This window comes from Dermacentor variabilis, chromosome 1 (genome assembly GCF_050947875.1).
Source record: "Dermacentor variabilis isolate Ectoservices chromosome 1, ASM5094787v1, whole genome shotgun sequence".
Lineage (NCBI taxonomy): Eukaryota > Metazoa > Arthropoda > Arachnida > Ixodida > Ixodidae > Dermacentor > Dermacentor variabilis.
The window spans coordinates 232,952,347-233,074,242 of record NC_134568.1 but is presented as its reverse complement, the minus strand read 5'-3'; the positions used below and the strand labels follow the sequence as shown (position 1 = coordinate 233,074,242).

General features: G+C 44.6%; 1 protein-coding gene across 2 annotated transcripts; it reads left to right on the top strand.

The window, feature by feature from the left end:
• Nucleotides 1–1,095: 1,095 nt before the first annotated feature.
• Nucleotides 1,096–84,553, top strand: LOC142559293 (F-box only protein 31-like). 2 transcript variants are annotated; one of them, XM_075670913.1, is made up of 9 exons: nt 1,096–1,251; nt 22,141–22,197; nt 25,167–25,243; nt 26,549–26,725; nt 27,946–28,017; nt 31,791–31,900; nt 43,760–43,919; nt 50,664–50,887; nt 81,834–84,553. In XM_075670913.1, the coding sequence occupies exons 1-9, from the start codon at nt 1,110–1,112 to the stop codon at nt 81,988–81,990; spliced, it is 1,176 nt and encodes a 391-aa protein (XP_075527028.1). In that variant the 5' UTR covers nt 1,096–1,109; the 3' UTR covers nt 81,991–84,553. The 2 variants fall into 2 exon arrangements, with proteins under 2 accessions (XP_075527028.1, XP_075527033.1); XM_075670918.1 differs by lacking the exon at nt 81,834–84,553 and adding an exon at nt 59,440–59,569.
• Nucleotides 84,554–121,896: the final 37,343 nt, after the last annotated feature.

The window sequence follows — 121,896 nt, the reverse complement described above, 5'->3', positions numbered from 1 at the left end:
CTAAGAGCCGAAAACGCTCCTACACTTCGTGGTGAAGGATTTGTCTTACCATTCTTTTATAAAGTCTTATATACTTAAGTAAATGGCAAGCTCAGATATTCATGTTGTACGAATAAATAGTGTGGTAACGATGTTCGCAAAAAAAATGAAACTGTGCATCAAGTGTGCAACTGTGCCATTCTTTAAATTTGTTCTTCCGCCATGTTCCTTTGAAGGAGCCAATCGTAGAGGAGACTGCGCTTTTTGAACCAATAAGAGCAGGCGGAATTCACGGTGAGACGTCAACAATGTGGTTCATAGAGTTCTTCCAAGGAAGCTCCTGGAATCAGTCTCAGCGGCCAAAAGTGGTATGACGTTCCATTTTATGAAACGTAAATCACGTAGAAAATATTGAAAAATGATGAATGAAGGGTATAAGTACTACGGCGCTTAACCGCGGGCATCCGTATTTCGCGCATGAAGATTCGTTTTTCGTAAAGTTCTTTTTCCGCACAAGACCTATGCCCATAGAGTTTCTCACTACATTGCCTATGCCTACAGGTTGTTGAAAGAAGTTATATATATATATATTAACTGACGCTGTTTTGGTGTGCAAACAACACGTAGGCCAATCACTGTCATGAGTCAACACTGCATTTTTAAGATTGAATGAGTTTCTTAGGCGCGTTGGCGTTTGACTCTCTACTTGACTGCTGTACTGTGTAATATATGCCATGTTGGAGTGTCGTGTCAAGTGAATGAATCAAATAGGTGAACACTCATTCCAAAAGAAAAAAGAAGCTTTTGCCGAGGAACTCACTTTTGATTCTGATGAAACAAGTACAATGCATCCATGACCCTGTTTTCGACCTATAAAAGAAAAAAAATTACTGCACTGACGTGCAGAGGCCCCAGGTTCCTCTGTGCACACTTTCTTTCGAAAATAAAATTGTTTGAATAATTTTGATCTGTTTAATAACAGTAATGGTAATTTGTGCAAAATATGGCATAAAATACGAGAAACGTTTAAATTCAAACTAAAACCTCTGTGATCTAAAGACCGAAACCAAAAATGATTTTATTTTGTTCGGAAATGTAGCGTTAGCGTTAGTGCTATCAATTTATTCGCCATGGAGTCCTTTCCTCCTGAACTCTTGGCGAAAATCTTCAGTTTTTTAAGTGGTAAAGACATCGCCTCCATCGCTCAAGTGTGCCGTTCATTTTATGAAGCGAGTCTAATAGAAAACATCTGGCGAACACGATGTGCCCTAGGTAAGTTTTTCAGCGCTGACATGCGCTCTTCGCATATCGAACATCCCGGAGCTGTCAGGTTTCGCAGGTTTTGCCCATAAACGACGTGGGCAGTTGAAGAGATGCTGCAACTCCCCTAAAATTCTGTTCTGTCTGTGCCTTCATATAGCAAAAGGCACAAACGGTTTCAACGCTTGCCATGGCTCCGACACTATTGTTTGTTTCTTTAACATGACATTTTGTCTTAAACACTCATCTCGCCACATAAATGCAGTGCGTAGTTTACTTGAACTGCACACGGTTTTTACGCATGCTGGAGCCATGTACAGACATCCTTGAAACAGGACCACCTTGGTGTCGCATTTTTATCTACCAAAACGACCTGTACCAATTCACTTTCGGTGTGCGCACTTGCAATAGGCTGTTGACTGTGGCAATTGCAAGTTTTGACGTATTTGTAGTGTAACAACAGCTGTGCAGATGGAATTGTTGAATTTGTTGTTGTTTCAGCAGACCGTATGGTTGCCAGCAGCAAGAAATCGAAGTACACTTTGTATTTTGAGATGTCTATGCGTTCGGCGGACAGACATATGCATATAAATGTTTTTGTCTAATAGAAGCTGGATGAGAAACATTATCGCTTGTTTAAGTGTTAAAATAAATGGCTTATCTAGAAGGCATGACTGTTCCGAGCTGAAGTTATTGAGAGTTCAACTTTTTGTGTAGTTTTGTATTTACATATATGATCAGGTGGTACAATCATTAGAAACCACCAAAACAAACTATTGCCTACAGAAAATTAATCTGGTCAACACACCACAAAAGGGGACATGGACAAGGTAAGTGCCAGCTGTAGATGTGGGCTGTTTTGCATTCATCCTGTCCGATGGCTCCTTGTGTGATGTGTGTCTATTTGCGCACTTAACTGTGTTAGCAGAAATGTGTCACCTATGCTACTGAGATGTCCCATTTGAACTGGTCAGTTAATTTCACTTTAGTTGCAATCGCTCAATGATAATATTTTTATAGTGTTGCGTGCAGTTCTACTTGATGAAAACAGCTATAGTTTTCACAGTTTGGGTCTGTCACATTGATGGTACTGGAAGATTTGCTTGCACTTTGTTTGATAATAGGGAAAGAAAGAGGGTACCGAAAGTTTGCAAATGCAAACTGTCGGGTGTACAAAAGAGCGCCAAGGTCCTACATTTGAGTTTGGGTTCTTGCGTACGCTAAGCAGCTTGGGTATGCTATTTCTAAAGCTCCCTGCTATATGCTACACTCACAGGCATCGCTTGTGAATTTCGTTGGGTTCGTTGAAAAGGTGCACCATCCTATTGTACAGGTGCTTGCAAGCTGGGATAGTAACGGTGTTTGTGTGAAATTTATCATTGCGAATTCACTTTACCACAAAACAAGTAATCACACATATTTTCGAACTTGTAGAAACTATACCACACACTTCCTGCATGTAAAAGGAGGAGACTTAGGAAGTACAAAAGTTGGGAAACACTTGTAAAATACTTTGATTTCATAGTAATGTTAGTTTCGAAATGCCGCCTTGGCACCATGAGCATTATCGTGACATCATGGCACAGAGCAAAATTTGCTGTCGTTGTGTAGCAATATGTTAGGTGCGACAACGTTAATCATCAAAAATAGACAAGAGTGCTGTGCATGCGTCTTGTGGCTTGCGCTCGTGTGTGGCTGCCACAGCATTTGCAGGAACGAGTTATTTGTCATGGCGTAAAGATTCATCCACCTCCTGCATACCGAAACCAAAGATGGTTCGTAGAAACAAATTTTATAGTGAATCATTCAGGGTGCTCAGACACTTTCCACTATTTTCTGGGATTTAGAGCATTTGGACCTTCATGTAGCATAATGTCAAGTCAAAATCTAATGTCAGTGCTCCGTTAAAAATCACTTAAAGTCTTGACATATTATAAATTCAGATTTAATTGTATGGCCAGAATAAACATTTTTCTTGTATTGGACTAGTAGAAACTATTGTGGCGAGTTCCTTTGGTCTATCCAAAGGCTTGTTTTATTACTTTTCTGATCAGCTGGCATGTTTACTTGGTGGATAACATGCAAGAACAAATATTTGAGTGGTCAATTTATTAAGCATCCTTTGCTATACCAGTGAAATATGTACTACTATAGCAGTCGAACAAAATGCCTTCTCATCTGTGCAATGAAGAAAGCTTGCTCCAGGTCAACCTGTGGAACTCGTTAATGTTAACGCTGGTCTTATTTTCAGGCAAAGTTTAAATAAATTCATCCCCTCAAAGCTGCTTGCTGCTTCGAAGCCTCTGCTTTGAAGCAGAGCCTGTAGGAAAATGGCCATCTTTGATACAGTTGGTTGGGATATTATTTATTTATTTATTTATAAATACTGCAACCCCAAGTTACGTTTTTAGCAGGGTGGACTTACATTTGTTGGGTTTTGCAATTTGGCAAACAACTGTAACAATAAAAGAAATACACAAAAAAGAAAAACATAATTTGGCAATGTAGACACAGTGATGTACCGGAACCAAGCACAAAAGCATATAATAAACTTAGCGTGACATGCGAGACGAGTCACTGCTGTAGGTGTACAGCAAAAAGGTTTACAGATGGTTGTGAAACAACATTAGTAAGTTTATTCCATTCACTTATTGGCCTAGGAAAAAAATGAGTACTTAAAGGTGTTATTTTGAGTGGAAAAAGGAGTTATGGTCAAGATGTGTCTCTACATTGTGGCATATCCTGTAGAAAAAGAAAGTATCTGTGATATGTCTATCCTATAATAACCTTTAACTAACTGAAACAAAAATTTCAATGTCAAAACACGATTTCTTTGTATTAGCGTTGAGAGGTTGGCTTTTGCTAATAATGATGTGATCGAAGTTCGCCTAAAGCTGCTATAAAGAAATCTCACCGCTCTCTTTTGCATTTTTTCAATTTGGTTAACATGTTTCTGAGTGTACAGGTACCAAATTATATATGCATAATCTAAAGTTGGGCTGAACAATTGTCTTAAACGCAATAAGGTGAACAGTGGTAGTAGAAAGTTGAGGATGACTCTTTTGGGTCAGCCATCAACTTCCCAGTGTGTCTGATGAAACCACGAAGATAATCCTGAGTACATTGAAAACATTGGTGCTGCAGGAGCAGATTTTTTTATGAGCTCATTGGAAAGGGTGAGTTCATTCGAAAGACTAAAGAATGAAATATTGTGCTGAATAAAGACAATAACCTAACAGTGTAGTTGCCCTACTGTAGCCTCAGTTGTAGGCTGTGCATCATTAATGGTTCCGAAGCACATGGGAGCGTTGTAGCTACCTTGGTGGCGCCACATTTCCAGTATATTAAATGGCATTATGTGCTACCATTTTAAGACATACATGCAATGTCACTCGCTTTGTTTAGCAGACAAAAAGTGTGTCGTCCCATTGGGTAGGTGTGCAAAGGCTAATGTGTTGTTAGCTGTAATGTGCAAGTTAATTTAGCTTGCTTGTGTAATCCCCCTTGTCCTTCAGGCAATAGCCAGAACATTGAAATCATTTACGTGTGTATACAACCAAGCATGTTACCATGACAGTAATTAGGATCATAATAAATAATAAGCAAAGGCACACTATATAATACCCCACTGGGGTGTCTGTATAAGCAGTCATTTGGTGTGTGTTGAGACACCACGGACCCGAGCACATGGAGATTGGACTCTCCTGCACTTAACCGTGCATGGCTTGGCGCTGTCTAGGAATAAGAGGGTTCTGTGGGTTGAACTGATGCCGGGTGTTTTGGACCTTTATGGCTCCTCTATGGAGGCAACACACCTCTTTGGCCTCGGCTTCACATAGATGGCTCCCCTGGACTGTCCCACCTGGGGGAAATTGAGAGTTGCTTTTTCGTGTCTCTCTCTCTCCAACGTTCATCTTTCTTTCTCACTTTAAATCTTTCCTGTCTTCACTTCTCATATTGCAATATCAATTATGTGGGCACTCCAAGTGAATTTTTGCCGTCCGCAAAAATTTACTTGGATATTTACTTCCAGTCTTCCTGGCAGCAAGGGTTAACCTTGTGTGGAACCAACCAACCTTGGCTATATATTTGTGGTTGTAGTGGAAACGTACAGTTGGCGTCCGAAGAACTTGTTTATTTGTAAGTCCTGTAGTGTCCCCTTGTTGGGCTCCATGGTATGCGGCAGGTGTTACTGCCAAATCTGCAGGTATACTTATGCACAGCTTTTTCACCAAACTCATAGATCATCCTCAGAAACGAGGGTGCACCGAAGAAGTCTTCCAATTTTTTGGCAACCAAAAGCAAAACTTCCCTTGATTCTATGTTATCCATTCTGATAAACCCGAAAAAACATGGAGAATGACCTCACCTTTCCTAGTTTCAAAATGTATGATGGAAGTACTTGGCATAGGCTTCAGAGCATCAAAGGTGGCTAGTGGCGATCTCCTTTTGTAACTCCATGATAAACAACATGACACAAGCTGCCTAATCTAGTCTCATTTGATGACATCCCAGTGACAGTATCACTGCACCACACGATGAACACCACCCGTGGTGTTGTTTCTGATGATGATGATGAATTTAACCGAAGATGAGGTGAGCAAAATATAATCAATCTGAAGTGAATAAAGGTGAGGTGTGACTGCAAAGAGATCCAGACGAAACACCTTATTATCACTTTTGGCTCAAGCATCCTGTTCAAGACAGTCAAGGTAGGTTGTGCAAAGATCCGGATAAAACCCTATGTGCCAAATCCTCTTTGATGCTTTAAATGCCAGCATTTTGGCCATAGTTCACAGAAATGCCTAGGCTGACAGACACGTGCTAATTGCAGCACTTGTCAGCATTCCTCTGAAACGTGTGAAAATGCTTCGCACTGCATGAGCTGTAATGGCAATCATGCCGCATATTCACGGTCCTGCCTGTCCTGGAAGAAAGAAAAAGAAATTGTCACAATGAAAGTCAAAGAAAACCTATAATTTAAGGAAGCATGCAGGTGGGTATTGTACCTGCCCAAGAACAGCTTTGCCGAAGCTGTGCGTCAGGGGGCAGCGCCACAACGGCTTCTGGCGGCTGTCCGGCCCACTTGCAGTGAGCTGCCACCTTGAAGGCGGCAGCCAGTGCTGCTCTGCCTTCACAAAAGAAGGGGCCATCAACCTCTGGGCTGGTGGCCTCAAAGGTCTCATCCGTAGAGATGAGTGCTTCACATCAAACAAACCACTCGCAAGAGAGTCTGTCCAGCGCCTCGCAAGAGCGATGAATGTGACTTCCAGTCAACCGGCACTGCCAACACCTAAGTAGCGATGGGAATCTCTCGACCGCTTCGAGAAAGAGAAACCGTGCATCACAGGGCCCAAAAAGGGGCTGTGTAAGTTGAATTAGTCTTTTTATACTAGACACACAGTGCAAACATCATCTTCTGCGATATGGATACACAGATGCCACAGAGGAACATCAGAACTTCTTCGTAACCTCGACAACATCATAGAACTCGCACATAAATTTAATCTGAGGCTGCTGTATGTCCAATAAATACACTTTAAGCCTACACAGTCCCACTTTTTCATGCAGTTTGCCATTTTTCCTAAAGAGCGTCACAACGCTTCTGCCTCATCTGGAGGTGTAAATAAGTCTGTTGCTTGCGAACAGTTTGCCCTTCAGATGTGACTCAAGGCTGTATCTGTGTGGATAATTTTATTTGACAAGCTGATAACTATTTGCTCCATTTACATCTTTAATAAAAAAGCCTACCTATTACAATGTCTGTCATAATCAGGGTGTCTACCGAGTTGACATATTCAAATTCCCTGAGTTTTCCAGGTTTTCCCCAAGTGCCTTTTCAAGATTCCCTCTGTCACACAGAACTTTATGTCAAGACAAGCTGACACCATGTCGCCCGATGCTCTCAGTGTCTAGTAAGCATGTTAAAAAATTTAAAAAATAAGACTTAATCCAGTTTGAATTGTAAGGAGTAATGCTGATTTTATTCAATATAGAAAATTGAAGGGAACGGTAGTAAAATGCACAGTGAATAAAATATCTTTGAAAAATGGTAAAGCCCATTGCAAATCCAGTCGAACATTTTAAAATACAAATAAAAAGAGATACATACAGAAGCAAATATTTTCAAAAATGAGCTATTTCTATCGACTAATAGCAAGCTCATTGGTATTAGACCTGAACTTCGTCACAAGTGAGATTCTCCCAGCAGCTGGAAAGTCAACCTCATCTGTCCTGACATACTCTCAGTGCACGCACAATGCCTCAATGTTGCATTTCACTGCTTTAAAGAGTTTATTTTGGTTTAGATGAGGGTCACCTGCACCTTGGCGTCAGCCAACACTTTCCTTTTTCAGCTCAAGCTTTTCAAAGAAGAGGTGGCACAGTTCATTTCCCTATGATTCCTCAATGCGACCTCCTTCATGCCTCTCTCACTTTCTGCCCTTTCTGTTGTCGTCCTCGTTCTGCCGCACGTTCGCCCTACGGACCATTTGAAGCATCTTCTTGATCAGTTTTACAGTCAACTTCTGATTTTTCGGACTCCCTACGGGCCACTAAAACTTCTGAAAAGTCAGACAGTCCGAAAAAATTGCTCAAATCTAAAAAATGCTCAAAGGGCTCAAATTGCCACAGGCCTGTCCGAAAAAGCTCTGAAGGCCTGCCAGTACACTTACTAGGCGGTGCCATTGCTGACAGCGGCAAATTCTTTCAATGAAAAACACTGCACCTAACGGCAAGAACCTTAATAGCGAACGTTGAAGCAGATAGGCCTCGCGTTGCCGCGGTGGTGGCTACGGGTGCTAACAGATCTGCGTGTGAGAGCGCTGTCTGAGGCGGTGAGATAATCAAAATGGCAATGTTGGCTTTGATTAATGCCCTTTCGGACCTGCGGTCAAGGCAAAAAGTCTGGAAAATCGGACGTTCTTATGCATTGACTCTATGGGGTGGTGGTGCCGCGAAGCCGTCCGCATTATCGGGCATGTCCCAAAAATCGGGCGTCCGAAAAATCGGTCGTTGACTGTACATGGCAACTCCTCCAACCGACGACATGGCATCAAAGACACCTTGTTACGATTCCCCTCTCTTACTCGAGCCAACATTAGGACGACTTTCGTCTGCTTGCAATAAAATGACAGCTAACTTTTCCCGGATAGAAGCACAAATTCCCTGAGTTTTCCCTGAGTATTTCCAGACTATTCAAAATCCTTGAGAATTCCTGGTTGGTAGACGTGATAATTCATATTCTTCTGTAGATTTAGTGATTGGCTCTGTGGTCTTTCTACCTTATTTAGAGTGGAGTGTAACAAGAAATCTTTTTGGAAGTGACCACTTCCCAATAACATTAAACTTAATAGAGCAACACGAATGTCCTCCATATGCCCTTCCCCCACAGGGGCGTCTGCGTAAGCAGGCGTTTGGTGTGTTGCGACACCACGTACCCGAGCACACAAGGGTTTGACCCTCCCGCATGTAGCCGTGCACAGCTTAGCCGTGTCTGGGGAAAGGGGGATCCTGGGGATTGAGCCGATGCTGGGTGTTTGGACCTTCAAGGCCCCTCCGCGGTGGCAACACACCTCTTTGGCGTCTGCTTCACATAGACGGCACCTCCAGACTGACCCACCTGGAGGAAATCGGCAGTCGCCTTTTCCTGTCCCCCTCTTAAACTTTTTCTTTCTCTCTCACTTTCAATGTTTCCTGTCTTCACTTCTTATTACTTCCATATTTCCTGGCGGTAAGGGTTAACCGTGTGTAATATATCCAGTACTGGGTGTATATATATTACGTTATAGTGGCGATGCATGGCTGGCGTCTCCAGGTATTATTCCCAACCTAGTAGCGTCCCTTAATTGGGCCCGGTTGTGGGTGGCTACCATCGCCACCGAATTTCCAGTGTTTACATGGCAAACGCTTTTTCCCCCCCTCCAAGATCGCCCTCAAAAACAAGGGAGCACCGAAGCAACATCCCAGTTCCTATTGAAACCTAACCATGACACCTTCCCAAAGTTCCATGTCCTGCACCGTGAAGGCAACACAACTATTAGAAAACTATTGCCTTTCTTAGTATCCAAATGCCTATCAAACACGGTCGGATCAGGCTACAAAGCATCAAAGATGGCAAGCGGAGACCTCCTCCTTGAACTGACAAATAAGGACGAAGTCGAAAAAATCGGTGAACTCACAAGTATCGGTGACATTAATGTCACATCTCCCCACATCGCTCGCTCAACACCAGCAGAGGAGTAATATCAGAAGAAGATTTCTTGAACCTCAGTGACGAAGAGCTCCTTGAGGGATTCCAGGAGCAAAATGTAATCAAGGTCCAAAGGATAACACTTCGACAAAATGACCAACAGATCCCTACAAAACACGGTAGTACTCACATTTGGTTCTAGTACTGTGCCCAGTTCACTTGATGCAGGCTACCTGAAAATCAATGTCCGACCATACATACCAAACCCGAGGCGGTGCTTCAATTGCTAGAGGTTCGGACATGCATCACAATCATGCAGAGGAAAGGAAACATGCGCGAAGTGTAGTGCCAACGACCATCCATCTGACTACTGCAATGCTCCCGCACAATGTGTCAATTGCAAGGGTGTTCCGGAGTCCTCCACTACGGCGTGCCTCATAATCAGAAAGTGGTTTTGGCACATAAAACCCCATAATTTCTTTAATTGCAAGGGTGATCATCCAGCTTACTCATGGAGCTGCTTGCTGGAAAAGAGAAAAAGAAATCATTGCAATAACTGTAAAGGAAAATATCTCATTCTATGAAGCGAGGAAAGGCTAGGGCACTTACCTCAAGTAAGCTATGCCAGTGTGATGTGGCAGGGGGCAGCACCACACTGGTTTCAGGAGTCTACAGGTTCCACGTCCGGTACTCCTGTAGAAACTCCAACTGCCCCCTTGGTGGCTGCAGCCAGTGCTGCTCCATCATCATCAAAGACTGCAGTCCCACAGGGCCCGAAGTTGAACCGAACCCTATGGCCCGAGATGCGCGTCTCGGCATCTGGTTCTCGATCATCAAGCGCCTTGGAAAAGGCGATGGAGGTCGATTCGAAAACCCCGGCGTCATTGACACCAAAAGACCTGCGCTCCTTGGAGCGCTCCAAGAAGGAGAAACATGTTGTAACTCCGCCGAGAAAGGGAAAGGTAACCTCAACGGTTACCGCCCTTCATAAGAGTAATCAGCTTTTTAGTACATGTCGCCTACAACTTGTAAGCTCATGCACAAAAGTAATTTTTTTTTTCAATTCCAATAAAATGGCTTTCATCATTCATTGGAATTGCAGAGGCCTAATTCACAATCTAGGTGACATTAAAGACATTATAAATAAGTTATCACCAGTAGCATTCTTCCTTCAAGAAACGAACCTATGACCCAAACATACACATTTTCTTAAAGGTTTTACTGTCATAAGAAAGGACCGCGAACACTCCAGCCGTCTATCGGGAGGTGTCGCTATTGTCATCCAAGGTGGCATCCTGTTTCAAGCTGTCAGCTGTCAACATCCAAGCTGTCACCGTTTTATCATTTAAGACTGTCACCATCTGTTCATTGTACGTTCCTCCCCATAGCCATTTTACAACTTGAGACCTGGAAAATTTAATTGACCAGCTGCCGGAGCCTTTTGTTTTAGTTGGAAATTTTAATGCTTGTTGCACTCTTTGGGGCAGCGATAAGAATGACCAAAGAAGACAACTTATCAAACATTTTATTTTGACCAACAACATCTGTCTTTTGAATTCAGGTGCACCAAGACATTTTTGACCGAGTTCACGTATTTTAGCTGCCTTGATTTAGCATTTTGCTCTCTGGATATTTTTACCGATTTTAAATGGGACGTACTGGAGACTTCATATAGCAGTGATCATCTACCTGCTATAATCAATCTCACATCAACGCTGCCCATTATATCCCACAGACCATGCCATTGGAAATTACAAATGGCAGACTGGTCTGTTTTCACAGAAAGTGCCAGGCTGGAGAAGCTTATTTTAGCAGACCTAAGCATTGACGAAATTAATGAAAAATGTTTACTAACTGTATTATTTCTGCAGCTGAAAAGGCCATTCCACAATCTTCTGGCGTTGTTCGGAAAAAGCTGAATCCTTGGTGGACACATGAATGCACCGTAGCAAAAAAGCAGCAAAATAAGGCCTGGGGAATCTTACGTAGATGCCCAACACATAACTTTCTGAATTTCAAACAAGCCAAAGTGAAAGCTCGACATATTTGGAGACAGGCGGAAAAATTGTCTTGGCAGAAATATATATCTACAATTAATAGCACCGTCCCATCCAAAAGGATGTGGGAACAGGTGAAGTTTAAGGGGGACTGCTCATCATACACGATACCCTTACTTACACCTTCAGGCACTCGGACAACACTACAAGAACAAGCGAATATACTTGGGGAGAATTTCTATAACGTCTCTAGCTCGACTAATTATTCAAACATGTTCTTAAAATACAAACTGTCGCAGAAAAGAAAAAGCTACCAACTGCTTGTATGTGAAGGGACGAATACAACACTGCATTCACGTTACAAGAACTTAACAGGGTTCTCTGTGCTGGCAAAAAAAATGCAGTAGGTCCTGACCGGATCCATTATTCCATGCTTTCACACCTGTCCCAAGCATCCGTAGATGCTCTCCTTAAATTCTTCAACAAAGAACTTGAATGTGGAATCATGCCAAAAAGTTGGGAAAATGCAATAGTTGTGCCTTTTTAAAGAAAGGTAAATCCCCCACATCCCCAAGCAGCTTTCGACCCATTGGCCTGACAAGCTGTTTGGCGAAATCATATGAAAGTGTCGTAAATGCGAGATTAACATTTACACTTGGTATATGGAACTTCATTGACTTTCATCAGTGCAGGTATAAAAAAGGGTGTTCAATGACAGACCACCTCGTCCGACTTGAACACGAAATATGTGAAGCATTCTTAGACAAACAGCACTGCCTGGCAGTGTTCTTCGATCTAGAAAAAGTGTATGACACCACGTGGAGATTTGGAATCTTATGTGACCTCACTGCGTTAGGAATCCGTGGTAAAATGCTAAACTGTCTCACTGATTTTATCTCCAACAGAACATTCCAAATCCATCTAGGCACTGTGCTCTCGCACACATTTATCCAGGAAAACGGTGTGCCACAAGGTTGCGCACTTAGTACAACACTCTTTATAGTAAAAATGAACTCTATTAACAAAGTCATTCCCCCCTCTGTTATGCACTCCATATACGTCGATGATCTTCAAATAGCATGCCGCGCCTCAAACTTACCAACATGTGAAAGGCAGCTCCAGAAAAATGGCTTCCGCTTCTCTACTCAAAAACTGTTACAGTGCTATTCTCGCAAAAATGAGAGTTGTACTGTACTTAGACCCAGTTTTAAAATTGAATGATGTCGCATTGCCGGTAAAACAAGGATATAAATTCTTGCGAGTAATCTTTGACAAAAAACTAAACTTCCTAGCCCACATTAAAACACTAAAGATTAAGGCAAATAAAACATTGAATATCCTCAAAGTGTTATCTCATAAGCACTGGGGTCCGACCAAACGTGTCTTTTACATATTTACCGGTCTCTTGTGTGTAGCCTTTTAGACTACGGCTCCGTGGTTTACGGCTCAGCCAGACAGTCCTACCTCCAAGGACTTGATCCAGTACATAACCTTGGACTGCGACTGGCAAGTGGTGCCTACAGAACATCACCTATTCAAAGTTTATACGTTGAGTGTAATGAACCCTCCTTGCAGCAACGCAGAGCATTACTCACTTTTTCTTACGTACTCAGAATTCAGTCATCACTGCAACACATAGGCTACAACATCCTCACACAATGCAACTCACGCTTACACTATACAAATAAACCGAACATGATTAGGCCACTTGTCCTGCGGTATGAGCAATATTGTCGGGATTATGACATTCCTCATGAAGTCCTTCAGATTGCCAAAAAACCACAACGGTTGCCCCCGTGGTACGATTTCACACAGTTATGTGACTGGACGTTTCATATCTAAAGAAAAGAGACACCCTATGCAAATACATTATACAAGAATTCCATGCTCTTCAGGACAAATATATCAAAATAACATGAAATATTACCCTGATGGCTGTAAAACAAAAGAACACGTGGGTGTGGGGGCTGTAATGGAAAATTGGGAAACAAGTATTTGATTACCACAGCACGCCTCTGTTTTCACGGCCGAAGTTTATGCTATATGGGTTGTTAAAAAGATTATCACTGATAAACACAAAAATGCAGTCTCATACACTGATTCTTTAAGCACACTGAAGGCTCTACATCTGAAATGTGAGTGTGAACCCCTGATAGGAGACGTTTTAAACATGGTGGCGCTTAACAAATACGGGAGGTCAATTCGTTTCTGCTGGGTTCCAAGCCATGTTGGGATACCGGGTAATGAAGCAGCTGATAGAAGTGCATTGATGGCAGTGTACAAAGACATAACAAACACAACACTTCTATATAAAGATAGCATCCGTGCGATTCGAAAAGCCTTAACGTCAAAATGGGAACACGAATGGGACTGTTGTGCCGACAGCAAGCTACATCTCACTAAACCCATAGTTGGTGAGTGGAAGTCATGTTATCATCAGGAACGGTTCTTCGAAGTAGTTTTATGCCGACTGTGTGTTGGGCACACACACCTAACACACAATTATTTACTTATGTAAGAAGACACCAACATGCGAAAAATGCCAAGAACCACTAACACTTATGCATATATTACTGACATGTACACACATTGAAATACACAGAGGAAACCTTTGGGACAACTTATATCAAATACCTTTACACCCTGCTTTAATTTTACCCGCCGTGGTTGCTCAGTGGCTATGGTGTTGGGCTGCTGAGCACGAGGTCGCGGGATCGAATCCCGGCCACGGCGGCCGCATTTTGATGGGGGCGAAATGCGAAAACACCCGTGTGCTTAGATTTAGGTGCACGTTAAAGAACCCCAGGTGGTCAAAATGTCCGGAGTCCTCCACTACGGCGTGCCTCATAATCAGAAAGTGGTTTTGGCACGTAAAACCCCAAATATTATTATTACCCTGCTTTAATTTTAGGTGATCCGCTAATCCCACTATCTGATGTGCATAAATTTATAGACGACACTGGATTTTTACATAAAATATAGATTATTACCACAGCCTTTTCCTTCCTAAACTGGATTTTAAAACACCTTGTGTTTGGCGCAGCATAGCCTTAGCTGCTTTTGTGCCATTAAACCACATTTAACTAACAATATGCCCTTTGGTGGAAACTAGCCTCGGCAAATTGGGATCATTTTAAAGAATCAGCTTACATATCATGGGATTTTATAAGTGATCTTGCTCTAGATGATGCACTAGCTTATATTACCATTTTTATTATTGACACAGTAGAAAATTTCATCCCTCAAACAAAAAGTCGTTCAAGTGAAAGACGAGTTCCCTGGTGGAACGGTTATTGCAGACAAGCTCGAAAGAATCAAAACAGAGCATGGGGCATTCTGTGCCAATACTCAACTGAAGAAAATCCTGTTGAATTTAAAGACTAAATCAAAGGGAAAGCGCACACGATGGCAGGTTAGGAGCGCAACCTGGTAAAGGTTTCTTTTGGTAATCAATTTGTATGCCTAGGAAACAAATATGTGGAACAGGCATGTACCCAGGATTTTTTTTCGGGGGGGGGGGGGCAACTCAAGGCAACTTTTCAATACCTTTACTAGTACAAATATGAATAACGCCCTCCATTTGCCATAAACACACGTAAACCCGCAAAATGAGATGAAATAAGATGAATCTCACAGGTACGCCCTGTGATGCACCTCTCCTTTACTTGGCAAACAAGGAACCACATCAAATGGACTCGCGCGGGAAAGGAGCGCAGGAAGAACACCGCCAAAAACAAGTAAAGAAGCGAAAGTGTAAAATTAAGATTTCTATAGTAGCACATAACTTTAAAAACCAGCCGTTCGCAGGCAAGGCACACGGACCGCGTGGGGTTGTGTTACTCCTCCAGCCAATCACAGAAGCAAACAAAATCGTCGTCTTGTGGCCTTTTCAAAATGGCGTCGTACTTAATACCTTCGGAGCGTCTGCTGTTTTTGAAGAGTGTTTTCATTGACAGAAGCAATGAGGTGTGCAACAGAGTATATACAAAGTGTATGGAGTCTGAGCATTTCACTCTTCGAAAGTGTACCTGCCATGGTTGTGTAGTGGCTATGGTGTTGGGCTGCTAAGCACGAGGTGGCGGAATCAAATCCCGGCCACTGCAGCCGCATTTCCGATGGGGGCGAAATGCGAAAACAACCGTGTACTTAGATTTAGGCGCACGTTAAACAACCCCACTTGGTCCAAATTTCCGCAGTCTCCCACCACGGCATGCCTCATAATCTGATCGTGGTTTTGGCAAGTAAAACTCCATAATTAATTAATTAAATCTTCAAAAGTCTGCGGTAGAGTTCATTTCACTGCTGAACGCGTTTTACTCATCAATTTCACTGCCAACTCAAATGAAACTTGACAATAAATAGTTGCAGCGATGGAAGCATTTTATTTCAGTTCAATAAAGAATTCGGCTTTCGCCATTCCACTATAATAGGCGAGGGAAAACATATAAAATTACGCGCTAATAATTTTTTTTTTTGCGTTTACCGCCTTATTTCGGTAATGGGAAAAGTTTGAAGTATGGATTATTTGCAGCCTCGTGGAGGAGCAGTGGCTGGCGGTTATAAGGGCGTGGGCGGGGCTTCACTGCAGACTTAAGTTGTAATCGGACTATAGTAGCATTTTTTTAATTAGCTCTGGAAGAATTATGCAGAAATATATATTTGCGGAACACAGGTCCTTTGGGTCCCTCGTTTACTGCTCTATCAAATGCCAAAACCGACTCGTATTGTTATTTGGGATATTGCGTAACGATGCGTGGCCACCAGTCCCGTACAGCCGTGTAGAGCGCAGGACGCTGCGGTTCTAGACGTACTGCGCCCACCGCAGAAGGTTAGAAAAACACCCACAAAAGCACGGCAGAGAAGTGGCTACGTCAGGTGGCTCGACTGATAAATGTAGAAGCGTCATTCAAAACACACAAAATCATTCTCCACTTTCGGTGGCGTTCTCTCTACTTCCTTCTTAAATAAAAAGATGTTGATCCGTAAATATTCTCATAAACGATGGTTCAGTTTGTTAATTTTCGCTTTTCCTTCCTGTTTGGCTGTTGCCTTGGCTCTCTCAGTATATTGCCTAATTTCTCAACTGCTTGTGATTCTTGTTTACAGTTGGCAATATTGCACGAAAAGTACTGTACAGTTAGGGAAAAACCAGACAAGGTTATGGGTTGCAGTCATATTGCTTATGGGTTTAAGGGTTACTGCAGGTTTTGATCATGGACACTCTTTCACATTATTTTATTTTCCACCTTATCTAACCCATATCGTGCGTGTATGGTTCGGAGGATCTGCCAGCGTCGTGGCGAGCCTTCACTCAAATAAATAATGAATCAAAAAGAAAAGTTAAAACCAATTGGCACTTTCTCTGGCCACAACTCATTCCTCGAGCATACAAACCAGCTGACTACGAACCGAATCCCTTTCCTGGTCCGTGGATCAGTCTAAACAAAGAAGGTTGAACTAATGAAGCAGCAGCGATGTGCGTGAACGTTGGAATAAATGGTAAGAACTGAACGTATCTCGAGTTAATCGCGCAGGCACTGAATCGATGAGAACGAGGACGAAAGCCTCCTCTGCGATCTCCAATTACTCCTGTCCTGTGCCAACTGATTCCAACTACTGCCCGCAAATTTCGTAATTTCATTGCCCCACCTAGTCTTCTGCCGCCCTCGACTGCACTTCCCTTCTCTTGGCGCCCATTCTGTAACCCTAATGGTCCACTGGTTATCTAACCTACGCATTACATGATCTGTCCAGCTCTATTTTTTTTTTTCTCTTAATGTCAATTAGAATCTTGGCTATACCCATTTGCTCTCTGACCCAACCCGCTCTCTTTCTGTCTCTTAACATTATGCCTAGCATTCTTAGTTCCATCACTCTTTGTGCGGTCCTTAACTTGGTCTCGATCTTCTTTGTCAATCTCCAAGTTTCTGCTCCATATGTCACCACTGGTTAAATGCACTGATTGTACACCCTCCTTTTCAACGATAATGGTAAGCTTCCAGTCAGGAGCTGAAAATGTCTGCTGTATGCGCTCCAACTCATTTTTATTCTTCTGGGAATTTTCTTCTCATTATCAGGGTTCCCAGTGAGTAATTGACCTAAGTAAATGTACTCGTTCACAGACCCTAGAGGCTGACTGGTGATCCTGAACTTTTCTTCCCTTACCTGGCTATTCATCATTATCTTTGTCTTCTGCATATTAATCTTCAACCTCACTCTTACTCTCTCTGTTAAGGATCTCAATCATTTGTTGTAACTCGTCTCCGGTGTTGCTGAACAGGACAATGTCATCTCCAACCGAATGTTGCTGAGATATTCGCCTCTGATTCTTACTCTTAAGCCTTCCCAGTTTAATAACTTGAATACTTCTTCCAAGCATGCAGTGAATAGCATTGGAAAGATCGTGTCTCCTTGTCTGACCCCTTTCTTTATAGGTATCTTCCTACTTTTCTTGTGTAGAATTAAGGTAGCTGTCAAATCTGTGTAGATATTTTCCAAGGTATTTATGTAAGTGGCCTGTACTCCTTGATTATGTAATGCCTTTATGACTGCTGGTATCTCTACTGAATCAAATGACTTTTCATAATCTATGAGAGCTATATAGAGAGGCTGATTGTACTCTGTGGATTTCTCAATAATCTGATTAGTGACATGGATGTGATCCATTGTAGAGTATCTCTTCCTGAAGTCAGCTTGTTCCCTTGGTTGACTAAAGTCCAGTGTTGCCCTTATTCTATCTGAAGTGATCTTGGTGACTTTTTTTTTTATATAATACTTGGAGTAAGCTAATGGGCCTATAATTTTTCAATTTAATGTCTCCTTTTTTTGTGGATTAGTATAATGTTTGCATTCTTCGAGTTCTCTGGGACCCTTGAAGTCGGTAGACACTTTATATAGAGAGCCGCCGGTTTCAAGCATTGTCTCCTCCATCTTTGATTAAATTGACTGTTGTTACATCTTCTCCTGCCGCATTTCACCATTTCGTGTCTTGCAAGGCCCTTCTAACTTCATTGCTAATTATAGAAGGAGTCTCTGCAACTTGTTCATTACTGCTACGAATGGAGGTATCCTGACTCCTCCGGGCATTGTAAAGGTCAGTATAGAATTCTTCTGCTGGTTTTACTACACCTTTGAGATTGCTGAAGATATTTTTAAGTGCATACATCTTGGCTTGTCCTATGCCAAGTTCCCTTCTCACTGATTTCATGCTGTGTCCATTTTTCATGGCACCCCACTTCCTCACGTTATAATTTCGAATATCCCTTATTTTCTCCTTGTTGATTAGTTTTGACAGTTCCGTGAATTCTATCTTATCTCTTGAGCTGGACACTTTAATTCTTTGTCGTTCCTTTATTAAGTCCTTTGTTGCTTGGGAGAGCTTGCCTATTGGTTGCTTTGGTGCCTTGCCTCCCACTTCAATTGCTGCCTCTGAAGCCAGCCTAGTTACGGTTTCATTCATTACCTCCATGTCATCTTCATCTCACTGTTCTGAGACTGCATATTTGTTTACAAGTAGCAGCCTGAGTTGGTCTGGTTTTACCCTTATTGCATCTAGGTTGGCCTGTTTCTTCCTGGCCAATTTTACTCTTTCTTCAAATTGAGGTGAATCCTAGACCTCACCAACCTATGACTTTACCTAACACTTCAGCATATTTCACTATGCTAGGATCGGCAGAAAGTATGAAATCTATTTAATTTCTTGTTTTACCATTAGGGCTTTTCCAGGACCACTTTCTATTGCTACACTTCCTGGTGAACGTGTTCATTATTCGCAGCTTATTCCTTTCCGCGAATTCTACCAGCATCTCTCCTCTAGCGTTCTTCGAATTGATGCCATAGTTGCCAATTACTTCTTCACCAGAGCCTGCTTTTTCACCAGTTTTGCATTGAAGTCGCCCATTACTACAGTATACTGAGTTGTAACGGCGCTGCTGTTATGCCTGCAAAAAGTGACCAACTCGCCCAAGAACTTGTTTTACAAAAGCAGTGATTGTCCATGTCTGTCAGTGTTCCCTTCCTTTGTGTGTGTTTTTTGGCATGCACTTTTCTCATCGCTAATTCAAGATCTTTATAAAACTGATCTACTTCATCATCATCATGACTGGATCTTGGAGCTTAAGCTTGTACTACATTTAATCTATACCTCTTAAGTTTGATTACAACTATTACTACCCTCTTATTAATGCTGTAGAATTTTTCAATATTGCCCGCTATGTGCTTATAGATTAGGAATCCTACCCCGTATTGCTTCTTATCTGGGAGACCTCTATAGCAGAGGATTTGGCCGTTAGTCAGCACTGTATAAGCCTCACCAGTTCTTCTAATTTTACCGAGGCTGATGATATACCAAACATTGCCTGATAGCTCCTGAAAGAGTGCTAAGCTAGCCTCAGTCAACAGAGTTTGGGCGTTAAAGGTGCCAATGAACTCCCATAATCATGATCATCACCCTACTTAAATGGTGGAATGGGGGTCCGGTGGATTCTGAGACTGGTACTCGGTTGTACCATATGGACATTGAGTCCATAGGTGTGCTGAACGAATTGAAGGACTTGCAGCGTAACATCTGGGGTAATGGTGTGACAAATAGGCTGTGTTGAATGCATAGCAGACAGAGTGAAGACAAGTTACTTCAGGTGTTATCTGAAATAACAAGGTGAGCCTGGGGCATATTGAAGCCAGCCTGAAGATTGTTGAAGATGGCTACAGTCAGTGATGGGTCAAGAATGCAGAAGCTGCTCCCACAAAAGCACGCCACACTTAGCCCTTGTGCCTCTGATCTCTCGGAAAGTAATCGTGCAAAGCACGTAGGCACAAAGAGATGACGACCCTGGGGTTGAGCAACAACATTCCATTGTTGCGTACCATGCACATGAACAGCTGACATGGGCAAGTGTGAGGACTAACACGCGCGCACGCACGCACGCACGTGCGCGCACGCACACAGAGAGAGAGAGAACTATGAAAAGGAGTTAGGAGAGGGTGAGGGGGGTGCATCATAACGGCCGGTAAATCTATTTACTGACAGATGTATCATTTATATCTAATGAACGCAATTTCCACCTCAGGGTTCAAGGCCTGGCAGCACCTGATCAAGGCGAAAGGAGGGGCAGTAATAGAAAGAAGACGGGAGTGTTGTAAATTTTCTGAAATTTTCCCACATTTAGTCTTTTTAAGCTGTGGAATTACTCTGGTCCAGTCATTGAGATCAACTTCTGATCACCTGGCTGATTAAATCAGTTCTTTAAGTCTTTGGGTGCCGGATGTTTTTTTTTTTTTTTTTTTTTGAAGTGCAACAAATTGTATGTCTGTCTAAGTTGCACATTTGCAGGCTTTAAATTTAAATGCTGATTTTTTTTAGATATATTGCTGGACATCTAAAAATTCTTTAACCTGGAAATTCAAACAAACTTAAGACATGCTTATTAGGAACTGGCAACAGGCCTCTTCGTCATTGTTCCTTGAAGACAGCTCATAATCAACTCCTTTCTCTGAATCAGAATTCAAGTTCTTGAATTTAGGCACTTTCCAAAGTTTTTAAATTTATAATTGTTAGAACAGTCGCAGGCCTTTTGCGCCAGCCCATAATGTTGAAAAACGACAAATGCAAGCAACACCGACAGTCAATAAGCCTTTGCTTTTATCTGTGAAGTTAGACTACACATTAAAAAAAAATTAATGTATATTTCGTCTAGATTGATGCTATATGAGGTGATAAAGATAGCTGTATGTCACTAATCATGCAGGAAGTATTTGCTTTCATTCCTATTAGCAAGCTTCTAGAAGGTTCCTTTTTTCCTGTATTCTTTGATGCTTCTAAAACAATGGCTGTCAGGAATTCCTTACATAAATTGCATCTCTGCTTGCCTTGCACTAGAATGAATCGGCTCATTTTGTTTTTCTCTGGAAGCAAGCTGGCCTAGCCAAGCACCTTGAACTAACGGCAAGGTCTCTGTTAAATCTGGCATTCCTAGTAAAAATAATGCCATTGACTTGGGCTATGTTAAGGCTATAAGGGGACATACCGCTAGCCAAGCTGCTTCGCAAGGTTGGGCTGAAATTGACTGTGTCTTTTTGTCTCAGTGAAAACTGCTCATGAGGAGGTGCATTTCTCAGAACATGTTGTACATTGTTGAAACACTGATGAATAAACTGGCTTGAAGAAATTAAATTGCACTCAGTATGCCAGATCATCAGAATTGTAACAATGCACACTCTAGAGCATGTACCAATGCTTAAAGCAGTGTAGGTGTCGAAGCAGCAAGTTGGGCAGCGTAAGGCTTGAACTGCTATTAAAAAAAAAAAAAAATTGTGCAGTTGAGTTGGCCAAAGAGCTTATATTTTACTGTTCGATTTGTGAAGTGTGACATATGATGAACGGTAATTTTGATAGCGACTCCTGTAAAGATTTATTTTTAAGTAGTCTTGAAGTGTGAAATATAGAGAAATGTGATCAGAAATTTGTGGTTTCCAGTTCGTACAGTGCATGACATTGCTTGGCGAAGAATTCTGAAGTTAGTTTTTGGCAGTGTGTTGGGGGAATAGCTGTCAATGAAACTGATCGATTTTTTATGTTTAGTAGAAATTGGAGGCACACTGACTGTGCCAGTGGCTCATGACATTGTGGCTGTGACAGTGTTGCGATGTTTCAGCTTGTAGCACGTGTAGAAGTTATGGTTTGTAATTCTTTTTCTTCTTTACAATCGACTCTAGAATTTTCTGTGAAAGTGAAACACGGGAATTTTGTCTTCAAGGACATCTATACAAAGTGTAAGTTGTCTGCATATATTTTTCAGTGTGAGTTCATGCTGTGTTCTGTTTTGCTCCATGATGCTGCACTTTTACATTGTTCGAACCAAGCTTTGAGACGCACCTACGCATGAATACATTTGCATTCTTCATGCACCAACCTGAATTTCAAAGGTCACATTCTTTATTTTGTAATACATATTACTGTACCTCTAGGCGTATAGCATTGTGCCTTGCACTGCTCTCCTTGTTTGTTTGTCCTTCAGGAGCTACTATAAGCATTGTCTGTAGGCATTTCTGTGTGAGAAAGTCAGTGCACTGGCAATATCAACTTTATTTTCTGCTTTTATAACTTAATGTCTCGCAAATTCACTTGCCTTGGTGGCTCAGTGGCTAGGTATGGTGATGTGCCACTAAGCTTGAGGTTGCAGGTTAAATTTCTGGTTATGGCACCCACAATATGACAGAGGCAGAATGCCGGGACACTCATGGTGCCAAGCTTTTGGTGCACATTAAAGAACCCTAGGCAGGTGCTCAAAATTAATTCTTGGCCCCCTAATGGCATCTCCGTCCACCCACGCATTTGCCCATGTGCTATAAGTTTGTGCAAGACAGCCAGGAAGGACTTATAGCTAATCTGGTGCCTTCATTGATGAAGCTTGTGGATAACTGGCCACTGCACAGGATTGTGACCTTGAATTTGCTGATACTGTGTGCCCCTGAGATAAGTGGTGAGGCCAGTGCTCTTGCTTAGCTCACTTTTAGTTAAGAAACCAACCCAGTGCACTTTCTTTGTTTACAGTATTTCACTATGTGTGGCTGTAGGCTAGGGTGTCTGAGGCACACTCAACTGCCTATTGGCGACTTTACCACTTTGTTTCCTGAAGCAGCTTCTTTTTCATACTGGTTCTGTCTCATAAACTTTGGTGCAAGCATTCCTCTACTAAAAACATGCTGTCTTGGACGGCAGTGAATAATAGGATGGACATTCAGCATCTGTGAAAATCGAATGAAGGCTGGTGAACCATAACTATGCATTGTTTGCACCAGAACTATGCATAACACAAAGTCACTTTTACGAATCATTGCATTTTTATGTAGCCATCAAAATTGTTTTAAGTAGCACCTACAATTGAGAACTTTATTGTGTATACATTATTGTCGACCTCAAGGTCCGCCAGCTACCCCGCTGTCTTGGTCAAGAGACGGCACATCCAAAAGGCACACTCATGTCTTTGTTGTCACTGATGCTGGCACTATGCTTGCCTTATTCGCAACAGGCACAGGTCAGGCTTATCCACCACGCTCTGTAGAGCCGCTGCTCATGACACACTGTGCTGCAGAACAGACCTTAGGTTCTCTTTTGTTTCTTTAATGGCATCTGATGCTTTCAGAGATTACTGTTGAGCCAAAGCTCCTTGGCACTGAAGTTGATGGTCAAAGTACTCCAACATGCATTCTAGTTCTTTCTCTGCTATTGTCATCTCTTGTGTTGCGTCATCTTCTGCTTTAGTCATTGGCCCAGCCATGGACACAGTCTACTTCTTGTAAACTTGTGATGCTTCAGCACCAAGTCTGATGACAGGATTCGCAAGAGAATCTCCCATAACATGGAACAATAATTAGTGGGGCTTGTGCCAAAGGCTTTGGAACTCCTTAAATGCACTTGGACTTGATCTGTAGGTGTCGAGGTTGTATGATGTTCGAAGATGACTAGACCGGCCTCAGAATGGAAGATTTCAGAGGTGCTCATAAACAATAGTACTTTCATGTCCAAAGCATTTCTTGAGGATTTTCACTGCAACCTGCTCCAGTTGCTCCAGAGACGAGAGTGTTCAGGTAATCAAACTTGTCAGCACTGCTGAACTCTTTGTTATTGTGCACAGCCATTGAAAACTGAGTCCAAAAATGCTGCCATTGTTTTTGATTTCCATCCAACTTCATCAGTTCTAGCTGCAGCGCTGTAGACTTGACGCTGATCGACGTTTGACTGCTCGCTGGGCGTGAAGCTAGAGACGTGCAGTTGTTTTGAAGCTCAAACCACAGTTTCGATGTTGTTGTGACAGCCTTGTTTCCATATTTGCTTGTGTCTCAGGTCTCACTCTCAATCAGCTCATCAGGTGTATAGTCTTTAATGCTTTCATTAATTTTCTTGATCTGCAGGTAGGGCGCATTGATCTGGTCATGCAGGGTGCTCACCTGAGATGCTGAGTGCTCTTGTTGCCCTCATAGTGGGCCTTCCGCTTTGTTAAAGATGCCATCCAGTTGCAAGCACAGGCTCTGGTGTTGCCGGAGTCGCTGTTCCATAGGTCAGCTGCAATCATGAACCCTTCGTTGCTGCGCGTTGCAGTATGATACCATGTGTCGATGAGGTTGACATCATCTCGAAGGACCTGGGTTTCTCGTCACCATGTGACGGACCTCAGGGTCTGCAGGCTACCATGCTGTCTTGATTAAGGAAGTGATGGCACGGCCATACGGCACACTGGTTTTATTGGAAGAGATGATGACGAATTGTCTGCTAGGAAGGTAAAAGAAGTGCTGTCTCTGTGTATCTGTTTATTTATACGTCCTCGTACAGCCACGCTTACACATTCCATCGTGGAAGAAGTTTCAACATTCATGGGGCTGAGATTTCTCTAGTGAATTCATGTAAGGTACTTTTCTGTTGTACATGTCCTTATAAATTGGGTATGGACATATTAATGTACACATAAGGTAGCATCTGCAATCCTATTGTCTTATGAACCAGATTATTTATTGGAGTATACATTCACTTAAATGTGCTTAGTTGGGGCACAACCCTATTTTATTTTATTTAGTTTATTTTTGCCATACACATAAACTGTATATGGGTGGTGGCGGTTCTTGCCATTGTTTATTTTGCCAGATAAGATTTTTGGGGGCATAGTCTATGTTACTGCTATTATGCTTAGTGCACACATTCTTAGTGCATCATGACCTGCTCTTTTTTCTTTGTCATGTGACAGTACTCCACAAGTACCGGTTTTACTTGGGCCTCTGGCAGCCACAGGTGTCTTCTTACGGGGGCCTTTTCCAAGTCTTGGTTAGTATTCATAATTCTCACATTTGAAAAAAGGGTAAAAGCAGTGTCCAAATTCTTGGTTGATCACTTTCGGGTACATCACTTTGAGCATGCGCTGATCGGCTGAGCCAGTGGACAGAATGTCCGTCGCTCCAGTGAGGTGTCACATGTTATGTTGTGTCACGTGAAAGTGAAGAGTATCCCCTCCTGGAACAGATCAGTTGAGAACGTCTTAGATTATTTGGAGTATGCCTTTAGAGGTTGGCAAGTTTTTATAAAAGTAGCTCAATGACATGAGTGCCAAAGATATGCACAAATCCTAGTTGAAAGGGCCCCTCACCAGGCCTCATTAAAACTAGAAGTTTTAAAGTGCCATCTAGGAAGCATTCTACTGCAGGTATTATTAAAGAGGGTTTATTAGTAGTTGAAATAGAAGCGACTAAATCTATTGTTTGTGGAGATGAGTTGCCCTCCCTGCAGCAGAGGCACGCTCCTCCTGCATCAGACCTTGCCTGCAAGTGACATTCCTCTCTCACCTTCTCCGATATCCTCTGCCAGCCAAGGTACCCTGCCCTTCTCTTTTGTCATGGCACCTACTCCCTCCATTTCCTCCTCTTTTATTATATATTTTTTTGTCTTCTTGTTGGGTTGTGCATTTCCAAGTTCTGTGCACTCCACATTTCACCCAAGTTCCCACTGGTGCTGGCTATTTGTATGCTGCAGGAGGCATGCGCGTGGTGTAGAAGCTTGTGGTTCAAGTGACTTTTCCAAGATGAAGAGGGACAGGCTCTTGTTTTAATTTTCTCCTGTTTTCGTGGCTTACATTGGTGTAATACTTTGCTGGCATGATCACCAAGTCATCTATGCACAAAGCTCATTATTATTATATTTTTTATGCTGTGATGCCTGTACTTTGCCCATACCTTGTGAGTGGCTCATTAAAGGAGTCTAAACAAGCACTTGTTCAGACGTGTCCAGAAGAGCAACAGACATCCGGTGCAGTAGCATTTAGCCTCAGCTGGCTTTTGAGACAAAGTGCCTGAGCTATACATACCTTTTACACAGCGATACTCTCTTCCTCTTTTGCTCTTGCTGTGTGGCAGGGCTAGGCTTTGAATCCAGTGGTTATGTCTGCCACATCCATTGAGGTTTTGGGCCACTAGCAGCAAATGTTTTGAAACCAAAGTGGTTGGTGCCATAGAAAAAGAGAGTGCGCCTGCGTGTGCATGTGTGTGTGTGTGTGTGTGTGTGGAGGAGAGGGGATTAAAAATCCAGAAGCCATTAAAAGAAAAATTATAGATGGTGAGCTGGCTTTGCTGTTTGCAGTTTGACCCTGAACTTGCAGCCATAGTGGGGCAGGAGTTGCTACCTCCACGGGACCCATTCATCACCGAGCCACTTCGCAAGAAATTGCTCTTTACCGTTTCGCTTGACCGGGAAAATGAAGATGACGTTGTTTGTGTTGGTGGCTACAAGGGACCCCACCAAGCTGTTATTTTAGAGGTGCAGTGCAAATATATTTACATTTTCCCGTTGAGCATGTTTCGCTTAGTACATTGTGTTTAGTCCAGGCAGAAAGCTTATTTTTCTGCATGACTACAATTTTCACTTGTGTGCATTTTCTATATCAAGGTTTGATTGAATTTGGTTGACGTAGAAGGCTGTTTTTACCACGACTTATGGCTTTATCTTGTTTACATTGACCCTCCTCAATTTTTTGTCATTGAAGCATAGTTTTCTCAGTGTTGCTCATTGTACTAGCATCTTCAGTACTCATTGATCAATGTGTTCACTTGCTAAATCTGCTTCTTCGGCCATGACGTCTGCATATCGATGGGGGTGAAATGTAAAAATGCCCATGTGCCATGCATTGGGTGCACGTTAAAGAACCCCGGGTGGTAAAAATTAAACCGGAGTCTGTCACTACGGCATGCCTCATAATCATATCATGGTTTTGGCATGTAAAACCCCATAATTTAATTTAAACCTGTTTCTTGCTGTTAAGCTCAGCTACAGCTCTAATCCTGCAGTGGCGATGATTTGGAGCATCTGGTGATGACAAGTTGTTTTTGTGCTACAATATCTGAAAAAGCTGTGCAAAATATTTTTCTTATGTTCTGAATTATCCAAATTTCGGAATTGCATCCTATTGCACCTTTATTTCTTGACAATTTTCAACACAAACATTGTGTGCTCAAAACCACATCAGTAATGTCAAAGACAATTTTAATATCTTGGGCTATGTGCACTGAACAAAGTAGAGCACTGAGGAGGAAAGCAATTGTAGGGGGTTGCTCTTTGAAGAGAATGGAGACAGTAGGCCCTGCATGGAAACTGTGAACGAGAAAAAGAAAAATATACCATTCAATAAGCTTATGGTCTGAGCATCACTTCGAATTTGGCTAAAACATCAGCAGATAAGAAGAGCAAAAGAAAATGAAAGTAAGCATTTTGACTGCTACAGCTTTTATAAATCTTTAATGCCTTCTGAAAGAGCACTAGCGCAGTAGCAAGTATATTGTGGAGATTGAACCTGTGGTGTCTGCATACTGTGGCACTGACAAGTGCAACCGGAAATCCGCTATAACAGCCATTGCTGTAAGCTATACTAATTCTGCATTGAGTTAGCACTTTTCTTGCATCACTAATTTCCACAGTGTTTACCTAACCTGAAAATTGGCAGAGGGCCCATGGGTAAAGCCTTCTTTATATTTGCATTTCAGATTTCCAAGGATGAGTTTGTGTTTAAATGTTGTGACTCAAGCCACCATCGTCACCCAAATGGAAAACACCAAGTATGAAGTTTTTGTTTTAAATGCAATTTAAATTTCTTTCATGGTTTTCTATGTGTGTAGAGGGGGGGGGGGGTTTCTGAAGAATTTGCACATGCTGTGCAATGTAAAGGTTTCCATCACACATCAGACAATTTCCCATTGCTTAAAGTTCACAAAACAGTGGTGCATTCTTCTGAAATGTTGCATTTCTGCATGACTGCAGCTTTGGCATTTTTGCATGTTATGTGTAAATGGGTGTGCACTATGGGTATGGAAGCAAGACAAGTTTAGTGAGTAAATGAGGCCACTTTTAATAATGTGACCTAGAAAGCAAAGGAAAGGAACTGTTGAAGCTCGAAAGGGGACGTGGTTAAATGGGTGGTAGATTGAATAATGGAGAGAAAGGAAAAAAGAAAGGACTTTGAAGATGTGGTAGCACTGTGTGAAGGAGTCAAAAGTGCACTAAGAAAGGGGAAAGTGCATATGTGCTTGCAGAAAAAGAACATCTTGTGTTTATGTGAAGGTGCAAGGATTTGGGTTCAAGGAGCAAAAGGTGATGACCCAAACTATTGTTCAGAATGTATACCGGCTGTTTCACGTAACCTGAGCCAAGGACTTAAAAAAAAAAAAAAAACATTAAACCTCAGCTGGGTGAAAGCAATGACATACTGTTTACCGTCATGTGGCACTCCTCAGAGTATGTTTAATATTCTTTTTAAGAAGTTAATTAACTAAGATAAGTTAGGACTTTGAAATTGAAGCACGGTTCATGTTCATGTTCAAGAAGAGCAAAAGAAAATGAAAGTAAGCATTAATGGTTCATTTTAGGGCCAAGTGCATTTCGTTACTTTGATGAAGTGTTTCACAAACAAACAATCCAGATTTTTGTGGCAACATGCCTCATGCATGTTGTTTTTCTCAGTGTTTAAATAAACCCCATGAAATATGAAAAAAACCATCAGGAAAACGCACGACTGCGTTCAAGCGATATGATATTGCAGCACTCTCAATGGTGGCTCGAGCCACTGGAGGGAGCATGCATGCGGACCGCGGTGAGGTGAGCAGCCGCCGCTCCCAGCATTGACTTCACAGTGCATCATCACCTTCTGCGCCTGCGCGCAGAAATGATGTGGCATTGCCATTTCTGATAAGCAATAACCACACTTTGTTCACTCGAAACACGGTTGAGAGCACTGTGGTACGATAGTGCATGAGCACAGTCGCGTTTCTAAATCGCCGCGGTGTTACAGGCGTCGCACCTTGATGGTGCATGATATGAGAACGATGAAAAACCATTGGCGTTTGTGAGCACCGATTGCAACAATTAGCTAGATTTAGCTTTACATTTACTTTCTATTGTGCTCAGGCCAGTGTATGCACACCACAGTGTGGTATGCATACCGCTTGTTTAGCGGGAACATTAATGTGTGTGTGCACATTGCTCATGCCAGCAGCAGAAGCAAGAACGCTTCCTTGGCTGTAACAGAGCCAATTAGTGCATCCACTTAGCTTTGTTGCTTTTGTAGCCAAATGCACTGTATGTCTCCAGAGACCTTCTAACATAGAGTTTCATATTAGTATAACTAGAGGGAAATCTGGCGCTGCGATCGTTCAACCATCATGGGAATGATGGGAAGTACAGGCTACAGATAGGCATTCTGTTGACTGGCAAACTAGTCTACAAGTATTTTTTGGCAGTTTTGGTTTCGCTCCAAGCGCAATTGCTATAACCTGCAGTGGGACAGCGCAACACAAAGCTCTCTCCCTTTGTTCTGTTGCTTCAAGTGGCGATAGCGCGCTGGGCCAGCGGCTGGGATGATGTTTGTGTCGTGGTGTGGTGTCGAAGCCCTGACGAGAAAGCGGCGGCATCGTAAACGTTGAAAGAACATGTTTTCACCATTTGGTCCTTGCTTTGTTAAGTGTGTTAGGTTGGCGCTGTAGCGTTACGTGCTTTATGAACCTTTATGAAAGAATAGGAAAAAGAAGGCACTACTGATACAAGACATAGACAGTTGTACTTCTAGTGGCTTGACAATCAAATTTTATTGGGGGCTTCATTAGGCATTGCTCGTTTATGTGCTCATTGAAATGCGTGTTTTAGGACTTTGAGAGCACAAACTTACTTGTGGTAGAAAAGGTTGCTGCTTCCTGGCTGTAGTCTAGCGTTGCAAAATGGGTAAGTGCAAAGCCACGCCGTAACGCTTCGGAAGCAGTACGTTGCAAAATGGGTAAGTGCAAAGCCAGGCCGTAACGCTTCAGAAGTAGTACGTCAACATGAAATAAAATGAAGCATACTCGTAGGAGACCGCTAGCATCCCTGCTAGCAGTGCAGCAGATGTACTTAAAAGTACTTAAGGATGTTCGGCAATCGTGATAGCCAACGCAGCCTTTCGAAAGAGCGAGAGAGTTCGCAAGTGCCTGTTGTCTGCGAGAAAAGTCTTGCGTTCGCAGTGAGCAGGCGTCGTAGCAGGTGACACTTTTAGCATTCCTCTCAAGGGCACAACACTTTCTCACAATACAAAATTCTTATTTCCATAAATACTTGATGAGATTTTTATGTAAGCACATGCATGGTTGTTATTGCTGTTGTAAAAATAAATAACTAATTATTCTCTGGCGTTAAATTGGGAACGGAATTGCACAAGAATGCATACCTTGGTGTGTCCTAGTAAACCATAGTAAATCCATAGTAAACCATGCTTCAATCTCAAAGTCATACAAAGTTTATGTAACGTGTTGTGCATTATATAAGACACTGCAGAAATAAAATTAGATTTTTCGCGATAATATTTGAGTGTAGCTTTGTTTATTGCGCTGCGAGCAAACGCTGTCTAAACACAGTCTAACGATCGAAGTCAATCCGAAGCCTGTACTTCCCATCATTCCCATGTAGGTTGAGGCAATGCTCAGGAGAACTGCCGTAGACACTAGCGCCACATTTCCCTCTGGGGTATTTATTTAGAAACTCTATGCCTTCTAACCCTCCTTGCACAGGCTGCACATGCATATATATACCAGAACAGCATGGTTACGATGGCAGCTCGAATACGCCTCAAATTTCCGTATAATTGAAAAAAATATCTTCTTGTGGTTGACAACTTATTTTGTAAATTAAGGGCTCATTCACACTGGCGGCTCGCAGCGGTTGCACGACCAAGTTGGTGCAAGTGGTCGTCTGCTTGAAAAGTGACTGTTTTGCGTCAGTCACTTGACTGCTTGATTTTTCAGTCTCCCGATTGCAGTTTCAATCCTATTGAACCAATCAGCGGAACAGAAGCAGGACATCAGTGTATGGTGACATCTATTTTATGTTTTGTGCAAGCAGGGTGACCAGGGCACATATTTTGAGTCATGTTGGTGGGGTGACGAGTAAGTTGTGCTTGCCTTTGTGGACATCGGCTGCAGTAAGTCGCTCGTTGGTCACTAGTCACGATCGGTCGCACAATCTTTCAGTAGCTAGTGTGATTGAGCCCAACAGGAGCATTTAATTTGTACTCTCTTGCTATCCCCATGAAATTTTAATTAATGAGCAATTTTATCAAATTTGGGAGTAAAGCATTTGCCCAATGTTTTGAACTACTCGCGTATCACAACCCTTTGAGGTGTATGCTGTACATGCAGTAGTGCTGTCATTAGGAGAACTGATCTGACCTCTTCCTTTTGTGGGAATATGTAGGCAAAGTTTTGCTTATTTATTCAGTCATGCACTCAGCTTATAAAAGTGTGCTGTGCTGTTGAAATTGCTACAGTAATTGTTGTGAATGTTTTTACTCAGCATTGAAATGACTTTTCAGGAACTTCGTGACTGGATTCATGAAGAGACTTCAGTGCCTCTGGATATGCACCAGTTTCCACACAGCCAGGAGCTGCTGCTCATGAAATTTTTGATATTGAGGCAATTAGAGTAAGCATAAGTTTACATGTTTTTTGTGTTACTGTTGATCTGTCATCCAGAATGGTTTGAAATGCATAAAATGTGACCTTGAAATGCATAGAAGGCCCTTATTCTATGCTAGACTGGCTTATGTAATAAATGGCGCAATCTTTTTTTGTCTTTATGAAGAAAGAACAGTTAAATAGTAGCATGAGTGAAGGTTGAATATTAAATAAGTTTATTCTACACTTCTTAGTAATCGTTGTGCCCACTTGTACAGGCAGGGTCAAAATAATACAAGATCTGTGAGCACATGCCAAACTGCATTCTTGAGCCCTTTAACATAGAGCATGTGCCTTTTATGCTGTGTGCCTGCCCCTACACTCATTTCTTGCCAGTTCGCTGTCAGAATCGCTACGGTTTCAGAAGGTTACGCTAGATGAGGGCTGTCCTTTTCGTCCAGTTGGGTGTGCACTAGGGTTGCCAACTGTCCCGAATTTAGTGGGACAGTCTTTGCTTCTGAGTTAATGCCTCGTGTCCATACTTGACCCAATCAAGGTGGCCAAGTATCCAGACTTTTGCTTTCTGTTTTCTACTGAATAACAATAATTATAGTACCAGGTTTTCTTTTTATAATGCCTGACAGCTCATTTGCACATTCTTCTTTTTTTTGTGTTCTGTAGCATTGGAATAAACATAAAAGCGGTCTCATTTTGGTTTTGTTTACAGTTCTCTTATAGGCCTTAACCATTGACAGTACCTCCATTCGTACTGGTAGCTGTGTTAGTCAGGCAACTATAGCTTTGATCTTGATCACAAGAACGTACTTGATCGTGTTCTAAATTGCGATACAGTAAAGCTAAAAGAAATAGTTCATCTTTTTTGCACGTACAAACTAGCGGCTTCTGGAATTGTCAGCGCTGGTCCTTACAAGCTGCCACCACCCTCTCAACTGTCCTCCTCCTCCTTTAGATTTCGTCCACTCTAGAGTGGGCAGCCCTAATGTGCAGTGCCTTGCCATGTCACAATCAACGAAAGTCACCGCTCTCCTAGCGTAATCTGCACATATCGCGATTCTGGCAGCATGCTGGCAAGAAGTGGGCATAGGACATGAATGCACAATGCCATCTCTTGACAGATGGCGCTTGCTACGTTGAAGGGGTCCTGAACCACCCCTCAGGCTTGGTGAAAAAACATAATCCACGGATAGCGTATGCTGCTGTGAACATCTCAGCCAAGTTTTATAGAGCGTGGTGCGTGGAGCTCGCAAGCTGAGTGCGAAGTCACCTTTTCTCAAACGCTCTTTTCAACAGAAGCGTGCTCCTCACCCTTTTCTGTAGGCTTTATTTTGTAATGTCGCAGATTCCCATATATGGCTGCTACTGGCCAATAGCTGACATCAATCAAGAAGCATGTTTGGGTCAGTGCGCTTCTTGCTACTGTTACTGTGTATATTTATTGACAAAGTTTAATAAACAGGCTGAAGTAAGCGAAAATTTGCTTTCGAATTTCGATAATATTTATGTACTTCCGGAAGAAGCCAACTATCATCTGTTCATGCTCGGCTGCAGCTGCCCATGTAGAAATTAAACATTAGTTAAATTTGACAGAGCTGGCAGAAGAATTGAAGATTCTTAATCCGTTCTACAACTGTATGCTTTTAATAATCCTGAAGATGCAAGAAATGCGATAAAACTAAATTTTCAATAGACGGCATTAATTGGCACCTGAAGGGGTTCGTACAGCCACTAACCCTGTCGTGTGTTACCTGTACTCTCCAACATAGTGAATGAAGCTTGCTAAATTTTAATGAGGTCTGGTTCCTTAAAGGGACATGAAAGGATCTAGATGTAAGTTAGGCTGTTTACAACATTGAAGTAGCTTATTGGTTACTGTTATCATGAAAAGATTTTTCATATTCTTTAAGATGATGTAAAAGCAAAGGGTGTGTGGCAAAGATGAAAACATTCTCAGAACTTTTCTCTGTGATGTCACAGATTGTGACACCTGCTGCTGTTCCTCAGTGGCTGCAGCATTCTGTTGTTGAGTACGTGATCGTGGGTTTTATTGATGGCTTCCACTGGGAGCAGAATGCAAAAACGTTTGTGTACTGAGCTTTGGGTGCACTTTAAGGAATGTCTTGGGTTCCTTAATGCATCTCGCTTTCGAAACTTCGCCTCTTATGTCACTTAGCAGGTGGCATTGAATTTATTCTCCTGCCTCGCCACCCTGACGACTGCTGACAAATCATGAGAGCACAGTCAGTGTTCTTTGTACTCTCCTTCTGGTCGCGAATGTTTCCCGAAAGTCTCATATGGGGACAGAAGTTGGCAGCAGAGGTGCTGCCCTGGCATAAGTAGACGAAGATCAATATGCCGTGCCAGACGGCCAGGTTGGATGATCATGCAAATCTTTCATGAGAAGAGGCGCCTCTCCCACATTTATTTCAGCATGTTTGCAGAGTGAACATGCAACAAGAACTTTTAGCAAAATAATTTAATGTGTGATGCTTATACACAGCACAGTTGTGTGATTTACACGGTCTCCCTTCCTAGTAGCATTCCTCACACAAAATTTTTCCGTCAGTTGTCAATCTTTACACTGTTCTCTAGTTAGTAATCTAAATAGCGATATTTGGTTAGTTTAGTAAGTTATTTATTAGTTGATCAGTTACTTAAGTTACTTACATTTGCTTACTTTAGTTAAGTAGGTTTGTTGGTTTAGTTACTGAATAATTTATTTAGATATTAGTTTGATAATTAGTTTAGTTAGATAGCTTAGTAATTAGTTGGTGAGTTTTGTTAGGTAATTAAATAGTGTTGTTAGCTACATTTGTGTCACCCACAGTGGGACAATGCTATCATGATGAATGCAGGCAGAGGGGAGCAAACACTTTGCATTTGATGTTATGAATTTGATGTTACTACATCGAATTCCCAACTGCACATTATACAAGGTCCTTATAGTTAAACTATGAATAATTTTAATAAAAGCACTATGATAGCTGTGCAAATTCTGCTTGCATAAGTGGTTTATGCGCTTTGGTGAGCATAATTTTTATGAGCAAGTAGTCAGCAAGTACGTAAGGAACAATAATTTTTTTATTAAATTTTTACATTTCAGGATATAGTGTATGTGTATATTAGAAACCTTGAGACAGCTGTACTCGAGGAGAAAGCCATTTTGTTTGACACTTCTAAAGCGTTAGTATTGCACACCAGTCTAGAATCCAGGCGGAGCTGATAGCAGCTGCACTCCTTCACTTGGCTGGCAAATGCAAGGCTGGCTTCCCCACTCCCTCTGCAATTAGCTGCTTCACGTGGGGGATTCGTTTTTGTATTGAAACTCCCATCTCCAAATGCAAAATCAGCATACTGCACATTAAATTTGATTATAAATATCTTGGAACAGAAGCGCTTCCGAAATGTAAAATAAAATAGAGTTGTCTTTGAATAAAATTGTCTTCAAGTTTCTAGCATAAACATATGCCATAATCTCGAAATTTTAGGAGTTCATTAAATTTCTTTAAATTATGTACTTGCTATTTCCACTTGTTTGCGAAAATTCTACCCACCAAAGCGCACAGACCACCTGTGCAAGTGGCATTGTGTCACTGCCATAGTATTTTTATTAAAATTACTAATAGTTTAACTTTGGGGACCCAGTAGAATGTGCAGTTTTGACTACGAACTTGTGCATGGTGGTGTACTGCATAACTTTTTCGTTGGTGCGCCTGTAGAAGTTGATCAATTTGATTGAGTGTTTTTGTATGCACTGTTAAAAATTTCTATTGGAATTCTACTAGCAGCATCATGCACCTTCTGAAATGACAACTGAACTTTTAACTATTTCTCAGATTTGACAATTTTTGGCAGATTGGGGAGTCAGAAAAAATAAAACTTCGACTAGAGGTATCGTCGAAGCTAGGCTCCAATGCGCCTCAGTAAACCTTCCTCAATAAAATGACGCAAAACTTGCGCTTTTGTCGACTCGGCAACATGTTTATATGACAGCAGCAGTCAGGACAAGCTCCTCTTGGCTTGTCTAATTTTGTGACCCGACATCCGGGCTCTTTTAACAATGTCTCAAGCAACGGTAGATGCTCATGAGTGCATATTATTTTGTTAATTGTGTTTGACTAATACAGTCTACGCTTGCTACAACGGACCCATGTACAACAGACTTTCGGATATAACAGACCATATTTCAACCTTAGTTTGCTTTACGTATTTTATTAATGCAACGAAGTTCATTTTTTACGGACCATGCTACAATGGACTATCGGCTACAGCAGACGAAATTAACGGCAATTTTTTCAAAATTGGGCGTATAAAACATGCTTTTGTCGTGTCGACACAGGCTGACAACTGTCTTGCAAGGGTTAGCCGACGATCGCGGCTTAATATTGCGCCCACGAAGGAGAAAGGCAGGGCGGAAACGAGCAGTCTTCTTTCGTGTGAGGCAAGGGGTAGGCAAGGGGTAGGCAAGGGGTAGGCAAGGGGTAGGCATGAAGTAGGCATGGGGTAGGCATGGGGTAGTCAAGGGGAAGGCAAGGGGTGTTCTGCTCCAGCGGCTCCTGATTACGTCGCCGTATCTTGAAAGCGATCTGTGATGTGGACAAAGTGTGCCCAGTGCTAGTCACTTCGCATGCGCTCTGCTTTTGATGTTCGCGTTTAAGCGACAGACAGCACGAACGTCCATTCGCTTGCTGCTGCTGCCGCTCTTCCTCACTCCGTTTTTATAGCGACTTTCTGCAGTCATAGAACGAGATGTGAATTGCTATCGCATTCGAAACTGTGACATTTTTTGTTCGTTTTTTACTTTGGACGTTCGTCACTCATTCTTTGCAGCAATGTTGTTAGACATCATGACCAAAGTTCTGGAAGTGAGACACTTCGGATAAAACTGGCATTTTTTGTCGGAGTATCAGGGCCCGTTGTGACGAGGCAACTATGTCAAGTGATGTCAACTATGTCAAGTGCAACTTTGTTTTTCCCACCAGAGGTTGTTTTTATCCATCAGCGTTTATATGCATTTAGACAGCAGACAGCGTACAGTGACAGCGGACAGGCCGCCATTGGAATCTGAACCTGGCAACGTTTAATGTTAGAACGTTATCTAGTGAGGCGAGTCTAGCAGTGTTATTGACTCAGTGAGGTTAGGAGGACAAAAGAAGCATATACAGTGCTAAAAAGTGTGCACATACTGTGCTACCGGGGCTTAGCAGAGAGATGAGAACTAGGAGTCGGATTCCTGATTAATAAGGATATAGCTGGTAACATCCAGGAATTCTATACCATTAACGAGAGAGTGGCAGGTCTTGTTGCAAAACTTAATAAGAGGTACAAATTGAAGGTCGTACAGGTCTCCGCCCCTACATCCAGTCATGATGACCAGGAAGTCGAAAGCTTCTATGAGGACGTGGAATCGGCGATGGGTAAAGTCAAAACAAAATACACTATACTGATGGGCGACTTCAATGCCAAGGTAGGCAAGAAGCAAGCTGGAGACAAGTCAGTAGGGGAATATGGCATAGGCTCTAGGAATAGCAGGGGAGAATTATTAGTAGAGTTTGCAGAACAGAATAATATGCGGATAATGAATACCTTCTTCCGTAAGCGGGATAGCCGAAAGTGGACGTGGAAGAGCCCAAACGGCGAGATTAGAAATGAAATAGACTTCATACTCTGCGCTAACCCTGGCATCATACAAGATGTGAATGTGCTCAGCAAGGTGCGCTGCAGTGACCATAGGATGGTAAGAACTCGAATTAGCCTAGACCTGAGGAGGGAACGGAAGAAACTGGTACACAAGAAGCCAATCAATGAGTTAGTGGTAAGAGGGAAACTAGAGGAATTCCGGATCAAGCTACAGAACAGGTATTTGGCTTTAACTCGGGAAGAGGACCTTAGCGTTGAAGCAACGAACGACAATCTTATGGGCATCATTAAGGAGTGTGCAATAGAAGTCTGTGGTAACTCCGTTAGACAGGATACCAGTAAGCTATCGCAGGAGACGAAAGGCCTGATCAAGAAACGCTAATGTATGAAAGCCTCTAACCCTACAGCTAGAATAGAACTGGCAGAACTTTCGAATTTAATCAACAAGCGTAAGACAGCTGACATAAGGAAGTATATAATGGATAGAATTGAACATGCTCTCAGGAAGGGAGGAAGCCTAAAAGCAGTGAAGGAGAAGCTAGGAATAGGCAAGAATCAGATGTATGCGTTAAGAGACAAAGCCGGCAATATCATTACTAATATGGATGAGATAGTTCAAGTGGCTGAGGAGTTCTATAGAGATTTATACAGTAACAGTGGCACCCACAATGATAATGGAACAGAGAATAGAGGAATTTGAAATCCCACGAGTAACGCCGGAAGAAGTAAAGAAAGCCTTGGGAGCTATGCAAAGGGGAAGGCAGCTGGGGAGGATCAGGTAACAGCAAATTTGTTGAAGGATGGTGGGCACATTGTTCTAGAAAAACTGGCCACCCTGTATACGCAATGCCTAATGACCTCGAGCGTACCGGAATCTTTGAAGAACGCTGACATAATCCTAATCCATAAGAAAGGGGACGCGAAAGATCTGAAAAATTATAGACCGATCAGCTTGCTGTCCGTTGCCTACAAAGTATTTACTAAGGTAATCGCAAATAGAATCAGGAACACCTTAGACTTCTGTCAACCAAAGGACCAGCCAGGATTCCGTAAGGGCTACTCAACCATAGACCATATTCACACTATCAATCAGGTGATAGAGAAATGTGCGGAATATAATCAACCCTTATATATAGCTTTCATTGATTACGAAAAAGCGTTTAATTCCATCGAAACCTCAGCAGTCATGGAGGCATTACGGCATCAGGGTGTAAACGAGCCGTATGTAAAAATACTGAAAGATATCTATAGCAGCTCCACAGCCACCGTAGTCCTCCATAAAGAAAGCAACAAAATCTCAATAAAGAAAGGCGTCAGGCAGGGAGATATGATCTCTCCAATGCTATTCACAGCTTGTTTACAGGAGGTATTTAGAGACCTGGAGTGGGAAGAATTGGGGATAAGAGTTAATGGAGAATACCTTAGTAACTTGCGATTTGCTGATGATATTGCCTTGCTTAGTAACTCAGGGGACCAATTGCAATGCATGCTCACTGACCTGGAGAGGCAAAGCAGAAGGGTGGGTCTAAACATTAATCTGCAGAAAACTAAAGTAATGTTTGACAGTCTCGGAAGAGAAGAGCAGTTTACGATAGGTAGCGATGCACTGGAAGTGGTAAGGGAATACATCTACTTAGGACAGGTAGTGACTGCGGATCCGGATCATGAGACTCAAATAATCAGAAGAATAAGAATGGGCTAGGGTGCGTTTGGCACGCATTCTCAGATCATGAACTGCAGGCTGCCATTATCCCTCAAGAGAAAAGTGTATAACCAGCTGTGTCTTACCAGTACTCACCTACGGGGCAGAAACCTGGAGGCTTACGAAAAGGGTTCTACTTAAATTGAGGGCGACGCAACAGGCTATGGAAAGAAGAATGATGGGTGTAACGTTAAGGGATAAGAAAAGAGCATATTGGGTGAGGGAACAAACGCGAGTAAATGACATCATAGTTGAAATCAAGAAAAATAAATGGGCATGGGCAGGAAATTTAATGAGGAGGGAAGATAACCGATGGTCATTAAGGGTTACGGAATAGATTCCAAGGGAAGGGAAGCGTAGCAGGGGGCAGCAGAAAGTTAGGTGTGCAGATGAGATTAAGAAGTTTGCAGGGACAACATGGCCACAATTAGTACATGACCGGCGTAATTGGAGAAGTATGGGAGAGGCCTTTGCCCTGCAGTGGGCGTAACCAGGCCGATGGTGATGATGATGATGAGACAGCGCATGTGCAGATTATTACGAGCAATACTTCCCATTGAGTAGGCTTTTCACTCATACAAGCGCATGCAGTTGATTTCAGACCAACCTTCACCCGAAGCTTGACTAGCAGTCTACTCTTACATTTTGAACACCACCTGTGCAAGTGCCTTTATTGATTACTGTACAATATTGTGCAACATTCGCATTGCTGTACAGCACTGTACGGGAACTAAGCAAAGCATGTGGAGACTCTAGTTACAGTTGAACGCACGCTAGACCATCTTGCTTGCACAGAAAGCTGATCAAATGCATTAATCAAGTATGAGGAGGCTTCTTCATGCTCCCTGACATGACGACCATTGCTTCGCGAGCCTAAAAAAAGCAGTAAAAACGAACCAGGTGCCTGCTGCAATAAGTAAAAACAAGTGCTCCCTGTACAATAGGGACTTACCCATTTTCACATTTGTGTAGCTGCAGCTCTCCCGCATAGCATAGGCATCATTTTGGCTAGTATTGACACCAGAAAACATTTAGCATTTTTTTGCATGATCTGACTTACAAAAGTTGGGATCTAGAAACCAGGTGCATATTTTATATATTTCCAATTTTTTTAACTCACAGTACTTATACTTAAAGTAGTAAATTATTAATTTAATTTGTGTTCCTTGAGGTGCTCCTTTGAAGTTTTGCATAAGAATTATGAAAAACTGTTGGAACAATTATTACTGCTTTACATCCATTCAAAACACCAGTAATCAGGCTATAATTTTACGAATCGCAGTATATGTTGCGACTACTATGTTCTGCAATAAATTTTCAAACATAAAAGCACTAAAAATGAGCGCATTTCTAGCACTAACGCAAGTGGTTGAGCGATACAAAAAAATAATAAGATGTAATAATGAATTACCCTGATACAATGCACAAAAAGCCATGCTTACTGTGAGAGGAGACTCGGTATACCAGAAAAGACGTAAAAATGAAATATGCCACCTTGAAGTTCCTGCATCCGTTCATCATGACGTGGATTTTGACAGTGCTCAGGTCTATAGTAGGATACAACTTGAAAAGACAGCAGTTGGCTACCGAGGCACAGAGACCGCGTGGGGTTGTTACTCGCCAGCCAATCACACAAGCCAACAAAATTGTTGTCATGCGACCATTTCAAAATGGCGCCGTATTTGATACATCTGGGGCATCTGCTGTTTTTGAAGAGTCTTTTCATCAGTGGAAGTGATGAGGTGTGCAACAGACATGGAGAAAGTGTATCGAGTCTGAGCATTTCACTCTTCGAAAGTTCGTGGTACAGATCATTTCACTGCTGACCCCAGTTTACTTGTGAAATTTCACTGCCAACTGAAGTGAAACTTGACAATAAATAGTTGCAGCGAAGCAAGCATTTTATTTCAGTTGAATAAAGAATTAGGCTTTCACCGTTTCACTATAATAGGCGAGTGGAAACGTATAAAATTACGCACTTATAACATTATTTTTGTGGTTACCACTTTATTTAAATAACAGGGAAACTTTGAAGTACGAACTATTTGCAGCCTCACGGAGGAGCAGTGGCTGGTGGTCATGAGAGTGTGGGCGGGTCTTCACTGTAGACTTAAGTTGTATACGAATATAGTTAGCTTAATTTTATTGGTAAAAATTGACTGCATTGTATTCTAAAAGAGGCATAGACTGAACTTGGCAACTTTCAAGAACATTTACTGAGCCACAGCTGCCAGAATACAAAAAAAAATATACTTTGAAGTCTGGATGTCACACTGACATGCTGTTGCCGGGGTTTCAGTGGGAAATTCCAAAAATTGAAGTTGACCATGCTTTTCTCTTGTAATAATGAACTGCTTAGCACAAAATTAACAACAGACTTTTGAACAAATATTTTATTAGTTTGATTTGCATTTCTCTTTAGTGTCCCTTTAAAGGAACTCAACCTTATTACTGTACATGTACTTCATGAATTGGCTGTCTGTGCTTCTGGAAACTCGTGTTTCAAGAATCAAAAGGTATAATGGGTGTTGCCTGTTGCTGTATTTATCACGTCTGCAGCTGGAACAGTTGCTACTTTACTGGGCACCTGAGCCAGTTCTTTGACTGCTTGGCTTATATGTTGCTGCTCTAGCTTGAAAGATAGGAGTTGAGAAACTGCAACAAATTTTTGCTGTGCCTGGTTTGTACAATGCGTGGCAGTAAAACTGCTGCCACGCATTGTACAGATAAACAGCCAGATGTCACAGGTGCAAAGATATCTTGCAACAAACACACTAACGCACTAGAATATGGAAATTTTGCAGGGTTATCAAGGGGGTAATTATCATAACGTTGCTTTAAAGCGCCCCTCACCAGGTCTGGCCATTTTGAGCTGACAAGCGCAGGGCATACAATGCGCACTCACGATCGTGTCCACTGAGAATACATCGCTGTGTGCTGCGGAAAGAGCTGAAATTTCAAACTAAACACCCGTTGCCCTTCCCCTCTCGGGCATCGCGCTCCAAGACCGGGGGATGACGTATATCAGCAAGGACGCCTGCGTACATGTATATGCAGTAACGTCACTCATAATGACTCGCAACCGTTCGAGAATTATTCAAGGCAACATCTGTTATCTGTGTAATCTGTTGCTTCGATAGACAAAGTTTAGAGAAATAATAAAACGTACAAACTGAATGTCTGCGTGTTTTTGTTTTACTTCGCATTGCAAGAGAGATGTACACCCGGCCATAAAAGTTTACGGACTACGGTATCTCAGTAGATTTTCAATTCCTGAGTAGCCTGCAGCATTAGCCACTAAAACTATATATGATAATGCTGTTAGCGTATTGCAAATACCAGACTGTGTTGTGAAGTTGCAGAGATATGCCGATTTTTCTGAGATTCAGTGGTCCGTAATATTTTGTGGCTGAGTGTGCTTCCGTTTCGTCTGCTTGATCCCACGTCATGCAGTCGTGTGCGCTGAGAGCGAAACTATGTCATTTTCTACCATGTTTCAGTGCGCAGTCATGCTCTGTGATCTGCTTGCGTCTGCCTCAGTGTTCCTGTAGCACTGACTTGTACTGCTAGTCAGGTGTTCTCGTGCGCTGCGCAAAATGAAACAAACACAGCAGCTCACACGTGCAACCATCAGCGTAAGTGCACCGCGCAACAAAAAAGCCAGGGAGAGAAAAAAGAATGGCAGGGCCCATGACGTATGCGTCACGCAATCCTACAGCTCCGGTATGGGAGAACGCAGGGAAGGAATTTCGCTTGTGGAGGCTAGACAGGGCAAGTAAAGAGAATGTCCTTGTTAGCCATGACGCTCGCCTCCTGAAATCATGGGTTTATGGCACTGTAATATTTATATCTCGGCTATTAATCAACCAATTTGAAAAATCCTTGCAGCAGAATGCTCCCGATCCCAAGAGGGCATGTAACAACCTCCACCATATAACAAAAAATTCGCTGTGTGGCCTGATGAGAGGGGCCCTTAAAAAACAAAAACAAATATATTCGCTATGTCTCTCATGTACAACAGCATAATGTGCCACAGAAGGCATAGTAAACCTTTCTTTAGCTGTGGGTGTTGCACAAGAAGGTTCTCCAGGTAGACGTTAACACTACTGCACTATTCTCAAAGGCGAAGGTGTGGGGGGGCGGTGAATTGTAAGGAGGAGCATGATGAATGGTAATTGGGTGGTGCGCTTACAAAATGTCTTTTTGTTGTGCATTTATCACTCTGTCCAAAGCTTGTAACTCTGACTTTAGTTTGTATGCTACTATTGTGAATCACTGTAGTATTGGATAAGTCAAATGACTGGATAAATCAAGAGACCCACTGAAGTGATCAGGAATAGTTCCCCATGCAGTGGTGGCAGCACTCAAGAACATGGTGGACTACATTCTAGAGGCAAAGGTTCTGCTGCTGTCTGTGCCTATGCATTGGACCATTTTTGTGATGCCCATAGTGTGTGCTGCATTGAGCACGGGCCACATGCTTGTGTGTAGCTTCTAACAGTATGCTATCCTTTATGTGCATTTCAGCTATGCGTTTCAGTATAAGCGAGTTACGTTGCAAGCCCCATTGACTGGCGTACCCATTCAGCCTGGCGTATTCAAGGGCACCTACGGCACACATGGTCTCGAGTTGATCCAGTTAGAGTACATTGACAACTGCACAAAGCTCCGGGCCTCCAAACTTTCGGTAACATTTGCACATTTAAATATCTCTCTTGGGAGGGGTGGGGGGGTGTAGTTATAGTGGGGAAGGAGGGGACATGCTAAAGAGTATCATGGTTGTGAGCTCGAAACATTTTGTAGAACCACAATTTCCGAGCCTCAGACTTTTGTCTGGTGTCGTTTTATTATCTTCGGGCTCAATCATTTTTGCATTTTCCTTGTATTGCTTTGAGGTTGGCATAAATTGTGCATAAAATTTGAACCTGCAAGACCTTTAAATTGAAGTGCTTTGAGCAATTTAGTGCACACAACTGTGTGAGGGAACCTATGTTATTCATTGAAGTGTGGTGAGGGAAAAAGTTAAAATACAAATAAGTTCGAAATTTGTTACCATTATTGTACATTGGTAATGATGATGTAGAGCTTATGATAGCAATGTATTCTGTAATTTTATTGATGTAATAGAAAATGAGTCACTTGTCACTTGGAAAAAGTTCTCTGGGGAGTTAAAGCAGGCATCTGCCGCCTCTCAGGTCATTGGTACAGGCTCCGAGCTGACGAAAGTAGGAAAGAGTGCGCTGAACATGCGGCAAAGCAACGCAACCTAGAGGGAAGTCTAGGTGACATTGAGCGGAGTGGGGAAGGAGAAAGGAGGCAAGGCGTTGCGGAGGAGGAAGATAGGTGGAGGCTCGCTGGGTTGACGTCCTCTGGCAGTTGCTACAGGTTTCATTTGCGATATGGACGTACTGCGTTCATCTCATAACATTGTCCTCCCGCGCCGTATGCTGTGTGTGTGACTGAAAGCATGCAACGGCAAGCCGATGATGGCAGCTCAATCTCCCGTGCGCAAAGAAGGAAGGAGGGGGGCATCGTCTTCAGTAGCGCTCATGGCACCGGGGAGGAAGGGGGGTGTTGTACTTCGGCCGCACGCTGTTGCGCGAACTTTACCTTGAACACCATATGCTTTGGGGGCACAGTCTAGGTGGGCCAATGGCTCGTAGCTTTGCGTGCGCTGTGTTCTCGCTTCTCAGTTTGCGTTGAAGCGATAGACAGCGCAAAGGTCACTTTACTCGCTGCTGCTGCTGCTATGATTGCTCATTCCAGCATTTAGACAGTGAGCGTCTGTGGTCATCGAGTGTGAAGTGTTCATGTTTGCCTGTGCATGCTGACACCATGCTTGTTAATGTAGTTTGTGAGCGAATGTTTACAAGGGCGCATTCTACTCTGGCGCCTGCTGTGTATTGCGCGGCCATACTAGCCATGTCTTGAATATGATCTGCGATGCGGACAGTCTAGGTGCACCGATGGCCAATAGCTTCGTATGCACTATAGCGTGCGTCCGCTTGTGTGTGACCCGCGTTCGCTAAGTGAAATGTCACTGTCTTTTTTTTTTTCCTCCTCTTGTCTTTGCCTCTGTCCATGGGCGATGTGCGCCGCAGGCCTCCTCTATGGTGCCTTGATGTGTGCACCCACGGGTGCGGCGCATCGAGGCACCCTAGCCTCCAGGATCGGCAGCGATGGTGGTCACTCTGAACGTTCGGCTTAACTGAAGAGCATGTCTGAGGCGGTTCATCTTAAGCAGATTTTTTTTTTTTTGCATTGAGTTTATGGAAAACCAAACATTCCTATGTTGTTTGTTATGTGCTAGAATTTGGCTTAACTGAGCTCGTATTAACGAGAGTTCACTGCAGTATATGAATATATTGTGTTCTTAAGCCAAACAGCCATTCACCAATTTGCTGCTGGTTGTTGGAGCTGGCTCTCAGTGGGCTAAGGATGTTTGAGAGACAGTGTTGAGAGCCTTATCGAACCAACCTTGTTAGCCTCTATCAAACTATTATAAGTGTGCAGTGTATATTAAAATTAAGGCACACATGTTGCACTTGATGTTGGATGTTAAGCATACAACTTTGGCTTTAATTTTTGCTCATAATATTCCTCGTGGATGAGCTAGGTTGCTCAAATAGTAGCGAATGGTTGTTGACCAGCTGAAACAGCCAATAACATCGCTGCAGCATAGGAGTATTTGGGGAAGTTTATGCCGTGCTTGGAATGTATGCCATATGTCTGAGGTAACAGCAAAGTAAACTTAAAAAGTTTCACGATTCTGAAGGTGGACTGCTTGATTGCTACTAACTTCTTTGTATCATTTACCTCTGGCTGCAGTGAAAGCATTCGATTACCTAGTGTTTCTCCTGTTATTTTGCTTACACTCTTCCATGTCCTAGCATTCCCAGAACACGAGGGAATGAAAATACTGTACTACATTGAAATAAGAATCTGTGATATCATAACTCTTGTACACACTCTGTTAAGCACTGTCAGGTATAAGCTCTCTTTACGATGGTATCAAAGATGCAGCTTTTTCCAAAATATACACTTTACTCGATGTATGACCAAAGCTGAGTACAGTACAAGTAGCGAGTTTCCTGTCTCATTCTCAATGCTATAAAATTGCAGATTTCACAATCACAGAAGTCACATTATAGAGCATCGAGGCTATAAATTGGAGGTGCGATAAGAGAACCCAGTACAGTTGATGACCGATAATTCAGACTCCACAGGGGACATAAATTAGTCCGAACTATCGAATGCCTGAAAAAAACGAATGTATCCCCCCCCCCCCCCCCCCAAAAAAATATTATTTTATTTATGTTTTGACGTCCCTTTGCCAGGAAGAAGTGGTCGATTTATTGCTGCATGCACTTCCGCTTACGTACTACCAAGTCCACCCGTATTTCTGCCAGTTATGTGTTGTCTCTGTACGCCAATGCAAGGACTGCAAAGGCTCGAGTCAGATGCACCTTGGAAATTGGCTATGATCGCATGTTGAGTGGGTGACTGATGGATTTTTCACCACGGTTGTACCTGTACAGTAGAACCTCATTCATCCGTTTTGGAAAAAGAAGGCTGAAAAAAAAAAAAAAAAACTTACCAACTGAATAGTAGAGTAGTTTGCTGGGCCAGTTGGTGCATGGTGAACATATAATGGTTTCCAGCAGGTACGGACGCGAGCACAAGAAAGTAGAAATGGACAGGACAACGCGGACAGGACCAGTGTTGTCCTGTCCATTTCTACTTTCTTGCGTTCGCGTCCATACCTGCTGGAAACCATTATACGTTTACTAACTGAAAAAACGTACGATCGGAAGTTACTAAAAAAAATTGATATTTAGCTGTAGTTGACATCAATGTAAAGCGAAGCATTGTGCGAATTGTTGCAGTATGAGACGCTGAGGTTGGGGAGCTCAAGCTACCCTAGACGCGCATTGTAGTTTTTATGGCTTTGGCAAGCTTACGTTTAAGCTCCTCAAATATGGCCTGGGTGCGGTGTGTGTTTTCCTATTGCGCAGTGGCAGTGTCTTAAGACTGCGATGGGAAATATAAATGAAATCGAGCTGGTGGGCAACACCAGAATACCATGCATACTATACTACCAAAGCAATACGTGACACTCCCTTTGCGCTTCCTGCAGCAGGAAACGGCGGCGCAGCATGTTTGGGTTGTCGCCTATTAAAAACGTGCAGTACGCTTCCAATGGCACTACTTCCCATGTGCTGTGAAACATATCAATGGAGATACTTGTCGCAATAGGGTTGGTGGCGATGGCCGTGAATGCAGTGTGCAACAGCCCAGAAGGAGATTTGCTGGTACAGTCGAACCCACTTATAATGGTACACGGTTTTAACAATATATCGGTTATAACAATGAGAAGCTGCTGTACCATCAACTTCTGTATGTTTTCTATAGGGAAATAACCTGCTCACTACACTGCCCCAATGCCACATTATTGGTTATAGTGATGAAGTCTGGCTACTAGGTTCCGTGCCGAAAAATAATGGAATGTGAAATCCTTGAAAAAAAGAAAAAGAGAAATTCGAGCTACTGCTGCCACCACGCACCGTTTTCCAGCCTTCTCCACATCACCAGCCTCGCGTGCCTCTCTCCCGTCGCCCTTCAACCCCTGCGAACACGAATGGGCTGCACCCATAACACTACGCTGCCCCACCCTCCGAAACATGATTGGAGGGTGCAAACTTTACTGAGAGTGCTGAGCACTGCTTAGAGATTGCTTACTGACCCTCATGCTGTGCAGTTCTGCCAATGGATTAAGCCACTCGTGCTGGTTTTTGTTGGTTGCGTCGATGTCGTTCCTGGCCATGTGGTTTCTCGGCCTCGTTTGACTCGCCGCCGAAATGGAAGATGGCTGATCTGCCCACTATTCATTGGCATCGCACAATGTTGCTGGTGAAAAGAAAGTGCACTGCTATAGATTTGGAAACAAAGTGCTTCTAACCGATGAGGCGATCGTCGTGAACATGCTTACATCAGAGAGCAGCGACGGCAGCAATGATGCGGTAGGGCAGGCTGCCTTAAGGTTGATCTCACAAGAGGCCCTGCAGATGGTTCAGTCCCTCCGTGGCTTTGTTTTCATGAGGGACCTTCCATTTCACTATGTGGAGCACCTGTGTGCTTTGGAGAAGCATGTCGGCAAGCTTCACGTAAAGCAAGCAAAGCCGATGGACACAGGGTTTTCTCGTGCAAGCCAGTGAGAAGTATGAGTGAGATGCTTGTGGCAATCTCGCCTAGCTTTTCTTCTGGATTTCTCAAACTGAGAGGCTGCCGTGGCAACCTTCTCGCATTTTTTAAACGACCCCTTTTGAGACCACCAAAGTGATGCCTCGGTGGAGCTCACGCGTCACTTTCCTCCCGTGACCCCACTTTGCAGTTATAGCAGTGACATTTTTTAATGCTGACAGCCGCGGCTTCTTATACGCGATCGGAGTGTGCAGGAAGCAGAGTTAAACAGTTAAACGAGTCAACACAATCAGCAGCCGGGTGGAGGAAGGTGGTGGGGAGGGGCACTGACAGTTCTGCCACCCCCCCCCCTTTTTTTTCATGCAACCCGGTTATAGCAATTATCAGTTATATCAGTGGAATTTTCTTGGCACTTGAATATTGTTATAAGTGGGGTTGAGTGTACCAAAATAAGAAACTTGTGAGCACCAGCAGTTTCACGTGAGATGCTCGGGCGAATATTTCAGGGAAGATGCTGCTGGGGGGGGGGGGGGGTGGCTGCTACTATTCTGGATCGCTCACACCTTGCATCTTTGATTAATTACAGGGGATATAGCGGCCAGAAAACATATCATAAGATCGCAGTGTGGCAATCTGCTGAACGTTGGTGCCGAAAGATTGCGTTTTCCGGGAACGAAGGAACTGATAAAAAATAAGCATAACTGTATTGGGTCATCTTTTGTGTTCTCGATCATAAACGTTGGTGGCGGGAAATCGATCATAATGGGATCGTATCAGTGTGGTTCTTCTGTATCTTTGAAGGTGTCCAACTGTTATGAGGCCAACTCTTTTTTATTGATGCCTACAAATTGCTCAGCTGCTTCACAGCCTACGGTTGGGAAGTGCATAACTCGGAACTGTTAACAGCAATGGATTGATGCATTCTTTACGCCATTCAAACCTGCGTTGACTGTTCTATTTGGGACCATCGTCTCATAACCTTGGTGGAAATCGTCCACTGATTAGGCAACAGGGTTAAGGGAGTAATGTAAAGAGACTTGAGAGGTTCATAGCATGGAGGAAGTGAAACAACTAAAGCCCAGACCACACGTACGCTTGCAGACGTGCAAAAGCTCGCGCCCAAGCCCCTGGCTACGCAGCTACAGCGTGGTACAATGAACGCTCAGTGAGGCAGATTTATATCATGAGAGGCAGTGCCTTTTCTTTTCTTTTTGTGCTGATCTAGGAGCTCTAAACATATAACAATTACGTTTATAGATATTGAAGCATTTTGAAACATTGTCATTAATAAGGTACGAAGTGGTGTTTACCAAGGCGTCTATGAAATCTTAGTGACCGCATGCTGTCGCGAGTCTCTTGTAGATGCGAACTGCCATTCCTCGCAAGGCATGGCAGGTGCAAGCTTGCATGCGTCGGCAAGCGTACGTTTGGTCTCACCTTAAGGGGACGCATGAAGCACTGGTGCCATTGTATGTGTTAGTTGGGCTTGTTGGCTTGTGTTCAACAGAATGGACAATACAGATGATGACACAAGGGACAGAGAACATTTGTCCTGTTTATCTCTCTTGTCTTATCGTCTGCACTGTCTACCATAATAACACGTGTACTTGTTTACCGGGTGACCGCATTTTCTAACAAATGTTATCACTCAGCGCAGAACACACCTGCATGTATTGAAAGTGTCTGGAATGTTAGCGATCGTTCTATCCGCCGTCTGTTGTCATCGAACCTTGTGTAATCTGATTGCATGTATGCGCGACGGGCATGGTGTAGAACTTTCTGTAAGACATGTGGGCACCAGCTATTACTCTGAAACCTTCGATGACTGATGTATAAAAGCCACTGCGCTTCACCCGCTGGTGAGATTTTCGCCAATCGCCGACTGTGTTCCCTATCGTTATGCTCTGAGGGTAGCCTGTTTTTGAGGGCACAGGTTCGCCCAATAAAACACTAGTTTTGCCATTCACAGTTTTACTGCTTTCTTGGCTATCACTACGTGACAATATTGAGCAGTGATGCACCGTTCATGTGATAGTATTTTTCATGGTTTTGGGTGCATTGTACTGATCAGGCCAAACTTATACCTTGTCTAGCATAAGGAGCTCACAACCAATAAAAACATATTTATGTGCTGTTCGTAACACTTTGAAGATATTGATTATGCTTGTACTCTCTACAAGAACCGTACTCAGGCATGACTGATTTTCGTAAGGGGTTGCTGTCTCTGCAGGGTGACCCCAATGTACCATCTGGCCAGGTGACTTTTGAGGTGGTGCTGCAGTACTCAATGGTGTTGACAGCACAGCAGCAAGCATCCATATCAGCCTTGGATGCCATCGAGGTGCGTGCAAGTGGCACCGCATACAACACTGTGCCAACCACACCCCAGCCATTTCGTGTCCCAGTGGACTGTCATGAACGTTTTCTTGAGATTCCCAGGACTTGCATTGCCAGGTTAGTGTGGCCATGACAAGCATTTGCTATTTGCTATTTGTGTCTTGAGCATATGCATCAGTTCAGCAGCGGCTGCCATATCACTCTGGTTTTGTGGTAGAGCAGAATAAAAGGTTACAAGGCAGCAGATTTCTGGAGCAGTTAAATGTTGCCACTGCATATAAATCATTTGTCGTGTACTAGCTGACCCACCATTTTTATTGTGTGAATGAACGTTTGGTCTGCTACCTTTACCCTTCCTTATCAGTGTACACCAATGCATCTGTGTATCTGATTATCCTGTGAGACAGGATAATTTAATGTCAAGGGTATGTGAGAAGGATTCAGACTTTATCTTCTTTGGCACACTTCATTTGATGGTGTTTTTCTTACAGTCCTGTCCAAGTTTGGTCATGCAATTTAACATGCCAAATCAAATGAATTTTGTTATTGAGTTACTGCATACTATGGTTGTGATTTTCAAAGCTACACATTCTTTGCCTACCATCCCATTGTTTTGCCTGTGTCGGGTCAGGTCAGTCGGTCGGTCGATTTCTCGCTGAGTATAATTCTCACTCTTAAAAAAGAAAGAAAAAAGAAGTGCATCTGGCAGCAGGATTTCAACCTCGGCCTCCCAGTGCAGCAGCCTGATACTCTAACCATTAGGTCGCAGGTATACAGTTAAACCTCGATATAATGAACTTCAATATAACACAATTCTCGATATAACAAAGTATATCTAACTTTTCGTCACCTCTTATCCATAGAACACCATCTATTTAGAACCTCAATATAACGAAGTATGTTTGTATGTGATTTCAATATAAGGAAATTTCACTGCCGCCGCAGAGGAATGCCGAGACAATAAATGGAAACTTCCACGGACAGAGATGGTCAAATGATGGAATTACAAGCCGCTGCTTGCAGACGCACCTCTGAAATCATGCATGGCGTGACAAGAGCCACCGCCAAAGTGAAGCCACATCATATTCCACATAAAGTCCAAGTGCAATAAGATCCTATCGCACCCTGCACACTTTGTGGTTTTTAGGTGCAAGTGTGCAAGGGGGAGAAAAAAAAGATGGTGGCGTCACCCACAAATGCCGCCTGCCCACGTAAGCATAGGGAAAGAGGGGCAGGGGAGCGAGCTTGTAGTAAGCGATCAAGCGCGCTCGAGGGCGGGCTAAGTTGGTGGGCGTCTCTGCCGTGGCTGTGCATGGCTGTAAGTGCGGCTGGGAGCATTTGCAGCTGCGCACCTTTAAAGGTAATCTGCCGTGTGTGCAAAGAGTGGGCCTGGCGAGACGGCATGGCATCATATAAGCTGTCTTCCCAAGCGTTTAGTATTGAAGGTTGCAGAATCTAGAGTTTCAGTGACCCGTTGCAGCGAGAGGCAGATGAAGCATTTGCTCCTTGCTGCCAGTGCTTTTCATGATAGCATTGTTCCAGTGCGGGCGACGCTATCAGCCGCAGGTGCGGAGTGCACGCGAGAGCGTGGCTGGCTTCACTTAATTCGTACCGCTTATGTGAAGATATCGTCGACGTGGCATGAAACCGTATCATTTGTCACCGACTCCCAAATTCATCAAAATGAATTTTTTTCTCAATAAAATTTGCTTTCTTCAATTGCCCGATAATTCGAAAAATTCTGCGGCTTCTGTTCGTGTAAGAAAAATCAGTCAGCAACTGTACTTCTTTAAGTAAAACGTCGAATTTCAATACAATGAAATTTGTCTATAAAAAAGCAAATTGCCAATTTTACCTACTTCATTATATCGAGGTTTAACTGTACTTCACTCATGCCAACGCTAACTAGCTCTTTGAAATTATCGCCACATGTCAATGATGATTATGATTTCCATACTATGGCACATATCCACAACAGAGGATTGGCCAAGAAGTGGGCATTACATGTTGTGCCAATGCCAACTCGCTCTTTGAGATGATCCTCGTGTGTTGATGATGATTATGATTTTCATAAAGTGACACATACCCACAGGGGGTTGGCCAAGAAGCAAGCGGTACATATCATGCGAACGCCAACTTGCTCTTTGAGATGATTGCTGTGTCTTGATGACGACTATAATTTACATACTGTGGCACATACCCACAACACGGAATTGGTCAAAGAAGCTGCCAGTGCATTTAAAATAAGTAAGAAGAAGAAATATAAGCCAATGCAGTCGAATCTTGATAATCCGAACTTCAAGGGGCCCAAAAATTTGTTCTAATTAAAGGAAGTTCGAATTACAAGAAGGACTTGTTCTTGAAATATTCGTGCACCATAGCACGATCCATGAACGGTGCAAGTCGTGAAATATTGTGGCACGCAAGCACACAGCAAGTGAGGACCATGAGACTGCCCACGCCGGCAAACGCTTGCTTCCCGGTAACGGTAAAAAACGAAACTTCAAGGAGCAAGCTGGCACTGGGCCGATGGGGCAGGCGGCGCTCAAAAAAAAAAAAAAAAGGAAAATCACGTTCAAAAAACAAGGAGAATGAGGTACTGGGTGTTTCCTTCGTGTCCTTTTATTCAGAGTCTGCTTGTCACACAGAATCGAATATGGTGCACTGTCTCCAAGAACCTTTTCATCGGAACGTCTCGGTTTACACTCGTCATTTTTAATAAACAAGCGCGAACGAGACCAAACTAAGCCAACCAAAACAATTGCGAGTGAGAGCTGATGTGAACAGATCATAGTGCGAAACAAGCGGCCCGGCTGAGCCAGGCGCGAGTACTAATAGAGCGGTTGGGTGTGTCCGCATGACACCAGTTTCCCACTTATTGGTCTCCTCCGCTCATGGCTTGCGTGCCGCCGCCATGAGCTTTGAAAAATCAGCTTAGGACTGATCCCTCCTGCGGCGTGCGTTTTGCCAGTAGTGTGGCTGGGGCATTACGGTGCGACGCAGAAACGGCGACCTTGCCATTTGAGAGAGGGTGAAATTTCCGCAACATTTTTTTTTTCTTCGCATGCAGCATTGAGGGGTCTCTCCTAAGCTTTTCCTCTATGGCGGGGTCAGAGCAGTGCTGGTCAGAGGCACTGCCGCGTGATTTGGCGCATTGCTGAGAACATTGTTGAAGCGCAGTATGTTTGAATCAACCGTTGGACATGCTTGCGTGTTCGAAGTACCAGGCGTTTTCATTCGTTGGAATACACATAACTTTGACGGGACCACAGCATCAGTTCAAATAAACCGGAATTTCGAATTAACCGTGTCCGAATTAACGAGATTAGACTGTATAAGGTTTGTCACATTGCTAGGCACGACTGTGCAAGAGCACATGTGCGCACTAGTTTCCTTCATGCCAATGACACAGCAATGAAATGGGCAAACTTATAGTACAGTTAAACCTTGATATAACAAACTTCAATATAACAAAATTCATGATATAACAAAGTATTTAACTTTTCATAACCTGTTGTCCATAGAACACCATGATTTTAGAACCTCAATATAATGAAGTGTATTTGTATGTGATTTCAACATAATGAAATTTCACTGCTGCTGCAAAGGAATACCGAGACAATAAATGGAAACTTCCATAGACGCAGATGGTCAATTGATTGAATTACAAGGGGGCTGCTTGCAAACGCACTTCTCAAATCGCGGGCTGCGTAACAAGAGCGACTGCCAAAGTGGAGCTGCATCATGTTCCGTATAATGTCCAAGCCCTGTGCACTGTGTGCTTTAGGTGCAAATGAAGGTGTGCGAGGATGAGACAAAAAGGATGGTGGCTTCACTAGTGACGCCTTCCCTGCGAGCAAAGGGAAACGGAGGGGAGTGAGCTTGCGGTAATGTGATCAAGTGCGCACAAATGGGTTGGTGTAAGCTGGCGCGTGTCTCGGCTGTGGCAGCCCATGGCTGTAAGCATGGCTGAGCGCATATGAGGTTGTGTAATCTCGAATTTTGGGGACCCATTGGAGTGATAGGCAGACGGAAGCATTCCTTCCCAGCTGCCAGCGTTTTTCCTGATAGCGTTGTTCCAGTGAGAGCAACACTATCAGCCGCCGGGGCGGAGTGCACGCCGAAGCGTGGCTGACTTCACTTAATTCGTACCACCTAAAGCCCCTCCATACACGTTTCCGCCGACCAGGTTAAGTACCGCCAACCTGCCCTCCTCCTCCACGCCCCTCTCCCCCTCACCCCCTTAGCTTCCGGCGTCAAGCGGAACTTACGTAGCTGCAGCTTCCTGTTCCGAGTGGAAGTGACACTTTGTTTTTTAGCGTTGTTTACTTTCGCGCCGCTGGAGAGGCTTTAATTGCACGAGCTGCGGTTGAAACTGTGAATGCGATTACATCCAAGAACTACCGCCTACTGTAACCAGCGATCTGCTCGTGTTCGCTGCTTCGCGTCAACCTGCGACGGGTTGTGGCACGCGTGACAAAGTACAGTGGAATGTAGTGCCTGGGCGCTTGGAGACCACTGCCGTTTTTCGTGCATTTGGACAACAGCGACCGCGAACTACTACTTCAGCGGAATACACCAGCTTGTCCCCTTCGCATTCTTCTTATGGTGACTGCCGCAGCTCTGCTAAGCACGCGCGGGCGTCTCACCATCGTCTAACAGCAGTCAAAGCAGGAATTCCCGCAGCGCAACTACAGGAAGTGGAAACGCCGGAACCGGAAATGCCGGAACCGGAAATACCGAAACCGGATTTGGTGTGAGGGGAAAAGGCGTCGCAGAACAAAGGTTGTCGCTACTTAAGAAAGCGGGGGTGGCGCGTAGATGCAGGGGCTTTAGTACCACCAATGTGAAGATATTGTCAACGTACGTGCAATAAAACCGTATCATTCGTCGCCGACTCTCAAATTTATCAAAATTGTTTTCTTATTAAAATTTGCTTTTTTCGATTGCCCGATAATTCGCAAATTCCTGCGGCCCCTTTCCGTGTAAAAGAAACCGATCGGCGACTGTACTTATTTGCATAAAAGATTGAATTCAATACAACGAAATTTTGATATAACAAAGCAAATTGCCGATTTTGCTGACTTCGTTATCTTGAGGTTTAACTGTAGTTCATTAATCGCTTCATGAAAGCTTCGTTTCAGATATTTTAACATGTGCATTGGATCTGCATATTTTTTTTTACTTGCATGACAAGTGACACCAAGGGACTTCTGATGGCTCAACCATGTCTTTTATTTTTGTGCTCATAAGAAATAAACATTACTAAAACTGTGTAGTTAGTTTGACGTAGTGAACTTATGTGGAGAACACTGGAGTAAGATTACAAATGGTAGGAAAGAGTCGTAACTGATAAATGCTTTGTCTCTCACACACAGGAGTAACAAATTTGTTCATTGCAAGACAGTTTGGTTATCCTGAGCTGTTGTAATTTTATTGCTTTAGTATTGTTGTCATGCAGGGTAGCAGGTTGCCATACCAAATTGGCCTTACAAGCTGATATCCAGCAAAACATGAGCTTAAGTAAGGGACATGCCAAAGAAAGAAGAGCCCAAAATGCAAAGGTTTACCTTTAAAAGCCTGGCTCTATCCAAAAATATTTACTTTTTGTAGACGCTTTCGCACACACCATGGCAGCCGGGAGCCTGCAACCCCTAGTAACTTATATTCGCATGTCATATCAATCAACTATTGCAAAAAAAAGAAAGTCAAGTGGGTACAATGCATGGGATTATCTGTTTTTACGTTTTCAAATACACGAAATGCGCAACATCATGCCTCAGGCATCTACATGTGTAGCTTATCATTTAAGTTGGCTAAATTTAAGGGTTGTGCGATACTCAAAAGTTTGAATAAGGATCACAGTCCTTGCTATTCGATTTTTATTTGATATGAGGATACAGTGTTTGAAATGGTCGCAAATTCATTTCTGCTTGAACATGAGGGGATGACAGCATTTGTTGGAGATAGATTCAAGTGAAGACCATTTTGAATGATTTTGCTGCAGGAGAGTTGCAGTTGTTGCGCAGAGGCGATGGTTCATTAACAAATGCACTATGATCAATAACTGCTGCTCAATAATTTCTAGTCATCCAATAAGAATACCTTGCTTTTAGGTGGCTTATAAACAAATTTGTTATCTCAATTTATGCTGAGCAATTCACTTTTTGTCAGTCTCCCCATATTTGCATTCTTTTATACAATGTGTGGTGCTACAGTACCGCACTTGTTGCATGATCACAACACTACATGCATCTGGTGACATGCTGGATTTTTTTTTTTTTTTAGTGTCATGGGCTCCAGATAAGCTAAAACAGTCATTTCTCTTAAACCACATTGTTGGGCTAGTTGGTGCATTGCATTTAAGAAAAAGGCAGTTAAAAAAATACGCACACAGGAAACATACAAGAAGAAACAGGAAAGAGGCTCTTTCCTGTCTCTTGTATGTTTCTTGTGTGAGTCTTTTTTTGGCTGGTTTTTTCTTAAAGGGCCCCTCACCAGGTCTGGCCATTTCTAGCTGACAAGCGCAGAGCATACCTTGAGCGATAATGATCGTGTCTGCAAAGTATTACATTGCTACGCGCCGCGGAAAGACCTGAAATTTCAAACCGGACGCCGTTTTTCCTTGTCCTCGTGGCCGCCGCGCTTCAAGCCGGACGGTGACATAGTTGTGCCCCTGCGGCTACGTAGCTGTGTCCACAGTGTGACGTCGCTTGTGGTGACATGCGACTTCGAGAATAATTCAAGACAACATCTGTTATCTGTGCGATCTGTTGCTTGAATTGACGAATTGATGTTTAGAGAAATAATAAAACACACAAATGGAAAGTCTGTGTGTTTTTTGTTTTACTTTGCACCAAAGGAAGAGAGATGTACTTCCACTTCGTCTGCTTGTTCCCATTGTCGTGCAGTCACATGCGTAGGTACCGAAACAATGCTATTTTCTAACGTGCTCCAGCTTGTGATCATGCTCTGCAGTCCACTTGTTCTGCCTCAGTATTCGTGTAACACTGAATTATACCGCTAGATGTTTCCTTGTGCGCAGCGCGCAATATCGTGCACTGCGCGAACTAGACAACAATGTGCGATTCCGTAAATGGAAATGCTTAGCGCCGAAAAAAAAAAAAAAGCGAGGATAGAAAAGGTAATGTAGGCGGGGCCTGTGACATATGCGTCACGTAATCCTCAAGGTCTGGCATGGGAGAACGCAGGGAAGGAATTTCGCTTGTGGAGGCTAGACGGGGCGAGTGAAGAAAGCGTCTTGCTTGGCAGTGGAGCCCGCCTGCTGAAATCATGGGTTCGCGACATTGAAATATTTCTAACTCGGCTATTAGTGAGCCAATTTGAAACTTTTTTGCAGTAGAACGCTCCCTAGAGGACATGTCAGAATTTCCAGCATATAACCAAAATTTGCCATGGGGCCTGGTGAGGGGCCCTTTAAATCCAGTCATTTACTAGCTCCTCAGTTGATTAAACTTCCAGTTGCAAACGTCATTGCGTGCAACTCATGGTTTGATTTTTCGAACGCCCTAGGGGCCGCGAAAGCATCCAAAAGATCAGGCAGCCCAAAAAGAGAAATGCATGCCTTATACTGCCCCCATGGGCTCAAATAGCCACAGGTATGTCCGAAATGGCTCTGAAGGCCTGCCAGTACACTTCTTAGGCATATCGGTGCTCTGACTGTGACAGGAGACGGCAGGTATAATCAAGGAATGCTAACTGTATCCCGTGACAATTGCCCCTTCCCATTCTTGGCATGTTTCACTTTAATATGTTGCGTATGCATCACTGCGTAATATTGCCATATTGAGGCGAAGAGTACTTTCGGGAACTGGTATTATGCATCGTGTTGTGCTTTCTGAGCTTCGAAGCCATTGGCGAGGATTAATTACAAAGGCAGAGTGAGCCCAATTGCTAACAGTGACAATTGTTTTAATGAAAAACATGGCACCGAATAGCAAGAAGCTTGGTAGTGAACATTGATGTAGCTAGGCCTAGCATTGCCGCGGTGATGGCTACGGCTGCCGGAGGATTTGCGTGCGTGAGCGCCTGTTCCAGGCAGCGACTTAATCGAAATGGCAGCCATGGTGGCTTCATTAATGCTGTTTCAGACCTGCGGTCATGGCAGAAAGTCCGAAAATCGGCCAGCAAAAGATTTTTGCATTCAAAATTTCAGACTTTCTTATACATTAGACAGTTTTAGTAGTATTGTCTAAAACACTTGTATTAGCATTAGCGTCCAACGCAGCGCTAATGCTTAGAAAGGCGGCACTGCACGGCATAAACTAGGCAAAACACTAACTCTAAAATGCAAACATGTACGCCACCATCTAGATGTAAAAACACGAAGTATACTGGCAAGCCAAATCCATATGAAATGTCGAGCTAATCCAATGCCGAATCCATAAGTGCCTCACTAGTGGTGTGTTCCAATTCTGGCCAGCGTAGGAGACTGTCTACGTCTTCATCTACGTCTAAGACAGCTTCGAGGCCATGTATTGGAACACTTTTTGAGCCATTTGGAAGACACTTCTGCGACGTGACGCCACCTCATGGCAACCAAGAAATGTTGAGAAAAGTACACATTATTTCTATATTTCAAGTCCTTGCACATGACGTGACTTACATTAAGAGAATAGGAAAGCGTGTCTACATTTTCTTATGTGCAGACGACCTTCCCATCGAGTTTCCAAGCATCCTGCTCTGCCATCTTGTTTGGACAGGAAAGTAGCCTGCGTCATATTTTTGACTTCGATGCTGTGTTCGCGAAGCAGTCTACTTTGACATCTCCGTGAGAATTGGAATGAGAATTACGATGGCCACTGCCCGCTTACCCATCTGCTTTGCTGTTTACGGCGATTATTTTAACACAGCCTAAGTTGGGCAAATGAACAAAAGACAGGCTTTGGCGTCATCTCGACGCGGCTACAGCAAACATGAGCAAATTCCCTTGTTAAGCCTACTGTGCCATTAATTCAGAACGTATCTCAAAAACAATGTCCATTTGCCACCAGTACGTCGCTGTCAAAGCATCATCACACAAATCTAAAGCAAATACGAGGTTAGTGGGGAACGAATGAGCCGGATAATGCGGGCTTATATCTCGATAGATCGGAAGTGGGCAGCTCTTGCTTCGACTGGCGCTGCCATGTTGCTGTACGTAAGAGATCCAGCACTGTTTACGTACAACGCATGCCCAGTTTGGAGAATGCAACCCTAAAGCCCAGACCACATGTACACTTGCAGACACGAAATGGCGGTTTGTATCCACAAAGATGCGCGACAGCACGCGCTCACTGTGCTCACTTATAGACGCCTTGGCAGATGCCACTTGGTACTTTGTTATCGACAGTGTTTCAAAATGCTTTGATATCTACAAGCATAATTGTTATATTTTTATAGCTGTTAGATATGCACAAAAAGGAAAGAAGAAGCACTTTCTTGCATGATTTAAATCTGCTTCACTGAGAGTTTGAATGTACCATGTTGAGCTGTGCAGCCAGGCGCACCGACGCGAGGCAGCCCAAGCGACCGACAACAGAGAGGAGCTGTTCATTGAGATCGTGCCACATTTCGATGCGTACAAGCCGGGCTGCACCGTCTGCGCATGCATGGGCGTGCAGATGTGAACTTGCGCACAGCCGCAAGCATACGTGTGGTCTGGCCTTAACGCTAATGCTAACTCCTTGCATTTGCTGCTACAGTCAAACCCACTTACAACGATACCGGTTTTAACAATATATCGGTAATAACAATGAGAAGCTGCTGCACCATCAAGTGTTACATGTTTTCCATAGTTAATTAACCCGCTTACTACAATGCCCCGATGCCGCATTATCGGTTATAACGATGAAGTTTGGCTGCCGGGTGTCTGAGCCGAAAGGTAGTCAAATGCGAAATCCTTGAAAAGAAAAAAAAAAGAAAACCAGAAATTCGAGTCGCTGCAAGATGGGCCGCTGCTCCAGCAGCCGCCACGCACTCATTCTCTAGCCATCTCCGCAAGCCTCTCTCCCGTCGCCCTTCCATCCCTCCAAACATGAATGTGCTGCGCGCACAGCTTGTGTGTGCACACAGCTCTAAGCCGCCCCACCCTCCGAAACACGAATGGACCACGCCAACTGTGAGTCTCGCATGTTGCTCGCTGGCTCCTCATTCAGTGCAGTTCTGCAAACAGCTTAATCGCTCGCGTTTGTCTTCATTGTTTGTGTCGAAGTTGTTCCTGGCCACGTGGTTTCTCCCCACCGAAATGGAAGATGGCTGATCCGCCCGCTGATGATCAGCAATGCACGACATTGCCAGTGGAAAGAAAGGTCATGGCTGTAGATTTGGAAACTAAGTGCTTCTAACTGATGAGGCGATCATCGCGACTGTGCTTGTATCAGATAGTGATGGCAACGATGACGCAGTAGGGCAGACTGCCTCAACGTTGTCCTCACAGGAGGCCCAGCAGATGATTCTGCCCCTCAGGGGCTTTGTTTTCGTGAGGAACCTTCCACTGCACTACGTGGAGCACCTGGATGCCTTGGAGAAGGATGTTGGCAAGCTTCGCGTAAAGCATGCAAGACTGACGGACATAGGGTTTTCTCGTGCAAGCCAGTGAGAAGTATGTGACGAGATGCTTGTGGTGATATTGCCTCAGTGTGTCTTTTGGATTTCTCAAGCTGACAGGCTGCCGTGGCAGCCTTCTCGAAATTTTTAAAAGGCCCCTTTTGGGGCCACTAAAGCAATGCCTCGGCAGTGTTTGCGTATCACTTGCCACCCGTGACCCCTCTTTGCAATTGTTATAGCAGTGCCATTCTTTAACGCCAACAGCCGTGGCTTGTTACACACGATCGGAGCACCTAGGAAGCAGCTAAACGAGTGAACACAATCAGCCGCCGGATGGAGGAAGGTGGTGGGGAGGGGCACTGGCCTCCCTGCCTATATAGTTTTCTCACAACAGCTCTGCCATCCCCCAACTTTGATTTTTTCATGCAACCCGGTTATAACAGTTGTCGGTTATGACAATGGAAATTTCATGGCACCTGAATATTGTTATAAGTGGGTTCGACTGTATACGCTATACTAAAACTGTCTATTGACTCTATCGGGTACTCTAAGAGTTTGGGTCAAGCATGTCAGAAGGGTAGCTGGCCCATGCTGTCGTCCAACTCATCCACGCAAAGGCAGTTGTTGAAGGGAGGAACATGTTCTCTTCGAGAACGAGGAGTACTGGGTTTATTTACAATATCTACATGAGGAATGGAGGACGTTACGTCTCATCAATCTAGCATGACTGAATTGAAGCATACTGAGGAGCCGTCAAAGTCTGCTTAATTTCGTTCTGTCCGCCCTAGATCCCTAAGCCAGGGAAATCTACCACCCCACCTTCATCTAATCGGAGCGTGCAACGTCGTCAAAGGACCCGTGTTGAGGGTGAGGGTTCACACAGTCACTTCCGCACCTTTGTTCGCTGAACACAAAGAAAGGAGGGGAGCTTTGTAGACAGGGATTGTCACGCTTGGCTCAAACTGGCGCGTCTTGGTTCCTGGGATGAATCAGCAAATATCTGGAGCATCTCTCAAACAACCATGGTGGTTACCGGAGTCTGTGAGGAAACACCGTAGGACACCCTTTTCCAGGAATTTCTTGCTCCCATTGGTCCGTGATGGTGACAGTGAACCAACAAACAACACTCAATTTGCCAAACATGTCTCGTCTTGCTGGCACCGCAGGTCTGTCCCGAGGGGGACACATTGTTAGCTTCACGAAGTTATTCATTGCAGTGGTGCAGGAGAGGCTAGAAGGTCACTACCCCTGCTGGCCGATCGTAACAGTATGTAGCGGGGCCGCAAAGGCATCCGAATTATCAGGCATGACCGGAAAATGAGTCGTTGACTGTAATGTAAATAATTCTTTTTTTATGAAACGATTGCGACAAAAATGTTATATTTAGCTAATTTTAAGAATTAGAAAATATTGTTACGGTAATATTCCTCTAGAAGAGCGCCACTAAAGAAGACATAACATGAACCTCGGCTGGCGAGCAATCTGGCGTGCCTCGTCAGCTTTGGAAATGACATCGCGGGCGTACTCAGTGCGCAAATGGTCGGCAGTGGGGATGGTAGTGTCAAACGGTAATGTTGGGTTGCAGCCAAACAGAAGATAAAAGGGTGAAAAACCAGTGGTATCGTGACGGGAGGAATTGTAGGCAAATGTAACGGAGGGCAATGCAGCATCCCAATCTTGATGGTCAGAAAGACATACATAGAAAGCATGTCAGTTAGCGTCCTGTTAAATCGTTTAGTCAAGCCATTGGTTTGCGGGTGGTAAGCTGTCGTAAATTCGTGTTTTGTCGCGCAGGAGCGAAACAGGTCATCAGTAATGCTGGAGAGAAAGTAACGGCCACGGTCGATGAGGAGTTGACAAGGGGCTCCATAATGTAAGGTGGCATCATGTAGCAGGAAATCAGCAGCGTCTGCAGCACAGACGCAGGTAAAGAACCGAGGAGGTCAAGACCAACTCTGGGAGACGGGGTCAGATGGGACATCAAGGGGCTGAAGGAGGCCAGCAGGAAGCATAGGTGGTTTCTTTCGGCGTTGACACAGTTCACATGCAACGAAGTAGTGATGAATGGAGCGGTAATCATCATCGTCAGTCTGGTTACGCCCACTGCAGGGCAAAGGCCTCTCCCATACTTCTCCAACTACCCCGGTGACGTACTAATTGTGGCCATGTTGTCCCTGCAAACTTCTTAATCTCATCCACCCACCTAACTTTCTGCTGCCCCCTGCTATGCTTCCCTTCCCTTGGAATCCAGTCGGTAACCCTTAACGACCATCGGTTATCTTCTCTCCTGATTACATGTCCTGCCCATGCCCATTTCTTTTTCTTGATTTCAACCAAGATTTCATTAACTCGCGTTTGTTCCCTCACCCAATCTGCTCTTATCCCTTAACGTTACACCCATCATTCTTCTTTCCATAGCTCGTTGCGTCGTCCTCAATTTAAGCAGAACCCTTTTCGTAAGCCTCCAGGTTTCGGCCCCATACGTGAGTACTGGTAAGACACAGCTGTTATACACTTTTCTCTTGAGGGATAGTGGCAATCTGCTGTTCATGATTTGAGAATGCCTGCCAAACGCACTCCAGCCCATTCTTATTTTTCTGGTTATTTCAGTCTCATGATCCGGATCCGTGGTCACTACCTGCCCTAAGTAGATGTATTCCCGTACCACTTCCAGTGCCTCGCTACCTATCGTAAATTGCTGTTCTCTTCCGAGACTGTTAAACATTACTTTAGTTTTCTGCAGATTAATTTTCAGACCCACCCTTCTGCTTTGCCTCTCCAGGTCAGTGAGCATGCATTGCAATTGGTCTCCTGAGTTACTAAGCAAGGCAATATCATCAGCGAATCGCAAGTTGCTAAGGTATTCTCCATCAACTTTGATCCCCAATTCTTCCCAATCCAGGTCTCTGAATACCTCCTGCAAACACCCTGTGAATAGCATTGGAGAGATCGTATCTCCCCGTCTGATGCCTTTCTTTATTGGGATTTTGTTGCTTTCTTTATGGAGGACTACGGTGGCCGTGGAGCCGCTATAGATATCTTTCAGTATTTTTACATATGGCTTGTCTACACCCAGATTCTGTAATGCCTCCACGACTGCTGAGGTTTCGACTGAATCACACGCTTTCTCGTAATAAATGAAAGCTATATATAAGGGTTGGTTATATTCCGCACATTTCTCTATCACCTGATTGATAGTGTGAATATGGTCTATTGTTGAGTAGCCCTTACGGAATCCTGCCTGGTCCTTTGGTTGACAGAAGTCTAAGGTGTTCCTGATTCTATTTGTGATTACCTTAGTAAATACTTTGTAGGCAACGGACACCAAGCTGATCGGTCTATAATCTTTCAAGTCTTTGGCGTCCCCTTTCTTATGGATTAGGATTACGTTAGCGTTGTTCCAAGATGCCGGTACGCTCGAAGTCATGAGGCATTGCGTATACAGGGTGGCCAGTTTTTCTAGAACAATCTGCCCACCATCCTTCAACAAATCTGCTGTTACCTGATCCTTCCCAGCTGCCTTCCCCCTTTGCATAGCTCCCAAGGCTTTCTTTACTTCTTCTGGCGTTACTTGTGGGATTTCAAATTCCTATAGACTATTCTCTCTTCCATCATCGTCGTCAGTGCCACTGGTACTGTATAAATCTCTATAGAACTCCTCAGCCACTTGAAATATCTCATCCATATTAGTAATGATATTGCCGGCTTTGTCTCTTAACGCATACATCTGATTCTTGCCAATTCCTAGTTTCTTCTTCACTGATTCCTCCGTTCCTGAGAGCATGTTCAATTCTATCCATATTATACTTCCTTATGTCAGCTGTCTTACGCTTGTTGATTAACTTCGAAAGTTCTGCCAGTTCTATTCTAGCTGTAGGGTTAGAGGCTTTCATATATTGGCATTTTTTTATCAGATCTTTCGTCTCCTGCAATAGCTTACTGGTATCCTGTCTAATGGAGTTACCACCGACTTCTATTGCGCACTCTTTAATGGTACCCATAAGATTGTCGTTCGTTGCTTCAACACTAAGGTCCTCTTCCTGAGTTAAAGCCGAATACCTGTTCTGTAGCTTGATCCGGAATTCCTCTATTTTCCCTCTTATCGCTAACTCATTGATCGGCTTCTTATGTACCAGTTTCTTCCGTTCCCTCCTCAAGTCTAGGCTAATTCGAGTTCTTACAATCCTATGGTCACTGCAGCGCACCTTGCCAAGCCAGTTCACATCTTGTATGATGCCAGGGTTAGCGCAGAGTTTAAAGTGTATTTCATTTCTGGTCTCACCATTCGGGCGCCTGCACGTCCACTTTCGTCTATCCCGCTTGCGGAAGAAGGTATTCATTATCCGCATATTATTCTGTTCCGCAAACTCTTCTAATAGCTGTCCCCTGCTATTCCTAGAGCCTATGCCATATTCCCCCACTGACTTGTCTCCAGCCTGCTTCTTGCCTACCCTGGCATTGAAGTCGCCTATCAGTATAGTGTATTTTGTTTTGACTTTACTCATCGCCGATTCCACGTCTTCATAGAAGCTTTAGACTTCCTGGTCATCATGACTGGGTGTAGGGGCGTAGACCTATACGACCTTCAATTTGTACCTCTTATTAAGTTTTACAACAAGACCTGCCACCCTCTCGTTAATGCTATATAATTCCTGTATGTTACCAGCTATATCCTTATTAATCAGGAATCCGACTCCTAGTTCTCATCTCTCCGCTAAGCCCCGGTAGCACAGGACGGGCCCGCTTTTTAGCACTGTATATGCTTCTTTTGTCCTCCTAACATCACTGAGCCCTATTATATACCATTTACTGCCCTCTAATTCCTCCAATAGCACTGCTAGACTTGCCTCACTAGATAACATTCTAGTCTTAAACGTTGCCAGGTTCAGATTCCAATGGCGGCCTGTTCGGACCCAGGTATTCTTAGCACCCTCAGCTGCGTCACAGGTCTGACCGCCGCCGTGGTCAGTTGCTTCGCAGCTGCTGGGGACTGAGGGCCGTGGTTTGATTGTTGTATTCATATAGGAGGTTGTGGCCAAGTACTGCACCAGGGTGGCCAATCCTGCTCTGGTGAGGTAGTGCATTGCCGGTTCTGGTCACTGGGATAAGGCCGCACTCCAGGCCTGTTTATGCAATCTTATCAACACGCGGATTTTTTTTTCTTTTTGTTTTAATCCGGTGGAAAATTTCGAAAATGCGAAGGTTGAAGTACAAGGACTGAACTTTGTAGGGTGTTGTGTCTATCATTTCAATAATCATTACACAAAAAGGGGCGCGTTATGTATAGTTACTAGCGCCACCTACATCTACTGCTGTAAAATAAAGGCTAGACCATTCGTGGCCTGCAAAGTCGTTCTCCCACATTGTGTGTCACTCGTGGCTTCCTGCCGCTGCATCTAAAACGCAGTCGTAGTCAATCGCTACAACTAAACAACATAACGGTGATGTCTAATTCTTGCAGTCTGAGGCTCCACCATGCTAGGCGTCCTGAAGGGTCCTATAAATTGGCTAGCCAACACAAAGTGTGATGGTTGCTTAGAACTTTGAATAGCCTTCCAAATAAGTAAGGTGAAATTTCGTGGTAGCCCAATTTGTGGCAAGACATTCCTTCTCTGTCGTAAAACAATTGGCCTCGACCTTCGACAGCTACTGATTAGTGTAAGATATGACCCTTTCAAGTACATGTTTCCTCTGGACTAAGACAGCCCCGAGGCCTACGCTGCTTATGTCAGTGTTGATTTTGGTATCGGCATCTTCTTCTCAAGTGGGTGAGTACTGGTGGTGACTGCAGGCGTCATTTAAGCTTTTGGAATGCTTTGGCTAGCGGTGCCTTCCCACTTGAACTCGACTTCCGATTTTATGAGACGAGTCAGTGGCCAGCGATGCAACAAAAGTGTTTGACAAAGCAACTATAGTAGGCACAGAGGCCAAAAAATCTGCGCACTTCCTTTTTGTCGATTGGCTATGGGAATTTTGCTATAGCAGCTGCCTTCTGTGGGCCGGAACGGACTTCGGACTTGCTGATGATGTGGCTCAGGAACAGGAGCTTTTTTTTTATGCGGAAGTTGTCGTGGTTGCTTAGTGGCTATAGTGTTGGGCTGCTGAGCACGAGGTCGCGGGATCGAATCCTTGTCATGGCGGCTGCATTTCAGTTGGGGCGAAATGAGAAAACACCCGTGTACTTAGATTTAGGTGCATTTTAAAGAACCCCAGGTGGTCAAAATTTCCGGAGTGCCCCACTACGGCGTACCTTATAATCAGAAAGTGGTTTTGACACGTAAAACCCCATAATCTCTTTTTTTATGCGAAGCAGTACGTTTGGGGCTCCAGTGTGAGTCTGGATGACCTGACCACTTCTAGTACAGTTCAAGTTGGCTGATGTGATTGTCGAAGTTTGCAGAAAAGATGATGGTGTCTTCCAAGTAGAGGAGACACGCCTGCCATTTTAGGCCTACCAGCACCGTGTTCATCACGTGTTGGAATGTTGAAAGTTCCGAGCAAAGGCTGAATGGCATGATCTTGAATTCGAAATGGCCGTCCAGCCTAATAAACACTGTATTTTCTTGGCCCCTTTTGTCGGCTTCGGTTTTCCAGTAGCCAGTCTTCAGATCCATTGACAAAAAATATTTTTAGGAGTGTGCGAATATTATCGAATACTATTATACTTTTAATATTCATGTTCGATTCGAAAACTAAGTATTCAAAAATTTTTGAATATTTGATTGGATACGAATATTTGAAACAAATCGAATATATTGCTGGCTGTGTGGGAGCAAACATAGTTCTTAGCAGTTATTTCTATCTAATCTAAGAAAGTGTGGGATTTTGTGCCGAATTTTGCAATAATTTAATACTGCTGGTAAAATTTTGCCTGTAAAGCACATTTAGTCACTGGTTGTCTAAGCTATGCAGGAAACCCAGTCTCTCAGTACGAAGGGGCATGGGTTTGCAAACAGCGAGGATGCTGTTGCGCCCCAAATCAGCAGTGCACATTCTTTGGGTGTTTCCTCCAAGGCAGCCCCCTTTCATCAGCACCGCTGAGATGGCAACAGTGCTCGACACCAACTGTGACGGGCGAACAAAGAGACTCGCTTCGAATCAACAGCGTCCGCCGCCCTTCATGGAAGTGGTAACGAGCGTGAAGATTAATCACCCGACCTTGACAAGATGACCATCATGTAGAGCAAGGAACCCAGTTGAAGACTTTCGTGAAAGGAGCGTGACCTGTTTCGTGGAAGGAACAGAAACAATATCTGTTTCTGGGTTGTCTCGTCCTTGTTTCGAAGGTTGGATATCGGAGGCGGAGTTCTGTGAATTATATGACACCTCAGATCGGCTGCAACCAGATCATTAAATTCCATTGTGTAGGGAACTAGGAAGGAAAGACATTTTAAAAGAGCGGACCTTTGGTGCAGAGAAAGGGTGTGCTGAGGTGTCCTGACGTATGCAGACATGTGAGCGCTGACTAGAATCTCACGACTTGTTTCAATTTGTAAATGATGTAAAATAAACCCCTTTCACTCCTACTCCCGGACGTACTCATCCATATGGCACGAGGGATTCCTTGCCTAAACGCTACTCCGAGTCTCAACAGTGCACTCTTTTGCAGGTTCCACCCCCAATCCTGAGCTTATTGCCTGACAGCAAATGCAACGAGTGACAACTGGTACAGGGTCAAATACCTGAGTTTACTGGAAATTGATGCAATGTAATAAGGCAGAGGTTGGTGAGAACAAACTAGCGCTAATTGCTCAATTTTCCAAGGCTAACTTGAGCCAAATACAGTCTTTTAGTATCCCGGCTTATAAAGACTTAATAGTTTATTTTTTTTACCAATTACAATGTAATTGCTATGTTCTGACATGTTCAAATAAACCAACTTGTTAATAAATGCATGTGCATATCATTATTTAATATTCCATTTGATATTCTATGCTAAGTATTCATATTCTATTTGTATTCAGAGATCTTGATATTCGCACATTCCTAAACATTTTGTGTTGCGGATTCGGTCTAGCATGTCGTCTATATGTGGGAGGGGGTATGCGTCCTTTTTTGTGACTATTGAGGCTACGATAATAGACACAAAAACAGAGTTGCATCCTTCTTCACCAAGATAACAGGAAGTGCCCTTGGTCTTTTCAACAGCTGGATTATTTCATTGTGCAGCATTTCGTTGACTCGTTGCCTTAAAGTACCTCTTCCTCGTGTTGAAATTCGGTAGGGCTTTGACGTAGTGTTTGAGCGCATTCTTCAGTTATTATGCAATGCTTTGCTATTGGGTGTTTGTCGAATCCTTGATGATGACGAAAAGTAATCCTTGTATTACTTGAGGAGGCCTTTGATCTGTTCTTGGTTGTGCCTAAGAACACTCGGATTAATATCAAAAGCTGGTTCAGAAACTTCGATCATTGAAGTAGGTGGGCAATAATCCAAGAGGACAAATGCATTGCTGACGGCAGCAACTTCTTCAGTGTATGCAATTTGCGTGGCCTTATTCAGGTGTTTATACTCCTGGCTAAAGTTTGTCATTACCTGCACTTTTCCTTCATGCAACTGAACAGTACCCCTTGTGATGCTGATTTCATGGTCGAGCAGCTTCTGTTGGTCATTCTCGATGATTACTTTCATGTTTACGGTTGCTTCTGCGCTGACGGAAATGATAATGCTGGCCTGAGGTGGGATACTGACTTCATCTTCAACTACACTTAGGGCACAATGCCTGAGAGTCCTCTCCAGTGGTACTGCTTGCTCTGTAGTTAGAATTATCAACTTGGACTTCAGGTTGATGACTCTGTTGTGTTGGCTTGGAAAGTCCATGCTGACAGTTACATCTCACGAGCATTGTTGCCGAATAACAAAGGTCACAGGGTAAGTCTGGTCATCAACTGTTAGTCTGGCCGTACAGATTCCCATAGGTGTTTGAGGTGATCTCCAGTTGTGCGGGTTTAAAGGACGTCCCATGCAGCCTTAACTTTCTTTAACTTGGCAGCGAAGGATCCACTGATTGCAGAGTAGTCAGCTCCTGTCTCCAATAGAGCTGTAATGTTGTGACCGTTGAGAAGCACGTTGAGGTCAGTGGTTCCGAGTGTCTTGCACTGCAGTTAGGGCATGGCATCGTGTCACAGCTGCGTTGCATCAGCCCGCTGCTGTTTCATAATGTCATGAAATCTTCTTTAGGCACCATTTTCTTGGCTTCAAGGCATTGTCTGGATGGCAGTGTGTTATTGTGGCTTTGTCAATATGTCTTGCCACGTCGGTGGCAGTGGCAGAGAATTTTCAGCATTTCGGCGAATGGCAACTGCACCTTCATCAGTTGCGACTTTCAGTTTTCTGGATAAGGTCTAATGAACCAGACACGGGTTGGGTCAGTGTAATGTGGGGAGATGTGGCGACCTGGTGACGCCAATCAGGAAGATCATTGAGTTGTTCCACTCAGTGGCGGCGATGTAGTCGGTGACCTCACGACGTTGTTCACTGAGCTGTGGACCCAGAACATTGGCAGAAAACCCTCGTAGCTCCATTTCGTAATATGGGCACCGGCAGTAGACTTGGGCCACTTCTCCACAGTAGTAGCATAGCTGGCAGTAGTCGGGGGGCACAAAAAATGCCCATTTTCCTAGGCGTGTTGCGTGGGCTTATAGATGGGCAAGCTGGCGGTGGAATTGCGGCATTACGGGGCCCTGGCACTGGCGCGGCGGGAGAACATGACGGCGAGAGGTGGCGGTGTAAGTCATCACTTCCGGCAGGGGCTGCTATGATTCGGGCTGCACCTTGTAAACTCCAAGTGAACGTTGAAGTTCCTCTGTGACGTGTCAGTGATTGAGGCCACCTGAGGCTGTGACGAAGGGAACATCTTGCGCAGTTCTTCGCACACAATGGCCCTGATGGTATCTCTTATGTCATCAGAGCCTAGTGCTTGGATTTTGCATTTTGGCATGAGCACTTGGCGATTATATTGCCTTGTGTGCATTTCCAGGGTCTTCTCGATAGCTGTGACTTCAGTTGCAAATTCCGTGACGGTCTTGGGCAGTTTGCAAATTAATTTGGCGAAGAGGTCTTTTGCACCTTGCATCAAGAAGCACACTTCTGCGGATGGCACTGGTTTTGAGATATGTACTGTCAAACTTGCAGTAAGGATGTACTGTTGTTCCATTTACTCTTTTAAGAAAACACTGTTTTATGCATTGAAGCACAAAAGTTACTGGAACCAATGCATTTTGTCGGACACATTGAAAATGATTATTTCGAAATCGGCATAGTTCTGATAATTCGTTTCAAGTCAGTATGCTTTGTATACTCACTAGCTGCAATCTGTAGATTGAAATATGGTGTAAATGAATTAATTAAAAAGTTAATTATCATAGTTATGCTACTTAGTTAATGAAGCATTTTGTTTTCTTGTAGTAGTAATGGGCCGCCTCATCGAGTGATCAAGGGTTATAATTGTGCTATCTGCCACAGGCAAGCTTAAAAAATTTGGTGCAGTAAAAAAAAATAACACCCTGTATAATTGTTCACTACTTGCAGTTGCATGACTCGTAACCAAAAACATCTTTATTAAGTTTTAAGAACGATAGAAATAATGTTGCAAAATTTTTTTTCGCTCTAGAAACATGCTTTATGTCCTGCCATTTGTGCAGTGCGATGTTGCCTGTAATGTCCCTATTGTCTACTGTTTCTAAAAGGAGCCTTTTGTCAATTTTGGTTTTGGAAACAATCTCCCATGTTCTGTGAAAACAATCATGAGCCCTCAAGAGAAGCATTGCACAAACATTTGGTAGGTAGAGCACGTGCCTGTTCCTGCTAGTGGACGTGCGTGTGGTCAATACAGTACCCATACTTGAGGGACCTTATTTCACAACCACATACACAAGGTGAGTACTCAAGACAATCACACATGTAATAGGACTAGACGGAGAAATGCAAAAAATATTATTATACAGTCTAATATTGATAATTCGAAGTCGCAGGGGCCTGAAAATTTGTCCTGATTAATAGAAGTTCGAATTAAAAGAAGGACTCGTTCTCGAAGTATTCGGGCACCATAACACGATACACAAGTGATGCGAGTCATGAAATATCGTGGTGCGCAAGCACACAGCGAGGGAGGGCCACAAAACTGACCACACTAGCCAACGCTCGCTTCCCGATAACGGCAGAAAACGAAACTTCAAGGAGAAAGCTGGCGCCGGGCCGGCAGGGCTGGCGGCACCGATGCAGTCGAAGGTGAGGAAGTTATGAGGGAGTTGAGAGGCAGGGCGAGTAGAACATATTTGCAAGGAAGGGCGGAAGGGAAGTGGATTTGCTTTCCTGCCAGGTTGATGGCTGGTGCTACTTTCCTCTGCCACCGAAGCAGCGGAGTTGCCGAGGCCGAACTGGGCCTCCACTGTTACCGTTGCTTCCGTCTGCATGCTCGCATGCTTTTTCCTTTTCATCGGGACGTCTCTGATTAGACGTGTCATTGTAAAGAAACAAGCGCGAAGAGACCAAACCAAGCCAACCAAAACAAGTGTGAGCGAGAGCTGACACAAGCAGATGACAGTGCGAAACAAGCGGTCCGGCTGAATCCAGACATGAGTACGAATAGAGTGATCGGACAGATCCACATGACACCAGTCTCCTGCAAGTACGTCACTGTAGGGGCCATTCTTGTCAGTGTCCACCACTCGCGGCTCGCTTGCCACCGCGGCGAGCCGGGAAATATCGGCCCAGGACCGATCCATCCTGCAGCACGCATTTTGCTGCTAGTGCGGCTGGAGCATTGCAGCGTGATGCAGAAACGGCGACCTTACCATTTGAGAGAGGGTGACATTTCCACCACGTTTTTCTTCGTGCGCAGTGTTAAGGGAAGCTTTTCCTCTATGCTGGTCGGAGGCGCCGCTGCGTGATTTGGCGTACTTCTGAGAATATTCTTGGAGTGCGGTATGTTCAAATTAACCATCACAAATGCTTGCGCGTTCGAATTACCGGGCGTTTTCACCCATTGGAATACACATAACTTTGACGGGAGTACAGCGTCAGTTTGAATAAACCGGATGTTCGAATTAACGAGATTCGACTGTACATTAATTTTATTGTCTTGCTTGTCAAATAGCATCAACAAACAGATGTTAGCTGTGCAGGTTGGAAGTCGCGAATATGTGATGTGATTGCAAAATATATTCAGCTCTACTTGTGATCAAGAAATCTCCAAAACATGTCAGTTTGTGGTGACGGCCTGTCATGTGGTCTGCTCTTTCGAAGTACCTTCCTAGTCCCTACATGAAAAAAGCAGAGACGGAGCAAGGGCTCACTCTTTAGGCTTTTTGGAAACCATAATAATAAAAAAAATGTCTGTATTCATTGAGGCTTTCGCAAGTGAAATTACACTTTGTCATGTTTTTGCAGTTTTTCTTCAATTTAAAATTAAGCCAAACGTGACGCTAATTTCTCACATCATAGTGTACAATTTTTTCAAAAACTAGCCTACAGCTGCCTGCTTACGGCTGCTGAACCCAGCTTCACTTTAGCTGCTCACGTGTTGAGCAGTTCACGGCCACATCACACATTGCAATACAAGCAAGGCTTGCCTTCTAAAGAAAACCCAGTATTTCTAACCATCTTCAATTCTTCAGAAATTATTTTTATTCAACTAAAGCAAAGTTCCAAATCTCACACCATTGTGCGTGCCATGCATCCAGCTGTAGATTATTCTGTCACTTTGATGCCTAACACATAAAAGCGAAACGCATTGATATGTTTAGCAGGACTATCTTTTTTTCACTTTTACTGGCTTTTAACGGGCACCATGTTTTCCAGGACACTTCTCTGACCTCGGTTTATTGCTATTTCTGGATATTCGGCAATGGGCAAAAAAACATGGCACGCATTCCAAATCACCGTGGACACACACAGGGTGCAACCATTTACGACGTCGTTCTTGGCCTCCATCCTTGTGTCATAGGTCAAGTGTGCTCTCACTAAACTGAATCATTCTTGACAATTAGAAGTTGCTTTATATATAAACGCACTTCAACCTTGTAACACAGAAAGGTTTCTGGGTTTTCAGAAGATTAGAATGTGCAGAATACCATGTTGCTTACAATTACTGTGGCAGAGGTAAGCATCTATAGGTAGGTACTGAAAGAGCTCGTAGGAGAAATACAGTATATTGGCCAAGTCTAGTTTAGTCTGAATGGCAAATTTACCAGTTTTGTAGTCTCGCTTAAAATCAACATTTAGCAGTCCAGGACTATGTGCCCATTCCATTGGAACTCCATTCTAGAATCTCAGGTTCCCATTCCATTCCCATTCCATCTGTCCGACTGGTGTCATCATTCCATTCCTATTCCATTCCAGGTGGTTAAAAATGTGGAATGATTCCAGAATCATTCCAACTCCGAAGTGACCAGTCTGCAACTTGGATAGTGACTATTGGGCATGGCAGAAGAGGAGAAAAACTAGACGAACATTTCGGCTTAAGCAGGCAGGTGGACAAAGCCGGTAGTACTGAGATTGCTCAAGGGCTTGACAAGAAAATCGGGAAGGAGCAGGAAGTTTGAGTTAGAGGGTGCAGGCAGAGCAATCAGTGAGGGGCGAAATGCGCCGAGAAATAAGAGCCCAAGTATAAGGTCATGGGGATAATGGACAAGGATGGTAAAAAGGACTGCAGTGTGACACAACATTACTAGAACCAGCTCAGTTCCATAGCTCCACCAGAAAACCTCTCCCGAGTGATGGTCGCTGGATCTAGCAGTGCCGCTCTCGCAACTTCCTTGACAGCTATACAAACGGCGAGCAGTGCCATGTCGCTGCCGTGCCATTGTTTGAGTGGTAAAGGTACAGTTATGCATTCATACACATCATGTCGCATATATTGACCTCATAAACTGCAGAGTTCATACGGTGTCACTCTCGGGCATTATGCGTGCCATAAAAATTCAGAAATTGCTACTGCATTCAAGTGCCAATGTTGTTGAGGGTTAGCTGAGTTGGCATGCACATAAAAAATGAGCAAATGTAGGTGAGCAAATGTAGGTGAATCATAGTGGCAGCCATTACGAGCAGTTACAGGCAATGAGCGAGGATGCCAGGATATGTCTAGGCACATCCAAGCGATGAATGAGTCAGAGTGAACTCACAATAACTGCATTTAGTTAAAAGACTGCTTTAACTCAGCTTACAGTTTCATGCTGAAGCATTGCACTGAACCAATCTAATAACTTTTTGCTGGGCTGTGTTTTACAGCAAAGAGTTTAGTGCCTCTGTATGGAAGCACTCGAAAATATGTGTCTTGCGGTGTCTTGAGATAACTAGATTATTCAGAGTTTATACTTGGCAGACATGAGGGACATGTTAAGGGTCTAATTATGACGTGTGGGTGCTGATTAGATGCTAAATTGTAAATGTTTTTCTGCCTGTTCAGAGGTGTTATACATCAAACACTTACAAAGTTTTCCCACTGTCTTGGGGAACCAAAAGTGTTGGGAATTCTTGATTTGGAATGAATAAGCACCCTGTTATGGGCAATATGCATCAAAAGTTTGAAGTGTGTGGGTTAAATATGAATCTTTAAATGAATTCCTGAATTACCATTTTCTGCCCATATTCATGTGCAATACAAGGCACACATGTAGTTCTTGGCTTCCACAGTCTCCTTGGTGAACTAAACGAGGCATAAACTAGGTTCTGATTTGTAGAGAGTGACAATAGAGGATTTTAAAATGAATACGTCAATTCAGCAATATCCTTGAAGGGGCCCTACAGAGGCTCGACCATGAGCACTCAACAGGGAAGTGCCTGTGCAGGCAATGAGCCTTCAAAGCAATAAAATTGACCTCAGTGCAATTGCATAAGCATTTCTTTCATGATTTTACTTCGCCTCTGTATTCAGTGCCTATACTCACTTCAATGCATGGATGAATCCTTCTAGTCTTTTCAGAGGGTCAACAGTGTGTTAGAGCTCTACATCACAGCGGTGTTCTCTTCTTTGTGCATATTGCTGCATTGCAAGTGAGCTCCCGAAACCATAGAATCTTTTCAATAGGAATGCAGGAGCCACCATGCACTCTAGCACCTGGTTGTACAGGCCTACAGTAAATTGTTATTAGAGCATGCAGATTGTGTAGATGAACATTTTAACAATACTTAGCTAAGAAAAATTTATTGCGATACCAATTATATGGACACTCCAGGCACATTTCTGCCGTCGCTGTGAGGTTCCGTATAAAGTCCAAGGGCGACAAAATCGTCACCGCTCGCTGTATGCTGTATATGCGAGTGAAAGCATGCAAGGGCGAGCCGGTGATCGTGGCTCACTGTCTTCTGTCTACTGTTGCGCGCAACGCTCCGGGTGGAGGGGGGAGGATTCTACTCCGAGCCACTGTATCTTGAAAGCCATCTGTGACAGGGACAGAGTCCACCGTGCACTGTGTTTCCGTGATTTAGTTCACATTGATGCTAGATGCAGCATGAAGGTCAATTCGCTCGCATCCTCACTCCAGCGTTTTGACAGCGAGTTTCCGCGGTCATCAAGGGTCTTCATGTTTGCTTGTTCCGTGTACTTAGATTTAGGTGCACGTTAAGAACCCCAGGTGGTCTAAATTTCCGGAGTCCCCCACTACGGCGTGCCTCATAATCAGATAGTGGTTTTGGCACCTAAGACCCCATAATTTTTAATGTTTGCTTGTTTGCACATGAAACCGTGCTTGTTAATTTAGTTAGTATGCCTCTGTTCACAAGTTTATATGGCCAATAAAACTACTATCCTTACTTTTTGTAGCTGTTCAATAATATTTGTGCTTGACATTCTCAAATTACTACATTTTGTATATAGAAGCAGTGGTGCTCATGTGTTTACATTTCATCAGTGCCTCGATTGAGGAACTAATCTGTGCGCATATTGCAACACAATATACTGGCATGTGTTGAAATTTTTCTGAGGATGTTTGTTTGTCCGGATGAACATGCTTTTACAATTGTTAATATCATAGACGCTACATGGCCCATGGAAGTGGTAAGCTTATGGCATGTTTGACTGGTCGTTTCCGAGCGCGTTGATAGTCTTATGAAACAGCAAAGCTGTGGTACACATTTTGTTACAAAGTGTTTGTTGTCATGATAAACCTTAGATTTGTAAACAACTTTAAAGATGTGTAAGAATTCTGGGAAACGGCCAATTGAATGTGCTATTCATAGGAATGACAGATTTATTTGCTTGCTTCCAATTATGTGAAACATTGGTTATGCTTTCTTGTATACTTTTCGTTCGTTGCAAAAAGTGTAGACGTGTAATAATTGTTTCGTTCATTAACACTTTCCTGTCCGTGGGAAAAGCAGTAGTTTTTTGGGTAGTCTAGTAAATACTTTTTTTCCTTTGACAGGGCAAGCTTGATACTGAAGTGTATGGTATCATACTGAAGAAGAAATTTTGTTTTAAGCGGTACTATTCCCATACAACATGTTCATTAAAAAGAATTTTAAAAAAGGACTCTAAGGAAAAAGTTTATAAAAACGTCATGTCACTTCACACAGAAAAAATTTTAAATTTTCAGAATATAAATTTTCAACGCAAAGAATCTGTGCAATATTCCCGCAAACATCATTTTTCTGTGTAAAACTTATCTAGAGATAAAAGAAAATGTCAACCCGAGTGACTAGCCCTAGCGCAATACCAAGATCAACTCTCGGCTGCCTTTTTGCTCGAAATTCACTGCGCGACCGCAGGCAAAGGATCCCGACCAAAGGTTGTTAACACCCTGCAGATAAGGACTGTGGCATTCGTAACATGCGGGATATGTTTATATCAGTGCACGGCAGCTTTGAAGTGGTTTGGCAAAGAAAGTGAAACTCTCTTCAAAAATCCGACAAGCCAAAGTTCTCTTCCGCATCAGTGCTGCTTCCGAAGTCCGAAAACTTGCTTGCAGATGTATTGGAATTGGTAGAAATGCGTCATTTCTGTGCATGAGCAGTGCGCGACGCCGACACCATCTTGGAAACTACAAGCACTCATCGCCCTGACCATGCCCCAATAATTGGCACTAACTGTCTGAGAGCACTCGGAAAGCAGCAAAATATGAATTTGCAGCCATTGACAGTGGGCTATCGATGGGAATAGGTGGGAACAGAATAGTGATATGCGAGCATGAAGTCAACTATTTGTTGTGTCAGAGAGATTTCGATTTGTATATGCCGTGAGATATGCTTCCTAACATGCACTTGCGGTCCTTCAGCCAAAGCGCTGCCTATAAACAACACCAGGAGTTCAAGAAACCATCTTATCTAGCCGTTATATTACAATTTGAGTATATATTCTACGGTCGAAGATTTGGTTAGTGCTATAAAGTGGCAAGCAAGTGACTGGCCATATCAGCAGCGCTTCAGATTGAATTTTCCGTGTGTCTAGAATGTCTGAATGGTATCTTCTATTGTTGAATTTCGTCACTGCCTCTCTCACTAAAGAAATCTGCTTAGACTTCAGTGCACATGACTCATCCAGAGCAGCAGGCATAACTGCCTCCACTGTGGCACAAATGCCTCATTGCCACATTTCATGCCTTCTTACCCTTCGCTAAATTTTTACAAGATGCACTAGGAGCCGTAGCAATCTTTCAAGAAGGAAAATAAAACTACCACACAATCATTTTTTATCTGCCTTACTAATCTTGAACACACATTCCTGTGGCCAGCCGTCATGTCTTTTCTAAGGATATAAACGCTTAAGAGGAAGCTTTAGTTCTGGAGGTTCTATATACATACAGTCAAACCCACTTATAACAATATTCAAGTGCCACAAAAATTCCATTGTTATAACCGATAATTGTTATAATTGGGTTGCATGAAAAAAAAAATCAATATGGCGATTGGCAGAACTGTTGGGCGAAAACCATAATGGTGGGGCATGCCCCTCCCTACCACCTTCCTCCATCTGGCTGCTGATCGTGTTGACTCGTTAACTGTTTAACTCTGCTCCCTGCGTGCTCTGATCGCATGTAACAAGGTGCGGCTGTCGGCGTTCAAAAATAGCACTGCTATAACAGCAAAGCGGAGTCACGGGCGGCAAGTGACATGTGAGCTCCGCCGAGGCATCGCTTTGGTGGTGTCAAAAGGGGCCTTTTAAAAAATGCGAGAAGGTTGCCGCGGCAGCCTCACAGCTTGAGAAATCCAGAAGAAATGCCGGGGCGAGATTGCCACAATCATCTCGCCACATACTTCTCACTGGCTTTCGCGAGAAAACCCCATGTCCATTAACTTTGCTTGCTTTACGCAAAGCTTGCCAACATGCTTCTCCAAGGCAATCCAGGTGCTCCGTGTAGTGCAGCGGAAGGCCCCTTGTGAAAACGAAGCCCCGGAGGGACTGAATCATCCGTGGGGCCTCTCGCGAAATCAATGTTAAGCCAGCTTACCCTGCCGCGTCATTGCTGCCGTCATCGCTATCCGATGTAAGCACGTTCTTGACAATTGCCTCACTGGTTAGAAGCACTTCATTTCAAAATCTATAGTTGCACGCCTTCTTTTCACCATCAATGTCGTCGTGCATTGCCGATGATCAGCGGGGAGATCAGCCATCTTCCATTTCAGCAGTGAGTCAAACGAGGCTGAGAAACCGGCCAGGAATGGCTTCGACGCAACCAACAAAGACCAGCACGAGCGGCTTAATCTGTTGGCAGAACTGCGCAGCATGAAGGTCAGTGAGCAATCTCAGAGCAAGGCCCAGTGCTGTCAGTGGGCCTCTTCGGTTTTCGAAGTTCTGGCAGCCTGCTGGCAGCCAGATTGCAGCCAGCTAGTTCCGATCCTGATAGGAAGTCACGTGGGCTGGGATCCCAAGACAACCCAAAGCTGCCCGAAGTTTGCAAAATCGAACGCTGGGACAGCTGGCGTTTTTTGCACAACCCTCGTAATTATTTCAGCAGTTTCACATAAGCTGTAAATTTATATATCAAATTGGTGCGCTTTAGATGCTCTAAACGGTGCTGCTCAGAGAGCTGTGATATCTATTTGCAGTGTAGAGGTAAGCATTTATAACCTCTGAACTTCAATTTCTTTTTTAACTTGCCAATTTTGGCGAGTTTTGTAAAAAGATGCCTAACCCTAAATCGAAATTTTGTTTCCTGTAGTCACTAAAATTTGGCTTTCTGTGTCAAATGCAACCAATTTCCTTCAAATCGGTTCAGCATCTGCATTTCACATCTATTTGAATCGGGAAATCGGAGTTGGCCCCGAGCTAAAGCTTCCTCTTGAAGGCATTCTTTCAGATTTATTGCAGCACACAAACACGTAAGAGTTTATTCTTTTACTGCGCCGTCACGATGCATTAATAAAAAAATGTTGCAAATGATCAAAAAGGCTAGGTGAATTCTGCATTTCATGCGCGCTTCATGTGCCAATGCAGCCGGAGTACTACAACTACCGGCGTGCACTGTGGCAGTGGTGACACAGCGCAACTCGAGATTGGTCTGTTGATCAGCTTTAAAGGATTGCTCAGCCCTGTATTGTTTCCAATTACCTTCAGGACAAAGTTTATACAGCTAAACATTGGCATAGTGTTGGTGGAGTTTCAGGTTCTCCACAATAGTTTTGGGGCTTATGCAGGGTTCTCTTCAGAAATTTTTGTGTGGTGGACATATTGTGACTGGGGTGGGGGGATTATACACACAACTAAACCTCTCTCTCTCTCTCTCTCTTTTTCTGGCATCTTCCCGCCATTTTTATTTGTATATTCAGCGATTTTGCATTTTGGACGCATTAGTGAAACTAACGCGAGCCAGCGACACATCCTACAGCAACCGCCAAACTTCGCTGGGACCAAGAAATGCACAGCTCGTCGCTGTTGAAACAGAGGCAAAATGTACGCCGACGATTCAAATCTGCATCAGCCAATACGAGTGTTTCCTCTGTCCGCTTGGCAGCAGTGATGAATTGTGACACTAGTTTTTTCCGTTTTTCATTCGCTTATTTTGCTGTTATTTCTGCATGGTGAAATATGCCACTGTGGCTATCTGAAGCTAAGATCTCTCCTCTTTGCAATGGTTTCAAAATGGTGTCATTACGTCGCTGGAAAGGCGTGCACTCTGCAATGCGATGCTACCTCCTGACACCTGATTTCTACCAGATCTATGTCAACCGTGCACTAGAAAAGTGCAATTTTTCTTGCGTTCTGCGTCACTTTCAAACTTTTCCACACGTAATAAAGACACATCTGAAGATCAAAAAAAGAAAAATACAAGAAATATTGAGCAAGTCTACCATCTAATTGCTGAGTACTCCCTCAAACAGGCTAGAGGTAAACCCGGAGGAGTTGGCGGTAAACCGCAGCAGTGGGCGGCATTCCCACCACCGCCCTCTGTCATCAGTGAACTGTTGTCAGCACACTTCTTTGGGCGGCCACTACAACTTTTCCTATGAGAAGCGAGCCATCTAATTATGCACTGGTGACTGGCTTGTGGCTCTTCATTGCCTTAATGGCTTTGGTGTTGTGTCCGAATTCGCTAGTAAGGCATGCCAGGTTCTGATGTGCAGTTTGCTGCCTGTGCAGGTACCATGGCTTGGGCCAGGTGGCTGGACATGGTTACACAAACCCATCCTTCTCACGGGGTCACTGGGTTGTCTTCAGCGAGGACCTCTTTGGCTTCCTCTGGCTGGAGCTGCTTTCGTTGAGCATGTACCACAGAGTTAAGGAGGACCTTGCCTAGGAAGTCTCCTCCAACTGAGATGCTGGAATGACCTGTGTTGGTATTAGGCTGTTGTGTGTGTTCTTGCTAAAGCCGCTAAGGAACTGGTGCAAGAGCTGCCCTACCAAAGTCATCATTGTGAATACTGTTAAGCGGCCATGCAGTGCTGGTGTACCGAACATATGGGAATACCGCAAAGCTTGGTGCCACTGATATGCTATGATTGCTAGGAGCTGTGTCACAATCTGGCATTCAGTGAGCAGTTCTTGCCTTGTTACGGAAAGGTCAAGTGTTAAATGTAGTGCTCAGAAAGCAATGGCACTGCCTTACTGATACCCTATTCATGTGTGCAATGTCACATGTTGCACCTGTGGTTTCACTCAACTCTGGTCGTCTGTTGATTTCACCTGCCTATCCTAACTGTGGTGGGTAGTGCCATTCAGACTTCAGACAATATAGGGAGAGTACATTTGTGAGCATAGCATGTTGTGTGTGTGCGTGTATGAGTGTTTGTGTGCTTTTTGCACTCGTGAGATCCCCTTCAGGAACAGTGGCCCAGTGTTGCTATACAATGTACATTTTTTACAGAGGTCATTTTAGAGCATTGAGCCATTGATTCCGGGTTTTAGTAAAAATCATTCTTACCTTTGCTTGTTTTATAAATGATATGCATACATGCATGTCACAAAAATCAATGTGGTGAAATTATGTTACTAGAAGCCTGTGGTAGTTTGTCTAAAGTGTTGTTCATGGGCTGTCTGCTGTTGCAGACCTATGTTTGTCAGGAGAAAAGATCAAAGAATGTGTACATAAATATAATTATATACATACGTACATATATATATACATATACATATATATTTTTTGTGGTTGTGAGCAGCCATATAGTGTGATGTTTATGATCTCTTGCAACGGCTAGCCATGTTCTTTCTTTTTATTGTTTGGTATTGTGAGTGAATGTACTAAACAAGGAAGACTAATGGCTGTGCTTTTATGCATACAGCCCCAGTCACACTCGTACAGAACACATCAGCTGTGCAGATTCAAGTGAAAATTTACATTTGCTGATGCCTTCAACTCGATATACCTTTCTATCTGTAAAAACATTGCATGTGGCAGCACATGCTCAACAAAAGGCTTTTTGAGCTTAAAGCCAATTTGTAAATGTTACCATCACAATCTGAAAACCATCAGTTGTGTGTATATCTGTGTGATCGAAACTGTGCATGTCAACATTGGCTTAAAAACTCATGCCTGCACATAGTGCTGCTACATTTGTGCTTGTAGATGTGCATGGTTAGCTGTAAACATTTACTAGTGTTGGGGCTCAAGTACAGGTATTGAAGGGACACTGAATTGGCCTATTGTAAAGTGAAGTTAAACTTGTTTGGTTGATAAAACATGCAACTGTGGTCACGTAAGTGAAGTATTTTGCCATGTGTACCTGAGGCACCGAAATTGCGGTGTGGGAAGATTGAGATGACATTTAGGATTTTTTTCTCCATCATGCCTAGTTGTCTCCACAGTTGCATGAATATGAATCGTCAGTACCAAAAATTAAAAAAATAAAAATAATTGTAATTAAAAAATGCGAATACAAAAATTAAAAATCAAAATCAAGTGATGTGAAAGGGCATTTTGTACCTATTGAAATCACCGAATATGTGCTGGTATTTAAGAACGCCTTTTTGTTTGCTGCAGTTCATGAGGTTCCTGTTTGGTACCAGGTTGGTGTCATTATTTCTCTCGTGGTCATGGTTCCCTATCATGTGAAATTGTGCATTTCTGTGGCCAAATCGAAGACCTTGCAAGCTATTATGGGGCTGTCTAAACTTGCAGCATTTTGTGTAGAAACTTGGTGAATGAGTATATTGGAAAAATAAGCACAGCTTTCTAATATCCTTCATGTCGCCAGCTATGTGAATTTGTTGCTGTTATATGTACATTGTGGTGAGTTTTCTTTGAGTTTTTAGAACCTGAATGCCATTTTGTAGTGCTGTGATACTCAATTCTTTTATAACAGTTTTTGTTGCTATCAGAGCACCCATGTTTTACCATAGGCATCCCTTTACCTTTTACTATGTTTGTGCTAATGATGAGCTTTATTACGTGCAACTTGGAGGGTGACAAGCTTTTTTGTTACATAAATTTTGTTTAAGCAAGGGACACATGAAAATGTATTGTTACTTTTTGGGTTCCTTTATTTCGTTGTAAGCATTATTTTTTATCTCATACTTATTTTCAGATAGAGCTCACTTTTTTGAACGTGTGTTTTGTCTAAATAGCGCACCCAATTTGCAATATGAAACTTTTTAATGAGTACTAAGTGGTTGTCACTTGACTTGCATGAAAAAAAAAAATTTAACTGGTACTTTGGCCTTTTTTTTTTGTTGTTGTTATTTTATGTTTTGTTTGCCCAAGAAAATGTTCATGTTTAGAAAAAGACTGGTTATTGACGCAGTCCTCATTCAGCTCTGTACCATTTTTGGCTTGATTGTGATTACTCTGGTTTTTCCTTATGTGCTTCTCTCTCATTAAAAGGCTATACAAGTGCAAAGGATTTAATAAAAACTGTAAAAATTGAGGCTTCTCTACTCTATGGTGTGGCAGGATTGTAGTGTAAATCCATACCTGGAGCTCTACCGCATTTTGTCATGCTTTGTAATTGGCTATGCATGCAGTTACTTGCCACCACTCACTGTCTGCCAAGATGATGCAGAAACATGCCTTGTGCTTAACTCACTTTGGGCAGGGCATTGCGGCTCTATTACTGGCAATTCTGAAGCGTAATTCTTCCAACTCCTTGAGCAGGTTTGCGAAAAGTGCTGTGATAAGCTGCTGCAGCATACAGCCTAGGGCTGCATACATGACATTTCAGCAATATGTCCGTATTTGCAGGCTGTTTGCCGCAGTATTCCTGCACCAATTAGTCCAGAATTCTTTATTGGTTTCAGAAGCTCATGTGGGGGTGCACCACGCTTAACTCTACACAAAATGCAACTGCTCACTTCTCCTGCTCACCCCCCACCGCTCTTATATCCCTGTGTGCTTGAGCCTTTCACACTCCCTGTTTTGAAAACTATGTGATTAATTCATTCATGAAACTTTTAGATTGTGGTATTGAGTGCTGACAGCTTTCTGTGAGCAACTCATGCCATTGAAAAATTGGAAGTCGTTATTCATCCATCTATCCATTCATCTCAAAGCAACAAAATCCCAATAAAGAAAGGCGTCAGGCAGGGAGATACGATCTCTCCGATGCTATTCACAGCGTGTTTACAGGAGGTATTCAGAAACCTAGATTGGGAAGAATTGGGGATAAGAGTTAATGGAGAATACCTCAGTAACTTGCGATTCGCTGATGATATTGCCTTGCTTACTAACTCAGGGGACCAATTGCAATGCATGCTCACTGACCTGGAGAGGCAAAGCAGAAGGGTGGGTCTAAAAATTAATCTACAGAAAACTAAAATAATGTTTAACAGTCTCAGAAGAGAACAGCAGTTTACGACAGGTAACGAGGCACTGGAAGTGGTAAGGGAATACGTCTACTTAGGGCAGGTAGTGACCGCAGATCCGGATCATGATACTGAAATAATCAGAAGAACAAGAATAGGCTAGGGTGCGTTTGGCAGGCATTCTCAGATCATGAGCAGCAGGTTGCCATTATCCCTCAAGAGAAAGTATATAACAGCTGTCTCTTACCAGTACTCACGTACGGGGCAGAAACCTGGAGGCTTACGAAAAGGGTTCTACTTAAATTGAGGACAACGCAACGAGCTATGGAAAGAAGAATTATTGGTGTAACGTTAATGGATAAGAAAAGAGCAGATTGGGTGAGGGAACAAACGCGAGTTAATGACATCTTAGTTGAAATCAAGAAAAAGAAATGGGCATGGGCAGGACATGTAATGAAGAGGGAAGATAACCGATGGTCATTAAGGGTTACCGACTGGATTCCGAGGGAAGGGAAGCGTAGCAGGGGGCGGCAGAAAGTTAGGTGGGCGGATGAGATTAAGAAGTTTGCAGGGACAACATGGCCACAATTAGTACAGGACCGGGGTAGTTGGAGAAGTATGGGAGAGGCCTTTGCCCTGCAGTGGGCGTAACCACGCTGATGATGATGATTCATCCATCTCTATCAATCATTATGTATATGTCTGGCTTGTTGCAGGAGTGTATAGTATATTGATATGAGAATTTATGTTGTCTTTGCCCTCCTGGACGCCATTGCCTTAGAGATGTGTAATTTCTTTTCAGTTTGCGTTTTTGCCAATGCAATGTGCTCTAATTCCCCTTACGATGTCTATTTTCAGAGCTAGCAAATGTGCTTTATGGGTAATGTGACCAGGGCCGGTTTAGGGTAAAGGCTCCTTTTGCTTAAGGTTTACCCTCACGGCCAGCAAACTCTGGTGCTTATGTGGACCGAGCTCTTCTTGAACCATTGACCAAGCACGAAAAGGAATAGCATTGAAATATAATCATTACTTTTTCTTAGCACAGATTTTTTAACTATATGGGTGGTCTAGAGAAGGAGCAAACTAGGCGGGGAATGCAGGCGGATGGTAGTGACTGACTTTTTTGAGCAATGAAAGGATCACAAGAATCACAAAAGTTTCAGAAAAATCAGGCAGTTCACAAGTTTAATCTTAATAAAATTTTGTTGACGGGCTGTGTTTTAAATCAAATGGCAAGCAGTTAGTTCTATAATGATCTATAATTATCTATAATTATCTGATGTGGCAACATGCATGAATCACATATATGCTGTGACTGCAAGTTAATGGTAGCACAGGTAAGAAACCCTCTGTCTGCATGCACACTTTTGCAGCAGTATCTGGTATGTGTGCTTTCTGTTTGCTTTTGTGGGATCACTGTAGCCATGATAATGTCCCACTATTGACTGTGTAGTTCTTTCCTATGTATGCAATAGGCATACATAGAAAAGGAAAGGCACTGGCAATGCTGCAGATTCTTTGCATTTATTGCTCCAAAGAGATATATTTATATTTTAGCAGAAACCATGCTGCAGCTAACAGTGGTGGTTTCTTTGAAATTGTGAATATAACTCAGAAATTCTGCAGTCCTGCCATATGCAATGCAAATTTTAAAGATAATTTTAACTGCCAGCTTATTCCACTACCCTACCCAGATAATTTGTCTTGGACTTTGGAGATCCATAGCACCATGCGAGCAATTATTTGTGCCTATTTACATATTGGCAGAGCCTGCAACAAGAATGTGACACATGACCCCACTTGCTTTTGTTGAAGCTTACCAGATGTTAGCATAAACGCCATATCCAGACATGTACATGCTACAGAAAAAAAGTAACTGATTATAATTTACAATTAAAGATGTAACTGATTACAGTGACAAATTACTACACCACGAAAGTAACCGAGCAGTAACTAAAAGCAACTTATCATTGTTACTTTAGTTTTCTCAACCTTTACAGAAATTACATAAATACAGTGAATAGAACAAGCTGGCCTAGCTCTTTATGCATTCTCTTCTGCTCCTTACACGTTACATTTTCAGCGGTCGTCCTCTGTCATTATGAAAACCTCAGCAGCAACACTAAAAACTCTCTCAATGTACATACTGGAGAGAAGGGGGAACACCTTGAACACCTGTGTCTGATAGTTTGAGGCACAGATGGGGCCAGTTAATGAACCAACATCAAGAACTTTCGTTGAGAATGGAAAAAGCAAAGTGGAAACTTGTGAAACACGAGCATTATGACATTGCAGTACTGGTGTAGCATCAAGACCCAATGAGGTGACAGCGATACAGGCCACATGACCTGGTGTCAAGATGAGCGCCCAGGCTTGCCTGTCTGAACATGAATATCCATGATGCTGCTGTGTAACATGACCACAGGCATGCTAGTTACTGCCAAGTAGACTGATTTCACAATGAGTTTCACTACGCCACCGCTGCTGCAAAGCATGTCGGTAGTAGTAGTAGCACTTTGTGGGCTGAAGGTAAACTGTGGTAAGAAGCATGTTGTATTTCTACCATGACAAACATCCATAGTGCTCGTGATGAAAAGGCAGGGGATTGAGAATAAAAAGGTTCTGCAATAGGAGTGCTGTTGAAGAGATGCACCCTGCAACTTCTCCCAAAAGTTCACTGGAAAAATCCACAATTGCATTGTACTCGGCATACCCTTTAATGCTGTTGTGAATGAAGTACAGTGAAAAGTGGTGAGGGCTACATTCATCATAGCATTGGCAAGCTGCTGCTGTGCATGCACTTCGAGTGTGGCCAGATTTATTTATTTGTGTGCCCAAAGCTGGCATCGCTTGTTGCAGCATGTCTCGTCAATATTGCGTGGTTGCTGATGAACACAGCTAAATTAGTGCATGTTACCATGTACAATATATAACATATCAGTTAAAAAATTACTAAAAATATGCTTGATTGCAAGTAATCGCATGAAATTCATTGCATGCAAGTCTGGCCATAGCAGAGCACTGTGGTTTTGCAATCGTATTATCATAGCAACGATGGCTAGTAGTCCTTGCTTCTTAGGAAGGCCTGTTCTGCTGATGAAAAGTCCTGAAGAACATGCAAGTTATTCCTAATATCTTAAGTGTTAATAAAAGAAAGCAACACTCATAAACACTGTTAATTGGTGACAAAAGCAATAAGCAACGCTGACAAACCAATGGCTTTAATGTCGGGCAGGTGGCTGTCAGTTCACGGGGCAGTTGCATGCTTTCCAACAGGATATGTGCAGGTAGAGTTGTGTTGCAGGGCTCTTACGTTGAAGCAATGCCTGAAATGGACCAATTTTACTGCCAAAATGTGCTCCTTGGGATGGGAATTGCATGTGACACCCAGCCTTCTAGAATGCAATGCTAGTGATTTCAATATGCTGCTGCATAGCGTTATCGGGGTGAGAACATGACCTATAGGCTGTATTCTAGATTTATGCCTTTTTAGTAGTAGCTCCACCATACCATAGCAACCGAGAATGCAGCCCCAACTTGCTATCAAATTTAGCCAAGTGAGCTATGAAAACAGGTGCTTTCACAACTATGAGTATTACGGTAACTTATTGCAGGTATGATAACAACAATCTTTGTCCATGAAACAAAGTTCTGCACTTCGTCAAGATTTCTTCTTGAATAATTAATCTGCCTATTAAATATTTTTGTTCTACAGTGGCTATTTCTACTTTTGCCCATTTCTAAATGTGCTCTGACTCAAGGCCTTGTACTGCCTAACCTATGGGCTGGGCTTTTGTTTTCCAACTCTCCCTTGTCTTGAGCTTAGAAAGGGCTTAGGCCAAAGTATTGTTGTATTGGAAGCTGACATATAAGGCCCTGCCTCATATGTAAATGATGTGCACATTGTTCACATACTGCTGCAAATGTTTACTGCCATCGATACTGCTTGAAGCAATGCAAGTTTCACTGTATAATACTTTGCCAGCTATTTGCTGTTACTATATGCGTTGCACTTGAGGACGGACTGAGAACTGCTCCCATGCAAGCTAGTTCCGATTCAGCACTCGCCACTGTCAGCTGATTGGCTGTTGATTTCTAGTTGATTACGTGGGCTTAATCTCTAGCTCAGTTGCTGTTGGCTGGTAGTACATAGTGCCACTAGTGAGGCATAGTGACAACTAGCGTGTTTATGACTCACAAAAGACAAAAGTGCTATCTGAATCTTTCTGGTCTCTTGCTATATTGAACAAATCATGCCTGAAAAATTGGACAGGATGTATGACATATGAACTTTCAATTGTCAGTACATACTGACTCTTTCGGGAGTGTAAAGGTACTGTTATGAATATGTTCAAAAGGTCAGTCAGTAGCTGTATTTTACAGTGAGCTTGTTTTCTAATTTACTTTTGATCTGTTTTGTTCTGTCTTCATACAGAATGTTGCAAGACCAGTTGCTGAGTTTAACAAAGTCAATTTGTTGCTCAAGAAGCATACAAACAGGGCATATTAAGAAAAAGAGAAATTGTAACAAAAGGTGTGTAAGGTTTGGTCTGTTTTTGCTGTAACAACAACATTGAAATTTTATGTACTTATAGCTCTATTATAGGAATCATCCTGACTGTCTCCAAACTTGTGCAGCAAACCTTACTTTGCCACATACAAGATGGAAATAACATTGAATTTTATTTTTCTGACAGTGCAACAAACTTTCAACTGTGTTGAATTCATCACTGAGAAGTCTTGTCAAGTTGAGGCTGAAACACACTGATATTTTTTATTTTATTTAAAATACCTTACAGGCCCTATGGGGGCATTGTGTAAGGAGGGTTACCAAATCAAAGGCATGAAAAAAAATAGAGTAAGCAGCCTTCTAAAGTATGGTACAAAAGATACTTTCCAATGCAGGGCTCTTCAACATTACTGGAAAAATCAAAACATGAAAAAGGAAAAACTGAAGTAATAAAATGCCACAAAGGCACACTTCAAGGAAAAAAACACGAGTAAAATTAACATAAGGCACTAATACTAGAAAGTACAATACAGGAAAAATGAACAGATCAGGAATACAATGCTTCAAGGGAAATTTCATGAAAAAGACGCAAAAGAAAGCAATAATATATACAAGGCATACAAGTGAACACATGACGCAGCATAAAATACCAATTGATAAGAGCGAGATAGCAATGCATCAATAGAAATAAAAACATCGCAAGAAGTTCGTAGCACATTGCCTAGTAAAAGAGACAAAATAAAGTGATTTGTAAGTGCTATTATGAAAAATGCTCGTGTAGGAGATAACAAAATTTTTCTTGATCTGACTCGGAAGCAATGTTATAAGGAAGATTGTTCCACAAGCGAATGGATGTAGGGAGTGTGAAAAAGTTAAAAGCATGTCTCATACCATACATGCATGCAAAACTTAAGTGGTTATTTAATCGGCAAGACGTGTTTGAGGCGATCTAGATATACAATGTGGATTGTGTGGCATTATAAACATATTTGTGAAACAAGGATAACAGAGTGATATTACGGCGAAGAACCAAAGGCTTGAGGGAATGATCGAGTTTGATTTGCGTTACGCTGGAGTGGTGGCTATAATTACGTGAGATGAAACGGGCAGCTCGGTTCTGGACTGATTCAAGCATGTCGATTAAGTAGGTTGGATGTGGGGACCAAATGGATGATGCATACTCGAGCTGTGGATGAACAAATGTCTGATAGGCCAATTTGGAAGGTGAATTACTCAGATTACGACGTAGGTAACCTAATGTCCCTGAAGCTTTTGCGCAGATGGCTGCAATGTGGTATATCCAGGAGAGGTTTTCGGTTAGGTGAACACCCAAATGTTTATATGATACTGTATATAACAATTCTTTATTATTGACCTTGTATGAAAAATGTGAGTTGCCACGCTTATGACTAAAAGAAATTACCTGGCATTTTGATACATTTAGAGCGATTAACCAGGTATTACACCAATTATGAATTAGGCTAAGATCATTTTGAAGGGCCAGGTGGCCGTCAGTACCATTAATTGATCTGTAAATAATGCAGTCAGCGAAAATACATAAGCGAGAAGAAACATTAAGTGGCAAATCATTTATGTAAATTAGGAAGAGTAAAGGGCCCAGAATGCTGCCCTGAGGCACTCCAGATGTAATGTGAGAAGGAGACGAAGCAATATTGTTAACTACTGTGAACTGTTGACGATTCGAAAGAAAACTACGAAGCCATGATAGTGTGAAGGAGTCAATTTGAAGTGCAGTTAATTTTGCAATAAGGCGATAATGGGCTAAGGTGATAAAGGACAAGGTGATAAATGTCTCGGAAAGTTATTGCCACACGAAATGTATAAGAGCACACATGAACCACTTAGTGAGCTCCTATGCAGCTTTCATTTGCAGCCTATCTTGTTCAGAAGTTCTGTGTATAGTATGTTGCACAGTGTACATCTTCACTTGTGCCATTTGTGTAATTACAAAGAAAAATTAGGCAAAGGAACGAAAATACGATACGTGCATGTTAGGTTGGGAGAGTGGATAGGGTGCACAATAAACTTGGGAAATGTTCAGAAATGTGATTTGGCCCGGTAATTAATGCATTGCTTATAAACTTAGTCATTCCATAGTAGGAAAGGAGAGTTAAGGAGGAGAAAGGAAGTACTCCACATTTATAATTGGTTGCAATAAAATTTTGAAGTACTACATTCCTTGAAAGTTGCCCAATAATTTCCAAGGTTTTGGCTTCTTTGCGTGCACGTTTGTGTGCAAGCACCCATTATGCGACATTTTCCTGATATTGGTGTTACCTTTTTTTTTTTTGAGATTGTAACAGGCTTTTTCTTCTTGCTCTTGCACTCTTGCTTTCTTTTTATAGCTGTATTCACAATCAAACTTTAGTTGAAAAATTAGAGTAGGTGAAGTCGCAGAAGTCGCAGTTAAACGCGTAGCGAAGTACGTTTCCGCTACATTTCTTCTGCGCTTTCCGCACACGCAGAGCCATCTTGCGGCAAACACAGAAGAGCCCCTCCTGGCAATGTACGGCGCTGCCCCGACAGGTGGCGCGCCACTCGCCTGCTTCTCGCCTTCGCCTCGCACCGGCCGTGCGGGGACCGGTGCGAGGCGCGTCGCGGCCCGGTTGTCCGTGCCGATCACAACGTTTGGCTCGAGTAGATCGTTTCTCCCTCCGAGACACCGAGTTCTTTGGTTCGTTCCGCTTGCTCAGGCGCACGTTTCGTTGCCGCGCCGAACGCTGCGTTGCTCGGCGCTCACCGCGTGATTGGTGGGTGCAAAGTCCGATGCGGTGCGCCTCGTAAGTGATCGCTGCGCCGTAGCGCATAGTCTTACACCCCTTGGCGGGTCGACGGGAACGCTGTCGCGTTCCACTCTTGAAGGCGAAGCTTAACCGTCCTCCAATTTTTATTCCCCTTACCCCTTCCCTGTGCAGTGCTGTTGAGGTGTCCTCACAACGACGGCGGCCGGCGCTCCTACTTCCCATACTGCCTTGCGGCCGCCGCTACTGGTGCGCGCATATTATCTGGAAAGGTCCATTACACGAAGAAGGTTTGTAGTTGTATAGGTCACATAAATTTCAGTAAACATGCGCTTACTAACTAAACAAGCCTTGTGTCACACGCGCATAGTAAAATATACCAGATCTCACTTGATAACAGCGAGTACTCGCTATCAACACCGACATGATGAGCGTCGGCAGCGGGGAGCGCGCGGGCTGGTAGCAAAGGGAACGTTTCGTGCCTCTGCTCGCTTTGAATTATGCTGCCTTCACGATTGCGCGACCTCCAACATTATTTGCGCGGGAAGACAGCGCACATGAAGCCACCAGCGCTCTCGGCTCGTCCGTGCATACTCGCACTTCGCCCTCCTGATACCCGCAGCAGATTACCTCCAACATGCGGCACGGGGCCGTGTATATGCGCTTCGCCGTGCCGGTAGCCACGACCAACCACGGTAGGGCTAATGGCTAGAGGTGCGCTTTCCTTCTCTGGCCTGGCCGTTGGGCAGCGCGGGATCGAACACGTACGTTCTAGCGTAAAGTTTAACAACTCTGCTAGCATAACCCAGTAGGTGGTGGTACAAAGACGCTAAAAGACGGCGGCACGGTAGACTGTCTATAGCCATGGAGCGCATCAAGTCAACATATCTCATTGCAATAGCAATTATATGGACACTCCAGGCGCATTTTTGCCGTCGCCGTGATGTTGCGTATAAATTCCAAGAGCGATAACACCATCACCGCGCGCCGTATGCTGTATGCGTGAGTCCACATGCTAGGGCAGTCGACGATCGTGATTGAATCTGGCGCGCGAGGGACGAAGGTGGAGAGTAAACGCGCCGTCTTCCGACGCGCGAAAGGCCGTGGGGGGATGGAAGGGAGGGAGGGACGTAGGGAGTGCGACGTTGTGCTCCGGCAGCAACTGCGTATTTCGCGACCGGGCGCAAAGCGAACAGACGATCGCGGCTCAATCTCTGGCGGCCTAAAATGGCAGGCGTGTCTCCTCTACTTGGAAGACACCATAATCTTTTCTGCAAACTTCGACAATCACAACAGCCTACTTGAAGCTGTACTAGAAGCGGTCAAGTCATCCAGACTCACACTGGAGCCCCAAAGGTACTGCTTCGCATAAAAAAAGAGATTATGGGGTTTTAGGCTTCCCTGACGACCTTATATGAACGTACATTGCGTAAATTTCACTAATTACGATCTAAAACATCTTGAGATCGTTCCGCAGCACGCGGCAGCAATACTTTCAAGCAGCGCCGCGCCGGATCGCGCAAGCCAGAGAGGAGGAAAGGCTCGCCGCGCGCCCTTTTCTCCTCGCCCGATGAAAAGGTCTATAGTTTTCTGCCGTCTTCGACTGCGCACAGGAACACGGAGGGAAACCACTTCTTGGCGTAGAGGGGGTGAACGTAGGTTACGTCGGGTCAACCCACACAGAGGAATTCGGAAACAAACCACTCCTTGGCGTAGAGGGGGTGAACGTATATTATATATATAGGACAGAGGAGAGTAGGATTTGCACATTCCGCTCATAATCCCGTCGCACACACCCGACGGACAAATCTTTTCATGTTGATGAGCGTGGCGATTAGGCACGTCGTGTCTCAGGCGTTTGGCATCCGTTGCATCCATTACCGAACCAAGTGAACCGTAACAATTTACAGAGAGAGAGAGAGAAAGAGAGCAAATGATAAAGGAAAGGTAGGGAGGTTAATCAGGACTGAGCCCGGTTGGCTACCCTACACTGGGGAAAGGGAAAAGGGGAAGGAAAGATTAAAAGGAGAGAAAGTCTACTGGGGATATCGTTCGGTCACTCAGTCCGGATCACAGACGCCGACTCAATCCAGTAGCTTTCAAATATCGCAGCAGAGCTTTTGTGGACTTTTGTAGCTGCGATATGCGAGGCCATGGTCCCAAGATCTTGTTCAAGGTGAACGGTGTTCTATCTAGCTGATTTAGAGCTGTGCAGAGGTCATGTCTTTCGTTTTCAAAAGATGGGCAGTAGCACAGTAGATGTAGTTTCCTCGACACTGCAGGCATTGCAGTCGGCGCTATCAGTCATTCCAATCAAAAACGTATATGCATTGGTGAATGCGACGCGCAAGCGTAAGCGGCACAGCATTGTTTCCTCATTTCGCAGAAGCCCTGGTAACAGCCGCAGTTGCATAGAGGGGTCGAGGGTATTCAATCGTTCTTGGGTGAATTCAGGTGTGTGCCACTTCTCTAATGTCATAAGGTGTGCTACCTTGCTTACGTGTTGGGCTTCGTCGGTCCGCGATAAAGGTACAGAAACAAGGGTTGCTCCTTCGTGTGCTTTCCTAGCAGCTTCGTCAGCGAGGTCGTTGCCGGGGATAACGCAATGAATAAAAACAGGAACAGCGCAACACAGGACAAGCGAGACAACAGTAAACTCGCTCGTCCTGTGTTGCGCTGTTTCTGTTTTTATTCTAAAGATGAACCAACCAGCCCCATTGAACACACTGATACCGCAATGGCCAGGCAGCCACTGAAACACGACGTCGTGTCCTTTCGCTATCATACTATGGTGCATTTCTCGTATCTCCGACACTAGTTGTTCATAGGACCCGCGACGAAGAGATGGCAGAAGACATTGTAAGGCCGCCTTCGAATCGCAGAATATTGCCCACCGATTAGCGGGTTGGTTGTTAATGCAATCAACGGCACCTCGGTGGGCAACAAGATCCGATGTTGTCAAGTGAGAAATCTTGTATCGGAGGCTAATTGATCGTGATGGTATAACCACTGCGCCGGTGGAGCTGGTCTGAGTGGAAGAGCCATCCGTATATATGTGGACTCGGTCAAAGTAGAAAGTGTTCAAACAATCCAGAGCTGCTTGCTTCAGGGCCAAGGTAGGCAGGTCGGGCTTCTTTCTTATCCCTGGAACCATAAGACGCACTTGAGGTTGTTTTAAACACCACAAAGCTGAGGTTGAACGTGCTGAGGGTGTGAAGCCCGATGGTAGACAGGCACGATGGATGCTGACCTCGTTGGAGAAGGACGCCTGTGGTCGTCGTTCTGGCAGGCAGGCAGGCAGGCAAGAGAGCTTGATTGCATACGTAAAACATGACGAACATGGGCCTTAGCGTGTCGGTGCTAATGTAAGTAGTGATCGGATGGTCTCGAGCCATAATAATGGTTCCTGCTGTTGAGGCGCTCCGCGGAAGGCCTAGGCAAACACGTAGTGCCTGTGCTTGCACGCTCTGAAGTTCTAGAAGATTTGACTTGCATGTTTTAGCAAGCACGGGAGAACTATAACGTATCAATCCGATAAAAAGCGCTCGATATAACTGTAGCATGGAGCCCACTGACGATCCCCACGTTTTCCCGGCGATGAACTTGAAGACATGAACAACAGATGTGAACTTCTTCTTCAAGTGGGCAACGTGAGGGCTCCAAGAGAGGTCCTGGTCCACAATGACACCCAAAAACCGATGATTTCTCTTGTAGGAGATAGGCTGGCCATTGAAGCATACTGGAAAACGAGACATGGGTTTTCGTGTAAAAGCGACTAACGCACATTTTTCTGTTGAGATGGTAAGGCCTTGTGTGTGAAGATAGTGAGATGCCTGTGTTGCTGCTTTCTGTAGCCTTGCGCGAACCTGCAGACGAGTGACCGCTGATGACCAGATGCAGATGTCGTCGGCGTAGATTGAGACAGTCACTGTTTCAGGTAGGAATTCGGCCAGCCCAAGAAGTGCGAGGTTGAAAAGAATAGGGCTTAGAACACCACCTTGGGGAACTCCTCGGCATATGTAGTGGTCAGTAGTCGGACCATCTTCCGTACTTACGAACAAGGACCTTTGTGTCAAGTAGTTTCTGATCCATCGATATTCTCGCCCTCCTAGTTCAATTGTCAAAAGTGCGTCTAGAATGGGTTGATGGGAAACGTTGTCGTAAGCGCCTTTCACGTGCAGAAAGAGCGCTACTGATAATCGTTTCCAAGATTTTTGCTGTCCTACAGATGACACTAGATCGATGACACTGTCAATCGATGAACGGCCTCGTCGAAATACCGCCATAGAATCAGGGTGAATTTTGTGGTGTTCTAGGTACCATTCGAGACGCATGAGGATCATGCGTTTCATGAGCTTCCCGACGCAGCTGGCAAGTGCTATAGGCCGATACGATGCCAGTTCGAGCGGCGACTTTCCTACTTTTAGTAGCGGTACCAGGCGGCTGCGTTTCCACTCCTGTGGGACGACACCATCTTGTTATGAATTATTAAAAAGGCTGAGGAGTTGTCTTCGTGCTTCTTGGCTTAGGTGGCGCAAAGCAGTATATGTTATGCCATCGGGCCCTGTTGAAGACGAACACCTACAGAGCGCCATAGCAGCTTCTAACTCTTCCATAGAGAATGGAGCCTCCATTCTTGTATCTCGTGGACCGGGGATGTCGCTTAAAGTCAGGTCAGGGACTAAAACTGTGCCGCCGGCGATTTTCGGGCAATATTCCTCTGCAACGTCTATCTCACGGCGGTTTTGATAGAGAGCAAGGGCGTTAAAAGGGTGTCGTTGCTGAGGTCTTGAGCAAAGACCGCGTAGGGTACGCCACACACGAGACAATGGCTTGCGGGGGTCTAGTGACTCGCAAAAACATTTCCATCTTTGATCCGCTAGCTTATCCATTCGGCGTCTTAGCTTCTTTTGCATGCGCCGAGCTTCTCTGAGGTCAAGAATTGACTTTGTCCGCCTGTACCTCCTTTCAGCACGGCGACGTATTGTACGAAGCCTTTCCAATTCAATGTCATTCTCTGCACGCTTTGACGAATGTGTGAAGCAACGCGTGCAATCTTGCATTGCGTCTGCAATTATGTCTTCTAATCTGCGTGTGATATGTTTCTTGCAGGTGTCTTCTACTCGATCTTGAAAGACTGGCCAGTCGATTTGGCGACATACATCCGGTCATGCGGCGTCTAGTCCATCGATTCTCACATAGGTCACAATATGATCACTTCCATGGGTGTCAATATCAGTGAACCACTGCACGCTTGAAGTCAGGCAACGTGACACCAAAGTCAAGTCAAGGCAGCTGCTGTACGTTGTTCCTCGCAGAAATGTCGGACTTCCGCCATTTAGAAGACACAGGTTGTGGCCTGATGCAAAGGATATTACTGACCTGCCTCTTGTTAGGGTTGGCGTCTGGCACCAAGTGCAGAAAGGAATTTCAACCGACCATTTCTCACCCTGCCTCGTCGAAATGAGGCGTGACTTCGCCTGCTATGCTTGGCGTCCCGCATCTCGTGCATAAAGAACTTTCTCTCACCCGACCTTCTTCCGCCAGGCCTCGTCGAAATGAAACGTGACTTCCTAATTCGCGATGACCATTTCGACTGTCTGCTGGTCTGGCGGAAGCCCCGCAGTGTACAGGCTTCTTTTGTGTGTGTGTGTGTGTGTGTGTGTGTGTGTGTGTGTGTGTGTGTGTGGGTGTGTGTGTGGGTGCGGGTGCGTGTGTGTGTGTGCGACTTTAGAGGGACCCGTTCCTTGAACGGCCAAAAGGAGAACTTCCACGAACCAGCACCGCGCAAGGGAGACGGACAAGCGTCCACAATTTCAGGAGGCGGGACGGCCTCCTCCTTTCAGCAGGCTTTCAGTGCCGGTCGCGTGACGTCGACGGAAGCAAGAGCCCTCCTCCTTTCAGCAGGCTTTCAGTGCCGGTCACGTGACGTCGACGGAAGCAAGATCCCTCCCACGATTGTAGAGAGCCTATTTAAGGGGCTCCGAAATGCACCTTTTGATCACTTCATTCTCTTCTCTTCATTCTTCATCAACCTTTGAATAAACCGTGCAAGTTTCGCACTAGAAATCGTCTCGCCCTTGCTTGGTCGCCATGGTCTACCGGATCCCTGCAGCCCGCCGACAACGCCACACTACCCAATAAGTAACGTCGGTCGAGCTTCGATAGGCAGGCGCCGCTACAACTCGGCAGCAGCACGATACGCTACCCTGGAGTACGCAACACCCTCGAATTTATCCTGGAGCTTCCCCATATATGGTGGTGAGCGTTGAAGTCCCCTGTTATTATCCAAGGACAGGGAGTAGCAGCCATAATATCTTCTAGTCTTTTGCTGTGAAACTGACTTGTTGGGGATAAGTATAGACGCCAATAATAGTAAAAGACAGCCTCTTCTTTTTCACACTAACACAGACGTATTGGTTACCGTCGTGTGGCGCTACGGGTTGCGAAAAATACGTTAGGTCCTTGCGAATGTAAACCAGAACCTTCCTGCTGCGGACACACGTTGTTGAAACAAAAGGTTCATATCCTGATAGTCTTGGAGGCTGATAAGTTCGGTTCACAGATCACCAGTATAGGAAAGTGGTAGTCAAACACGAACTGTCGAAAATCCGAAATACGTGACTTCAGGCCTCTCGCATTCCATTGCAATATGGAGGCACTTCTGATATCATCCCGGAACGATTGCTGTTGCTGTCGATGAGCCATGGTTCTGCTGTAGAAGTTCTCAAGCACTGAACTTCTGAACGCTCGCTAGAACTGGATTGATGGCATCCAGCATTTGCAACGCACTTCGAGCTGTTGGTGTCTGTAGCTTGTCCAGAAGAACACGAATAGCACTCGGCAGAGAGCTGATCATGACAACAATTTGTTGATCTTGGTCCGTCAGTTTATCAGGAACAGTCGAAGTGTCCCTTGCTGTAGAAGTCTGATTTCGCTCTGTAGGAGCATGTAGCCTCGAGAGTGCAGGCCAAGCGTCAGCAGCAGGGCTGTTCGTTGCACCTTCGTCCTTTGAGCTGACTGCGTTTGGCTTGGGCGGAAGAGTGGGTGGTAATGTACGTGGCTGGCGCTCTGCAGAGGCTTTGGAGGTTCGTGATCGACGTCGGCGACGCGATCGTCGCCGCCTAATAGATGTTGCTGTTTCTTGGTGAGACGAGTGGTCTCTAACCATTTTCCTCAATATTGCCATTTCCTTACGAATTAAAGGACATTCCTTCGAGGATGCATCGTGAGGGCCGCTGCAGTTTGTGCACTTCAGCACACTGGCCTCGCACGTGTTAGTGGTGTGGGGCCCAGTGCAGCGAGAACAGACGGTAGTGTTCTTGCACACACTACTCACATGCCCAAACTTCATGCACTTCCAGCACTGCAGCGGTTTTGGTATGAAGGGGCGAACTGCGTGTCGGAAGTGACCCACTTTTACATGCGATGGTAGGCATTTGCCTTTAGATATGATTTTGACACACCGTTACGTGCCTAGACGAAACGCGTTTGTGATGATGGTGTTTTCTGTAGCTGGCTTGATTAAGATTTTAAAAAAGCGGGCACGTCCTGTGCTACCGGGGCTTAGCGGAGAGAAGAGAACTAGGAGTCGGATTCCTGATTAATAAGAATATAGCTAGTAACATACAGGAATTCTATAGCATTAACGAGAGGGTGGCAGGTCTTGTTGTGAAACTTTATAAGAGGTACAAAATGAAGATTGTACAGGTCTACGCCGCCACATCCAGTCAAGATGACCAGGAAGTCGAAAGCTTCTATGAAGACGTGGAATCGGCGATGGGCAGAATGAAAACTAAATACACTATACTACTGGGCGACTTTAATGCCAAGGTAGGCAAGAAGCAGGCTGGAGACAAGGCAGTGGGGGAATATGGCATAGGCACTAGGAATAGCAGGGGAGAGTTATTAGTAGAGTTTGCGGAACAGAATAATATGAGGATAATGAATACCTTCTTCCGCAAGCGGGACAGCCGAAAGTGGACCTGGAGGAGCCCGAACGGCGAGACTAGAAATGAAATAGACCTCATACACTGCGCTAACCCTGGCATCATACAAGATGTGGACGTGCTCGGCAAGGTGCGCTGCAGTGACTACAGGATGGTAAGAACTCGAATTAGCCTAGACCTGAGGAGGGAACGGAAGAAACTGGTACATAATAAGCCGATTAATGAGTTAGCGGTAAGAGGGAAAATAGAGGAATTCCAGATCAAGCTACAGAACAGGTATTCGGCTTTAACTCCGGAAGAGGACCTTAGTGTTGAAACAATGAACGACAATCTTGTGGGCATCATTAAGGAGTGTGCAATGGAAGTCGGTGGTAACTCCGTTAGGCAGGATATCAGCAAACTATCGCAGGAGACGAAATATCTGATCAAGAAACGCCAATGTATGAAAGCATCTAACCCTACAGCTAGAATAGAACTGGCAGAACTTTCGAAGTTAATCAACAAGCGTAAGACAGCTGACATAAGGAAGTATAATATGGATAGAATTGAACATGCTCTCAGGAACGGAGGAAGCCTAAAAACAGGGAAGAAGAAAATAGGAATTGGCAAGAATCAGATGTATGCGTTAAGAGACAAAGCCGGCAATATCATTACTAATATGGATGAGATAGTTCAAGTGGCTGAGGATTTCTATAGAGATTTATACAGTACCTGTGGCACCCTCGACGATAATGGAAGAGAAATTAGTCCAGAGGAATTCGAAATCCCAAAGGTAACACCGGAAGAAGTAAAGAAAGCATTGGGAGATATGCAAAGGGGGAAGGCAGCTGGGGAGGATCAGGTAACAACAGATTTGTTGAAGGATGGTGGACAGATTGTTCTAGAGAAACTGGCCACCCTGTATACGCAATGCCTCATGACCTCGAGCGTACCGGAATCTTGGAAGAACGCTAACATAATCCTAATCCATAAGAAAGGGGACGCCAAAGACTTGAAAAATTCTAGACCGATCAGCTTACTGTCCGTTGGCTACAAACTATTTACTAAAGTAATCGCAAATAGAATCAGGAACACCTTAGACTTCTGTCAAGCAAAGGACCACGCAGGATTCCGTAAAGGCTACTCAACAATAGATCATATTCACACTTTAAATCAGGTGATAGAGAAATGTGCGGAATATAACCAACCCTTATATATAGCTTTCATTGATTACGAGAAAGCGTTTGATTCAGTCGAAACCTCAGCAGTCGTGGAGGCATTACAGAATCGGGGTGTAGACGAGCCATATGTAAAAATACTGAAAGATATCTATAGCGGCTCCACAGCCACCGTAGTCCTCCATAGAGCAAGCAACAAAATCCCATTAAAGAAAGGCGTCAGGCAGGGAGATACGATATCTCCAATCCTATTCACTGCGTGTTTACAGGAGGTATTCAGAGACCTGGCTTGGGAAGAATTGGGGATAAAAGTTAATGGAGAATACCTTAGTAACTTGCGATTCGCTGATGATATTGCCTTGCTTAGTAACTCAGGGGACCAATTACAATGCATGCTCACTGACCTGGAGAGGCAAAGCAAAAGGGTGGGTCTGAAAATTAATCTGCAGAAAACTAAAGTAATGTTTAACAGGCTCGGAAGAGAACAGCAGTTTACGATAGGTAGCGAAGCACTGGAAGGGGTCAGGGACTACATCTACTTAGGGCAGGTAGTGACCACGGATCCGGATCATGAGACTGAAATAACCAGAAGAATAAGAATGGGCTGGGGTGCGTTTGGCAGGCATTCTCAAATCATGAACAGCAGGTTGCCACTATCCCTCAAAAGGAAAGTGTATAACAGCTGTGTGTTACCAGTACTCACATATGGGGCAGAAACCTGGAGACTTACGAAAAGGGTTCTGCTGAAATTGAGGACGACGCAACGAGCTATGGAAAGAAGAATGATGGGTGTGACGTTAAGGGATAAGAAAAGAGCAAATTGGGTGAGGGAACAAACGCGAGTTAATGACATCTTAGTTGAAATCAAGAAAAAGAAATGGGCATGGGCAGGACATGTAATGAGGAGGGAAGATAACCGATGGTCATTAAGGGTTACGGACTGGATCCCAAGGGAAGGGAAGCGTAGCAGGGGGCGGCAGAAAGTTAGGTGGGCGGATGAGATTAAGAAGTTTGCAGGCATGGCATGGCCACAATTAGTACATGACCGGGGTTGTTGGAGAAGTATGGGAGAGGCCTTTGCCCTGCAGTGGGCGTAACCAGGCTGGTGATGATGATGATGATGATGATTAAGATGGACAGATCGGAGTCTACAAATGGTCTCGTCAACATCGTAAATTACGCCAATACTGACTTGTTTGCCCAGCAGAATATGAGGGCGGACTTTCATCCCGTCAAGTTCCGTGACAATGCGCAAAGAATCCAACGCAGCCGCGTGTTCTACGTCAATCGCTAGGACGTTCTTACGGGTGTTCACTCTGATGTCTTTGATTTCATTCGGAACCAGTGCCTCCAGATTTCAAGACACCACTTGCCTGTTGAGGCGTCTCAGGTTGTCAGTAGCGAGAACTTTACAGAATAATTTACAGAACAATTTACAGAATTTACAGAATAACTACAGGTCAACGGTAGGACCATCAACGAAAGCGAAGTGGCTACAAACTGTCAGCCATAGAATGGGGACGTCTTTCTTGGAAACAGCAGGCCATGTCACGACTTTTCCTCTTGAGGAACAAAGTATAATGTGACCGGCAAAGCGGTACGTATGCCGCCTCGAAGTTTTCAGCAAGCTGCAAGAATGGCTACGAAGGACAGGACTGAGGGAGATCATCTTGTTCCGTGACACTGCGCCTGCGCACACACCCAACGTCATGCTTACGTTTTTGGAGCCGACAGAGGTAAAACTTACGACTCACTGATCTTACAGTCCTGACATGGCCATGTGCAATTGATTCCTATAGCTGTTCCCTACAGTGAAACACTGCATGCACGTATGGTAAGATGTTTTCAAGCCCCGAAGAAGCTATTCATTCCTACGAGAGTTATCTTGCAGCACTCAGAGAAAATAAACAGAAAACGTGTCTCTAAAAGTGTTTACCAGATTGCACAAGGTAATGGAATCTGATGGCGAGTATTTTGAGTAACTGTATTGCCATAGAAGACTGATAGCACTTTAATTTTCTTCAATTATATGAACACTGCAGGCGAATTTACGCCGTCGGCGTCACCGTGATATTCTGCATAAATTCCAAGTGCGATAACATCGCGGCCGCGCGCCCTATGCTGTAGGCGCGAGCGAAAGCGCTAGCTGTCGCGAGGGGTGCGAGAAACTGACACGTGACGCACGCGCCAGACGCCTCAAAGAGCTAGTGATGATGCATGCGATTGTGGCCTAATCAGTCAAATAATCGGGGCGGCTAGTACATACTATGTGATTCCATGTTTGGTTCGTCAAACGTTTTGGGGCCCCAAAGAAATAGCGTCGAAGCCACTGCGCATGCGCGAGATGCATGCAAACTGTGTTTGGGTTTTGCGTTGGGAACGCTATTTCACCGATTTAGCGGGAGCCCAAACAACTGCCCCAAAAGCTTTGCGTCAGCAAACATGGTGACACCCATCGAAGCGACGGCTCTAACCTAGCACCAAACTGGGTTCGATTCGTGGTAACGCGTGAAGTTCGCAAGCTAGGAGAAGTGACTGCGGTTATCGGTTTCTCTCAGCTAGCGTGTGTTATGAAGATTGATACATTAGACGGCGCTGATTCCGAATTTGATCGTGGATTTTATGGATCATAGGCCTAACACGGCTATTCTTGGCTGGTGAAGGCACCTAAAGTTGGTTAGCTCAAAACTAAGCGAAACTAATTGTTTATACTGCTTAGAGAATAACCTCTAAATTGTAATTAAACGCGAGTACATGCAAGTCAAAATTACTATTGCTATAATAAATTGTTTATTTTATGTAATTATTTCTAATAGCTTTTCTTTGACGCCGTAGTGGCGGTGTCCGCGCAAGACGCTATCCGCAAACGCAAAGTCCTGTTCTAAAACACCCGTAAAGCTCTTTGGGGCCCCAAACTATTGGGGCCCCTATTCTAAAACTCTCTAATATCATTGGTGAATACACGTGTGAACTACTTTAATGGAAACAGATTTAAAAAAAAAAGGACTTGACTGATGCGGCGATGCTTAATTCACTATTCGCTCCTTCAGCACGGCGGACGTTAGCTGGTAGACAGAATAACCGTCAAGACCGTTCGGTAGTTAAGAATGGGTAATTAACTTTTTAATTACTCATTTTAACATTACTGTTGCAATGGTAGTATTGAAGGAGGACTCCGCAGGAGGCAAAAACAATTTGCGCGGTTTTAAAAACGCCATCCATTGTTGAGATATTCGTTGACATAATTTTGCCTTCTGTCGCTCCGACCGCTCTGATATCGAAACTGGGCGCACGAAGTGCGCCCGAAGGACCACCCAGGTGAAGCTTCCCGCCCCATTTGATTTATTTACATCAACGCGTTGACCGCCTGTGCGCGCCTCGTATCATCTTGCGAAAATCGTGTCTCGGCGTCTTACCGACGCTTGCGGTAGGCCGACGACAAACGCGCGACGATGGATTGGGCGCTTCAGCGGGTCATCGCAGCGAGCTGTTCGTCACGAGAGCGCCGAGAAAAACGTGGGCGGTGTTCCAGCGCTGTGTGAGCGCCCAGTTACGGTATCGGAGCGGCAAAAGGCACATTTCTGGCAACGAATATCCCAGCGACAGGTGGAGTTTTATTGCGATACCAATCATATGGACATTCCAGGCGTATTTCCGCCGTCGGCGTCGCCGTGATGTTCCGCACAAACTCGCAAGTGCGATAACATCGCGACCGCGCGCCGTATGCTGTAGGTGCGAGCACGGTCGGACTCGATAGGCTCTCTCCTCCGTGCTAATGAAGCGAGGAGGAGAGAGCCTGTCGAGTCGTACCGTGGTGCGAGAGAAAACTTGCGAGGGTGAGCCGAGAAGGATGGTGGCTATAGATGCGGCGGCGTCTTGCGTGTTCGATGGAGGAAGGCGCGCCGTCTACCCACGCGCGAAATTTGGGGAGAGGGGAGACGTGCGCGGGCTAGAAGTTGGGGTGGGGGCAGGTTAGTGGCGCATCGCCCCATCTGCTCCGGCTGAGTCAACGCCACCTAGACTGGCTGAGTGCATCCGCGCGCGCCCTATCTTGGAGCCAACCCGCGGCGGGTTCGAAGCTATAGGCGGGTCGAGATAAGGTGATGGCTTCGTATACGCTGTGTTCTAGCGCGCCTATAGTTCGCATTGAAGAGAAAGGCAGCATGAAGAGTAATTCATTCGCTGCTGCTGTCGTTATTTATTATGCCAGCCTTGCGAGTGAATGTCCACGGTGATCGAGTGGGATGCGTTCGTGTCTTCGTGTGCGCGCATGACAGCGTGCTTATTAATTTATTTAGTAATCGAATGTTTACAGCAGTTTATGCAGCTGATAAGGCGACTAACCTTAATCCGTATAGCTGTCTAATAATTTGCTGTCGCAATCAATGGAAGTTTCGCCTGTCGAGCGAAACTAACTTCTTTTCATCATCCCAAAACATTCGCAGTGCTCCTCATGGATCTCGTGACACCTGAGGCGAGGGAGGTATTCTGTAAATGTCCACCTAGTGGACCGTCCATTTCGGCCACCGCTGATTGGTTGGAACTTTATCAGTAAGGAGGAGACTGGCTGGGATCTCCTGCCTCCTATTTAATGGTACCTGAGCCCAGCCAGCCTGCACTTCAGCAGCCGAAATGGTTTTATATCTCTCTCTGTGTGTGTCTTATACGAGGATCTACAAGACCTCATGGTAGAGAAAGTTCAATTTCACAGCCTGATCGAGTTCTCTCGCGCCACGAAAAATATGGCGTCTCTCGGTGGTATAATCCTCCTTCGAGTAATTGTCTTATACTTCGCTATCACTAATACTGCTTCACCTCTCTCTCTCTCTCTCTCTCTCTATATATATATATATATATATATATATATATATATATATATATATATATATATATATATATTCACACATGTACTTGTTTGTCTTTATCTGGCGACACGTTTCACCGCCTAACAAATGTTATCGCACAGCGCTGGACGCGCCTGCATGTATCGGCAGTTTCTGGAATGTTATCGATGCTTCCATCCGCTGTCTGCGACCGAACCTTATATTATGTAATCTGATCGCATGTGTGCGCGAAGCGAATGTAGAACTTTGTGGAAGGCATGCGGGTCCCAGCGATTACTCTGGAACATTCGACGACTGATTCATAAAAGCCGACGCGCTTGACCCGCTGATCAGATTTTCGACGATTGCTGACTGTGTTCGCCGTGTTACGTTTCGCCTACGACGCGCGGTATAGCCGGCGCGGATGCAACGGACGCCGGGGCTTCGTTCAAAGCGGCGGACATTTTGGCCCGTTCAGCGCTGCCGCAACGCCTCCCCGCCAAGCGCGTCCAGGCATGTTTCAATGCCACGTGTCTTCGTGTGTGCGTGTGTGTGTGTGTGCATGTTGGTGCCCACGCTTGTCAAAGCGCGGCAGCCGGGGAGAGGAGCTCCCCAACTGTGAAGCGAGGAGGACTGACCGGCGCCGGCCTGGCGGATGCGTCACCTTCTAGTCTCAACGTGCCCGAGCGGCGCCGTCACGTTCGCCCCATCCAGAGCCGTTCCTTCTTGCCCTCAACTCCGAGAGTATAAGAGCAGCTGGCCCCGGACGCCAAGAGAGAGGCTCCGAATTCATCCGTCGAGTAACGTGCTCTCCCGTCTCTCCACTTCGGTCGACCTGACCGGCCGCTCTTTTGCGATGCTAGAATAAACAAGTTGTTCTGTTAGCAGTCGACTCATGCTTTGCCAGGACCTTCGGATGCTTCCAGTTGTGCCCCAGGCCGCCACGCCAACGCTACCCTTGGGGCTTGCGACCCAGTTGCAACAGCCGCTATCGCCGTTCTTTGAGTGTAGCCTGTTTTTGACGGCACAAGTTCGCCCAATAAAACGCTAGTTTCGTCTTTCTCAGTTTGGCTGCTTTCTTCACCGTCGCTACCACGTGACATCTGGTGGAGGTGCTTGTGCGTTCATGTACCGAACGCCCCCGCAAAGCCGCGATCCGAGCCCGAAGCCCGAGGACAAAACCAACATCGCCCAAGACCAGCGTGCTAGCCGCAGACTGCCACGACTGCCCCCAGAGCACGGACTTCTACTTGAGAAGACAAAGCAGATCGTGGCCAAGACAGCCCCAATGGCTGCCCCAGCGTCCCCCGTTATCCTGCAACAACCTCGGGACCCACCAACCTTCCATGGAGCAGCTACTGAAGACCCGGAATCCTGGCTGGAGGCCTACGAACGAATCGCGACTTTCAACAAATGGGACACCGACGACAAACTGCGGCATGTATATACTTCGCTTTAGAAGACGCTGCCAGAACGTGGTTTGAGAACCGGGAGTCGACCATTAAAACAAGGGACCTGTTCCGTAGCGGCTTCCTGCGCACCTTTACGAGCGTCGTGCGCAAGGAAACGGCCGAAGCTATGCTGGACGCCCGAGTGCAGCTACCTAACGAGAACGTTGCTATCTTTACGGAAGAAATGAGCCGTCTGAACGTTCCGCCACGCCGACCTGGACATGCCCGAGGAGAAGAAAGTCCGCCTACTCATGCGTGGTGTGAAGAAAGAACTTTTCGGCGCAATGATACGAAGCCCGCCGAAGACCGTAGAAGAGTTCCTTCGCGAGGCCACTAGCATCGAGAAGACACTCGAAATGCGGAACCGGCAATTCAACCGCCGTGCGAACTCTACCAACTATGCAGGAATTCAATCACTGGCCACGAACGATCTGCAAGAGACCATCAGGGTCATTGTGCGCGAAGATCTGCGCAAGGTCTTCCCTTCGTCGCAGCCTCAAGTGGCCTCGATCGCCGACATCGCGAAAGAAGAGGTGCAGCGATCGCTTGGAGTTCCTAGATGCAACCACATTTACCGCGCCCCCAGCCAAAATCGATGCCATACGCCGCCGTCGCACGCCGTCAAGTTCCCCTCCGCGACCGCGCCAGGGCCCTGCAATGCCTCAATTCCGTCGTCCGCCGCCGCCAGCATGCCCACCCGTCGCCCAGCGCACCTACGCGAGGAAGACGGACATTTGGCGAGCCCCCGACTGCCGCCCGATCACCGACCATCACGCCTTGTGTTGGCTAGCGAATTTAAAGGACCCTTCGGGACGGCTGGCGCGGTGGAGCCTAAGACTGCAAGAATATGATATCACTGTAACCTACAAGTCCGGAAGGAAACAATCTGATGCCGATTGCCTATCACGCGCCCCCATTGACTCGCCGCCGCAAGATGACGAGGATAACGACGCCTTCCTTGGCATATTAAGCGCGGAAGACTTCGCTGAACAGCAACGAGCAGACCCGGAGCTGAAAAACCTTCTTGAGTATTTGGAAGGGCACACCGACGTTGTCCCTAGGGCATTTAGGCGAGGATTGTCTTCGTTCTCGCTTCAAAACAACCTACTCGTAAAGAAGAACTTCTCACCAGTCCGCGCCAACTACCTTCTTGTTGTCCCCTCAGGGCTGCGTCCAGAAGTATTGCACGCCCTACATGACGATCCGACCGCGGGACACCTCGAATTCTCCCGGACACTATCGAGGATACAGGAAAGGTATTATTGGCCGCGCCTGACGGCCGACGTCGCCCGTTATGTCAAGACATGCCGAGACTGTCAGTGACGCGACACCACCGATCAGGCCAGTGGGATTACTACAGCCAATCGAGCCTCCTTGCCGACCGTTTCAGCAGATCGGGATGGACTTGTTGGGACCATTTTCGACGTCAACAACAGGAAATAAGTGGATCGTCGTGGCGACGGATTACCTCAACCGCTTCGCTGAAACTAAAGCACTGCCGAAAGGTAGCGCAGCCGAAGTGGCGAAATTCTTTGTCGAGAACATCCTGCTGCGACATGACGCCCCAGAAGTTCTCATCACCGACGGAGGAACGGCCTTTACAGCGGAGCTCACCCAAGCCATTCTGCAGTACAGTCAGACAAGGCACAGGAGGACAACTGCCTACAACCCACAGACGAATGGTCTTACGGAGCGCCTGAATAAGACTCTCGCCGACATGCTAGCAATGTACGTCGACGTCGAACACAAGACCTGGGATGCCGTCCTGCCGTACGTAACATTCGCTTACAACACGGCGGTGCAAGAAACAACACAGATCACGCCGTTTAAGCTGGTTTACGGCAGGAACCCGACGACGACGCTCGACGCCATGCTGCCGCACGTCACCGACGAAGAGAATCGTGACGTCGCTACCTATCTCCAGCGCACGGAGGAAGCTCGACAATTCGCCCGCCTACGGATCAAGAACCAGCAGCGTATCGACAGTCGACACCACAACCTCCGACGACGCTTCGTCGAATACCAGCCCGGTGACCGTGTTTGGGTTTGGACCCCGATACGCCGACGAGGACTGAGTGAGAAACTATTGCGACGCTATTTCGGACCCTACAAGGTCATCCGAAGTATTGGCGCACTGGACTATGAGGTCGTGCCAGACGGCATTTCGCATTCACAGCGGCGCCGCGCACGATCTGAAGTGGTCCACGTGGTGCGTCTTAAACCATTTTACGGACGCTGACGAACTTTATTTTGTTGTTCTCTTTGCTACTGGTGTTTTTCTTTATTACTTTCGTTTGCAGCATCGGGTCGATACTTTTTATGAGGGGGGCGGGGGTATTGACACGTGTACTTGTTCGTCTTTATCGGGCGACATGTTTCACTGCCTAACAAATGTTATCGCACAGCGTAGGACGCACCTGCATGTATCGGCAGTTTTTGGAATGTTATCGATGCTTCCATCCGCTGTCTGTGACCGAACCTTATAATATGTAATCTGATCGCATGTGTGCGCGACGCGAATAATATAGAACTTTGTGGAAGGCACGTGGGTCCCAGCGATTACTCTGAAACATTCGACGACTGATGTATAAAAGCCGAAGCGCTTGACCCGCTGATCAGATTTTCGACAATCGCCGACTGTGTTCGCCACTGTCGCCGTTCTTTGAGTGTAGCCTGTTTCTGAGGGCACAAGTTCGGCCTATAAAACGCTAGTTTCGTCTTTCTCAGTTTGGCTGCTTTCTTCACCGTCGCTACCACGTGACAATATATATATATATATATTCTCTTTCATTTTCCTTTTCCTGAGTCCGTGTATAAGCGCTGCTGAGCATGACTGCTATTGATTCTGATTTCAAATGAATCCGGCTATTTTATGACCTCTGCATGCAAATGCGTGGCGATGTTCCCATTCCTAATAAAGGTTGTAAATTATTAGGTTTCTTTTTCATTTCTTTTTTCATGAGTCGTTAGCACTGCTTATTGGAAAGAGAAGCAATACCGAGACACATATCACTTACGCGCATTTCACACGCCTTTGATAAAAGACGGCCAAGGGGTCACTGAAGTCTGCAGGTTTTTTTCAGGGCCAAAAAATTCACCGACGATACTCCCTAACGCGAAATTTGAGCGCAGCCCTATGCGTGTTTTCATTTAGCGATATACTGAGGCAAAGAATTAGAGAGACATGTAGCAGAGTCGGCGATCGTCGAAAATCTGGTCTGCGGGTCAAGTTCGTCGGCTTTTAAACATGACTCGTCGAAGGTTCCAGTGTAATCGCTGTTTCCGCATGGCTTCCAGAAAGTACTACACAATTTTAGTCACGCATACAATCGGGTTACAAAACAATCTCAAACCATGACAATCGAAACAAGCGCGAACGAGACGAAACCAAGCAAACCAAACAAGCGCGAGCGAAAGCTGTCGCGAGCAGACGATAGTACGAAACGAGCGGTCCGGCTGAGACCACATACGAGTACACATCGAGTGGTCGGGCGGGTCCGCATGAAACCAGTTTCCCGCAGGCACGTCACTGGAGAGGCCGCTCTCATTGGTCTCCGCCGTTCGTGGCTCGCGTCTTTCATCTTTCGCTGTGCTCGTTCGCTCGGTTACGCCGCCGCCGACGCTCGCCGCAGGAACGGGTGCCTGCTGCGCTCCGAAAGCACGCAAAGCAATTTGAAGCGAGGTGAACATACAGCAACATATCCATTCTCTAGGCATATAGGCCATTCATACCATTAGAAATAATTGTTAGTTGACTACCTCCTTGTCTTTAAGAAATATAATAAACTTTGTCCTGCGTATATATTTAAATATATTGTGTTGTGCATGGTGTTTACAGTGGAAACTAACAAACAACGTTGAAGTTAGAAAATATGGGTGACGTAGCCACCGCTGGTGCTTCTAATGTGCTTGTCCTCCTATTCTCAGGATTTGCAGAAATAAAACGAAAACATGAATTAAAAGCCGTGCACGCCCGCGCCAATAATGATGCAGTAAGCTTCTAGCCACAATAAAATTTGAAGTGAAAAGATAGAGACAACTCAAAAGAAACATCAAATGATTTTGGTGACATAAATCTGGTAATGAGACATTAGTGGGTGGGTTGGGCTTTGGCATCGCCCTGGAGGGGGCTCTGCCTGGAGGGGGCTCTGGAGGGGGCTCTTCGAACATAATCAGAACAGTGCAAACCCTTCTATCTGGCTTTTCACCACGGTGGTACACACTCTCATATGACCACAGTGGTTTCTGACGGTCTAATTTTTTAGCAAATTGCAGGCCAAGTACATGAATTAAGTGTGTTGAGTGTCATATTACCATTCGGCATATTCGCACCAAGCCACGCGCACGTGTAGCAGAGGTAAAATCTTTGGTGGTAGGACACTTCGACAGAATGTATGACAGACATCCGGCGTTCTGAGCAGCTCTTCCCACGTCTGTACAAAAAGCCCTCGTTGCCTGGGCCGAAAGGGTCGCTCCTCGTGAGGGGCCATTCTAGGACTCGGGCCTGCCAGATCATAACTGAGCAGAGTCTCAATAAAGTTGTTACCACCACCATGACAGACATCTGCAGTTGTACACCGACGGCTCTGTCACGGACCCTCAATGTCACGTAGGCTGCTAGACTTGACCACGTAGTGTCTTCTACCGCATGTGAGAGTGTCGCCATTGCAGCAGCCTTGCGGAAACTGAATTCCTATTAGCCTCAGCCTGTAGTTAATTTTTTCAGACAGCAAGGCTGTGCTGCAACTATTACTGCGCGGGTCTCCCCTCGAGAAGTGCAGTCAGCGTGCATTGCATGCTGTTAAAGAATTACAGAAAGTCGGATTTACCTTCGCGTTCCAATGGGTACCTTCCCATATCGGCGAAGCAGGCAACGAGACCACTGACAGTCTTGCGCGTAAAGAGCTGCAATTCAAGCCAACGAAGAAGGCTCCCTAGAACACACAAAGCGACACAAGAAGGCCCTCCTAAGCCACTTCCGTTCGTTGTAGCCTCCACTTCAACAACCTTGTGTAACAAAGGGCCTAAGATAAGTGATGGCGCCCTCCTGTATCGCATCCGCACAGGGTCAGCGCAAACTCCAACTTGGCGGTGCGAAATAAGACTTGGCCCATCATAGTCGTGTGTACGTACATTGTCAAGGTCTTGGTGCCATTGAACATTATGCACTAAAGTTTCCTGAATTTGAAGCAGAACGTAAGAAATTAATAGACGAACTCAAGCGCAAGACGGCACCACCCTCCAGTGCAAGTGATATTTTGTTCCCGCGAGGACATAGGGTATTTAGGAGGGAGGTGCTTCGGCTCCTCCTAAAGGTCCTCCCTGAATACGGGGTTGGGAAGTGAATGGTGAACCAATACAGGGTTGGGAAGTGAATGGTGAGCCGTATACATGGGTCGCCGTGGTTCTGAAAACGCGCAATGTATGGGGCTCCGAGTCAACTTGTTTTTGGAACCTGGTGTTTTTAGTTGTAGTGAGAAGTGTTTCAGACCGTATCGCGGTTTATAAGTTGCCTTCAGGCGGAGCAATTGCCGCCAACTTTTGCAAGGCTAGGTCCGCCTGCAGCAAGCAACATCCCTCCCCTCCTCTATGCTCGTGCAGAGATTGACGTAACGCCGGTAGACGAAGCCTTTTGTTAGAAGGTTACCAGCCAACTGTCCTCGTTCACCTTAATTGATATGTGTGAAGATCCAGCCTTGCGAGATTCTCGTATGGACAATCTGTTTTTCATCGAGGATTTGCAAGTGGCGCTGGCAGTGTGCAGACGTTTCTCATCACTTGGACCTGCAAGCCCTAGCACTATGGCAGGATTTCGACGAGGATGTTCATGTATAGACAATGTTATTGATCTTTATTCCGGAAAGCAAGAAAAAAAGAACTAGAAAGGTTGTCCGCATGGACGTTCTTGTGGGCTAAAGGCGCTTACGACAACATTGACGCCTTGGGGTGTGTTTGCTTGGTGGCCTTCTTTTTAGATGCATATTCAGCTATTTGAACGAGAGGTCCCTTGTGCAAACAGAAGATGGTATGACGACACGACATGATGCCTGCCATGGTGTACAATGTACCGCCGTGGTGGCTTAGTGGCTATGGTGTCGCGCTGCTAAACACGAGGTCGCGGGATCGAATCCCGCCCGCGGCGGCCACATTTCGATGGGGGTGAAATGCAAAAACGCCCATGGTCCTGTGCATTTGGGGCACGTTAAAGACCCCCTCGTGGTCCAAATTAATCCGGAGGCCCCCTCTACGGCGTGCCTCACAATCAAATCGTGGTTTTGGCAAGTGCAATTCATTCATTCATTCATTTATTCATTCATTCAATATGGAGTCTTGAGCCCCACGCTCTTTAACCTGGCGATCATCGACCTTGTTGAGTCCCTTCCGTAATCCATTTATGTGTTGATCTACGCAAACGATATCTGTATTTGAACACTTGGAATCTCGCGTCCCTAAATCCGTGCCAGACTCCAGAAAGTGGCCACATTAACGTCAGATTATCTTCGAGCACGAGGTCTGAAGTTGTGCTCTGAGAAGTGCTCTGCGGTTGCTTTCGCGTGCAATGCATTAAGACTGTACCTCGTTAGAATTAATAGACAAGTAATCGCCTGCGAGCAGACTCACCACTTTATAGGAGTAATGATAGATCGCGACCTCTCCTGGAGATCGCATGCCTCCTATCTGAAAAATTAACTTGCCCTGATCACACACGTCCTAAGGTTTTCAGAGGCTCCATATGTCAATTTATTTTACTTTGTTTCAATGGCTGCCATCTTGTATGTTAAAAACGCGGAATTGTCAGCACGAACGTTTTTTTTTTCTTTCTCTCTCTCTGTTCTCCGTTAAACCTATGTTAAAGCACCAAGAGCTTCACTAACTTGCAACCACTCCCTCAAAAAGTGGCTCAAATAAGGAAGCCGCAAATGTATATAATTTTAATGCGTTCAACAAACGCCAAATGCAGGAACTATAAACTATCGGCAATGATGGCATGTGTGAAATCGCAGGCCTTCCTGAATCTAGACTTATGCGGATACACCGTAAATGCACTTGCCTCAGCAGACTCAGGAGGAAGCAGAGAGAGTCAAAACCAAGGTCTAGAGCACCGACTGGAAATCACCACACTTGGACGACATGTATATCGAAAGTTGAGGTTGTGCACATTTGTTACATCTCAACACGGCCAAGGGCATTCCTTGGGTACCTCCCAAGAGGGAAACCGCATTTATCAGCGCCTATCCAAAAGTCGACGCAGCCCCGACATAGACTGTGACGTACAAGCTGTAGTTGCGGTGCAGACATTCAGTGTCCACTCTTGTTTCAGCTTCGCAGGTGCTATAGTTAGCTATACTTACCATGTTTACAATCCTGGAAGGTTGATTTTACGTGCCCTCACAAAAGCACAGGAAAGGCAACAACCACCACAATATTTTCACTTTGACTGTAGTCAGTGTCTTTCTTATGCAAAGTTCATTCCCAACCAGATGAGCTGTTGTCAAGCCCTCGATTTCATGCCACAGTAATATTGCACAAATACCAAATTGATAATAATTTAAAGTAATAAATACAGTGCAACAAAATGCATTTTGTCAATACGCTTGTACTCACTTGACCCTTGATTGCTCCTTCGCCTACCGCCTGGTCTATTTTAATGCGACGCAACTTCTCTGAGAGCCAGTCTAGCCGCATTGTTTAGCCCATGCAGAAGACCACATTTAATGCCATGCCATGCCCATGCCACCACATTTCAGACCGGCATTCTAGGACAGACGCTGCAAAGAAGGTCCGCATATTTGCACCCCAATGCACCACGTTGGAAAATGAAGGAAGCGCTTTTCAGGCATGCCCGATTATATTTCCTGGATCCTGCTTTAAGCCTTCGATTTCCATCAAGACTTCCCCGAAGAGACGCGACGCGGTCACCCAGCGTGGTGGCTTAGTGGCTATGGCGTTGCGCTGCTGAGCTCGAGACGTGGGTTCGATCCCCGACCGCGGCGGCCATATTTCTATCTGGGCAAAATGAAAAAAGAGAAAAGCGTTGTGTTTACCAGTGCCTACGCTTTCCGCATATGGATAGACGACACAGCAGCCTGTGACTACTGCTGCGACGAGGAAACAATACGTTACGTTCTGTGCTAGTGCCCACAGTACAGTGACAATCGCTCTCGGTCATGCTCAACCAATTGGACGACAGGCCTCTGTCAGAAGAGAAAGTTTACTCAGCATGGAGGGAATTTGTCATCGCATTAGTATACAGGGTGTCCCAGCTAACATTAGCCAGAGTTTAAAAATATGCGAATGCCACGTAGCTGGACAGAAAACCAAGGAAATGTTGTTTGCCATCGCTTGGAGATACTCAAACTACTTTTTTCATTCCGCCTAATTACGTAATTACTCTTAATTATGTAATGAACTTCTCGAGTATTATAATTAGATGAAAAATGTCAATGAGAAAATTGTAGAGCGCCATGAAAAACCGCCGATACAGCTTTCTGTTGCCCGATACGTGCTTGAGTATCTACAAGCGCGGCAAACAAAATTACCTTGGTTCTGTCCAGCTACGTGGCATTCGCATATTTTTAAAGTCTGGCTAAAGTTAGCTGGGACACCCTGTATAGGCTGTGCAAGTGCTACTGCGCTTGCGGTTCAACGACCTCTGTTAAAGCCTGCCCTCTAATCTCTGAAGCATAACTGCGAGTCGGCCTAGTTGGAACAGATTCATTTTTTAAAAACTTTTTGTGCGCCTTGTTCGATTCACTGCTATATGCACTACGGTGTAAGTCGGGTGTTGCATGCCGCATTGGTATATGCAAACACACGCAGTCAATAGCGTCAATGGAATCCTCTCTGAAGGGATATATGTTCGGCGATGGAAGGTTCGCAGCTTAGATAGAGGCTCACTACAGAGAGCAAGAGATGTGGGAGGCCTGCAAGAGCTGCTTCAGTCGTAATTATGCTTGTTTTTCAGAACCAAGTTTTCTTTGCCTAGATTCCTGGTGTTTAGCGTGGGGCGTCGGTTTCTCACCTGACGGTACGCCAGCCCATCAGGCAAAAAACCCAACTTATGCAGCACTGCCTGCTGGCCGACAAAGTATGGTACCACGCACCGCTGGTCCGCGTAGTTAAACAATAATTTATTATGTAAACCGTGCACATAAAATGTAAGCTCATAGGTATTTCTTAAGAAACAGACCTCTTAATGGAATGAAGCATGATGTTCAACGGAATTTTCGATTTTTCTTAAATTTACTCATGTATGTGCTACCCATTTCTTGGACTACTGCATACGACTTCCGTTGGGTACGTGTCCATTTTTAGCCAATCCTCCAGAATGGGTGTGTGTCACTCTGGTCAAAGGGTATATAATTCTTGATTGTATTTACACACGTGTCTTCTACAAACATCACACATCGCCTTCGTCCTCGTGCCATCGCTGCGTCGGCGTCTCACACTGTGCATCCACCTGATGTGGTGGGAGCATTTCGGCCCAACTTGTAAACAGAGAGCATAAACATAAACATTGCATGTGGTTCATGTTGTGACCTGTTCGGTGCATAAACATAAACGTTGCGTGAGATTACACGTTGCACAGGAAGAAAATGAACGCAATTGTACGCATCGCATCTAGTTGCATGATATTTCATTACCCATTTATTAAAGCTCAGCTTCACATAGATAACCACATGTAGCGCTTTACTAATATTTCTATAATTTTACTTCAGCAAGCCGAAACTTAACTTTACTGGTCGTCAAAGCGCCTAGCCTCGCTACCGGGGCCCTTAGGACACGTTTGAAATGGGCGTGGCGGCTGCCGCATCTCCGCGGACACGGCTGCGCCGAAGCGAGTTCATTTCAGCCTCATCAGATGGCGGTAGCGCTACTCAGCTGTGCAGGGTGATATGGGCTGGACTAGTTTTGAAGTGAGGGAAGCTCGCAGTAAAATTGAGTATGAAGAACGACCGAGGAATATGGAAGAAAGTGAATGGGCTGGGAGATTGTTGAGGTATCTGTACAGGAAAAACGTTGATTCACAGATTCCTTCGAACACTTACACAAAAAAAAGCCCGCAAAAGTTGCTCTATCTACACAAGCGGACATCATCTGCAAGAAAATTCAACGCTATCTATTCAATAACTAAACAAATTACATTAATTAACTCCATTAATATTAGTTACACATGCGCACGTTTATTTTGAAAAGTTGAAGAAAACCTTCATAAAAGTCCAGTTCCAGGTTCTAACATTTCAGTATAGCCCTGTAAACAGAAATAACTGGCCTCAAATGATTCTATGATTTTATCTGATTATCATACGCACGCAGCGATGCCAAGCGCGGCTCGGGCTGCAATCGTTCTGTGACGCAGCACGGCGGTTCAGAAGCAAAAGAGGTGCTCTTGAAGAAGGTCTTTTATTGTCAGATATATCCCATTTCTCTATACGGTTGCTGTTTTTGACGAGTTTCTTCCACTTAGCTGTACAAGTCACGCACTCCGACTTCTGCTTGTTTGTGTTGAAATCTTTCTAGATTGTCTTATCACCTGTTCTCAGGTCGACCTTGTTTCCTCTTGCCGCCTGAGTCAGTCATAATTGCCTTTTTGTCGATATTTCTTTCCTTTCTTTTCTTTACACGGTCAACCCACAGGTACGAGATACAAACCATAGGGCGAATCAGAAAGTATTTGCCCCATATTTTGTATTAGCCAAAATAAGGTACATACAGGTAATTACAAATACACGTACTTTTCTACGTACTTTACACTTTTTTTCCACATAGTCCCCACACCGGTTCAGACATTTGTCCCATCGCAGCACTAAATTTGAGATGCCCATGTGGTAGAATTCGTCCGGCTGACTGTGGAACCACCGTCGAACTGCTGTCTTGGCTTCATCGTTGCACGTGAATCGCTGTCCTGCCAGGAACTTCTTCAGCGGGCCGGGAAAGTGGAAATCACTAGGGGCGAGGTCCGGACTGTATGGTAGTTCGTCTAGACTCTCCCAGTGAAATGACCGGAGCTTGTCGGCGGTTGTGACTGCCACATGTGGCCTCGTATTGTCATGGATGGATGGATGTGTGTCGTTTAGTATGTCGTTTAGCGGCGCAAGAGCCAGGTATGGCCAAAGAGCGCCATGACTAATAATGTTGTGTTAAGCGCTGATTTGTGATTGCGATGGTGGGATGTAACATGGCTGTAAAGTGGCCTAAAATCAATCACTATCACGGAAGCGTAAAATAATATATAGTATAAAATTATGATAGTGATACATGTAGTGGTCTATGGATATAGTACGCGTGATAAGTGATCATGGGGTTAAAATGCAAGAATATGGAAATAGCATCTATGCCTCCTGGAGGCCTTTGAGCCCAAAGGCTGAGAGGCAGGTGTTTTCTTTTAATACACCTATCGCAGGAGAAACCTCAGTTAAGAGGCCGTGCTACGGATTTCCTGGTGCTATAACATGAAAACTACGTACATCTTTTAAAAATTCGAACAAGAATTGATATTTAAAAAGAGGTTCTATACCTATGATCATTAGAGGATGAAGTGGAATTTGTTGCCGGTGTGGTAACGGAAAATGCTTTTTCCTATGAGCGTCTAATTCAGTGCATTGCAGCAGGGTGTGAAGCACGGTAAGTGGCTCACCACATTTATCACACGTGGGTGGATCGCCACCGGACAAGAGGTATGCGTGTGTGCTGTATGTGTTTCCTATCTTAAGTCTGCAAAGTGTTACTTCTGTATGGCGGTTCTTTGATACCGGCGGCCAGTTGCCAAGATACGGTTTGATAACATGTAGTTTATTTTCTGTTTCCTTTTCCCACAAGCGCTGCCAGAAAGCCCTTAGCTTTTTTCTTATTGCGGGTTTTAGGTCCATTACAGGGACAGTCGTGGAAGTGTTGGAAGCGTTCGTGTGGACGGATGTGGCTAGCTGGTCAGCCAACACTTTTCCGTCTATCTCTCGGTGCCCCGGTACCCAGCATACCACGATATGCGGCTTGGTGGTTAGTAATGCTGAGTAAAGAGATAGAATTATAGGGTTTTGATATTTCTTGACAGTTTTCAAAACGTTTACGATGCTCAAAGCGTCTGTGTATATAACTGCCTTTGGGATATTAAATTATTTAATGTGTTTAACGGCGGCCAATATCGCGTAGGCCTCTGCTGTGAAAATACTTGTGTTAGGATGCAGAACACCGGCATCCGAAAATGATTGACCGACCGCTGCGTAAGATACGCCAGAATTACACTTCGATGCGTCTGTAAAAAATTCAGGAGAGGAGTATTTGTGCTGTAATACGAGGAAATACATTTGTATATGCGCGATAGGCGCTCGCTGTCTAACAGCTACGAAATATCATAAGAAGCCAACAAACACTGACACCAAGGACAACACAGGGGAAATATACATGTCCTTAATAAATGATATGAAGAAACGATACATTAATGGAAATTAAAGCGGATGAAAAAACAACTTGCCGCAGGTGGGAACCGAACCCACAACCTTCGCATTTCGCGTGCGATGCTCTACCAATTGAGTTACCGCAGCGCTGTTTCCCCATCCACTTTCTTGGGTATTCATGTGTCCTAGTAGAACCTTGGGAGTGTTAAGCCAGCGCCACCACAACCTTCGCGAAATGCGAAGGTTGTGGGTTCGGTTCCCACCTGCGGCAAGTTGTTTTTTCATCCACTTTAATTTCCATTAATTTATCGTTTCTTCATTTCATTTATTAAGGACATGTACATTTCCCCTATGTTGTCCTTGGTGTCAGTGTTTGTTGGCTTCTTATGATATGACTAATAAAAATCGGGCCCCTCGGTCAACCCCCTCTCTTCTCGTTAGCTACGAAATATGTATCACAGTGTATAGGTTGCCACTGCCACGGATGATGATGATGAAAAACGTTTATTTGCTCTATTTTGCAGTGGTTTTTGCGGCTTCAGATGGAGTCTTCCATCTTCTCTCCAGGGTCGGTTCCCCTAGTCCAGGGCTCCGCTGAGGGTAGCTGCCCTGCGTGCACGCCTTACTAGTCCTTGTTGTACTTTCAGGATGTCGCTGGATAGCATCCTCTCCCACTGTTCCGCACTCGGGTTTTTTATTATGGCTAGCCCTTCTGTTTTCTGGCAAGCCCATGTGGTATGGTATAGGGTTGGTTTGTCTCCACACCATGGGCACTTGCTCTCGTACTGCATGGGGTAGATCTTGCTTAGCATGTTTAGGCACGGGAATGTTCCCGCTTGTAGCTGTCGCCATGCTACGGCATCTTCTCTATTTAGTTGTTTGTGAGAGGGCGGGTATTTTCGTCTGATGCCTCTGTAGTAGTTTAGTATCTCTGAATAGCTTTGGGCTACCGGCTCGGGTTCCTCAGCGGGGTCGGGATTGTTGGATGCTCGGTTTGTTGCGTGCCCTCGAGCTATCCTATCGGCCTCCTGATTTCCCGTAATGTCGGTATGTCCCGGCACCCAAACTATCGTGTGTTTGGCCTGGTTGTTGACGGAGGGGGCCGTGTAGCAGGGGGCATAAGGCGGTATTCAAGCAGTGGAACCCTTGTTTCTTCAGCTATGTCTCTAACACGCAGTGAGAAAGGCTGTGCCACTGTGGGCCGGTTGCGAAAAAGTTGACAACTGGACAAATCGTTTATAGTGTAATACGCGGGGTGCTGACTGTTTCCGTTCGCTCTAAGAAAATGCATGAAAGACAAATATGTTCTCTGCAGATCAAGTGACCACTCATCCGATTCAACGTACAGGCTTTCCACTGGGCTTGTTCTAAAGGCGCCTGTGGACAGGCGAATTCCTAAGTGGTGGACAGGGTCTAGCATCT

What these genes read in the sequence shown, in the direction of transcription:
- LOC142559293 (XM_075670913.1), top strand. Translation starts at nt 1,110, where the DNA reads ATGGAGTCCTTTCCTCCTGAACTCTTGGCGAAAATCTTCAGTTTTTTA. An exon ending in GGGGCCTTTTCCAAGTCTTG is followed by an intron (nt 25,244 to 26,548) that starts GTTAGTATTCAT and finishes TGCTGTTTGCAG; the next exon opens with TTTGACCCTGAACTTGCAGC. An exon ending in TCCGGGCCTCCAAACTTTCG is followed by an intron (nt 43,920 to 50,663) that starts GTAACATTTGCA and finishes CTGTCTCTGCAG; the next exon opens with GGTGACCCCAATGTACCATC.